Source organism: Mesoplodon densirostris, chromosome X (assembly GCF_025265405.1).
Source record: "Mesoplodon densirostris isolate mMesDen1 chromosome X, mMesDen1 primary haplotype, whole genome shotgun sequence".
Taxonomy (NCBI): domain Eukaryota; kingdom Metazoa; phylum Chordata; class Mammalia; order Artiodactyla; family Ziphiidae; genus Mesoplodon; species Mesoplodon densirostris.
This window is the reverse complement of record NC_082681.1, coordinates 32,830,538-32,953,293: the sequence shown is the minus strand read 5'-3', so window position 1 is coordinate 32,953,293 and position 122,756 is coordinate 32,830,538. Positions and strand designations below refer to the sequence as shown.

The following is a 122,756-nucleotide window of genomic DNA, read 5'->3' as shown; positions in this document are numbered from 1 at the left end:
TGTATGTTTTACAGCTCTTTTCCTGTAATTGATATCTAGTCTCATAGCATTGTGGTTGGAAAAGATACTTGATACAATTTCAATTTTCTTAAATTTACCAAGGCTTGATTTGTGACCCAAGATATGATCTATCCTGGAGAATGTTCCATGAGCACTTGAGAAAAATGTGTATTCTGTTGTTTTTGGATGGAATGTCCTATAAATATCAATTAAGTCCATCTTGTTTAATGTATCATTTAAAGCTTGTGTTTCCTTATTTATTTTCATTTTGGATGACCTGTCCATTGGTGAAAGTGGGGTGTTAAAGTCCCCTACTATGATTGTGTTACTGTCGATTTCTCCCTTTATGGCTGTTAATATTTCCCTTATGTATTGAGGTGCTCCTATGTTTGGTGCATAAATATTTACAATTGTTATATCTTCTTCTTGGATTGATCCCTTGATCATTATGTAGTGTCCTTCTTTGTCTCTTCTAGTAGTCTTTATTTTAAAGTCTATTTTGTCTGATATGAGAATTGCTACTCCAGCTTTCTTTTGGTTTCCATTTGCATGGAATATCTTTTTCCATCCCCTTACTTTCAGTCTGTATGTGTCTCTAGGTCTGAAGTGGGTCTCTTGTAGACAGCATATATATGGGTCTTGTTTTTGTATCCATTCAGCCAGTCTGTGTCTTTTGGTGGGAGCATTTAGTCCATTTACATTTAAGGTAATTATTGATATGTATGTTCCTACTCCCATTTTCTTAATTGTTTTGGGTTCGTTATTGTAGGTCTTTTCCTTCTGTTGTGTTTCTTGCCTAGAGAAGTTCCTTTAGCATTTGTTGTAAAGCTGGTTTGGTGGTGCTGAACTCTCTCAGCTTTTGCTTGTCTGTAAACGTTTTAATTTCTCCATCAAATCTGAATGAGATCCTTGCTGGGTAGAGTAATCTTGGTTGCAGGTTTTTCTCCTTCATCACTTTAAGTATGTCCTGCCACTCCCTTCTGGCTTGTAGAGTTTCTGCTGAGAGATCAGCTGTTATCCTGATGGGGATTCCCTTGTGTGTTATTTGTTGTTTTTGCCTTGCTGCTTTTAATATGATTTCTTTGTGTTTAATTTTTGACAGTTTGATTAATATGTGTCTTGGTGTATTTCTCCTTGGATTTATTCTGTATGGGACTCTCTGTGCCTCCTGGACTTGATTAACTATTTCCTTTCCCATATTAGGGAAGTTTTCAACTATAATCTCTTCAAATATTTTCTCAGTCCCTTTCTTTTTCTCTTCTTCTTCTGGAACCCCTATAATTCGAATGTTGGTGCGTTTAATGTTGTCCCAGAGGTCTCTGAGACTGTCCTCTGTTCTTTTCATTCTTTTTTCTTTATTTTGCTCTGCAGCAGTTATTTCCACTATTTTATCTTCCACCTCACTTATCCGTTCTTCTGCCTCAGTTATTCTGCTATTGATCCCATCTAGAGTATTTTTTATTTCATTTATTGTGTTTTTAATCGATGCTTGATTCGTCTTTAGTTCTTCTAGGTCCTTGTTAACTGTTTCTTGCATTTTGTCTATTCTATTTCCAAGATTTTGGATCATCTTTACCATCATTATTCTGAATTCTTTTTCAGGTAGACTGCCTATTACCTCTTCATTTGTTAGGTCTGGTGGGTTTTTTATCTTGCTCCTTCTCCTGCTGTGTGTTTTTCTGTCTTCTCATTTTGCTTATGTTACTGTGTTTGGGGTCTCCTTTTTGCAGGCTGCAGGTTCGTAGTTCCCGTTGTTTTTGGTGTCTGTCCCCAGTGGCTAAGGTTGGTTTAGTGGGTTGTGTAGGCTTCTTGGTGGAGGGGACTACTGCCTGTGTTCTGGTGGATGAGGCTGGATCTTGTCTTTCTGGTGGGCAGGTCCACGTCTGGTGGTGTGTTTTGGGGTGTCTGCGGACTTTTTATGATTTTAGGCCACCTCTCTGCTAATGGGTGGCGTTGTGTTCCTGTCTTGCTACTTGTTTGGCATAGGGTGTCCAGCACTGTAGCTTGCTGGTCGTTGAGTGAAGCTGGGTGCTGGTGTTGAGATGGAGATCTCTGGAAGATTTTTGCCGTTTGATATTATGTGGAGCTGGGAGGTCTCTTGTGGACCAGTGTCCTGAAGTTCGCTCTCCCACCTCAGAGGCACAGCACTGACTCCTGGCTCCTCAATTTGGGATGATTTGTTGTCTATTCATGTATTCCACAGATGCAGGGTACATCAAGTTGATTGTGGAGCTTTAATCCGCTGCTTCTGAGGCTGCTGGGAGAGGTTTCCCTTTCTCTTCTTTGTTCTCACAGCTCCTGGGTCTCAGCTTTGGATTTGGCCCCGCCTCTGCGTGTAGGTCGCCGGAGGGCGTCTGTTCTTCGCTCAGACAGGACAGGGTTAAAGGAGCAGCCTCTTCGGGGGCTCTGGCTCACTCAGGCCGGGCGGGAGGGAGGGGCACGGAGTGCGGGGCGAGCCTGCAGCGGCAGAGGTCGGCGTGACGTTGCACCAGCCTGAGGCGCGCGGTGCGTTCTCTCAGGGAAGCCGCCCCTGGATCCCGGGACCCCGGCAGTGGCAGGCTGCACAGGCTCCCGGAAGGGCGGTGTGGACAGTGACCTGCGCTCGCACACAGGCTTCTTGGCGGCGGCAGCAGCAGCCCCAGCGTCCCACGCCCGTCTCTGGGCTCCGCGCTTTCAGCCGCGACTCGCGCCCGTCTCTGGAGCTCCTTTACGCGGCGCTCTTAATCCCCCTCTCCTCGCGCACCAGGAAACCAAGAGGGAAGAAAACGTCTCCTGCCTCTTCGGCAGCTCCAGAGTTTTCCCGGACTCCCTCCCGGCTAGCTGTGGCACATTAGCCCCCTTCAGGCTGAGTTCTCGCCGCCAGCCCCAGTCCTCTCGCTGCGCTCTGACCGAAGCCTGAGCCTCAGCTCCAGCGCCGCCCGCCCCGGCGGGGGGAGCAGACAAGCCTCTCGGGCTGGTGAGTGCCCGCTCGGCACCGCTCCTCTGTGCGGGAATCTCTCCGCTTTGCCCTACCCAGGTATGTGGGGAGTTTCTTGCCTTTTGGGAGGTCTGGGGTCTTCTGCCAGCATTCAGTAGGTGTTCTGTAGGAGTTGTTCCACGTGTAGCTGTATTTCTGGTGTAATCTGTGGGGAGGAAGGTGATCTCCGCGTCTTACTCTTCCGCCATCTTACCCGGAAGTCCCATATTCAGGATTTTTATACCTATGTTTGCAGATAAGATTGATCCATATATTTCTTTCTCCTGCTATCACTGTCAGGTATGGTATCAGTTATCCTATTTTCATATCAAAAATTGCGAAACGTTATCTTTTTCTATTCCCTAAAACAGTTTAAGAACTGTTTATTGAAGTTTTGCTAGAACTCAGTGACACATTCTCATTACCCAAGATCACCACTGTTAATATCTTAATGCATATCCTTTCAGATCTCTCTATGTGTATATGTGAGTACACAGGAACAAATATATAATACACCAAATAAGATCACTCTGCATGCTGTTCTGCAAACTTTTTTCAGCCAACAATCTCCACCATTTAAAAAAATGTTCATCTCATCTAATACCACATATTTATATTTTCCCAACTGACCCCAGAATGACCCTTATAGCTGGTTTGTCCAAACCAAAACCCAATTCCCCCTCAATCTATCAGCTAGTCCTGATAACAAAACCTCCAAAACACATCTCCATTCACTTTTCCCAACTTTTTCTCTACTACCCCGGTCCAACCACTCTCACCTCCCATCTGGGCTACTACACTAGTCTCCTCATTGGTCTCCCTGTTTCCATTCTTGCTTCCCAACGACAAGCCATTCTCCATGTAGCAGCCAGAATGAGTTTAAAACATAAATCATGTTACTCCTCTGCTTAAAAGTCTCCAATAATTTCCCACTGTACTTTTTTTTTTTTTTTTTGCGGTACGCGGGCCTCTCACTGTTGTGGCCTCTCCCATTGTGGAGCGCAGGCTCCGGACGCGCAGGCTCAGCGGCCATGGCTCACGGGCCCAGCCACTCCGCGGCATGTGGGATCTTCCCGGACCGGGGCACGAACCCGTGTCCCCTGCATCGGCAGGCGGACTCTCAACCACTGCGCCACCAGAGAAGCCCCCACTGTACTTTTAAGATCCAAAATCCTTATTTGGGCCTGCAAGGTCACACACGGCCTGGCTTCTGCCCACTCCTCTGACCTCACCTCTTGCTGCTTGTTCATTCTCTCACTCATTACAATCTAGTCACATTGGCCTTCTTTCTGTTCCTCCAACATGCTAAGCTTATCCCTCCATAGGGCCTTTGTATTTTCTATTGCCATCATCTGGAGTGCTTTCCCTGTGGTCCTCACCTGGATGACTCATTCTCACCCTTCAGGTCTTACATGGCTCACACGGCTCCCCCTCAGAGCCCATCCCTGACCACCATCACTCTCTATCACATCACACTATTTTTGTTTTTTTTGCCCTTGCCATGCGGCATGTGGGATCTTAGTTCCCCAACAAGGGATCGAACCCGTGCCCCCTGCATTGGATGTGCAGAGTCTTAACCACTGGACCATCAGGGAAGTCCCACATCACACTATTTTAACTGATAATTTTCTTGTTCACTTGTTTGTCTGTCACCCCTGCCTCCAGAATGTGAACTGCTTTATTCTCCACTATGTCCCAAGCTCCTAGTGCAATATCTAGCATATAACAGATACTTAATGTATATCAGTTGATTGAACAAAAGGTGGATTAGCCTTGAGCAGGAAGAGGACTACCTCTTCCTCTGAGACTGGAGAGAGAACAGGATGGGAGCAGATGCAACAAAGTGCGCCCCTATGTTCTTGGTGCTTTGTGGAGGAAAATCATCTGTGGAGAGAGAGGCCTTGTAGGCAGAGAGGTTTGTGAAAAGTGGTAAAGGCTCTAAATCGTTCCTGAGGGAAACAGGAGACTTGCTGACCCAAAACACATAGTAGAAGGATTAACTAGCTGTGGTGAGAACCCAGCTGATACTGGAACCATAAATTCACAATGTCAAACTCCACTAATTTATAAGATATGGACACTCATCTATTTGGGTAAAGATCAGAGAAAGCAGGTTGTAAGACTGATTCTAAATTGGGAGCTTGCAGGGCAGATGTTATAATATTAAAAAAGGTAAGATTTATCTATTTATTTTTTCAATTAAGCATGCTGTAACAGAAGTCAAGTCCAAAGTTTTAATCAAAGTATTTGATAATTAGGACTCACTGGCAGTGGCTTAAAATATTTGGGCAGAAGACTGTTACCCTACAGATTTGTGTAATTTTTTTTTTAAAAAAAAAGAAGAACTACAGGTCTGGCCTGTGTACACCTAACTCTAATCATTGTCACTGTAACAAAATGTCATTGCCTCTCACCCACTTCCCAGGCCTGTTGCCAATTCCAGACTGGTTTACCCAGAGACCTTTGAATCAAGAGCTAATGCATCCCCTTGACCTTGCCACAAGTATGTAATATGAAGTTTCTTTATGGCCTTCCCCAAAAGTAATTATCAGAGTTTCTGTCAACAAGAAAAGGACAATACTCAGGCACTGGCTCTGGGGAGTCAGAACGCCACCATGAGACAAATCAGACTTGGGGCTCAGGGCCTGGGGTCAGGAGATAAATGGAAATTTCAGCCTGAGTTTATATAAGAATAGGCTTAGTGAGTTTGCAAATACACCGTGAGATTATTTTCCTTGTTTGAAAGGAGGTAAGGTTTATAATAGCACCAGAAGAAATGAAGGTATAAATCTGAACAAAATACTTGCAGGATCTGTACATGAAAAACTACAGAACGCTGGTGAGAGAAATCAAAGATCTAAATAAATGGAGAGATATGCCATGTTCATGGGTTGGACGATGCAAGATCATTAAGATGTCAGTTCTCCTCCACTTGATCTTTAGATTTTATACAATGCCAATCAAAATCCCAGCAAGAATTTTGAACATACCAATAAGCTGATTCTAAATTTTATATGAAAAGGCAAAGAACTAGAGTAACCAAAACAATTCCCAAAAAGAACAAAGAAGCATCATACTATCCAATTTTAAGTTTACTATAAAGCTATAATAGTCAAATCAAGATAGTGTGGTATTGATGCAAGGATAGGCAATAGACAGAAAAGAAAGTGCAAAAATATAGTCAACTATATATATATATTTTTGGCTGTGCCGTGTGGCTCCCAGAATCTTAGTTCCTCGACCAGGGATCAACCCGGGCCCATGGCAGTGAAAGCGCCGAGACCTAACCACTGGAACGCCAGGGAATTCCCAGAATTTTGACAAACCTACAAAGGCAATTGAATGGTGAAAGGAACGTCTTTTCAACAAGTGGTGCCGGAACAACTGCTCATCTTTATGCAAAAAAAAAAAAAAAAAAAAAAAAAAAAAAAAAGCTGCATGATCCTGGGTCATGAAAGGTAATGTACTATTAAGACAATGAAAAGACAAACCAGAGACTGGGAGATGTTGCAAATTACATACCTAATAAAAGATTTATATCCAGACTATATAAAGAGCTCTTAACACTCAACAATATAAAAACAAACCCAGTTTAAGAATAGGCAAAAGATCTGAGCATATACTTTACCAAAGAAGATACAGAGATGGAAAATTAGCCAAGTAAAAATATGCTCACAACAATGCAAAAATCAAATAATCCAATTTTTAAAATGGGCAAAGGACTTTTTTGGGAATAGACACTTCTCCAAAGATAATATACAAATAGCCAACAAGTATATGAAAACATGCTCAACATCATTAATCACTGACGAAATGCAAATCAAAACCATGAAATACCATCGCTACTAGGATGGCTACTATCAAAAACCAGAAAATAGAGAATTCCCTGGCAGTCCAGTGGTTAGGACTCTGAGCTTTCACTGACAAGGGCCCGGGTTCAATCCCTGGTCTGGGAACTAAGATCCCACAGGCTGCAAGGTGCAGCCAAAAAAAAAAAATCGGAAAAAAAAAGAAAACAGAAAATAAGAAGTGTTGGTGAGGATGAGGAGAAATTGGAGCCCTGTACATTACTGCTGGGAATGTAAAATGGTGCAGCCACTGTGGAAAACAGCATGGAGGTTCCTCAAAAAACTAAACAGGATTACCATATGATCCAGCAATCACACTTCTGGGTATATATCCAAAAGAATTGAAAGCAGGGTCTCAAAGAGATATTTGTACCCAATGTTTATAGCAGCACTATTCACAATAGCCAAGAGGTGGAAGCAACCTGAATGTCCATCAATGGATGAATGTGTAAACAAAATGTGGTCTATGCATACATTGGGATATTATTCAGCCTTAAAAAAGGAAGGAAATTCTATCATATGGTACAACATGGATGAACCTTGAGGACATTATTCTATGTAAAATATAAGCCAGTCACAAAAAGACAAATACTGTATGATTCCACTCATATGAGGTCTCTAAACTAGTAAAATCCACAGAAACAGAAAGTAGAATTGTGTTTATGAGGAACTAGCTAGGGAAGGGAGAGTTGTTGTTTAATGGGTATATAGTTTCAGACTTATAAGATGAAAAAGTTCCAGAGATGTGTTTCACAACACTGTGAATATACTTAACATCACTGAATTGTGCATTTTAAAATACTTAAGATGGTAAATTCTTTTTTTACATGTACATGAAATATTTTTATTGCTGTTACTTTTACAAAAACAGGGTCATATTATTCACACTTTCCTGCAATTTTCTTTTGTTTTTTTATTTTATTTATTTTTTATACAGCAGGTTCTTATTAGTCATCAATTTTATACACATCAGTGTATAAATGTCGATCCCAATCGCCCAATTCATCATACCACCATCCCAACCCCTGCCGCTTTCCCCCCTTGTTGTCCATATGTTTGTTCTCTACTTCTGTGTCTCAATTTCTGTCCTGCAAACTGGTTCCTCTGCACCATTTTCTAGGTTCCACATATATGCGCTAATATACAATATTTGTTTTTCTCTTTCTGACTTATTCACTCTGTATGACAGTCTCTAGATTCATCCACGTCTCTACAAATGATGCAATTTTGTTCCTTTTTATGGCTGAGTAATATTCCATTGTATATATGGGCCACATCTTCTTTATCCATTCATCTGTCGATGGGCATTTAGGTTGCTTCCATGACCTAGCTATTGTAAATAGCGCAGCAATGAACATTGGGATGCATGTATCTTTTTGAATTATGGTTTTCTTTGGGTATATGCCCAGTAGTGTGATTGATAGGTCACATGGTAGTTCTATTTTTAGTTTTTTTTTTTTGTTTTGTTTTGTTTTGTTTTGTTAGGTTGTTTATTCGAGATATTTCCTGTTTCTTAAGGTGGGATTGTATTGCCATAAACTTCCCTCTTAGAACTGCTTTTGCTGCATCCCATAGGTTTTGGGTCGTCGTGTCTCCATTGTCATTTGTTTCTAGGTATTTTTTAATTTCCTCTTTGATTTCTTCAGTGATCACTTCGTTATTAAGTAGTGTATTGTTTAGCCTCCATGTGTTTGTATGTTTTACAGCTCTTTTCCTGTAATTGATATCTAGTCTCATAGCATTGTGGTTGGAAAAGATACTTGATACAATTTCAATTTTCTTAAATTTACCAAGGCTTGATTTGTGACCCAAGATATGATCTATCCTGGAGAATGTTCCATGAGCACTTGAGAAAAATGTGTATTCTGTTGTTTTTGGATGGAATGTCCTATAAATATCAATTAAGTCCATCTTGTTTAATGTATCATTTAAAGCTTGTGTTTCCTTATTTATTTTCATTTTGGATGACCTGTCCATTGGTGAAAGTGGGGTGTTAAAGTCCCCTACTATGATTGTGTTACTGTCGATTTCTCCCTTTATGGCTGTTAATATTTCCCTTATGGATTGAGGTGCTCCTATGTTTGGTGCATAAATATTTACAATTGTTATATCTTCTTCTTGGATTGATCCCTTGATCATTATGTAGTGTCCTTCTTTGTCTCTTCTAGTAGTCTTTATTTTAAAGTCTATTTTGTCTGATATGAGAATTGCTACTCCAGCTTTCTTTTGGTTTCCATTTGCATGGAATATCTTTTTCCATCCCCTTACTTTCAGTCTGTATGTGTCTCTAGGTCTGAAGTGGGTCTCTTGTAGACAGCATATATATGGGTCTTGTTTTTGTATCCATTCAGCCAGTCTGTGTCTTTTGGTGGGAGCATTTAGTCCATTTACATTTAAGGTAATTATTGATATGTATGTTCCTACTCCCATTTTCTTAATTGTTTTGGGTTCGTTATTGTAGGTCTTTTCCTTCTGTTGTGTTTCTTGCCTAGAGAAGTTCCTTTAGCATTTGTTGTAAAGCTGGTTTGGTGGTGCTGAACTCTCTCAGCTTTTGCTTGTCTGTAAACGTTTTAATTTCTCCATCAAATCTGAATGAGATCCTTGCTGGGTAGAGTAATCTTGGTTGCAGGTTTTTCTCCTTCATCACTTTAAGTATGTCCTGCCACTCCCTTCTGGCTTGTAGAGTTTCTGCTGAGAGATCAGCTGTTATCCTGATGGGGATTCCCTTGTGTGTTATTTGTTGTTTTTGCCTTGCTGCTTTTAATATGATTTCTTTGTGTTTAATTTTTGACAGTTTGATTAATATGTGTCTTGGTGTATTTCTCCTTGGATTTATTCTGTATGGGACTCTCTGTGCCTCCTGGACTTGATTAACTATTTCCTTTCCCATATTAGGGAAGTTTTCAACTATAATCTCTTCAAATATTTTCTCAGTCCCTTTCTTTTTCTCTTCTTCTTCTGGAACCCCTATAATTCGAATGTTGGTGCGTTTAATGTTGTCCCAGAGGTCTCTGAGACTGTCCTCTGTTCTTTTCATTCTTTTTTCTTTATTTTGCTCTGCAGCAGTTATTTCCACTATTTTATCTTCCACCTCACTTATCCGTTCTTCTGCCTCAGTTATTCTGCTATTGATCCCATCTAGAGTATTTTTTATTTCATTTATTGTGTTTTTAATCGATGCTTGATTCGTCTTTAGTTCTTCTAGGTCCTTGTTAACTGTTTCTTGCATTTTGTCTATTCTATTTCCAAGATTTTGGATCATCTTTACCATCATTATTCTGAATTCTTTTTCAGGTAGACTGCCTATTACCTCTTCATTTGTTAGGTCTGGTGGGTTTTTTATCTTGCTCCTTCTCCTGCTGTGTGTTTTTCTGTCTTCTCATTTTGCTTATGTTACTGTGTTTGGGGTCTCCTTTTTGCAGGCTGCAGGTTCGTAGTTCCCGTTGTTTTTGGTGTCTGTCCCCAGTGGCTAAGGTTGGTTTAGTGGGTTGTGTAGGCTTCTTGGTGGAGGGGACTACTGCCTGTGTTCTGGTGGATGAGGCTGGATCTTGTCTTTCTGGTGGGCAGGTCCACGTCTGGTGGTGTGTTTTGGGGTGTCTGCGGACTTTTTATGATTTTAGGCCACCTCTCTGCTAATGGGTGGCGTTGTGTTCCTGTCTTGCTACTTGTTTGGCATAGGGTGTCCAGCACTGTAGCTTGCTGGTCGTTGAGTGAAGCTGGGTGCTGGTGTTGAGATGGAGATCTCTGGAAGATTTTTGCCGTTTGATATTATGTGGAGCTGGGAGGTCTCTTGTGGACCAGTGTCCTGAAGTTCGCTCTCCCACCTCAGAGGCACAGCACTGACTCCTGGCTCCTCAATTTGGGATGATTTGTTGTCTATTCATGTATTCCACAGATGCAGGGTACATCAAGTTGATTGTGGAGCTTTAATCCGCTGCTTCTGAGGCTGCTGGGAGAGGTTTCCCTTTCTCTTCTTTGTTCTCACAGCTCCTGGGTCTCAGCTTTGGATTTGGCCCCGCCTCTGCGTGTAGGTCGCCGGAGGGCGTCTGTTCTTCGCTCAGACAGGACAGGGTTAAAGGAGCAGCCTCTTCGGGGGCTCTGGCTCACTCAGGCCGGGCGGGAGGGAGGGGCACGGAGTGCGGGGCGAGCCTGCAGCGGCAGAGGTCGGCGTGACGTTGCACCAGCCTGAGGCGCGCGGTGCGTTCTCTCAGGGAAGCCGCCCCTGGATCCCGGGACCCCGGCAGTGGCAGGCTGCACAGGCTCCCGGAAGGGCGGTGTGGACAGTGACCTGCGCTCGCACACAGGCTTCTTGGCGGCGGCAGCAGCAGCCCCAGCGTCCCACGCCCGTCTCTGGGCTCCGCGCTTTCAGCCGCGACTCGCGCCCGTCTCTGGAGCTCCTTTACGCGGCGCTCTTAATCCCCTCTCCTCGCGCACCAGGAAACCAAGAGGGAAGAAAACGTCTCCTGCCTCTTCGGCAGCTCCAGAGTTTTCCCGGACTCCCTCCCGGCTAGCTGTGGCACATTAGCCCCCTTCAGGCTGAGTTCTCGCCGCCAGCCCCAGTCCTCTCGCTGCGCTCTGACCGAAGCCTGAGCCTCAGCTCCAGCGCCGCCCGCCCCGGCGGGGGAGCAGACAAGCCTCTCGGGCTGGTGAGTGCCGCTCGGCACCGCTCCTCTGTGCGGGAATCTCTCCGCTTTGCCCTACCCAGGTATGTGGGGAGTTTCTTGCCTTTTGGGAGGTCTGGGGTCTTCTGCCAGCGTTCAGTAGGTGTTCTGTAGGAGTTGTTCCACGTGTAGCTGTATTTCTGGTGTATCTGTGGGGAGGAAGGTGATCTCCGCGTCTTACTCTTCCGCCATCTTACCCGGAAGTCCCATATTCAGGATTTTTATACCTATGTTTGCAGATAAGATTGATCCATATATTTCTTTCTCCTGCTATCACTGTCAGGTATGGTATCAGTTATCCTATTTTCATATCAAAAATTGCGAAACGTTATCTTTTTCTATTCCCTAAAACAGTTTAAGAACTGTTTATTGAAGTTTTGCTAGAACTCAGTGACACATTCTCATTACCCAAGATCACCACTGTTAATATCTTAATGCATATCCTTTCAGATCTCTCTATGTGTATATGTGAGTACACAGGAACAAATATATAATACACCAAATAAGATCACTCTGCATGCTGTTCTGCAAACTTTTTTCAGCCAACAATCTCCACCATTTAAAAAAATGTTCATCTCATCTAATACCACATATTTATATTTTCCCAACTGACCCCAGAATGACCCTTATAGCTGGTTTGTCCAAACCAAAACCCAATTCCCCCTCAATCTATCAGCTAGTCCTGATAACAAAACCTCCAAAACACATCTCCATTCACTTTTCCCAACTCTTTCTCTACTACCCCGGTCCAACCACTCTCACCTCCCATCTGGGCTACTACACTAGTCTCCTCATTGGTCTCCCTGTTTCCATTCTTGCTTCCCAACGACAAGCCATTCTCCATGTAGCAGCCAGAATGAGTTTAAAACATAAATCATGTTACTCCTCTGCTTAAAAGTCTCCAATAATTTCCCACTGTACTTTTTTTTTTTTTTTTGCGGTACGCGGGCCTCTCACTGTTGTGGCCTCTCCCATTGTGGAGCGCAGGCTCCGGACGCGCAGGCTCAGCGGCCATGGCTCACGGGCCCAGCCACTCCGCGGCATGTGGGATCTTCCCGGACCGGGGCACGAACCCGTGTCCCCTGCATCGGCAGGCGGACTCTCAACCACTGCGCCACCAGAGAAGCCCCCACTGTACTTTTAAGATCCAAAATCCTTATTTGGGCCTGCAAGGTCACACACGGCCTGGCTTCTGCCCACTCCTCTGACCTCACCTCTTGCTGCTTGTTCATTCTCTCACTCATTACAATCTAGTCACATTGGCCTTCTTTCTGTTCCTCCAACATGCTAAGCTTATCCCTCCATAGGGCCTTTGTATTTTCTATTGCCATCATCTGGAGTGCTTTCCCTGTGGTCCTCACCTGGCTGACTCATTCTCACCCTTCAGGTCTTACATGGCTCACACGGCTCCCCCTCAGAGCCCATCCCTGACCACCATCACTCTCTATCACATCACACTATTTTTGCTTTTTTTGCCCTTGCCATGCGGCATGTGGGATCTTAGTTCCCCAACAAGGGATCGAACCCGTGCCCCCTGCATTGGATGTGCAGAGTCTTAACCACTGGACCATCAGGGAAGTCCCACATCACACTATTTTAACTGATAATTTTCTTGTTCACTTGTTTGTCTGTCACCCCTGCCTCCAGAATGTGAACTGCTTTATTCTCCACTATGTCCCAAGCTCCTAGTGCAATATCTAGCATATAACAGATACTTAATGTATATCAGTTGATTGAACAAAAGGTGGATTAGCCTTGAGCAGGAAGAGGGCTACCTCTTCCTCTGAGACTGGAGAGAGAACAGGATGGGAGCAGATGCAACAAAGTGCGCCCCTATGTTCTTGGTGCTTTGTGGAGGAAAATCATCTGTGGAGAGAGAGGCCTTGTAGGCAGAGAGGTTTGTGAAAAGTGGTAAAGGCTCTAAATCGTTCCTGAGGGAAACAGGAGACTTGCTGACCCAAAACACATAGTAGAAGGATTAACTAGCTGTGGTGAGAACCCAGCTGATACTGGAACCATAAATTCACAATGTCAAACTCCACTAATTTATAAGATATGGACACTCATCTATTTGGGTAAAGATCAGAGAAAGCAGGTTGTAAGACTGATTCTAAATTGGGAGCTTGCAGGGCAGATGTTATAATATTAAAAAAGGTAAGATTTATCTATTTATTTTTTCAATTAAGCATGCTGTAACAGAAGTCAAGTCCAAAGTTTTAATCAAAGTATTTGATAATTAGGACTCACTGGCAGTGGCTTAAAATATTTGGGCAGAAGACTGTTACCCTACAGATTTGTGTAATTTTTTTTTAAAAAAAAAAGAAGAACTACAGGTCTGGCCTGTGTACACCTAACTCTAATCATTGTCACTGTAACAAAATGTCATTGCCTCTCACCCACTTCCCAGGCCTGTTGCCAATTCCAGACTGGTTTACCCAGAGACCTTTGAATCAAGAGCTAATGCATCCCCTTGACCTTGCCACAAGTATGTAATATGAAGTTTCTTTATGGCCTTCCCCAAAAGTAATTATCAGAGTTTCTGTCAACAAGAAAAGGACAATACTCAGGCACTGGCTCTGGGGAGTCAGAACGCCACCATGAGACAAATCAGACTTGGGGCTCAGGGCCTGGGGTCAGGAGATAAATGGAAATTTCAGCCTGAGTTTATATAAGAATAGGCTTAGTGAGTTTGCAAATACACCGTGAGATTATTTTCCTTGTTTGAAAGGAGGTAAGGTTTATAATAGCACCAGAAGAAATGAAGGTATAAATCTGAACAAAATACTTGCAGGATCTGTACATGAAAAACTACAGAACGCTGGTGAGAGAAATCAAAGATCTAAATAAATGGAGAGATATGCCATGTTCATGGGTTGGACGATGCAAGATCATTAAGATGTCAGTTCTCCTCCACTTGATCTTTAGATTTTATACAATGCCAATCAAAATCCCAGCAAGAATTTTGAACATACCAATAAGCTGATTCTAAATTTTATATGAAAAGGCAAAGAACTAGAGTAACCAAAACAATTCCCAAAAAGAACAAAGAAGCATCATACTATCCAATTTTAAGTTTACTATAAAGCTATAATAGTCAAATCAAGATAGTGTGGTATTGATGCAAGGATAGGCAATAGACAGAAAAGAAAGTGCAAAAATATAGTCAACTATATATATATTTTTTTGGCTGTGCCGTGTGGCTCCCAGAATCTTAGTTCCTCGACCAGGGATCAACCCGGGCCCATGGCAGTGAAAGCGCCGAGACCTAACCACTGGAACGCCAGGGAATTCCCAGAATTTTGACAAACCTACAAAGGCAATTGAATGGTGAAAGGAACGTCTTTTCAACAAGTGGTGCCGGAACAACTGCTCATCTTTATGCAAAAAAAAAAAAAAAAAAAAAGCTGCATGATCCTGGGTCATGAAAGGTAATGTACTATTAAGACAATGAAAAGACAAACCAGAGACTGGGAGATGTTGCAAATTACATACCTAATAAAAGATTTATATCCAGACTATATAAAGAGCTCTTAACACTCAACAATATAAAAACAAACCCAGTTTAAGAATAGGCAAAAGATCTGAGCATATACTTTACCAAAGAAGATACAGAGATGGAAAATTAGCCAAGTAAAAATATGCTCACAACAATGCAAAAATCAAATAATCCAATTTTTAAAATGGGCAAAGGACTTTTTTGGGAATAGACACTTCTCCAAAGATAATATACAAATAGCCAACAAGTATATGAAAACATGCTCAACATCATTAATCACTGACGAAATGCAAATCAAAACCATGAAATACCATCGCTACTAGGATGGCTACTATCAAAAACCAGAAAATAGAGAATTCCCTGGCAGTCCAGTGGTTAGGACTCTGAGCTTTCACTGACAAGGGCCCGGGTTCAATCCCTGGTCTGGGAACTAAGATCCCACAGGCTGCAAGGTGCAGCCAAAAAAAAAAAATCGGAAAAAAAAAGAAAACAGAAAATAAGAAGTGTTGGTGAGGATGAGGAGAAATTGGAGCCCTGTACATTACTGCTGGGAATGTAAAATGGTGCAGCCACTGTGGAAAACAGCATGGAGGTTCCTCAAAAAACTAAACAGGATTACCATATGATCCAGCAATCACACTTCTGGGTATATATCCAAAAGAATTGAAAGCAGGGTCTCAAAGAGATATTTGTACCCAATGTTTATAGCAGCACTATTCACAATAGCCAAGAGGTGGAAGCAACCTGAATGTCCATCAATGGATGAATGTGTAAACAAAATGTGGTCTATGCATACATTGGGATATTATTCAGCCTTAAAAAAGGAAGGAAATTCTATCATATGGTACAACATGGATGAACCTTGAGGACATTATTCTATGTAAAATATAAGCCAGTCACAAAAAGACAAATACTGTATGATTCCACTCATATGAGGTCTCTAAACTAGTAAAATCCACAGAAACAGAAAGTAGAATTGTGTTTATGAGGAACTAGCTAGGGAAGGGAGAGTTGTTGTTTAATGGGTATATAGTTTCAGACTTATAAGATGAAAAAGTTCCAGAGATGTGTTTCACAACACTGTGAATATACTTAACATCACTGAATTGTGCATTTTAAAATACTTAAGATGGTAAATTCTTTTTTTACATGTACATGAAATATTTTTATTGCTGTTACTTTTACAAAAACAGGGTCATATTATTCACACTTTCCTGCAATTTTCTTTTGTTTTTTTATTTTATTTATTTTTTATACAGCAGGTTCTTATTAGTCATCAATTTTATACACATCAGTGTATAAATGTCGATCCCAATCGCCCAATTCATCATACCACCATCCCAACCCCTGCCGCTTTCCCCCCTTGTTGTCCATATGTTTGTTCTCTACTTCTGTGTCTCAATTTCTGTCCTGCAAACTGGTTCCTCTGCACCATTTTCTAGGTTCCACATATATGCGCTAATATACAATATTTGTTTTTCTCTTTCTGACTTATTCACTCTGTATGACAGTCTCTAGATTCATCCACGTCTCTACAAATGATGCAATTTTGTTCCTTTTTATGGCTGAGTAATATTCCATTGTATATATGGGCCACATCTTCTTTATCCATTCATCTGTCGATGGGCATTTAGGTTGCTTCCATGACCTAGCTATTGTAAATAGCGCAGCAATGAACATTGGGATGCATGTATCTTTTTGAATTATGGTTTTCTTTGGGTATATGCCCAGTAGTGTGATTGATAGGTCACATGGTAGTTCTATTTTTAGTTTTTTGTTTTGTTTTGTTTTGTTTTGTTTTGTTAGGTTGTTTATTCGAGATATTTCCTGTTTCTTAAGGTGGGATTGTATTGCCATAAACTTCCCTCTTAGAACTGCTTTTGCTGCATCCCATAGGTTTTGGGTCGTCGTGTCTCCATTGTCATTTGTTTCTAGGTATTTTTTAATTTCCTCTTTGATTTCTTCAGTGATCACTTCGTTATTAAGTAGTGTATTGTTTAGCCTCCATGTGTTTGTATGTTTTACAGCTCTTTTCCTGTAATTGATATCTAGTCTCATAGCATTGTGGTTGGAAAAGATACTTGATACAATTTCAATTTTCTTAAATTTACCAAGGCTTGATTTGTGACCCAAGATATGATCTATCCTGGAGAATGTTCCATGAGCACTTGAGAAAAATGTGTATTCTGTTGTTTTTGGATGGAATGTCCTATAAATATCAATTAAGTCCATCTTGTTTAATGTATCATTTAAAGCTTGTGTTTCCTTATTTATTTTCATTTTGGATGACCTGTCCATTGGTGAAAGTGGGGTGTTAAAGTCCCCTACTATGATTGTGTTACTGTCGATTTCTCCCTTTATGGCTGTTAATATTTCCCTTATGGATTGAGGTGCTCCTATGTTTGGTGCATAAATATTTACAATTGTTATATCTTCTTCTTGGATTGATCCCTTGATCATTATGTAGTGTCCTTCTTTGTCTCTTCTAGTAGTCTTTATTTTAAAGTCTATTTTGTCTGATATGAGAATTGCTACTCCAGCTTTCTTTTGGTTTCCATTTGCATGGAATATCTTTTTCCATCCCCTTACTTTCAGTCTGTATGTGTCTCTAGGTCTGAAGTGGGTCTCTTGTAGACAGCATATATATGGGTCTTGTTTTTGTATCCATTCAGCCAGTCTGTGTCTTTTGGTGGGAGCATTTAGTCCATTTACATTTAAGGTAATTATTGATATGTATGTTCCTACTCCCATTTTCTTAATTGTTTTGGGTTCGTTATTGTAGGTCTTTTCCTTCTGTTGTGTTTCTTGCCTAGAGAAGTTCCTTTAGCATTTGTTGTAAAGCTGGTTTGGTGGTGCTGAACTCTCTCAGCTTTTGCTTGTCTGTAAACGTTTTAATTTCTCCATCAAATCTGAATGAGATCCTTGCTGGGTAGAGTAATCTTGGTTGCAGGTTTTTCTCCTTCATCACTTTAAGTATGTCCTGCCACTCCCTTCTGGCTTGTAGAGTTTCTGCTGAGAGATCAGCTGTTATCCTGATGGGGATTCCCTTGTGTGTTATTTGTTGTTTTTGCCTTGCTGCTTTTAATATGATTTCTTTGTGTTTAATTTTTGACAGTTTGATTAATATGTGTCTTGGTGTATTTCTCCTTGGATTTATTCTGTATGGGACTCTCTGTGCCTCCTGGACTTGATTAACTATTTCCTTTCCCATATTAGGGAAGTTTTCAACTATAATCTCTTCAAATATTTTCTCAGTCCCTTTCTTTTTCTCTTCTTCTTCTGGAACCCCTATAATTCGAATGTTGGTGCGTTTAATGTTGTCCCAGAGGTCTCTGAGACTGTCCTCTGTTCTTTTCATTCTTTTTTCTTTATTTTGCTCTGCAGCAGTTATTTCCACTATTTTATCTTCCACCTCACTTATCCGTTCTTCTGCCTCAGTTATTCTGCTATTGATCCCATCTAGAGTATTTTTTATTTCATTTATTGTGTTTTTAATCGATGCTTGATTCGTCTTTAGTTCTTCTAGGTCCTTGTTAACTGTTTCTTGCATTTTGTCTATTCTATTTCCAAGATTTTGGATCATCTTTACCATCATTATTCTGAATTCTTTTTCAGGTAGACTGCCTATTACCTCTTCATTTGTTAGGTCTGGTGGGTTTTTTATCTTGCTCCTTCTCCTGCTGTGTGTTTTTCTGTCTTCTCATTTTGCTTATGTTACTGTGTTTGGGGTCTCCTTTTTGCAGGCTGCAGGTTCGTAGTTCCCGTTGTTTTTGGTGTCTGTCCCCAGTGGCTAAGGTTGGTTTAGTGGGTTGTGTAGGCTTCTTGGTGGAGGGGACTACTGCCTGTGTTCTGGTGGATGAGGCTGGATCTTGTCTTTCTGGTGGGCAGGTCCACGTCTGGTGGTGTGTTTTGGGGTGTCTGCGGACTTTTTATGATTTTAGGCCACCTCTCTGCTAATGGGTGGCGTTGTGTTCCTGTCTTGCTACTTGTTTGGCATAGGGTGTCCAGCACTGTAGCTTGCTGGTCGTTGAGTGAAGCTGGGTGCTGGTGTTGAGATGGAGATCTCTGGAAGATTTTTGCCGTTTGATATTATGTGGAGCTGGGAGGTCTCTTGTGGACCAGTGTCCTGAAGTTCGCTCTCCCACCTCAGAGGCACAGCACTGACTCCTGGCTCCTCAATTTGGGATGATTTGTTGTCTATTCATGTATTCCACAGATGCAGGGTACATCAAGTTGATTGTGGAGCTTTAATCCGCTGCTTCTGAGGCTGCTGGGAGAGGTTTCCCTTTCTCTTCTTTGTTCTCACAGCTCCTGGGTCTCAGCTTTGGATTTGGCCCCGCCTCTGCGTGTAGGTCGCCGGAGGGCGTCTGTTCTTCGCTCAGACAGGACAGGGTTAAAGGAGCAGCCTCTTCGGGGGCTCTGGCTCACTCAGGCCGGGCGGGAGGGAGGGGCACGGAGTGCGGGGCGAGCCTGCAGCGGCAGAGGTCGGCGTGACGTTGCACCAGCCTGAGGCGCGCGGTGCGTTCTCTCAGGGAAGCCGCCCCTGGATCCCGGGACCCCGGCAGTGGCAGGCTGCACAGGCTCCCGGAAGGGCGGTGTGGACAGTGACCTGCGCTCGCACACAGGCTTCTTGGCGGCGGCAGCAGCAGCCCCAGCGTCCCACGCCCGTCTCTGGGCTCCGCGCTTTCAGCCGCGACTCGCGCCCGTCTCTGGAGCTCCTTTACGCGGCGCTCTTAATCCCCTCTCCTCGCGCACCAGGAAACCAAGAGGGAAGAAAACGTCTCCTGCCTCTTCGGCAGCTCCAGAGTTTTCCCGGACTCCCTCCCGGCTAGCTGTGGCACATTAGCCCCCTTCAGGCTGAGTTCTCGCCGCCAGCCCCAGTCCTCTCGCTGCGCTCTGACCGAAGCCTGAGCCTCAGCTCCAGCGCCGCCCGCCCCGGCGGGGGAGCAGACAAGCCTCTCGGGCTGGTGAGTGCCGCTCGGCACCGCTCCTCTGTGCGGGAATCTCTCCGCTTTGCCCTACCCAGGTATGTGGGGAGTTTCTTGCCTTTTGGGAGGTCTGGGGTCTTCTGCCAGCGTTCAGTAGGTGTTCTGTAGGAGTTGTTCCACGTGTAGCTGTATTTCTGGTGTATCTGTGGGGAGGAAGGTGATCTCCGCGTCTTACTCTTCCGCCATCTTACCCGGAAGTCCCATATTCAGGATTTTTATACCTATGTTTGCAGATAAGATTGATCCATATATTTCTTTCTCCTGCTATCACTGTCAGGTATGGTATCAGTTATCCTATTTTCATATCAAAAATTGCGAAACGTTATCTTTTTCTATTCCCTAAAACAGTTTAAGAACTGTTTATTGAAGTTTTGCTAGAACTCAGTGACACATTCTCATTACCCAAGATCACCACTGTTAATATCTTAATGCATATCCTTTCAGATCTCTCTATGTGTATATGTGAGTACACAGGAACAAATATATAATACACCAAATAAGATCACTCTGCATGCTGTTCTGCAAACTTTTTTCAGCCAACAATCTCCACCATTTAAAAAAATGTTCATCTCATCTAATACCACATATTTATATTTTCCCAACTGACCCCAGTATGACCCTTATAGCTGGTTTGTCCAAACCAAAACCCAATTCCCCCTCAATCTATCAGCTAGTCCTGATAACAAAACCTCCAAAACACATCTCCATTCACTTTTCCCAACTCTTTCTCTACTACCCCGGTCCAACCACTCTCACCTCCCATCTGGGCTACTACACTAGTCTCCTCATTGGTCTCCCTGTTTCCATTCTTGCTTCCCAACGACAAGCCATTCTCCATGTAGCAGCCAGAATGAGTTTAAAACATAAATCATGTTACTCCTCTGCTTAAAAGTCTCCAATAATTTCCCACTGTACTTTTTTTTTTTTTTTTTTTGCGGTACGCGGGCCTCTCACTGTTGTGGCCTCTCCCATTGTGGAGCACAGGCTCCGGACGCGCAGGCTCAGCGGCCATGGCTCACGGGCCCAGCCACTCCGCGGCATGTGGGATCTTCCCGGACCGGGGCACGAACCCGTGTCCCCTGCATCGGCAGGCGGACTCTCAACCACTGCGCCACCAGAGAAGCCCCCACTGTACTTTTAAGATCCAAAATCCTTATTTGGGCCTGCAAGGTCACACACGGCCTGGCTTCTGCCCACTCCTCTGACCTCACCTCTTGCTGCTTGTTCATTCTCTCACTCATTACAATCTAGTCACATTGGCCTTCTTTCTGTTCCTCCAACATGCTAAGCTTATCCCTCCATAGGGCCTTTGTATTTTCTATTGCCATCATCTGGAGTGCTTTCCCTGTGGTCCTCACCTGGCTGACTCATTCTCACCCTTCAGGTCTTACATGGCTCACACGGCTCCCCCTCAGAGCCCATCCCTGACCACCATCACTCTCTATCACATCACACTATTTTTGTTTTTTTTGCCCTTGCCATGCGGCATGTGGGATCTTAGTTCCCCAACAAGGGATCGAACCCGTGCCCCCTGCATTGGATGTGCAGAGTCTTAACCACTGGACCATCAGGGAAGTCCCACATCACACTATTTTAACTGATAATTTTCTTGTTCACTTGTTTGTCTGTCACCCCTGCCTCCAGAATGTGAACTGCTTTATTCTCCACTATGTCCCAAGCTCCTAGTGCAATATCTAGCATATAACAGATACTTAATGTATATCAGTTGATTGAACAAAAGGTGGATTAGCCTTGAGCAGGAAGAGGGCTACCTCTTCCTCTGAGACTGGAGAGAGAACAGGATGGGAGCAGATGCAACAAAGTGCGCCCCTATGTTCTTGGTGCTTTGTGGAGGAAAATCATCTGTGGAGAGAGAGGCCTTGTAGGCAGAGAGGTTTGTGAAAAGTGGTAAAGGCTCTAAATCGTTCCTGAGGGAAACAGGAGACTTGCTGACCCAAAACACATAGTAGAAGGATTAACTAGCTGTGGTGAGAACCCAGCTGATACTGGAACCATAAATTCACAATGTCAAACTCCACTAATTTATAAGATATGGACACTCATCTATTTGGGTAAAGATCAGAGAAAGCAGGTTGTAAGACTGATTCTAAATTGGGAGCTTGCAGGGCAGATGTTATAATATTAAAAAAGGTAAGATTTATCTATTTATTTTTTCAATTAAGCATGCTGTAACAGAAGTCAAGTCCAAAGTTTTAATCAAAGTATTTGATAATTAGGACTCACTGGCAGTGGCTTAAAATATTTGGGCAGAAGACTGTTACCCTACAGATTTGTGTAATTTTTTTTTTAAAAAAAAAGAAGAACTACAGGTCTGGCCTGTGTACACCTAACTCTAATCATTGTCACTGTAACAAAATGTCATTGCCTCTCACCCACTTCCCAGGTCTGTTGCCAATTCCAGACTGGTTTACCCAGAGACCTTTGAATCAAGAGCTAATGCATCCCCTTGACCTTGCCACAAGTATGTAATATGAAGTTTCTTTATGGCCTTCCCCAAAAGTAATTATCAGAGTTTCTGTCAACAAGAAAAGGACAATACTCAGGCACTGGCTCTGGGGAGTCAGAACGCCACCATGAGACAAATCAGACTTGGGGCTCAGGGCCTGGGGTCAGGAGATAAATGGAAATTTCAGCCTGAGTTTATATAAGAATAGGCTTAGTGAGTTTGCAAATACACCGTGAGATTATTTTCCTTGTTTGAAAGGAGGTAAGGTTTATAATAGCACCAGAAGAAATGAAGGTATAAATCTGAACAAAATACTTGCAGGATCTGTACATGAAAAACTACAGAACGCTGGTGAGAGAAATCAAAGATCTAAATAAATGGAGAGATATGCCATGTTCATGGGTTGGACGATGCAAGATCACTAAGATGTCAGTTCTCCTCAACTTGATCTTTAGATTTTATACAATGCCAATCAAAATCCCAGCAAGAATTTTGAACATACCAATAAGCTGATTCTAAATTTTATATGAAAAGGCAAAGAACTAGAGTAACCAAAACAATTCCCAAAAAGAACAAAGAAGCATCATACTATCCAATTTTAAGTTTACTATAAAGCTATAATAGTCAAATCAAGATAGTGTGGTATTGATGCAAGGATAGGCAATAGACAGAAAAGAAAGTGCAAAAATATAGTCAACTATATATATATATTTTTGGCTGTGCCGTGTGGCTCCCAGAATCTTAGTTCCTCGACCAGGGATCAACCCGGGCCCATGGCAGTGAAAGCGCCGAGACCTAACCACTGGAACGCCAGGGAATTCCCAGAATTTTGACAAACCTACAAAGGCAATTGAATGGTGAAAGGAACGTCTTTTCAACAAGTGGTGCCGGAACAACTGCTCATCTTTATGCAAAAAAAAAAAAAAAAAAAAAAAAAAGCTGCATGATCCTGGGTCATGAAAGGCAATGTACTATTAAGACAATGAAAAGACAAACCAGAGACTGGGAGATGTTGCAAATTACATACCTAATAAAAGATTTATATCCAGACTATATAAAGAGCTCTTAACACTCAACAATATAAAAACAAACCCAGTTTAAGAATAGGCAAAAGATCTGAGCATATACTTTACCAAAGAAGATACAGAGATGGAAAATTAGCCAAGTAAAAATATGCTCACAACAATGCAAAAATCAAATAATCCAATTTTTAAAATGGGCAAAGGACTTTTTTGGGAATAGACACTTCTCCAAAGATAATATACAAATAGCCAACAAGTATATGAAAACATGCTCAACATCATTAATCACTGACGAAATGCAAATCAAAACCATGAAATACCATCGCTACTAGGATGGCTACTATCAAAAACCAGAAAATAGAGAATTCCCTGGCAGTCCAGTGGTTAGGACTCTGAGCTTTCACTGACAAGGGCCCGGGTTCAATCCCTGGTCTGGGAACTAAGATCCCACAGGCTGCAAGGTGCAGCCAAAAAAAAAAAAAATCGGAAAAAAAAAGAAAACAGAAAATAAGAAGTGTTGGTGAGGATGAGGAGAAATTGGAGCCCTGTACATTACTGCTGGGAATGTAAAATGGTGCAGCCACTGTGGAAAACAGCATGGAGGTTCCTCAAAAAACTAAACAGGATTACCATATGATCCAGCAATCACACTTCTGGGTATATATCCAAAAGAATTGAAAGCAGGGTCTCAAAGAGATATTTGTACCCAATGTTTATAGCAGCACTATTCACAATAGCCAAGAGGTGGAAGCAACCTGAATGTCCATCAGTGGATGAATGTGTAAACAAAATGTGGTCTATGCATACATTGGGATATTATTCAGCCTTAAAAAAGGAAGGAAATTCTATCATATGGTACAACATGGATGAACCTTGAGGACATTATTCTATGTAAAATATAAGCCAGTCACAAAAAGACAAATACTGTATGATTCCACTCATATGAGGTCTCTAAACTAGTAAAATCCACAGAAACAGAAAGTAGAATTGTGTTTATGAGGAACTAGCTAGGGAAGGGAGAGTTGTTGTTTAATGGGTATATAGTTTCAGACTTATAAGATGAAAAAGTTCCAGAGATGTGTTTCACAACACTGTGAATATACTTAACATCACTGAATTGTGCATTTTAAAATACTTAAGATGGTAAATTCTTTTTTTACATGTACATGAAATATTTTTATTGCTGTTACTTTTACAAAAACAGGGTCATATTATTCACACTTTCCTGCAATTTTCTTTTGTTTTTTTATTTTATTTATTTTTTATACAGCAGGTTCTTATTAGTCATCAATTTTATACACATCAGTGTATAAATGTCGATCCCAATCGCCCAATTCATCATACCACCATCCCAACCCCTGCCGCTTTCCCCCCTTGTTGTCCATATGTTTGTTCTCTACTTCTGTGTCTCAATTTCTGTCCTGCAAACTGGTTCCTCTGCACCATTTTCTAGGTTCCACATATATGCGCTAATATACAATATTTGTTTTTCTCTTTCTGACTTATTCACTCTGTATGACAGTCTCTAGATTCAGCCACGTCTCTACAAATGATGCAATTTTGTTCCTTTTTATGGCTGAGTAATATTCCATTGTATATATGGGCCACATCTTCTTTATCCATTCATCTGTCGATGGGCATTTAGGTTGCTTCCATGACCTAGCTATTGTAAATAGCGCAGCAATGAACATTGGGATGCATGTATCTTTTTGAATTATGGTTTTCTTTGGGTATATGCCCAGTAGTGTGATTGATAGGTCACATGGTAGTTCTATTTTTAGTTTTTTGTTTTGTTTTGTTTTGTTTTGTTTTGTTAGGTTGTTTATTCGAGATATTTCCTGTTTCTTAAGGTGGGATTGTATTGCCATAAACTTCCCTCTTAGAACTGCTTTTGCTGCATCCCATAGGTTTTGGGTCGTCGTGTCTCCATTGTCATTTGTTTCTAGGTATTTTTTAATTTCCTCTTTGATTTCTTCAGTGATCACTTCGTTATTAAGTAGTGTATTGTTTAGCCTCCATGTGTTTGTATGTTTTACAGCTCTTTTCCTGTAATTGATATCTAGTCTCATAGCATTGTGGTTGGAAAAGATACTTGATACAATTTCAATTTTCTTAAATTTACCAAGGCTTGATTTGTGACCCAAGATATGATCTATCCTGGAGAATGTTCCATGAGCACTTGAGAAAAATGTGTATTCTGTTGTTTTTGGATGGAATGTCCTATAAATATCAATTAAGTCCATCTTGTTTAATGTATCATTTAAAGCTTGTGTTTCCTTATTTATTTTCATTTTGGATGACCTGTCCATTGGTGAAAGTGGGGTGTTAAAGTCCCCTACTATGATTGTGTTACTGTCGATTTCTCCCTTTATGGCTGTTAATATTTCCCTTATGGATTGAGGTGCTCCTATGTTTGGTGCATAAATATTTACAATTGTTATATCTTCTTCTTGGATTGATCCCTTGATCATTATGTAGTGTCCTTCTTTGTCTCTTCTAGTAGTCTTTATTTTAAAGTCTATTTTGTCTGATATGAGAATTGCTACTCCAGCTTTCTTTTGGTTTCCATTTGCATGGAATATCTTTTTCCATCCCCTTACTTTCAGTCTGTATGTGTCTCTAGGTCTGAAGTGGGTCTCTTGTAGACAGCATATATATGGGTCTTGTTTTTGTATCCATTCAGCCAGTCTGTGTCTTTTGGTGGGAGCATTTAGTCCATTTACATTTAAGGTAATTATTGATATGTATGTTCCTACTCCCATTTTCTTAATTGTTTTGGGTTCGTTATTGTAGGTCTTTTCCTTCTGTTGTGTTTCTTGCCTAGAGAAGTTCCTTTAGCATTTGTTGTAAAGCTGGTTTGGTGGTGCTGAACTCTCTCAGCTTTTGCTTGTCTGTAAACGTTTTAATTTCTCCATCAAATCTGAATGAGATCCTTGCTGGGTAGAGTAATCTTGGTTGCAGGTTTTTCTCCTTCATCACTTTAAGTATGTCCTGCCACTCCCTTCTGGCTTGTAGAGTTTCTGCCGAGAGATCAGCTGTTATCCTGATGGGGATTCCCTTGTGTGTTATTTGTTGTTTTTGCCTTGCTGCTTTTAATATGATTTCTTTGTGTTTAATTTTTGACAGTTTGATTAATATGTGTCTTGGTGTATTTCTCCTTGGATTTATTCTGTATGGGACTCTCTGTGCCTCCTGGACTTGATTAACTATTTCCTTTCCCATATTAGGGAAGTTTTCAACTATAATCTCTTCAAATATTTTCTCAGTCCCTTTCTTTTTCTCTTCTTCGTCTGGAACCCCTATAATTCGAATGTTGGTGCGTTTAATGTTGTCCCAGAGGTCTCTGAGACTGTCCTCTGTTCTTTTCATTCTTTTTTCTTTATTTTGCTCTGCAGCAGTTATTTCCACTATTTTATCTTCCACCTCACTTATCCGTTCTTCTGCCTCAGTTATTCTGCTATTGATCCCATCTAGAGTATTTTTTATTTCATTTATTGTGTTTTTAATCGATGCTTGATTCGTCTTTAGTTCTTCTAGGTCCTTGTTAACTGTTTCTTGCATTTTGTCTATTCTATTTCCAAGATTTTGGATCATCTTTACCATCATTATTCTGAATTCTTTTTCAGGTAGACTGCCTATTACCTCTTCATTTGTTAGGTCTGGTGGGTTTTTTATCTTGCTCCTTCTCCTGCTGTGTGTTTTTCTGTCTTCTCATTTTGCTTATGTTACTGTGTTTGGGGTCTCCTTTTTGCAGGCTGCAGGTTCGTAGTTCCCGTTGTTTTTGGTGTCTGTCCCCAGTGGCTAAGGTTGGTTTAGTGGGTTGTGTAGGCTTCTTGGTGGAGGGGACTACTGCCTGTGTTCTGGTGGATGAGGCTGGATCTTGTCTTTCTGGTGGGCAGGTCCACGTCTGGTGGTGTGTTTTGGGGTGTCTGCGGACTTTTTATGATTTTAGGCCACCTCTCTGCTAATGGGTGGCGTACTTGTTTGGCATAGGGTGTCCAGCACTGTAGCTTGCTGGTCGTTGAGTGAAGCTGGGTGCTGGTGTTGAGATGGAGATCTCTGGAAGATTTTTGCCGTTTGATATTATGTGGAGCTGGGAGGTCTCTTGTGGACCAGTGTCCTGAAGTTCGCTCTCCCACCTCAGAGGCACAGCACTGACTCCTGGCTCCTCAATTTGGGATGATTTGTTGTCTATTCATGTATTCCACAGATGCAGGGTACATCAAGTTGATTGTGGAGCTTTAATCCGCTGCTTCTGAGGCTGCTGGGAGAGGTTTCCCTTTCTCTTCTTTGTTCTCACAGCTCCTGGGTCTCAGCTTTGGATTTGGCCCCGCCTCTGCGTGTAGGTCGCCGGAGGGCGTCTGTTCTTCGCTCAGACAGGACAGGGTTAAAGGAGCAGCCTCTTCGGGGGCTCTGGCTCACTCAGGCCGGGCGGGAGGGAGGGGCACGGAGTGCGGGGCGAGCCTGCAGCGGCAGAGGTCGGCGTGACGTTGCACCAGCCTGAGGCGCGCGGTGCGTTCTCTCAGGGAAGCCGCCCCTGGATCCCGGGACCCCGGCAGTGGCAGGCTGCACAGGCTCCCGGAAGGGCGGTGTGGACAGTGACCTGCGCTCGCACACAGGCTTCTTGGCGGCGGCAGCAGCAGCCCCAGCGTCCCACGCCCGTCTCTGGGCTCCGCGCTTTCAGCCGCGACTCGCGCCCGTCTCTGGAGCTCCTTTACGCGGCGCTCTTAATCCCCTCTCCTCGCGCACCAGGAAACCAAGAGGGAAGAAAACGTCTCCTGCCTCTTCGGCAGCTCCAGAGTTTTCCCGGACTCCCTCCCGGCTAGCTGTGGCACATTAGCCCCCTTCAGGCTGAGTTCTCGCCGCCAGCCCCAGTCCTCTCGCTGCGCTCTGACCGAAGCCTGAGCCTCAGCTCCAGCGCCGCCCGCCCCGGCGGGGGAGCAGACAAGCCTCTCGGGCTGGTGAGTGCCACTCGGCACCGCTCCTCTGTGCGGGAATCTCTCCGCTTTGCCCTACCCAGGTATGTGGGGAGTTTCTTGCCTTTTGGGAGGTCTGGGGTCTTCTGCCAGCGTTCAGTAGGTGTTCTGTAGGAGTTGTTCCACGTGTAGCTGTATTTCTGGTGTATCTGTGGGGAGGAAGGTGATCTCCGCGTCTTACTCTTCCGCCATCTTACCCGGAAGTCCCATATTCAGGATTTTTATACCTATGTTTGCAGATAAGATTGATCCATATATTTCTTTCTCCTGCTATCACTGTCAGGTATGGTATCAGTTATCCTATTTTCATATCAAAAATTGCGAAACGTTATCTTTTTCTATTCCCTAAAACAGTTTAAGAACTGTTTATTGAAGTTTTGCTAGAACTCAGTGACACATTCTCATTACCCAAGATCACCACTGTTAATATCTTAATGCATATCCTTTCAGATCTCTCTATGTGTATATGTGAGTACACAGGAACAAATATATAATACACCAAATAAGATCACTCTGCATGCTGTTCTGCAGACTTTTTTCAGCCAACAATCTCCACCATTTTAAAAAATGTTCATCTCATCTAATACCACATATTTATATTTTCCCAACTGACCCCAGAATGACCCTTATAGCTGGTTTGTCCAAACCAAAACCCAATTCCCCCTCAATCTATCAGCTAGTCCTGATAACAAAACCTCCAAAACACATCTCCATTCACTTTTCCCAACTCTTTCTCTACTACCCCGGTCCAACCACTCTCACCTCCCATCTGGGCTACTACACTAGTCTCCTCATTGGTCTCCCTGTTTCCATTCTTGCTTCCCAACGACAAGCCATTCTCCATGTAGCAGCCAGAATGAGTTTAAAACATAAATCATGTTACTCCTCTGCTTAAAAGTCTCCAATAATTTCCCACTGTACTTTTTTTTTTTTTTTTTTGCGGTACGCGGGCCTCTCACTGTTGTGGCCTCTCCCATTGTGGAGCGCAGGCTCCGGACGCGCAGGCTCAGCGGCCATGGCTCACGGGCCCAGCCACTCCGCGGCATGTGGGATCTTCCCGGACCGGGGCACGAACCCGTGTCCCCTGCATCGGCAGGCGGACTCTCAACCACTGCGCCACCAGAGAAGCCCCCACTGTACTTTTAAGATCCAAAATCCTTATTTGGGCCTGCAAGGTCACACACGGCCTGGCTTCTGCCCACTCCTCTGACCTCACCTCTTGCTGCTTGTTCATTCTCTCACTCATTACAATCTAGTCACATTGGCCTTCTTTCTGTTCCTCCAACATGCTAAGCTTATCCCTCCATAGGGCCTTTGTATTTTCTATTGCCATCATCTGGAGTGCTTTCCCTGTGGTCCTCACCTGGCTGACTCATTCTCACCCTTCAGGTCTTACATGGCTCACACGGCTCCCCCTCAGAGCCCATCCCTGACCACCATCACTCTCTATCACATCACACTATTTTTGTTTTTTTTGCCCTTGCCATGCGGCATGTGGGATCTTAGTTCCCCAACAAGGGATCGAACCCGTGCCCCCTGCATTGGATGTTCAGAGTCTTAACCACTGGACCATCAGGGAAGTCCCACATCACACTATTTTAACTGATAATTTTCTTGTTCACTTGTTTGTCTGTCACCCCTGCCTCCAGAATGTGAACTGCTTTATTCTCCACTATGTCCCAAGCTCCTAGTGCAATATCTAGCATATAACAGATACTTAATGTATATCAGTTGATTGAACAAAAGGTGGATTAGCCTTGAGCAGGAAGAGGGCTACCTCTTCCTCTGAGACTGGAGAGAGAACAGGATGGGAGCAGATGCAACAAAGTGCGCCCCTATGTTCTTGGTGCTTTGTGGAGGAAAATCATCTGTGGAGAGAGAGGCCTTGTAGGCAGAGAGTTTTGTGAAAAGTGGTAAAGGGTCTAAATCGTTCCTGAGGGAAACAGGAGACTTGCTGACCCAAAACACATAGTAGAAGGATTAACTAGCTGTGGTGAGAACCCAGCTGATACTGGAACCATAAATTCACAATGTCAAACTCCACTAATTTATAAGATATGGACACTCATCTATTTGGGTAAAGATCAGAGAAAGCAGGTTGTAAGACTGATTCTAAATTGGGAGCTTGCAGGGCAGATGTTATAATATTAAAAAAGGTAAGATTTATCTATTTATTTTTTCAATTAAGCATGCTGTAACAGAAGTCAAGTCCAAAGTTTTAATCAAAGTATTTGATAATTAGGACTCACTGGCAGTGGCTTAAAATATTTGGGCAGAAGACTGTTACCCTACAGATTTGTGTAATTTTTTTTTTTAAAAAAAAGAAGAACTACAGGTCTGGCCTGTGTACACCTAACTCTAATCATTGTCACTGTAACAAAATGTCATTGCCTCTCACCCACTTCCCAGGCCTGTTGCCAATTCCAGACTGGTTTACCCAGAGACCTTTGAATCAAGAGCTAATGCATCCCCTTGACCTTGCCACAAGTATGTAATATGAAGTTTCTTTATGGCCTTCCCCAAAAGTAATTATCAGAGTTTCTGTCAACAAGAAAAGGACAATACTCAGGCACTGGCTCTGGGGAGTCAGAACGCCACCATGAGACAAATCAGACTTGGGGCTCAGGGCCTGGGGTCAGGAGATAAATGGAAATTTCAGCCTGAGTTTATATAAGAATAGGCTTAGTGAGTTTGCAAATACACCGTGAGATTATTTTCCTTGTTTGAAAGGAGGTAAGGTTTATAATAGCACCAGAAGAAATGAAGGTATAAATCTGAACAAAATACTTGCAGGATCTGTACATGAAAAACTACAGAACGCTGGTGAGAGAAATCAAAGATCTAAATAAATGGAGAGATATGCCATGTTCATGGGTTGGACGATGCAAGATCATTAAGATGTCAGTTCTCCTCAACTTGATCTTTAGATTTTACACAATGCCAATCAAAATCCCAGCAAGAATTTTGAACATACCAATAAGCTGATTCTAAATTTTATATGAAAAGGCAAAGAACTAGAGTAACCAAAACAATTCCCAAAAAGAACAAAGAAGCATCATACTATCCAATTTTAAGTTTACTATAAAGCTATAATAGTCAAATCAAGATAGTGTGGTATTGATGCAAGGATAGGCAATAGACAGAAAAGAAAGTGCAAAAATATAGTCAACTATATATATATTTTTTTGGCTGTGCCGTGTGGCTCCCAGAATCTTAGTTCCTCGACCAGGGATCAACCCGGGCCCATGGCAGTGAAAGCGCTGAGACCTAACCACTGGAACGCCAGGGAATTCCCAGAATTTTGACAAACCTACAAAGGCAATTGAATGGTGAAAGGAACGTCTTTTCAACAAGTGGTGCCGGAACAACTGCTCATCTTTATGCAAAAAAAAAAAAAAAAAAAAAAAAAAAAGCTGCATGATCCTGGGTCATGAAAGGCAATGTACTATTAAGACAATGAAAAGACAAACCAGAGACTGGGAGATGTTGCAAATTACATACCTAATAAAAGATTTATATCCAGACTATATAAAGAGCTCTTAACACTCAACAATATAAAAACAAACCCAGTTTAAGAATAGGCAAAAGATCTGAGCATATACTTTACCAAAGAAGATACAGAGATGGAAAATTAGCCAAGTAAAAATATGCTCACAACAATGCAAAAATCAAATAATCCAATTTTTAAAATGGGCAAAGGACTTTTTTGGGAATAGACACTTCTCCAAAGATAATATACAAATAGCCAACAAGTATATGAAAACATGCTCAACATCATTAATCACTGACGAAATGCAAATCAAAACCATGAAATACCATCGCTACTAGGATGGCTACTATCAAAAACCAGAAAATAGAGAATTCCCTGGCAGTCCAGTGGTTAGGACTCTGAGCTTTCACTGACAAGGGCCCGGGTTCAATCCCTGGTCTGGGAACTAAGATCCCACAGGCTGCAAGGTGCAGCCAAAAAAAAAAAAAATCGGAAAAAAAAGAAAACAGAAAATAAGAAGTGTTGGTGAGGATGAGGAGAAATTGGAGCCCTGTACATTACTGCTGGGAATGTAAAATGGTGCAGCCACTGTGGAAAACAGCATGGAGGTTCCTCAAAAAACTAAACAGGATTACCATATGATCCAGCAATCACACTTCTGGGTATATATCCAAAAGAATTGAAAGCAGGGTCTCAAAGAGATATTTGTACCCAATGTTTATAGCAGCACTATTCACAATAGCCAAGAGGTGGAAGCAACCTGAATGTCCATCAATGGATGAATGTGTAAACAAAATGTGGTCTATGCATACATTGGGATATTATTCAGCCTTAAAAAAGGAAGGAAATTCTATCATATGGTACAACATGGATGAACCTTGAGGACATTATTCTATGTAAAATATAAGCCAGTCACAAAAAGACAAATACTGTATGATTCCACTCATATGAGGTCTCTAAACTAGTAAAATCCACAGAAACAGAAAGTAGAATTGTGTTTATGAGGAACTAGCTAGGGAAGGGAGAGTTGTTGTTTAATGGGTATATAGTTTCAGACTTATAAGATGAAAAAGTTCCAGAGATGTGTTTCACAACACTGTGAATATACTTAACATCACTGAATTGTGCGTTTTAAAATACTTAAGATGGTAAATTCTTTTTTTACATGTACATGAAATATTTTTATTGCTGTTACTTTTACAAAAACAGGGTCATATTATTCACACTTTCCTGCAATTTTCTTTTGTTTTTTTATTTTATTTATTTTTTATACAGCAGGTTCTTATTAGTCATCAATTTTATACACATCAGTGTATAAATGTCGATCCCAATCGCCCAATTCATCATACCACCATCCCAACCCCTGCCGCTTTCCCCCCTTGTTGTCCATATGTTTGTTCTCTACTTCTGTGTCTCAATTTCTGTCCTGCAAACTGGTTCCTCTGCACCATTTTCTAGGTTCCACATATATGCGCTAATATACAATATTTGTTTTTCTCTTTCTGACTTATTCACTCTGTATGACAGTCTCTAGATTCATCCACGTCTCTACAAATGATGCAATTTTGTTCCTTTTTATGGCTGAGTAATATTCCATTGTATATATGGGCCACATCTTCTTTATCCATTCATCTGTCGATGGGCATTTAGGTTGCTTCCATGACCTAGCTATTGTAAATAGCGCAGCAATGAACATTGGGATGCATGTATCTTTTTGAATTATGGTTTTCTTTGGGTATATGCCCAGTAGTGTGATTGATAGGTCACATGGTAGTTCTATTTTTAGTTTTTTGTTTTGTTTTGTTTTGTTTTGTTTTGTTAGGTTGTTTATTCGAGATATTTCCTGTTTCTTAAGGTGGGATTGTATTGCCATAAACTTCCCTCTTAGAACTGCTTTTGCTGCATCCCATAGGTTTTGGGTCGTCGTGTCTCCATTGTCATTTGTTTCTAGGTATTTTTTAATTTCCTCTTTGATTTCTTCAGTGATCACTTCGTTATTAAGTAGTGTATTGTTTAGCCTCCATGTGTTTGTATGTTTTACAGCTCTTTTCCTGTAATTGATATCTAGTCTCATAGCATTGTGGTTGGAAAAGATACTTGATACAATTTCAATTTTCTTAAATTTACCAAGGCTTGATTTGTGACCCAAGATATGATCTATCCTGGAGAATGTTCCATGAGCACTTGAGAAAAATGTGTATTCTGTTGTTTTTGGATGGAATGTCCTATAAATATCAATTAAGTCCATCTTGTTTAATGTATCATTTAAAGCTTGTGTTTCCTTATTTATTTTCATTTTGGATGACCTGTCCATTGGTGAAAGTGGGGTGTTAAAGTCCCCTACTATGATTGTGTTACTGTCGATTTCTCCCTTTATGGCTGTTAATATTTCCCTTATGGATTGAGGTGCTCCTATGTTTGGTGCATAAATATTTACAATTGTTATATCTTCTTCTTGGATTGATCCCTTGATCATTATGTAGTGTCCTTCTTTGTCTCTTCTAGTAGTCTTTATTTTAAAGTCTATTTTGTCTGATATGAGAATTGCTACTCCAGCTTTCTTTTGGTTTCCATTTGCATGGAATATCTTTTTCCATCCCCTTACTTTCAGTCTGTATGTGTCTCTAGGTCTGAAGTGGGTCTCTTGTAGACAGCATATATATGGGTCTTGTTTTTGTATCCATTCAGCCAGTCTGTGTCTTTTGGTGGGAGCATTTAGTCCATTTACATTTAAGGTAATTATTGATATGTATGTTCCTACTCCCATTTTCTTAATTGTTTTGGGTTCGTTATTGTAGGTCTTTTCCTTCTGTTGTGTTTCTTGCCTAGAGAAGTTCCTTTAGCATTTGTTGTAAAGCTGGTTTGGTGGTGCTGAACTCTCTCAGCTTTTGCTTGTCTGTAAACGTTTTAATTTCTCCATCAAATCTGAATGAGATCCTTGCTGGGTAGAGTAATCTTGGTTGCAGGTTTTTCTCCTTCATCACTTTAAGTATGTCCTGCCACTCCCTTCTGGCTTGTAGAGTTTCTGCTGAGAGATCAGCTGTTATCCTGATGGGGATTCCCTTGTGTGTTATTTGTTGTTTTTGCCTTGCTGCTTTTAATATGATTTCTTTGTGTTTAATTTTTGACAGTTTGATTAATATGTGTCTTGGTGTATTTCTCCTTGGATTTATTCTGTATGGGACTCTCTGTGCCTCCTGGACTTGATTAACTATTTCCTTTCCCATATTAGGGAAGTTTTCAACTATAATCTCTTCAAATATTTTCTCAGTCCCTTTCTTTTTCTCTTCTTCTTCTGGAACCCCTATAATTCGAATGTTGGTGCGTTTAATGTTGTCCCAGAGGTCTCTGAGACTGTCCTCTGTTCTTTTCATTCTTTTTTCTTTATTTTGCTCTGCAGCAGTTATTTCCACTATTTTATCTTCCACCTCACTTATCCGTTCTTCTGCCTCAGTTATTCTGCTATTGATCCCATCTAGAGTATTTTTTATTTCATTTATTGTGTTTTTAATCGATGCTTGATTCGTCTTTAGTTCTTCTAGGTCCTTGTTAACTGTTTCTTGCATTTTGTCTATTCTATTTCCAAGATTTTGGATCATCTTTACCATCATTATTCTGAATTCTTTTTCAGGTAGACTGCCTATTACCTCTTCATTTGTTAGGTCTGGTGGGTTTTTTATCTTGCTCCTTCTCCTGCTGTGTGTTTTTCTGTCTTCTCATTTTGCTTATGTTACTGTGTTTGGGGTCTCCTTTTTGCAGGCTGCAGGTTCGTAGTTCCCGTTGTTTTTGGTGTCTGTCCCCAGTGGCTAAGGTTGGTTTAGTGGGTTGTGTAGGCTTCTTGGTGGAGGGGACTACTGCCTGTGTTCTGGTGGATGAGGCTGGATCTTGTCTTTCTGGTGGGCAGGTCCACGTCTGGTGGTGTGTTTTGGGGTGTCTGCGGACTTTTTATGATTTTAGGCCACCTCTCTGCTAATGGGTGGCGTTGTGTTCCTGTCTTGCTACTTGTTTGGCATAGGGTGTCCAGCACTGTAGCTTGCTGGTCGTTGAGTGAAGCTGGGTGCTGGTGTTGAGATGGAGATCTCTGGAAGATTTTTGCCGTTTGATATTATGTGGAGCTGGGAGGTCTCTTGTGGACCAGTGTCCTGAAGTTCGCTCTCCCACCTCAGAGGCACAGCACTGACTCCTGGCTCCTCAATTTGGGATGATTTGTTGTCTATTCATGTATTCCACAGATGCAGGGTACATGAAGTTGATTGTGGAGCTTTAATCCACTGCTTCTGAGGCTGCTGGGAGAGGTTTCCCTTTCTCTTCTTTGTTCTCACAGCTCCTGGGTCTCAGCTTTGGATTTGGCCCCGCCTCTGCGTGTAGGTCGCCGGAGGGCGTCTGTTCTTCGCTCAGACAGGACAGGGTTAAAGGAGCAGCCTCTTCGGGGGCTCTGGCTCACTCAGGCCCAGCGGGAGGGAGGGGCACGGAGTGCGGGGCGAGCCTGCAGCGGCAGAGGTCGGCGTGACGTTGCACCAGCCTGAGGCGCGCCGTGCGTTCTCTCAGGGAAGCTGCCCCTGGATCCCGGGACCCCGGCAGTGGCAGGCTGCACAGGCTCCCGGAAGGGCGGCGTGGACAGTGACCTGCGCTCGCACACAGGCTTCTTGGCGGCGGCAGCAGCAGCCCCAGCGTCCCACGCCCGTCTCTGGGCTCCGCGCTTTCAGCCGCGACTCGCGCCCGTCTCTGGAGCTCCTTTACGCGGCGCTCTTAATCCCCTCTCCTCGCGCACCAGGAAACCAAGAGGGAAGAAAACGTCTCCTGCCTCTTCGGCAGCTCCAGAGTTTTCCCGGACTCCCTCCCGGCTAGCTGTGGCACATTAGCCCCCTTCAGGCTGAGTTCTCGCCGCCAGCCCCAGTCCTCTCGCTGCGCTCTGACCGAAGCCTGAGCCTCAGCTCCAGCGCCGCCCGCCCCGGCGGGGGAGCAGACAAGCCTCTCGGGCTGGTGAGTGCCGCTCGGCACCGCTCCTCTGTGCGGGAATCTCTCCGCTTTGCCCTACCCAGGTATGTGGGGAGTTTCTTGCCTTTTGGGAGGTCTGGGGTCTTCTGCCAGCGTTCAGTAGGTGTTCTGTAGGAGTTGTTCCACGTGTAGCTGTATTTCTGGTGTATCTGTGGGGAGGAAGGTGATCTCCGCGTCTTACTCTTCCGCCATCTTACCCGGAAGTCCCATATTCAGGATTTTTATACCTATGTTTGCAGATAAGATTGATCCATATATTTCTTTCTCCTGCTATCACTGTCAGGTATGGTATCAGTTATCCTATTTTCATATCAAAAATTGCGAAACGTTATCTTTTTCTATTCCCTAAAACAGTTTAAGAACTGTTTATTGAAGTTTTGCTAGAACTCAGTGACACATTCTCATTACCCAAGATCACCACTGTTAATATCTTAATGCATATCCTTTCAGATCTCTCTATGTGTATATGTGAGTACACAGGAACAAATATATAATACACCAAATAAGATCACTCTGCATGCTGTTCTGCAGACTTTTTTCAGCCAACAATCTCCACCATTTTAAAAAATGTTCATCTCATCTAATACCACATATTTATATTTTCCCAACTGACCCCAGAATGACCCTTATAGCTGGTTTGTCCAAACCAAAACCCAATTCCCCCTCAATCTGTCAGCTAGTCCTGATAACAAAACCTCCAAAACACATCTCCATTCACTTTTCCCAACTCTTTCTCTACTACCCCGGTCCAACCACTCTCACCTCCCATCTGGGCTACTACACTAGTCTCCTCATTGGTCTCCCTGTTTCCATTCTTGCTTCCCAACGACAAGCCATTCTCCATGTAGCAGCCAGAATGAGTTTAAAACATAAATCATGTTACTCCTCTGCTTAAAAGTCTCCAATAATTTCCCACTGTACTTTTTTTTTTTTTTTTGCGGTACGCGGGCCTCTCACTGTTGTGGCCTCTCCCATTGTGGAGCGCAGGCTCCGGACGCGCAGGCTCAGCGGCCATGGCTCACGGGCCCAGCCACTCCGCGGCATGTGGGATCTTCCCGGACCGGGGCACGAACCCGTGTCCCCTGCATCGGCAGGCGGACTCTCAACCACTGCGCCACCAGAGAAGCCCCCACTGTACTTTTAAGATCCAAAATCCTTATTTGGGCCTGCAAGGTCACACACGGCCTGGCTTCTGCCCACTCCTCTGACCTCACCTCTTGCTGCTTGTTCATTCTCTCACTCATTACAATCTAGTCACATTGGCCTTCTTTCTGTTCCTCCAACATGCTAAGCTTATCCCTCCATAGGGCCTTTGTATTTTCTATTGCCATCATCTGGAGTGCTTTCCCTGTGGTCCTCACCTGGCTGACTCATTCTCACCCTTCAGGTCTTACATGGCTCACACGGCTCCCCCTCAGAGCCCATCCCTGACCACCATCACTCTCTATCACATCACACTATTTTTGTTTTTTTTGCCCTTGCCATGCGGCATGTGGGATCTTAGTTCCCCAACAAGGGATCGAACCCGTGCCCCCTGCATTGGATGTGCAGAGTCTTAACCACTGGACCATCAGGGAAGTCCCACATCACACTATTTTAACTGATAATTTTCTTGTTCACTTGTTTGTCTGTCACCCCTGCCTCCAGAATGTGAACTGCTTTATTCTCCACTATGTCCCAAGCTCCTAGTGCAATATCTAGCATATAACAGATACTTAATGTATATCAGTTGATTGAACAAAAGGTGGATTAGCCTTGAGCAGGAAGAGGGCTACCTCTTCCTCTGAGACTGGAGAGAGAACAGGATGGGAGCAGATGCAACAAAGTGCGCCCCTATGTTCTTGGTGCTTTGTGGAGGAAAATCATCTGTGGAGAGAGAGGCCTTGTAGGCAGAGAGGTTTGTGAAAAGTGGTAAAGGCTCTAAATCGTTCCTGAGGGAAACAGGAGACTTGCTGACCCAAAACACATAGTAGAAGGATTAACTAGCTGTGGTGAGAACCCAGCTGATACTGGAACCATAAATTCACAATGTCAAACTCCACTAATTTATAAGATATGGACACTCATCTATTTGGGTAAAGATCAGAGAAAGCAGGTTGTAAGACTGATTCTAAATTGGGAGCTTGCAGGGCAGATGTTATAATATTAAAAAAGGTAAGATTTATCTATTTATTTTTTCAATTAAGCATGCTGTAACAGAAGTCAAGTCCAAAGTTTTAATCAAAGTATTTGATAATTAGGACTCACTGGCAGTGGCTTAAAATATTTGGGCAGAAGACTGTTACCCTACAGATTTGTGTAATTTTTTTTTAAAAAAAAAAGAAGAACTACAGGTCTGGCCTGTGTACACCTAACTCTAATCATTGTCACTGTAACAAAATGTCATTGCCTCTCACCCACTTCCCAGGCCTGTTGCCAATTCCAGACTGGTTTACCCAGAGACCTTTGAATCAAGAGCTAATGCATCCCCTTGACCTTGCCACAAGTATGTAATATGAAGTTTCTTTATGGCCTTCCCCAAAAGTAATTATCAGAGTTTCTGTCAACAAGAAAAGGACAATACTCAGGCACTGGCTCTGGGGAGTCAGAACGCCACCATGAGACAAATCAGACTTGGGGCTCAGGGCCTGGGGTCAGGAGATAAATGGAAATTTCAGCCTGAGTTTATATAAGAATAGGCTTAGTGAGTTTGCAAATACACCGTGAGATTATTTTCCTTGTTTGAAAGGAGGTAAGGTTTATAATAGCACCAGAAGAAATGAAGGTATAAATCTGAACAAAATACTTGCAGGATCTGTACATGAAAAACTACAGAACGCTGGTGAGAGAAATCAAAGATCTAAATAAATGGAGAGATATGCCATGTTCATGGGTTGGACGATGCAAGATCATTAAGATGTCAGTTCTCCTCCACTTGATCTTTAGATTTTATACAATGCCAATCAAAATCCCAGCAAGAATTTTGAACATACCAATAAGCTGATTCTAAATTTTATATGAAAAGGCAAAGAACTAGAGTAACCAAAACAATTCCCAAAAAGAACAAAGAAGCATCATACTATCCAATTTTAAGTTTACTATAAAGCTATAATAGTCAAATCAAGATAGTGTGGTATTGATGCAAGGATAGGCAATAGACAGAAAAGAAAGTGCAAAAATATAGTCAACTATATATATATATTTTTGGCTGTGCCGTGTGGCTCCCAGAATCTTAGTTCCTCGACCAGGGATCAACCCGGGCCCATGGCAGTGAAAGCGCTGAGACCTAACCACTGGAACGCCAGGGAATTCCCAGAATTTTGACAAACCTACAAAGGCAATTGAATGGTGAAAGGAACGTCTTTTCAACAAGTGGTGCCGGAACAACTGCTCATCTTTATGCAAAAAAAAAAAAAAAGCTGCATGATCCTGGGTCATGAAAGGCAATGTACTATTAAGACAATGAAAAGACAAACCAGAGACTGGGAGATGTTGCAAATTACATACCTAATAAAAGATTTATATCCAGACTATATAAAGAGCTCTTAACACTCAACAATATAAAAACAAACCCAGTTTAAGAATAGGCAAAAGATCTGAGCATATACTTTACCAAAGAAGATACAGAGATGGAAAATTAGCCAAGTAAAAATATGCTCACAACAATGCAAAAATCAAATAATCCAATTTTTAAAATGGGCAAAGGACTTTTTTGGGAATAGACACTTCTCCAAAGATAATATACAAATAGCCAACAAGTATATGAAAACATGCTCAACATCATTAATCACTGACGAAATGCAAATCAAAACCATGAAATACCATCGCTACTAGGATGGCTACTATCAAAAACCAGAAAATAGAGAATTCCCTGGCAGTCCAGTGGTTAGGACTCTGAGCTTTCACTGACAAGGGCCCGGGTTCAATCCCTGGTCTGGGAACTAAGATCCCACAGGCTGCAAGGTGCAGCCAAAAAAAAAAAATCGGAAAAAAAAGAAAACAGAAAATAAGAAGTGTTGGTGAGGATGAGGAGAAATTGGAGCCCTGTACATTACTGCTGGGAATGTAAAATGGTGCAGCCACTGTGGAAAACAGCATGGAGGTTCCTCAAAAAACTAAACAGGATTACCATATGATCCAGCAATCACACTTCTGGGTATATATCCAAAAGAATTGAAAGCAGGGTCTCAAAGAGATATTTGTACCCAATGTTTATAGCAGCACTATTCACAATAGCCAAGAGGTGGAAGCAACCTGAATGTCCATCAATGGATGAATGTGTAAGCAAAATGTGGTCTATGCATACATTGGGATATTATTCAGCCTTAAAAAAGGAAGGAAATTCTATCATATGGTACAACATGGATGAACCTTGAGGACATTATTCTATGTAAAATATAAGCCAGTCACAAAAAGACAAATACTGTATGATTCCACTCATATGAGGTCTCTAAACTAGTAAAATCCACAGAAACAGAAAGTAGAATTGTGTTTATGAGGAACTAGCTAGGGAAGGGAGAGTTGTTGTTTAATGGGTATATAGTTTCAGACTTATAAGATGAAAAAGTTCCAGAGATGTGTTTCACAACACTGTGAATATACTTAACATCACTGAATTGTGCATTTTAAAATACTTAAGATGGTAAATTCTTTTTTTACATGTACATGAAATATTTTTATTGCTGTTACTTTTACAAAAACAGGGTCATATTATTCACACTTTCCTGCAATTTTCTTTTGTTTTTTTATTTTATTTATTTTTTATACAGCAGGTTCTTATTAGTCATCAATTTTATACACATCAGTGTATAAATGTCGATCCCAATCGCCCAATTCATCATACCACCATCCCAACCCCTGCCGCTTTCCCCCCTTGTTGTCCATATGTTTGTTCTCTACTTCTGTGTCTCAATTTCTGTCCTGCAAACTGGTTCCTCTGCACCATTTTCTAGGTTCCACATATATGCGCTAATATACAATATTTGTTTTTCTCTTTCTGACTTATTCACTCTGTATGACAGTCTCTAGATTCAGCCACGTCTCTACAAATGATGCAATTTTGTTCCTTTTTATGGCTGAGTAATATTCCATTGTATATATGGGCCACATCTTCTTTATCCATTCATCTGTCGATGGGCATTTAGGTTGCTTCCATGACCTAGCTATTGTAAATAGCGCAGCAATGAACATTGGGATGCATGTATCTTTTTGAATTATGGTTTTCTTTGGGTATATGCCCAGTAGTGTGATTGATAGGTCACATGGTAGTTCTATTTTTAGTTTTTTGTTTTGTTTTGTTTTGTTTTGTTTTGTTAGGTTGTTTATTCGAGATATTTCCTGTTTCTTAAGGTGGGATTGTATTGCCATAAACTTCCCTCTTAGAACTGCTTTTGCTGCATCCCATAGGTTTTGGGTCGTCGTGTCTCCATTGTCATTTGTTTCTAGGTATTTTTTAATTTCCTCTTTGATTTCTTCAGTGATCACTTCGTTATTAAGTAGTGTATTGTTTAGCCTCCATGTGTTTGTATGTTTTACAGCTCTTTTCCTGTAATTGATATCTAGTCTCATAGCATTGTGGTTGGAAAAGATACTTGATACAATTTCAATTTTCTTAAATTTACCAAGGCTTGATTTGTGACCCAAGATATGATCTATCCTGGAGAATGTTCCATGAGCACTTGAGAAAAATGTGTATTCTGTTGTTTTTGGATGGAATGTCCTATAAATATCAATTAAGTCCATCTTGTTTAATGTATCATTTAAAGCTTGTGTTTCCTTATTTATTTTCATTTTGGATGACCTGTCCATTGGTGAAAGTGGGGTGTTAAAGTCCCCTACTATGATTGTGTTACTGTCGATTTCTCCCTTTATGGCTGTTAATATTTCCCTTATGGATTGAGGTGCTCCTATGTTTGGTGCATAAATATTTACAATTGTTATATCTTCTTCTTGGATTGATCCCTTGATCATTATGTAGTGTCCTTCTTTGTCTCTTCTAGTAGTCTTTATTTTAAAGTCTATTTTGTCTGATATGAGAATTGCTACTCCAGCTTTCTTTTGGTTTCCATTTGCATGGAATATCTTTTTCCATCCCCTTACTTTCAGTCTGTATGTGTCTCTAGGTCTGAAGTGGGTCTCTTGTAGACAGCATATATATGGGTCTTGTTTTTGTATCCATTCAGCCAGTCTGTGTCTTTTGGTGGGAGCATTTAGTCCATTTACATTTAAGGTAATTATTGATATGTATGTTCCTACTCCCATTTTCTTAATTGTTTTGGGTTCGTTATTGTAGGTCTTTTCCTTCTGTTGTGTTTCTTGCCTAGAGAAGTTCCTTTAGCATTTGTTGTAAAGCTGGTTTGGTGGTGCTGAACTCTCTCAGCTTTTGCTTGTCTGTAAACGTTTTAATTTCTCCATCAAATCTGAATGAGATCCTTGCTGGGTAGAGTAATCTTGGTTGCAGGTTTTTCTCCTTCATCACTTTAAGTATGTCCTGCCACTCCCTTCTGGCTTGTAGAGTTTCTGCTGAGAGATCAGCTGTTATCCTGATGGGGATTCCCTTGTGTGTTATTTGTTGTTTTTGCCTTGCTGCTTTTAATATGATTTCTTTGTGTTTAATTTTTGACAGTTTGATTAATATGTGTCTTGGTGTATTTCTCCTTGGATTTATTCTGTATGGGACTCTCTGTGCCTCCTGGACTTGATTAACTATTTCCTTTCCCATATTAGGGAAGTTTTCAACTATAATCTCTTCAAATATTTTCTCAGTCCCTTTCTTTTTCTCTTCTTCTTCTGGAACCCCTATAATTCGAATGTTGGTGCGTTTAATGTTGTCCCAGAGGTCTCTGAGACTGTCCTCTGTTCTTTTCATTCTTTTTTCTTTATTTTGCTCTGCAGCAGTTATTTCCACTATTTTATCTTCCACCTCACTTATCCGTTCTTCTGCCTCAGTTATTCTGCTATTGATCCCATCTAGAGTATTTTTTATTTCATTTATTGTGTTTTTAATCGATGCTTGATTCGTCTTTAGTTCTTCTAGGTCCTTGTTAACTGTTTCTTGCATTTTGTCTATTCTATTTCCAAGATTTTGGATCATCTTTACCATCATTATTCTGAATTCTTTTTCAGGTAGACTGCCTATTACCTCTTCATTTGTTAGGTCTGGTGGGTTTTTTATCTTGCTCCTTCTCCTGCTGTGTGTTTTTCTGTCTTCTCATTTTGCTTATGTTACTGTGTTTGGGGTCTCCTTTTTGCAGGCTGCAGGTTCGTAGTTCCCGTTGTTTTTGGTGTCTGTCCCCAGTGGCTAAGGTTGGTTTAGTGGGTTGTGTAGGCTTCTTGGTGGAGGGGACTACTGCCTGTGTTCTGGTGGATGAGGCTGGATCTTGTCTTTCTGGTGGGCAGGTCCACGTCTGGTGGTGTGTTTTGGGGTGTCTGCGGACTTTTTATGATTTTAGGCCACCTCTCTGCTAATGGGTGGCGTTGTGTTCCTGTCTTGCTACTTGTTTGGCATAGGGTGTCCAGCACTGTAGCTTGCTGGTCGTTGAGTGAAGCTGGGTGCTGGTGTTGAGATGGAGATCTCTGGAAGATTTTTGCCGTTTGATATTATGTGGAGCTGGGAGGTCTCTTGTGGACCAGTGTCCTGAAGTTCGCTCTCCCACCTCAGAGGCACAGCACTGACTCCTGGCTCCTCAATTTGGGATGATTTGTTGTCTATTCATGTATTCCACAGATGCAGGGTACATGAAGTTGATTGTGGAGCTTTAATCCACTGCTTCTGAGGCTGCTGGGAGAGGTTTCCCTTTCTCTTCTTTGTTCTCACAGCTCCTGGGTCTCAGCTTTGGATTTGGCCCCGCCTCTGCGTGTAGGTCGCCGGAGGGCGTCTGTTCTTCGCTCAGACAGGACAGGGTTAAAGGAGCAGCCTCTTCGGGGGCTCTGGCTCACTCAGGCCCAGCGGGAGGGAGGGGCACGGAGTGCGGGGCGAGCCTGCAGCGGCAGAGGTCGGCGTGACGTTGCACCAGCCTGAGGCGCGCCGTGCGTTCTCTCAGGGAAGCTGCCCCTGGATCCCGGGACCCCGGCAGTGGCAGGCTGCACAGGCTCCCGGAAGGGCGGCGTGGACAGTGACCTGCGCTCGCACACAGGCTTCTTGGCGGCGGCAGCAGCAGCCCCAGCGTCCCACGCCCGTCTCTGGGCTCCGCGCTTTCAGCCGCGACTCGCGCCCGTCTCTGGAGCTCCTTTACGCGGCGCTCTTAATCCCCTCTCCTCGCGCACCAGGAAACCAAGAGGGAAGAAAAAGTCTCCTGCCTCTTCGGCAGCTCCAGAGTTTTCCCGGACTCCCTCCCGGCCAGCCGCGGCACACCAGCCCCCTTCAGGCTGAGTTCTCGCCGCCAGTCCCAGTCCTCTCCCTGCGCTCTGACCGAAACCCGAGCCTCAGCTCCAGCGCCTCCCACCCCGGCGGGGGAGCAGACAAGCCTCTCGGGCTGGTGAGTGCCGCTCGGCACCGCTCCTCTGTGCGGGAATCTCTCCGCTTTGCCCTACCCAGGTATGTGGGGAGTTTCTTGCCTTTTGGGAGGTCTGGGGTCTTCTGCCAGCGTTCAGTAGGTGTTCTGTAGGAGTTGTTGCACGTGTAGCTGTATTTCTGGTGTATCTGTCTATTTTTAGTTTTTTAAGGAACCTCCATACTGTCCTCCATAGTGGCTATATCAATTTACATTCCCACCAAGAGTGCAAGAGGGTTCCCTTTTCTCCACACCCTCTCCAGCATTTGCTGTTTATAGATTTTCTGATGATGCCCATTCTAACAGGTGTGAGGTGATACCTCATTGTAGTTTTGATTTGCATTTCTCCAATAATTAGTGATGTTGAGTAGCTTTTCATGTGCTTCTTAGCCATCTGTATGTCCTCTTTGGAGAAATGTCTATTTAGGTCTTCTGTACATTTTTGGATTGGGTTGTTTGTTTTTTTGTTTTTTTCTGGTTTTTTTGCAGTACGCCAGCCTCTCACTGTTGTGGCCTCTCCCATTGTGGAGCACAGGCCCCAGACGCGCAGGCTCAGCAGCCATGGCTCACAGGCCCAGCCGCTCTGTGGCATGTGGGATCCTCCCAGACCGGGGTACGAACCCGTGTCCCCTGCATCAGCAGGCGGACTCTCAACCACTGCGCCACCAGGGAAGCCCGGTTGTTTGTTTTTTGTATATTGAGCTGCATGAGCTGTTTATATATTTTGGAAATTAATCTTTTATCCGTTGATTCATTTGCAAATATTTTTTCCCATTCTGAGGGTTGTCTTTTCGTCTTATTTATGGTTTCTTTGCTGTGCAAAAGCTTTGAAGTTTCATTAGGTCCTATTTGTTTATTTTTGTTTTTATTTCCATTACTCTAGGAGATGGATCAAAAAAGATCTTGCTGTGATTTATGTCAAAGAGTGTTCTTCCTATGTTTTCCTCTAAGAGTTTTATACTGCCCGGTCTTACATTTAGGTCTCTAATCCATTTTGAGTTTATTTTTGGGTATGGTGTTAGGGAGTGTTCTAATTTCATTCTTTTACATGTAGCTGTCCAGTTTTCCCAGCACCACTTATTGAAGAGACTGCCTTTTCTCCATTGTATATCTTTGCCTCCTTTGTCATAGACTAGTTGACCATAGGTGCGTGGGTTTATCTCTGGGCTTTCTATCCTGTTCCATTGATCTATATTTCTGTTTTTGTGCCAGTACCATACTGCCTTGATTACTGTAGCTTTGTAGTATAGTTTGAAGTCAGGGAGTCTGATTCATCCAGCTCCATTTTTTTCTCTCAAGACTGCTTTGGCTATTCGGGGTCTTTTGTGTCTCCATACAAATTTTAAGATTTTCTGTTCTAGTTCTGTCAAAAATGCCATTGGTAATTGATAGGAATTGCATTGAATCTGTAGATTGCTTTGGGTAGTATAGTCATTTTCACAATATTGATTCTTCCAGTCCAAGAACATGGTATATCTCTCCATCTGTTGGTATCATCTTTAATTTTTTTCAACCGTGTCTTAAAGTTTTCTGCATACAGGTCTTTTGTCTCCTTACGTAGGTTTATTCCTAGGTATCTTATTCTGTTTATTGCAATGGTAAATGGGAGTGTTTCCTTAATTTCTTTCAGATTTTTCATCATTACTGTATAGGAATGGAAGAGATTTCTGTGCATTAATTTTGTATTCTGCAACTTTACCAAATTCATTGATTAGCTCTAGTAGGTTTCTCGTGGCATCGTTAGGATTCTCTATATATAGTATCATGTCATTGGCAAACAGTGACAGTTTTACTTCTTCTTTTCTGATTTGTATTCCTTTTATTTCTTTTTCTTCTCTGATTGCCATGGCCAGGACTTCCAAAACTATGTTGAATAATAGTGGTGAGAGTGGACATCCTTGTCTTGTTCCTGATCTTAGAGGAAATGCTTTCAGTTTTTCACCATTGAGAATGATGTTTGCTGTGGGTTTGTCGTATATGACCTTTATAATGAGGAGGTAGGTTCCCTCTATGCCCACTTTCTGGAGAGTTTTTATCATAAGCGGGTATTGAATTTTCTCAAAAGCTTTTTCTGCATCTATTGAGATATCATATGGTTTTTATTCTTCAATTTGTTAATATGGTGTATCACATTGATTGTTTTGTGTATATTGAAGAATCCTTGCATCCCTGGGATAAATCCCACTTGATCATGGTGTATGATCCTTTTAATGTGTTGTTGGATTCTGTTTGCTAGTATTTTGTTGAGGATATTTGCATCTATATTCAGCAGTGATATTGGTCTGTAATTTTTTTTGTAGTATCTTTGCCTGGTTTTGGTATCAGGGTGATGGTGGCTTCATAGAAGGAGTTTGGAAGTGTTCTTTCCTCTGCAATTTTGTGGAAGAGCTTGAGAAGGATGGGTGTTAGCTCTTCTCTAAATGTTTGATAGAATTCACCTGTGAAGCCATCTGGTCCTGGACTTTTGTTTGTTGGAAGACTGCTAATCACAGTTTCAATTTCATTACTTGTGATTGGTCTGTTCATATTTTCTATTTCTTCCTGGTTCAGTCTTGGAAGGTTATACCTTTCTAAGAATTTGTCCATTTCTTCCAGGTTGTCCATTTTATTGGTATAGAGTTGCTTGTAGTAGTCTCTTATGATGCTTTGTATTTCTGCAGTGTCTTTTGTAACTTCTCCTTTTCATTTCTAATTTTATTGATTTGAGTCCTCTCCCTCTTTTCCTTGATCAGTCTGGCTAATGGTTTATCAATTTTGTTTAGCTTCTCAAAGAACCAGCTTTTAGTTTTATTGATCTTTGTTATTGTTTTCTTTGTTTCTATTTCATTTATTTCTGCTCTGATCTTGCTGATTTCTTTCCTTCTGCTAACCTTGGGTTTTGTTCGTTCTTCTTTCTCTAGTTCCTTTAGGTGTACCATAAGATTGTCTGTTTGAGATTTTTCTTGTTTCTTGAGGTAGGCTTGTATAGCTATAAACTTCCCTCTTAGAACTGCTTTTGCTGCATCCCATAGGTTTTGGATTGTCGTGTTTTCATTGCCATTTGTCGCTATGTATTTTTTGATTTCCCCTTTGATTTCTTCAGTGATCTCTTGATTATTTAGTAACGTATTGTTTACCCTCCATGTGTTTGTGTTTTTTACGTTTTTTCTCCGTAAGTGATTTCTAATCTCATAGCATTGTGGTCAGAAAAGACGCTTGATATGATTTCAATTTTCTTAAATTTACTGAGGTTTGATTTGTGACCCAAGATGTGTTCTATCCTGGACAATGTTCCGTGCACACTCGAGAAGAAAGTGTAATCTGCTGGTTTTGGATGGAATGTCCTATAAATATCAATTAAATCTATCTGGTCTATTGTGTCATTTAAAGCTTCTGTCTCCTTATTTATTTTCTGTTTGGATGATCTGTCCATTGGTGTGAGGTGTTAAGTTCCCCCACTATTATTGTGTTACTGTCGATTTCCTCTTTTATAGCTGTTAGCAGTTGCCTTATGTATTGAGGTGCTTCTATGTTGGGTGCATATATATTTATAGTTGTTATATCTTCTTGGAGTGATGCCTTGATCATTATGTAGTGTCCTTCCTTGTCTCTTGTAACATTCTTTATTTTAAAGTCTATTTTATCTGATATGAGTATTGCTACTCCAGCTTTCTTTTGATTTCCATTTGCATGGAATATCTTTTTCCATCCCCTCACTTTCAGTCTCTATGTGTCCCTAGGTCTGAAGTGGGTCTCTTGTAGACAGCATATAGATGGGTCTTTTTTTTTTATCCTTTCTGCAAGCCTGTGTCTTTTGGTTGGAGCATTTAATCCATTTACATTTAAGGTAATTATCGATATGTATGTTCCTATGACCATTTTCTTAATTGTTTTGGGTTTGTTTTTGTAGGTCCTTTTCTTCTCTTGTGTTTCCCACTTAGAGAAGTTCCTTTAGCATTTGTTGTAGAGCTGGTTTGGTGGTGCTGAATCCTCTTAGCTTTTGCTTGTCTGTGAAGCTTTTGATTTCTCCATCAAATCTGAATGAGATCCTTGCCCGGTAGAGTAATCTTGGTTGTACATTCTTCCCTTTCATCACTTTAAGTATATCATGCCACGCCTTTCTGGCTTGTAGAGTTTCTGCTGAGAAATCAGCTCTTAACCTTATGGGAGTTCCCTTGTATTTTATTTATCATTTTTCCCTTGCTGCTTTCAATAATTTTTCTTTGTCTTTAATTTTTGCCAAGTTGATTACTATATGTCTCAGCATGTTTCTCCTTGGGTTTATCCTGTATGGGACTCTCTGTGCTTCCTGCACTTGGGTGGCTATTTCCTTTCCCATGTTAGGGAAGTTTTCGACTATAATCTCTTCAAATATTTTCTCTGGTCCTTTCTCTCTCGCTTCTCCTTCTGGGACCCCTATAATGTGAATGTTGTTGCATTTAATGTTGTCCCAGATGTCTCTTAGGCTGTCTTCATTTCTTTTCTCTTTATTCTGTTCCGCAGCAGTGAATTCCACCATTCTGTCTTCCAGGTAACTTATCCGTTCTTCTGCCTCAGTTATTCTGCTATTGATTCCTTCTAGTGTAGTTTTCATTTCAGTTATTGTATTGTTCATCTCTGTTTGTTTGTTCTTTAATTCTTCTAGGTCTTTGTTAAACATTTCTTGCATCTTCTCGATCTTTGCCTCCATTCTTTTTCTGAGGTCCTGGATCATCTTCACTATCATAATTCTGAATTCTTTTTCTGGAAGGTTGCCTATCTCCACTTTATTTATTTGTTTTTCTGGGGTTTTATCTTGTTCCTTCATCTGGTACATAGCTCTCTGCCTTTTCTTCTTGTCTCTCTTTGTGTGAATGTGGTTTTTGTTCCCAGGCTGCAGGATTGTAGTTCTTCTTGCTTTTGCTGTCTGCCCTCCAGTGGATGAGGCTATCTAAGAGGCTTGTGCAAGTTTCCTGATGGGAGGGACTGGTGATGGGCAGAGCTGGCTGTTTCTTTGGTGGGCAGAGCTCAGTAAAACTTAATCCACTTGTCTACTGATGGGTGGGGCTGGGTTCCCTCCCTGTTGGTTGTTTGGCTTGAGGCATCCCAACACTGGAGCCTACCCAGGCTCTTTGGTGGGGCTTATGGTGGACTCTGGGAGGGCTCCCGCCAAGGAGTACTTCCCAGAACTTCTGCTGCCAGTGTCTTTGTCCTCACAGTGACACACAGCCACCCCCACCTCTGCAGGAGACCCTCCAACACTAGCAGGTAGGTCTGGTTCAGTCTCCCCCACGGTCACTGCTCCTTCCCCTGGGTCCTGATGAGCACACTACTTTGTGTGTGCCCTCCAAGAGTGGAGTCTCTGTTTCCCCCAGTCCTGTCGACGTCATGCAATCAAATCCCGCTAACCTTCAAAGTCTGATTCTCTAGGAATTCCTCCTCCCGTTGCCAGACCCCCAGGTTGGGAAGCCTGACGTGGGGCTCAGAGCCTTCACTCCAGTGGGTGGACTTCTGTGGTATAAGTGTTCTCCAGTTTGTGAGTCACCCACCCAGCAGTTATGGGATTTGATTTTATTGTGATTGTGCCCCTCCATCCATCTCATTGTGGCTTCTCCTTTGTCTTTGGATGTGGGGTATCTTTTCTGGTGAGTCCCAGTGTCTTTCTGTCAATGATTGTTCAGCAGTTAGTTGTGATTCTGGTGTTCTTGCAAGAGGGAGTGACAGGACATCCTTCTATTCCACCATCTTGAACCAATCTCCCCCCAAGATGGTAAATGTTATGTTATGTGTTTTTTTACCATAATAAAGAAGAAAAATATGTTCAACATCATCTGACATTAGGGAAATGCAAATTAAAAGCATGAGATACCACTGAAAAACTGTCATAGATCAGAGGAGACTAAAGAGGCATGAAAGTTTAAATGCAATGTGAGATCCTGGATTGGATCCTGGAACATAAAGAGGACACAGTGGAAAAACTGATGAAATCCAAATGAAGTCCGTAGTTTAACGTTATTATACCAATGTTAATTTCTTAGTTTTGACCAATGTACTATGGTTTTATATATATTAGTCTTCTAGGGCTGCTATAACAAAATACCGTGGACTGGGTAACTTAAACAAGACATTTATTTGTCACAGTTCTAGAGACTAGTAAGTACAAGATCAAGGTGCTGGCTGATTCAGTTCCTGGTGAGAGCTCTCTTCCTGGCTTGCAGATTGCTACCTTCTTGCTGTGTCTACACATGGGAGAGAGAGAGGTGGAGAGAAAGAGAAAGACTGGGAGAGACAGAGAAAGAGAGGGAGAACTCTCTGGTCTCTTCTTGTAAGTGCACTAACCCTGTCACAAGGGTCCCACCTTCATGACCTCATCTAAATCTAATTACCTCTCAAAGGCCCATGTCCACATACCATTACATTGGGGATTAGGGCTTCAACATGTGAATTTGGAGGGGGACAAAATTCGGCTCATAGCATTATATAATACTGCGGTCCCCAACCCTTTTGGCACCAGGGACTAATATTGTGGAAGACAATTTTTCCACGGGTGGGGAGGGGGGATGGTTCAGGCGGTAATGCAAGCATTGGGGAGTGGCAGATGAAGCTTCAATCGATTGCCCACTGCTCACCTCCTGCTGCTCGACCTGGGGGTTGGGGACCCCTGATATAAGATGTTAATATTAGGGGAACTGTAGTAAAGAGTATAAAGGAACTCTGTACTATTTTTGGAACTTTCTGTAAATCTAAAATTATCCAAAGATTTTTTAAAATCTAAAAGAAAAATCAAGGTGGGAATTCCCTGGTGGTCCAGTGGTTAGGACTCCATGCTTCCAATGCAGGGGGCACGGGTTCCCTCATCAGGAACTAAGATCCCACATGCTATACAGTGTGGCCAAAAAAATAAATAAAAAATAGAGTTAAAGGGGCTCATGAGAGGAATTCTGATCATCAATCACAGGATCAGGCTGGGTCAAAGGAAGAAAGAGAGGGACAGAACTGCAATACTGGGAGAAAATGGGAGGATCAAGGTTCTATAAAGTTTAAAAACAGGTTGAGGGAATTCCCTGGTGGTCCAATGGTTAGGACTCCGCGCTTTAACTGCTGAGGGCCTGGGTTCAATCCCTGGTAGGGGAACTAAGATCCCACAAGCCATGCGGTGCAGCCAAAAAATATAAATAAATAAATAATAAAAAATAAAAACACATAGAGTTCACCATAAGTGATGCTTTTTGCTTTCCTGGAGGAATATAAAAGATTAAAAGCTCAAGTGTAGTGGACTGTGCTTTGTTAAAACTGAGTGAAGGGGCTTCCCTGGTGGCACAGTGGTTGAGAATCTGCCTGATAATGCAGGGGACACGGGTTCGAGCTCTGGTCTGGGAGGATCCCACATGCTGCGGAGCAACTAGGCCCGTGAGCCACAACTACTGAGCCTGCGCGTGTCTGGAGCCTGTGCTCTGCAACAAGAGAGGCCGCGATAGTGAGGGGCCCACGCACCGCGATGAAGAGTGGTCCCACTTGCCACAACTAGAGAAAGCCCTCACACAGAAACAAAGACCCAATACAGCAAAAATTAATTAATTAATTAATAAACTCCTACCCCCAACATCTTTAAAAAAAAAACTGAGTGAAAAAGAGGAGTAGTCAGGTGAAGAAGCAGAATAAAACATCAAAGGAATAAAAGAGGGCATATTTTCCCTTAAGAAAAGGAGGTGGTCTGCAGCAGTAAGGCTCCTAAAATGGTTGACACAAGCTAGTTTTCAAAAAGCTTTTCAAGGAATTCCCTGGTGGTCCAGTGGTTAGGACTAGGCTTTCACTGCCAGGGCCCAGGTTCAGTCTCTGGTCAGGGAACTAAGATTTCACAAGCTGCCTAGCGTGGCCAATAAATAAATAAATAAATAGCCTTTCAATTTCTCTTAAACAATAAAATTACACTTCCAAATGTAAACAGTTATTGCGGTGGCAACATTTTACAACATTTTACTATATTATCACAGTCAAGAATTTGCAAAACCAAACAAAAAATAGAATAAGACTCTCCAAAATTTCAATATGGCTCTTTATACTAACTCTAAAACACTGTGTTTGTGGCTAAAACACTACAACTAAATAGAATAGAGAGACTATGTCATGCTATTTTTTTTTTTTTTTTTTGCTGTACGCAGGCCTCTCACCATTGTGGCCTCTCCTGTTGCGGAGCACAGGCTCCGCAACATGCTTGTTTGGTGCTAGTGACATAACAATTTGCAGTCTTAAAGATGAAATAAAATGCATAAGTTGAACCAGATGTTGAAATGGTTCTGGATTATCATCTAAAGGCAAATACTTCAGAAAATACGTAGAAAGATAACCACGCATTTGCTACAGGGAGTCCTCTATGCAAGGGTCTTTACATTGCACTTTACTTGATGGCTCAGAATAAAAGTGTGATCTGTTCCCAATCATGTATTTTTTTAAAATATCACAGGAGAAGCAATTCAGCATAGTTCTATAGTCAGATTTCTGGCATTATCACTTAATGGCTATGGGACCTTGGGAAACGTAAACTCTCAGAACCTCAGAGTACCCATGTGTAAAATGAGAATGAAAATAGTTAAACTGGGCTTCCCTGGTGGCGCAGTGGTTGAGAGTCCGCCTGCCGATGCAGGGGATACGGGTTCGTGCCCCGGTCTGGGAAGATCCCACATGCCGCAGAGCGGCTGGGCCCGTGAGCCATGGCCGCTGAGCCTGCGCATACGGAGCCTGTGCTCTGCAACGGGAGTGGCCACAACAGTGAGAGGCCCGCATACCGCAAAAAAAAAAAAAAAAAAAAATAGTTAAACTTATCTCATAGGATTATTGTCTTGTTTAGATTAATACCTTATAAAGTTCTTTCTATGGCACCTGACTCAATAAGAATAGTAAGTATTCAATAAAAGTATTATTATTATTATTACTGTTACTATTTTTGATTGTTACTACCAATAAAATAATCACCCTTCACACAGAACTAGAACAAATAAGCCTAAAATTTATGTGGAACCACAAAAGACCCAGAATTGCCAAAGCAATCCTGAGGAAAAAGAACGAAGTTGGAGGCACAACACTTCCAGACTTCACGCAATACTACAAAGCTACAGTAATCAAAACAGCATGGTACTGGCACAAAAACAGACATATGGATCAATGGAACAGGATTGGGAGCCCAGAGATAAACCCATGCATATATGGTCACCTTTTTTTTTCTTTCTTTTTTTTTTTTTGTTTGCGGTACGCAGGTCTCTCACTGCTGTGGCCTCTCCCGTTGCGGAGCACAGGCTCTGGACGCACAGGCTCAGCGGCCATGGCTCACGGGCCCAGCCGCTCCGCAGCATGTGGGATCTTCCCAGACCAGGGCACGAACCCGTGTCCCTGCATCGGCAGGCAGACTCTCAACCACTGCACCACCAGGGAAGCCCCAGTCACCCTATTTTTGATAAAGGAGGCAAGAATATACAATGGAGAAAAGACAGTCTCTTCAGCAAGTGGTGTTGGGAAAGCTGGACAGCCATATGTAAATCAATGAAGTTAGAACACACCCTCATGCCATACACAAAAATAAACTCAGAGTGGTTTAAAGACCTAAGTATAAAACATGACACCATAAAACTCCTAGAGGAGAAACAAATGCATAGGCATTTTGCATAGGCAAAACATTCCGACATAAATCATAGCAATGTTTTCTTAGGTCAGTCCCAAGGCAATAGAAATAAAAGCAAAAATTAACAAATGGGACCTAATCATACTTATAAGCTTTTGCACAGCAAAGTAAACCATCAACAAAACAAAAAGACAACGTATGGACTGGCAGAAAATATGTGCAAATGATGTGACCAACAAGGGCTTTATTTCCAAAATATATAAACAGCTCACACAACTTAATAATAAAAATCCAAACCCAATCCAAAAAATGGGCAGAAGATCTACATAGACATTTCTTTAAAAAGACATACAGATGGCTAAAAAGCACATGATAAGATGCTCAAAAATTATTAGAGGAATGCAAATCAAAATTACAATGAGGTATCACCCCACACCAGTCAGAATGGCTATCATCAGAAAGTCTACCAACAATAAATGCTGGAGAGGGTGTAGGAATGTAAATTAGTGCAGCCACTGTGGAAAACAGTATGGAGGTTCCTTTAAAAACTAAAAATAGAGTTACCATATGATCCAGCAATCCCACTGCTGGGCATATATCTAGAGAAAACCATGATTTGAAAAGATACATGCACCCCAGTGTTCATTGCAGCGCTGTTAACAATAGCCAAGACATGGAAGCAACCTAAATGCCCATGGACAGATGAATGGATAACAAAGATGTGGTACATATATACAATGGAATATTACTCATCCATTAAAAAGCATGAAATAATGCCATTTGCAGCAACATGGATGGACCTAGAGATTATCATACTAAGTGAAGCCAGGCAGAGAAAGACAAATGTTATATGATATCACTTATATGTGGAATCTAAAAAATAGTACAAATGAACTTATTTACAAAACAGAAGCAGACTCAGAAACACAGAAAACAAACTTATGGGTACCAAAGGGGGTCGGGTGGGTGCATAAATTGGGAGTATGGGATTAACAGATGCACACTACTATATATAAAATAGATAAACAACAAGGTCCTACTGCATAGCACAGGGAACTATATTCAATATCTTATAAGAAATTATAATGGAAAAGAATAGAAAAAAATATGGATATATACATATGTATATATAACCAAATCACTTTGTCATACACCTGAAACTAACACAATATTGTAAATCACCTATACTTCAATGAAAAAAATAATAATCTCTCTTCAAATCTAAAAACAAAACAAAACAGGTTTAGTGGAAGTAAGTATGAAAGAGCAGCAATGGTAGGAGGCTGTGGTCAGAGCAGGGTATTGGCTCTCACAGGTGGTGTAGATGATATCCAAGGAGTTTGTGGTTATAGGGGAGTGAAGGTAAAGGTCACTGTTTGGAGTTGTGGTCAAGGAATTGTGAGGTTATGGTTGCTTATCCACACGATGCCTAATTATCTCTCAACATGAGGACCAGGAAATGAGGTGGAGAGGAAGACTCAGTTGCAAAGCCCCCATTGGATGCAGGAGAGTAACTGGGAAGCTGGTCACACAGCCCCACCCCAGGCTTTCCCAGGACCCCCCACCCCTCTTTCTCCCAGTTCTTGCTAGCTCACATTTACCCCCACTCCAACCTACTTTTCCTTCCAAATTCAGAAATCGGGGGGAAAAAAGCAAAGAAAAATGTCCTACTGTTTCCCAGCAGCACCTCACATACATGCCTTGGGTGCCTACTAAGCACTCAAGCCATGTAAGTAATACGAAGAGGCTAAAACACTCTTCCTGTTCCAACACCTTGCAATACAGGTGAACAGATAAAAACATGGGTACAAACACTACGTACTAATGTCACTGAAGCAGTGTGACACTATTTATGTATACGACACTCCTCCACAAATAGCAAATGTGAAATAAAGGACAGTCAACATGGGCTTCCCTGGTGGCACAGTGGTTGAGAGTCCGCCTGTGAATGCAGGGGACACGGATTCATGCCCCAGTCCAGGAGGATCCCACATGCCGCTGAGCGGCTGGGCCCGTGGGCCCGTGGGCCATGGCCGCTGAGCCTGTGCACTCCGCAGCGGGAGAGGCCACAGCAGTGAGAGGCCCGCGTACCGCCAAAAAAAAAAAAAAAAAAAAAAAACTCAACAGATAACTTTTGTTTATCTCGGTGTCATTTCTCTTTCTTTTTTAACATCTTCATTGGAGTATAATTGCTTTACAATGGTGTGTTAGTTTCTGCTTTATAACAAAGTGAATCAGTTATACATATACATATGTTCCCATATCTCTTCCCTCTTGCATCTCCCTCCCTCCTACCCTCCCTATCCCACCCCTCTAGGTGGTCACAAAGCACCGAGCTGATCTCCCTGTGCTATGAGGCTGCTTCCCACTACCTATCTATTTTACGTTTGGTAGTGTATATATGTCCATGCCACTCTCTCACTTTGTCACAGCTTACCCTTCCCCCTCCCCATATTCTCAAGTTCATTCTCTAGTAGGTCTGTGTCTTTATTCCCATCTTACCCCTAGGTTCTCCATGACCTTTCTGTTTTTCTTAGATTCCATATATATGTGTTATCATACGGTATTTGTTTTTCCCTTTCTGACTTACTTCACTCTGTATGACAGACTCTAGGTATACAGATTGCCAACAAACACATGAAAGAATGCTCAACATCATTAATCATTAGAGAAATGCAAATCAAAACTACAATGAGATATCATCTCACCCCGGTCAGAATGGCCATCATCAAAAAACCTAGAAACAATAAATGCTGGAGAGGGTGTGGCAAAAAGGGAACCCTCCTGCACTGTTGGTGGGAATGTGAATTGGTACAGCCACTATGGAGAACAGTATAGAGATTCCTTAAAAAACTACAAATAGAACTACCATACGTCTCAGCAATCCCACTACTGGGCATATATCCTGAGAAAACCATAATTCAAAAAGAGTCATGTACCACAATGTTTATTGCAGCTCTATTTACAATAGCCAGGACATGGAAGCAACCTAAGTGTCCATCAACAGATGAATGGATAAAGAAGATGTGGCACATATATACAATGGAATATTACTCAGCTATAAAAAGGAATGAAATTGAGTTATTTGTAGTGAGGCGGATGGACCTAGAGTTGGTGTCATTTCTTACTCTACCATGTCTCCCTCCCACATGTCCACACATGGAAGCAACGCTCTTAGCTGCTTGACAGGATGGTAGCTCCCTTGGGTTGCTTACCAAGACCCAATTTTCATTCGGATCAGAGCTATCCTACCCCCTCACTTGAATCTGGCTTTTCCTTCTGTATGTACAACATCTGATAAGGGTTAGCGTGCCTAGAGTTTTAACATTTGAGGTAAAGGAAACTTTATGCAGATTCTGGCTTGTTATGGATTTTCTCTGACAGTAGAGAGATTCAAACCCTAGCCAATACCTGCCAGTCTAAGAACAGAGACAGAGCCACTTAAAAGGATCTGGCTTGCTGTAACTTTAAATGTAATTCATGTTACTTTTTTCTATGACATCATATTTTTTTTCAAAAATCTTTAAACATTTTATTAACATTTTATTTATTATTTTATTTTATTAACTTTGAAGAAGGAATAAGAATAGCTCCTTTAGGGCTTCCCTGGTAGCGCAGTGGTTGAGAGTCCGCCTGCCGATGCAGGAGACACGGGTTCGTGCCCGGTCCGGGAGGATCCCACATGCCACGGAGCAGCTGGGCCCATGAGCCATGGCCGCTGAGCCTGCGTGTCCAGAGCCTGTGCTCTGCAAGGGGAGAGACCACAACAGTGAGAGGCCCACGTACCACACACACACACACAAAAAGAATAGCTCCTTTAGAAACTAGACACACTGAAGCACTGATCTATTCACAGAGCTTCTACACAGATGAAGAAGTTCATATCAAATGGACAAAAAATAGTACAGAAGACCTATACACAGAAAGATTGAGAAAAATCCATCTCTAGAAAGCAGGTCAGAGGGACTCAAAGACCTCACTGAATGTAAGAGAATCACTGGGAAGCCACGTAAAACCTTCTGCTGGGGCATAAAGGTAGGAACCAGTCCATGTAGTCAAGAAAACGCTCTTTTTCCTCCTGATCTAAATGCTTGCCTCCAGTCTGGGTTCACAGAATGGTCCTGATCATTTGAACTGGTTGTCAATCAAGGTTCCCTTCATTTTCGCTTTCTTGGCTTCCAGTTCAGCCTGGAAAGGAAGAAAAGTATATGTCCTGATACATGACATGAAATTCTGATTTTCCTGCCTTATTCTAACTGCCCCAACACTATCCCCTCATGCTCATTTAATACAAACTAGAACCGTATTTCTAAAATTGTGATGAAACTCTAGCAACTGCTTTCCAACCTTTCTGATGTTATGACACACATTGAAGATAATAATATCTGTATGGTAAAACGGGGTAAACACACAGGGCTGTGGTCTATCAGTGTAGGGATCCCACAGCTCCAGGACCCCTGAAGCACTGGAGGAATCAATATCATGACATATCAGTATCCTGTTTGTGGCAGAACAGGAGGAAGAACACTGTTCTAGAACAGTGCTACTTAAAGTTGTGCAGTCCATGAAGATACACACAAAAGTTGAGAGTAAGCATTTAGAAACTTTTATAGCAATTTGACAGAGGAATTATAAAGTAAAATAATCTCATAAGAAGAATTCAGGCAAATTCATTTTTATTGCATTTTATAAATTACAAATCTACTCTTGACAAATTTTAAAACAAGAAGCAAGCACTGGTCCTTCACCTCAGAAAATCTGATAAGCACTGCTCTAGATCACTATGGCAAGGTAAAGCAGCTCTCAAGACCCACTACCTCTGTCACCAAAAACTCCTCTACAGTCAGTAGAATAGACCGGTATACTTTTCGATGAGGCACCAATGCTGGGATGTCTGATTTGAAAGAAATATCAGAAGTAACTTATGATCAGGAAAACAGAAACATAGGCACCATCACATATAGACGTGTGTGCTCAACAAAGAGCCCAGGAATAGCGCAGACAGTGGTGGTGGAAGCAGTGCTTTAAGAAGCAGCGACCAGTCCCAATCCTGGCGCCCCACTGCATGCCTCATATCCTGGGAGAGCACCCATGAGCCCCGATCTTGAACTCCTGACCTTGGACCACAAGTAGCAGATTAACTTATCATTCTCGTTAGGGTTGTCTAACAAGACCTATCATTTGGGGCTTGGATCCTGTGGTCACTATCCCAGAGAAGGGTATGTACTGACAGCCACGGCCCACAGTGGGCCCACACCTGGCAGCCAGCCACACCATAACCCCCGACAGACTTCCGAAAGGATTCCCCCCCCTGCCGGAGGGTCTTTCAGACCGAGGAACCCAAACGGTCCAGCCCAGTGCCTGCCACCCCCCGGCCCCGCCACTCACCAGCTCCTGCAGCCGCCTCTTGCTCATGCCTTTGCGCTCCAGCTGCTTTTCAATCACCTTGGCATTCTGAGCATACGAGTCAGCAACTTCTCTCTGAGGGAAGAAAGAAGCACCCTTAGACCAGCAGTCTCACCAAAGAAGAGCAACAGAGACCTCGGGAGAAGTTTATACTCCTCAAATTATGAAATTATTACTGAAATGGCAAGACTGCTCCCTTTCCACTCTTCAGCTTTTCCATAATCCGGGAGAGTCAGGTTTCAACCGAAACCACATTTAAATAACAGATAACATCTCTCTGTAAACATCATTATACTGAAATACCATAAAAGTAATTGCTGCTCTTGCTAAGGACAGACTCCCACACCATCAGAGCTGGACTGGAAGGGACTTGAAATTGCTGAGCCCAGGAGTTTTTCAACTGAAGAGGGATGAGGAGGGATTTGCCCCCTAAGGCATCTCAAAAAACAGTATGAAAAAAATGACTGATCTAGTCCAACTCCCTGCTCCTTATCTTACAGAGATGTCCCTGAGACCCAGGGAAACGGGAACCAGCCCGGTATCACAGCGTTTCTTAGTAGCAGAGCAATATCTACGAGCGAAGTTTCTAGTTGTTCTGTTACTCAATGCTCTGCTTCGAGAGTCCCCTCCCCCCGCCCCGCATTCCAATTCCCCTGAGAGCAGGAGCACTTACAGCCTCAATCTCCTCTTCCTCTTCATCAATAGTAGACACAGTGACAGAGCTGAACTTGCCCATGTCTTTAGTCCGTTTCGTCATCATCACCTGGAGTTGCAGGAAGAGGAATCAGTCTAGTTTACCTCAAGAGGCTCTGTGAGTTGTGTGTGTGTATGTGTGACTGGGTGTGTGCAAGTGTACAAGCCTGGTTCCTGGGGGCAGGGGACCTCCTTGGGACAGGCTGGCCTATCTAAAAGTGCCCATCTTTTAATGTGCATTATATTTTTCTAGTATTTGCCATCAAGGGTTTTTAAAAGTATATTTAAAGACTAGCCTTAAAAAAAGACTAGCCTTATTCATTCAATTTTTAATTGTTCACACTGGAAAAAGGAGAAATTTCAAAGGAAGTAAATGTGAATAAAAACCATACAATTTCTAACTTTACTCATAGAGCAGATGTAGGAAAGAAAAGAGAACACATAATAGGTGTTACAATTTTGTAGCATCCGCTTACACACAAAAAAATGGCATTCTCTTAATAAAGGGCAGTTTCTCATGCACCATAATCTTATTTAAAATTTTAGGGCTAAATCTGTAGCTATGTTAACCCATCTGTCTCCTTCAGTGATAATTACTTTCTTAGGAGGCTCTTGTTTCTGAGTATATATGTTCGTCTTCCCAAAACCCTGGCCAAACTTGACTACTGCTCCATCCACAATGAAGGTCACAGGAGCATTCTTCGGTTGGGACTGGTAGAAGAGTGGCAGACCGCACCTGCAAACAGCAAAGTGAATCTCAGGGAGGCCTCAGAATCCAAATCCCCAAAACAGTGTTTCACAAAGTGTGCTTAGACTCTGGGAATATTTGTGTTTGTGGCATAAACTGATGATTAGCTCTTCCCAGTGTTTCCCAAAACTACTTGGTAAGAATCACTGACGGTTGGGCTTCTCTGGTGGCACAGTGGTTAAGAATCTGCCTGCCAATGCAGGGGACACGGGTTTGAACCCTGGTCCAGGAAGATCCCACATGCCGCGGAGCAACTAAGCCTGTGCACCACAACTACTGTGCCTGTGCTCTAGACCCCGCGAGCCACAACTACTGAGCCCGTGTGCTACAACTACTGAAGCCTGCGCACCTAGAGCCCGTGCTCTGCAACAAGAGAAGCCACCGCAATGAGAAGCCGGTGCACCACAACAAAGAGTAGCCCCCGCTCGCAGCAACTAGAGAAAGCCCGCAGCAACTAGAGAAAGCCCGCATGCAGCAACGAACACCCAATGCAGCCAGAAATAAATAAATTTTTTTAAAAAAAGAATCACTGGGCTTCCCTGGTGGCGCAGTGGTTGAGAGTCCACCTGCCGATGCAGGGGAAACGGGTTCATGCCCCGGTCTGGGAAGATCCCACATGCCGCGGAGTGGCTGGGCCCGTGAGCCATGGCTGCTGGGCCTGTGCGTCCGGAGCCTGTGCTCCGCAATGGGAGAGGCCACAACAGTGAGAGGCCCACATACCGCAAAAAAACAAATAAATAAATAAATAAATAAATAAATAAATAAATAAATAAAAATAAAAAAAGAATCACTGATGGTGCTTGTTAAAATTGCTGATCAGATTCTGAGGGCTCTCCCCCAGAGGATCCTGATTCATCAACTCTGGGAGGTGAGGGCCAGGAATCCGTCTTATCATCCCAAGTGATTCTTATAATTAGACAAGTTTGGGAAACGCTGGCTCCTGCTACTGATTGCTTTCCAGTTAAAACTACTGCCATTATTCCCAGAAGTCTGGGTAACTAGTTTGGGGATTCTGTCTAGTTTTGTTTTTGCAGTGTCAAGAAGGAGCATAGGGTTTCCCTGGTGGTGCAGTGGTTAAGAATCCACCTGCCGATGCAGGGGACACGGGTTGGAGCCCCAGTCCAGGAAGATCCCACATGCCGCAGAGCAACTAAGCCCGTGTGCCACAACTACTGAGCATGCGCTCTAGGGCCCGCAAGCCTCAACTACTGAAGCCCACACACCTAGAGCCCGTGCTCTGCAACAAGAGAAGCCACCGCAGTGAGAAGCCCACGCACTGCAACGAAGAGTAGCCCCCACTCGCCGCAACTAGAGAAAGCCCGCACACAGCAACAAAGACCCCTCTCAGCCAAAAATTAAAATTAATTAATTAGTTATTTTTTTTTTAAAAAAAGAAGGAACATAAAGGCTCCACTGCAGTGGTCTTCCAACTAAGCTCTGTAGCAATTGTCATGCTTTCTTTGGTTGGTCATTTCTTTTTAAAAAAAAAAAAATTAATTTATTTATTTTTGGCAGCTTTGAGTCTTCGTTGCTGCACACAGGCTTTCTCTAGTTGCAGCGAGTGGGGCTTACTCTTCGTTGCAGTGTGCAGGCTTCTCATTGCGGTGGCTTCTCTTGTTGCAGAGCACGGGCTCTAGGTGCACAGGCTTCAGTAGTTGTGGCGCACAGGCTTAGTTGTTCTGTGGCATGTGGGATCTTCCCAAACCAGGGCTCGAATCCATGTCCCCTGCATTGGCAGGCGGATTCTTAACCACTGCACCACCAGGGAAGTCCTGGTTGGTCACTTCTATTATACTTCTTCAACTAAGTGAAGTAGACCCATACCCATAAGATATGATTAAAGTAGTCTAACAAATCTAATGTGGCTGTAAACTAAAATGCCTTCTTAGCCATTTCCCTGCTTTAATTCTAGTCTGAGTCTTCTGAGAGCCATGATTGAACTGTAATTCATCAACAAGATTAAACTTATTATAGTTTAATATTCTCATTGTAACAACCTAAAGCTGGAAATCATATATATCTTTAAATAATACTCTCTAAAGTTCTTGGGTCTGTAGTCCTATAACAGACTTTATAAATAAGTTTGGATTAAATTACACTATGTTGGGGTTTCCCTGGTGGTGCAGTGGTTAAGACTCTGCACTCCTAATGCAGGAGGCCCGGGTTCAATCCCTGATCAGGGAACTAGATCCCGCATGCAGGCTGCAACTAAGAGTTTGCATGGCACAACTAAGGAGCCCACGTGCCACAACTAAGGAGGCTGCCTGCCACAACTAAGACCCGGTGCAACCGAAATAAATAAAAAATAAATATTAAAAAAAATTACACTATGTTACATTTACCATATGACCCAACAATTCCACTCCAAGAGAAAACACATGTTCCCACAAGATTTATACTAGAATGTTCATAGCAGCTTTATTTATAATAGCCAAAGCCATTAACAACTCAAATGCCCTTCAACAGGTCAATGGTTAAACAAACTGTGGTGCAATGACTACTACTCAGCAATAAAGAGGAACAAATTACTGATACACATAACAACTCAGATGAATCCCCAAAGCATCATGCTACATGAAAGAAACCAGATGTAAGAGATACATATTGTATGTAGTAGAACACATACTGTAGAATTTACATCACATTTTAGAAAAGGTAAAACCATGGTAACAGAAGGCAGATCAGTGCTGGCGAGTGGAGGGGTGAGGAAGGAGACTGATTGCAAAGGAGCACTGGAAACGTCTATGTCACAGGAGTGGTGATGTTACATGGCTCTATGCTTTTGTCAACACTCATCAAACTGTATACTTAGGAAGGGCAAATTTTATTATATATAAGTTACACCTCAGTGAAAAAAATAATACTATGTTTAAAAACCCATTTTTGTAAACAAACAAACAAACAAACAAACAAAAAATAAAACCATTTTTGTGGCCAGCTGGTCAGAGATGTAACTTGGTCAGTTGCATCTCTTTAAGAAGCATACTGGTATTTGCATAATTGAAGTTTGAAGGCAGGTAAGATTATAGGGATAAAGATATAACAGAGAGGGACTTCCTTGGTGGTGCAGTGGTTGAGAGTCCGCCTGCAGATGCGGGGGACACGGGTTCGAGCCCTGGTCTGGGAAGATCCCACATGCCGCGGAGCTCGTGCGCAACAACTACTGAGCCTGCGCTCTAGAGCCCGCGAGCCACAGCTGCTGAGCCCGCGTGCCGCAGCTGCTGCAGCCCGTGCGCCTGGAGCCCGGGCTCTGCGGCAGGAGAGGCCACCGCGGGGAGGGGCCCGCGTGCGGCAGGGAGGAGTAGCCTCCGCTCGCCGCAACTAGAGAAAGCCTGCGCAGCAACGAGGACCCAATGTAACCAAAAATAAATAAATTTATAAAAAAAAAAAGATATAACAGAGAATTGTCTCCAAATGATTCTTTTCCTAACACATCATTGCCTCTAATTGCTTATGCTCAGAGAAACCCACACTGTTAATACTTACTTTGCACATTTCTTCCTGTACTGTCGTTCAATGCCCTCAGGCCTGCACAGAAAATGGAAGTTAAAAAACAAAAGATACAAACAAATCTCATAACCTACCAACCTCACTAGCTCATTTCTTCAAATGCTAAAAGGGCTTTTCAAAAGTTATCCTTGGGCTTCCCTGGTGGCGCAGTGGTTGAGAATCTGCCTGCCAATGCAGGGGACACGGGTTTGAGCCCTGGTCTGGGAAGATCCCACATGCCGCGGAGCAACTAGGCCCGTGGGCCACAACTACTGAGCCTGCGCGTCTGAAGCCTGTGCTCCGCAACAAGAGAGGCCACGATAGTGAGAGGCCCGCACACCGCGATGAAGAGTGGCCCCCGCTTGCCACAACTAGAGAAAGCCCTCGCACAGAAACCAAGACCCAACACAGCCAAAAGTAAATAAATAAATAAAGTAACTTAATTTAAAAAAAGTTATCCTTTCATAGCTCAGCTGCTTATTTACACATATATTCATTTTAAAGCATTCCTTCCTTCCACATACACTTACTGAGCCCCTAAAATGGGGCAAGCACCTCCCTGACAGAGGAGGAGGCGCTGTAGTAGCTGTCGTCACAGCAGCAGTTGGGGTCACTGTAACAGTGACAACAATAACAAGAGTGGCGATCACTGGTATAGCTTTTATTATGGACCAGGGGCTGTTCTAAACTGCATGTGATCCTTACAACAACCCTGTGAGGTAGGCCATGTTATCATTCCCATTTTACAATTGAGGGCGCCTAAGCACAAAGCAGTTACACAGTTCGCCCGAGGTCATAGAGTTAGGAGTAGAATACGTTGAATTCAAGCCCCGGCAGTCAAGCTCAAGAGCCCACGCAACACTGCCTTAGATAATCAACTGGGAAATAAAGATTCTTCCACCCATCCAGTTGCTTAACAGAAACCTGGGACTCATCTTTGTCTTCTCTTTCCCTCATCTCCCACAACCTACTTCGTCAGCAAATCCTGTGGATTTTACTGTATCTACAAAAAAGGTCTTGAACCTGTCTACTTGTCTGCACCCTGCCACCATCTCAGCCCAGGGCACCAGTATCCCTGCCCCAGACTATTGACACAGCTTCCTAACTGGTCTCTGCACTTTCCCTTCCTGTTTCGATTTTTAAAATGGGTAACGTGCACATGGTATATGAAAGAGTATAATGTGAAAGGTAAATATCCTCCCTACTCATCTTCCACGTGCCCAGTTCTCTTCACCAGAGGCAAATACTGTTTCCAGTTTCCTTGGTTCCTCCCAGAAAGAGTCGATGATACAACCAAAGAATCCTTCTTGGCATATAAAGAAAATATTTTTTTTCTCTTCCTTTTATGACAAATGTAGCAAACCTTATACTACTCTCTACCTTTTTGTTCACATAAAAATCGTTTTTATTTTAAATTTAATTTTATTTATCTTTCTATACAGCAGGTTCTTATTAGTCATCCATTTTATACACATCAGTGTATACATGTCAATCCCAATCGCCCAATTCAACACACACACACACACCCGCCACCTTCCCTCCTTGGTGTCCATACGTTTGTTCTCTACTTCTGTGTCTCAATTTCTGCTCTGCAAACCGGTTCATCTGTACCACTTTCTAGGTTCTACATATATGCGTTAATATATGATATTTGTTTTTCTCTTTCTGACTTACTTCACTCTGTATGACAGTCTCTAGATGCATCCACATCTCTACAAATCACCCAATTTCGTTCCTTTTTATGGCTAATATTCCATTGTATATATGTACCATATCTTCTTTATCCATTCATCTGTCGATGGGCATTTAGGTTGCTTCCATGACCTGGCTATTTTAAATACTGCTGCAATGAAAATTGGGGTGCATGTGTCTTTTTGAATTATGGTTTTCTCTGGGTATATGCCCAGTAGTGGGATTGATGGGTCATATGGTAATTCTATTTTTAGTTTTTTAAGGAACCTCCATACTGTTCTCCATAGTGGCTGTATCAATTTACATTCCCAAAAACAGGGCAAGAGGATTCCCTTTTCTCCACACCCTCTCCAGCATTTGTTGTTTGTAGATTTTCTGATGATACCTATTCTAACTGGTGTGAGGTGATACCTCATTGTAGTTTTGATTTGCATTTCTCTAACAATTAGTGATGTTGAGCAGCTTTTTATGTGCCACTTGGCCATCTGTACGTCTTCTTTGGAAAAATGTCTATTTAGGTCTTCTGCCCATTTTTGGATTGGGTTGTTTGCTTTTATAATATTGAGCTGCATGAGCTGTTTATATATTTTGCAAATTAATCCTTTGTCCATTGATTCGTTTGCAAATATTTTCTCCCATTCTGAGGGTTGTCTTTTCGTCTTCTTTATGGTTTCCTTTGCTGTGCAAAAGCTTTGAAGTTTCATTAGGTCCCATAAGTTTATTTTTGTTTCTATTTCCATTACTCCAGGAGGTGGGTCATAAAAGATCTTGCTGTGATTTATGTCAAAGAGTGTTCTTCCTATGTTTTCCTCTAAGAGTTTTATAATGCCTGATCTTACATTTAGGTCTCTAATCCATTTTGAGTTTATTTTTGTGTATGGTGCCACTCCCTTCTGGCTTGTAGAGTTTCTGCTGAGAAATCAGCTTCTAACCTTATGGGAGTTCCCTTGTATGTTATTTGTCATTTTTCCCTTGCTGCTTTCAATAATTTTTCTTTGCCTTTAGTTTTTGCCAAGTTGATTACTGTGTGTCTCAGCGTGTTTCTCCTTGGGTTTATCCTGTATGGGACTCTGCGCTTCCTGCACTTGGGTGGCTATTTCCTTTCCCATGTTAGGGAAGTTTCTGACTATAATCTCTTCAAATATTTTCTCTGGTCCTTTCTCTCTCTCTTCTCCTTCTGGGACCCCTATAATGCACATGTTGTTGCATTTAACGTTGTCCCAGAGGTCTCTTAGGCTGTCTTCATTTCTTTTCATTCTTTTTTCTTTATTGTGTTCCGCAGCAGTGAATTCCACCATTCTGTCTTCCAGGTCACTTATCTGTTCTTCTGCCTCAGTTATTCTGCTGTTGATTCCTTCTAGTGTATTTTTCATTTCAGTTACTGTGTTGTTCATCTCTGTTTGTTTGTTCTTTAATTCTTCTAGATCTTTGTTAAACATTTCTTGCATCTTCTTGATCTTTGCCTCCATCCTTTTTCCGAGGTCCTGGGTCATCTTCACTATCATTTTTCTGAATTCTCTTTCTGGAAGATTGCTTATCTCCATTTCATTTAGTTGTTTTTCTAGGGTTTTATCTTGTTCCTTCATCTGGTACATAGCCCTCTGCCTTTTCATATTGTCTATCTTTCTGTCGCACTTAAAAATCTTGCTTAAAAAATATATGTGATCCTTCCCCATCAACTGATAAAGAGTTGCTTCATTCTCTTTAAGGGCTGCATTCCATTCATTTGTATGGATGAACCAAAATGTCTTTTACCTGCTGTATAAACTTGTAGAGTGTATCCACTTTAAATTCTGATAGATACAGCCAAATCACTCTCTAGAGAAGTTGAAGCAATTTATACCCCCACCACCAATGTGAGACTTCCTGTTTCCTTACAGTCTCACCGACACAGTATGTTATTAAAACGTATTATTGCCAATCTGGCACGTGAAAAATGTGATCTCATAATTTGCATTTCTTTTTTTAAAGAGTGAAGTCAGGCACCTTTTCATATATTTAAGAGGCATTTGTATTTTCTTTTCTGTGAACTGTCAGTTCATATTTTTTGTGTATTGAGTTGTCTTTTTATTTTATATTATGGAGACTTGCAAACGTTAAGGGGCCTTGCAAATATTTCTTCCCCAGTTTGACATTTGTCTTTGACTTTTTCCCCCCGTGGAAATTTTAGATTTCTGTGTGGTCAAATCAATCGTGTGTATGATAGTTAGGCCTTCTCCACTCTAAATTCATATCTAAAATAAAAATTCTGATTGCTTATTCTAGAACCTTCTTCCATTACCATCTCACTCTAAATCATTCTCTAAATAGAGGCAAGAGTGGCTTCCCACGACAGCTAGAATAAAATGCAAACTCCTTACCATGGCCTTCTAGGCACTGACTGAGCAGAGAATGGGGCCTAGCCTCATCTCCTACATTCCTTCCCCACCTCACTGTGCACTCTCCACACCAGCCTTCTTTTGTTCTTCGAACAAACAAGTGCTTTCCCACCTCTGAACTTTCACACACACTCTTCTCTCTGCTCGGAATGCTCTTCTCACCACTTTGCCAAGCCTGTCTCATTCTCATCTTTTTTGGTCTCAGTTCAACTATCACCTAGACATAGAGGCCTTCCCTGAACACCTTTTCGAAGAGGTTTTCATGTGATTCTGTATGAGCCCTTTGTTTCATTCATATGACTTTCCATAATCATAATTACTTTATTTTTCTGTCATCCCACTAGACTGCAAGGTCCATGAGATCAGAAGTCAGCGGAGACCATGCCTGTCTCACACTCTATCCCCAGAGCTAAGCATAGTACTGCAATAAATACTGACTAAATGAATTCTTATAAGAATTTAAGTTTAGTGAGGAAAATTATAACCATGGAGGTAAGTTCTTAAATGGAGGAATGTATATGGTATAATGGGAACACAGAGGTGGGAGCACCAAGTCTGTCTGAGGCAGTCATGGAAGGCTTCGTGTGGAGGTGATGTTTAAGTCAACAGTCCTGATAGAAAACAGTATTTCAGGCAGAGGGAGAACTATGTGCAAAAGGCAAAACAGTACAGCATATTCACAGAATTACAAATAGTCTAATGTTCTTGGGACCTAAAAAAATCAAGGGAGTACTACTGATCTTACAGACATAAAAAAGATTCTAAGATTATACTATGAACAACTATATACCAACAAACTAGATAACCTAGATGAAAAGGACAAATTCCTAGAATGATAGAATGACACAAACTACCAAAACTCACTGGAAAAGAAATAGAAAATGTGAATAGACTATAACAAGTATAAAGAGATTGAATTAGTAATCAAAAAACTTTGCACAATGAAAAGTCCAGGACCAGTGGCTTCACTGGGGAATTCTACCAAAAGTTCAAAGAATTAATACCAATGCTTCACAAACTTCAGAAGAGGAAGAAACACTTCCCAACTCGTCTTATGAGGCCAGTATTACCTCAATACCAGCCAAAGATATCACAAGAACAACAAAAACAACAAACTAGAGATCAATATTGTTTAAGAATATACAGACAAAAATCCTCAAAACAAACAAACAAAAAAATACAGGGGCTTCCCTGGTGGCGCAGTGGTTAAGAATCCGCCTGCCAGTGCAGGGGACACGGGTTTGAGCCCTGGTCCAGGAAGATCCCACATGCTGCAAAGCAACTATGCCCGCGAGCCACAACTACTGAGCCCACGTGCCACAACTACTGAGCTCGCATGCCTACAGCCTGTGCTCCACAACAAGAGAGGCCACCTCAATGAGAAGCCCGCGCACTGCAACAACGAGTAGCCCCCACTTGACACAACTAGAGAAAGCCCGCACGCAGCAACGAAGACCCAATGCAGCCAAAAATAAAATAAATAAATAATTAAAAAAAAAATACAGGCAAAACTGAATCAAGCAACATATAAAGAAGGTTTACACCACATGGCCAAGTGGAATTTATCCCAGGAATGCAAGATTGGTGCAACATACAAAAAAAAATCAATCAATGAGATACACTATAATAATAGAATAAAAGAGAAAACACACATGATCATCTTAACAGATGCTTAAAAAGCATCTGACAAAATTCAAAGCCCCTTCAATATACTAGAAATAGAAGGGAACATCCTCTACCTTATAAGGGGCATCTATGAAAAATTCACATCTACTAAGCCACAAAAACTAACATCATATTTAATGGTGAAAAACTGAAACCTTTCCCTCTAACATCAGGAAGAAGACAAGGATATCCACTCTCAGCACTTCTATTCAACACTGTACTGGAAGTTTTAGCCAGGGCAATTAGGCAAAAAAAGAAATAAAAAGCATCCAGATTAGAAGGGGAAAAGTAAAACCATCTCTATTTGTAGATGATATCATCTTATATATAGAAACCCTAAAGCATACATACACACACACACACACACACACACACACACACACACACTCTTAGGACTAATAAGTTTAGTAAAGCTGCAGGATATAAGATCAATATTCACAAATTAATGGTAGTCCGATACACTAGAAATGAACAATCCAAAAACGAAGTTAAGAAAACAAGTCCAGTTACAATAGCATCAAAAATAATAAAATACTTAGGAATAAATTTAACAAAGGAAGTGCATAACTTGTGCACTGAAAACTACAAAACATCACTGAAAGAAATTAAAGACCTAAGTAAATGGAATGACACTTCATGTTCATGGATTGAAGACTTAATATTGTTAAGATGGCAATACTTTCCAAACGAGTCTACAAATTCAACACGATCCCTATCAAAATCCCAGCTGGCTTTTTTGCAGAAATTGACAAGCTGATCCTAAAATTCACATGGAATTGTAAGGAATCCAGAATAGACAAAGCAGTCTTGAAGAAGAACAAAGTTGGTGGACTCGTACATAATTTCAAAACTTAATACAAAGCCACAGTAATCAAGACAGGGTAGTACTGGCATAGGACAGACATATAGATCAATGGAACAGAACTGAGAGTCCACAGTAAACCCATACATATATGGCTAATTTATTTTCAGTGGTGCCAAGACCATTCAATGGGAGAAAGAATAGTCTTTCAATAAATAGTACCAGGATAACTGGATATCCACACACAAAAGGATTAATTTAGATCCCTACCTCACACTATGTACAAAAAATAACTCAAAATGGGGAGTTCCCTGGGGGTCCAGTGGTTAGGACTCTGCACTCTTCCACTGCAGGGGGCCCAGGTTTGATCCCTGGTCAGGGAACTAAGATCCCACAAGCTGTGTGGTGTGGGCAAAAAATAAATAAACAAAAAATTTAAAAATTAACTCAAAATGGATGAATGACTTAAAGGTAAGAACTGGGACTTTCCTGGTGGTCCAATGGTTAAGACTCTGTGCTTCCAGTGCAGGGCGTGTGGGTTCGATCCCTGGTCGGGGAACTAAGATCCCACATACCAAGGGGCAGCAAAAAAAAAAAAAAAAAAAAAAAAGGTAACAATCAAACCTATAAAACTGTTAGAATACATAAGTATAAATCTTCAAGACCTTAGATCAGGCAATGGTTTTCAAAATATGACACCTACAGCACAAGCAATCAAAGAAAAAATAGATAAATGGGACAATTAAAATGAAAAACTTTTGTGCTTCCAGGAATACCATCAAGAAAGTGAAAAGGCAACCCACAGAAAGGGAAAAAATATTTGTAAATCATATATCTGATAAGGGACTAGTATCCATAATAAAAAATTCTTACAACAATAAAAAACATAAATACTCCATTTTAAAAATGGACAAAGAATTTTTTTTTTTTTTTTTTGCGGTACGCGGGCCTCTCACTGTTGTGGCCTCTCCCATTGAGGAGCACAGGCTCCGGACGCTCAGGCTCAGTGGCCATGGCTCACGGGCCCAGCCGCCCTGAGGCATGTGGGATCTTCCCAGACAGGGGCACGAACCCGTGTCCCCTGCATCGGCAGGCGGACTCTCAACCACTGCGCCACCAGGGAAGCCCAAGAACTTTTTTTAAATTTATTTATCTTATTTATTTATTTTTGGCTGTGTTGGGTCTTTGTAGCTGTGCATGAGCTTTCTCTAGTCGTGGCAAGCAGGGCCTACTCTTCATTGCGGTGTGCGGGCTTCTCATTGCAATGGCTTCCTTTGTTGCGGAGCATGGGCTCTAGGTGTGTGGGCTTCAGTAGTTGTGGCTCACAGGCTCTACAGCACAGGCTCAGTAGTTGTGGCGCATGAGCTTAGTTGTTCCGCAGCATGTGGGATCTTCCCGGACCAGGGCTCGAACCCATGTCCCCTGCATCGGCAGGCAGGTTCTTAACCACTATGCAACCAGGGAAGCCCCAAAATGGACACAGAATTTGACTAGACATTTCTCTAAAGAAGATACATAAATGACTAACAAGGACATGAAAAGCTCAACATCATTAGCCATCAGGGAAATGCAAATCAAAACCACAATGATACCAGCTCATACACACTAGGATAGCTATATCAAAAAGGTAGACAATGGGCTTCCCTGGTGGCGCAGTGGTTGAGAGTCCGCCTGCCGATGCAGAGGACATGGGTTCTTGCCCCGGGAAGATCCCACATGCCGCAGAGCGGCTGGGCCCGTGAGCCATGGCCGCTGGGCCTGCGTGTCCGGAGCCTGTGCTCTGCAATGGGAGAGGCCACAACAGTGAGAGGCCCGCGTATCGCAAAAAAAAAAAAGGGCAGACAATAACAATTATTGGCAAGGATGTGGAGAAACAGGAACTCTCGTATACTACTGGCAAGAATGTAAAATGGTGCAACTGCTTTTGAAACCACTCTACATGGTCCTCAAAAGGTTAAACACAGAGTTACCATATGATCCAGCAACTCATACATATCCACCCATGAGAACCAAAAGCATGTTCACACAAAAACTTGTACACAAATGTTTACAGCAGCATTAGCCATAATACTTTAAAAAGTTAAAAAAAAAACAACACAGGACTTCCCTGGTGGCACAATGGTTAAGAATTCACCTGCCAATGCAGAGGACACGGGTTCGAGCCCTGGTCCAGGAAGATCCACATGCCACGGAGCAACTAAGCCCATGTGCCACAACTACTGAGCCTGTGAGCCACAACTACTGAAGCCCGTGCACATACAGCCCATGCTCCGCAACAAGAGAAGCCACCGCAGTGAGAAGCCCGTGCACCACAACGAAGAGTAGCCCTCACTTGCCGCAACTAGAGAAAGCCTGTGCACAGCAACGAAGACCCAACGCAGCCAAAAATAAATAAAGCCCAAATGTCCATCAACTGATGAATGGATAAACAAAACGTGGTGTATCCATACAATAGAATATTATTCACGCATAAAGAGAAATGATGGGGCTTCCCTAGTGGCGCAGTGGTTAAGAATCTGCCTGCCAATGCAGGGGACGTGGGTTCGAGCCCTGGTTCAGGAAGATCCCACATGCCGTGAAGCAACTAAGCCCATGCGCCACAACTACTGAGCCCGCGAGCCTAGAGCCTGTGCTTCGCAACAAGAGAAGCCACCACAATGAGAAGCACGCACACCGCAACGAAGAGTAGCCCCCACTGGCTGCAACTAGAGAAAGCCCACGCTCAGCAACGAAGACCCAACGCAGCCAAAAAAATAAAGATTTATTGAGTCATTCTACACATGGATGAATCTTGAAAATATACTAAACTAAATGAAAGATGCCAGACACAAAAAGCTACAGGGACTTCCCTGGCAGTCCAGTGGTTGGGACTCCATGCTTCCATTGCAGAGGGCACGGGTTCAATTCCTGGTCGGGGAACTAAGATCCTGCAAGCCGCGTGGCACAGCCAAAAAAGAAAAAAAGTTCATCTTCTTGAGATATTGAGACTTTAATACAAATAAGACAAGGGTTTTAAGTGGTACAATTATAAAGAAGAGATTAATATGAGCTAGATATTTGGACTTAATGGACCTTGATTTTCTTTCTTGTCCTTAATCTCTAGGAATATGTGAGTTAGGAAAGGCCAAAGACAAAATAAAACATTCTCCCTGGTTGTGGTAGCAGCATCTGAGATGGCCCCAATGATTCTCCCCCCCCCGGTATTGACATAATAATGTCAATTATCCTTGTATATTGCCCTCCCACAATGAACACAGCTGACTTGTGACACCAATAAGACACTGAAGAAATGATGGTGTGTAACTTCTGAGTCTTGGTCATAAAAGACATTATAGCTTCCAACTCGCTCTCTCTTGGATTACTCACACTGTGGGAAGCCAGCTGCCATGTCACGAGGATACTCAAGCAGCCCTATGGAAGATCCTTGTTCTAAAGAACTAATGCTTCTTCCCAACAGTTAGCACTCAGCTGCCAACCATGTGAGTGAACCACCTTGGAAGTGGAACCTCCAGCCCTAATGAAGACTTCAAATGACTGCACCCATGGTCGACCTCTTAACCACAGCCTTATGAGAGACCATCCAGCTAAGCTGTTCTTAAATTCCTGACCCACAGAAACTATATGAGATGATCAATGTTTGCTGTTCAAAAAAACAAACAACAACAACAACAAAAAAAAAAACCATAGGAATACCAGGAGATGAGGATGAACAGGTAGGCTAGGGCCAGATCATAGACAGCCTTCAGACTTGGATTTTATCCTGCTAGCCAGGATTTTTTAAATTGCGCTCCACAATGATCCCTAAATGAAATTGGATAGGAGAAAGGGGAGAAGTCCTTAATGGGTTGGGCTCAACTCTTCCCCAATCAGAGAAGCTTCTTTTTTTATTTATACTTCTGGTAAAAATTTCATTTGAAGAAAGGATTCATTGCTTAAAAACGTTTGAAAGGCACTGCTGTAGGTGATGAAGAGTCACTGAAAGATCTGACGCAGGAAACTAACATAACGTGCATGTGAGATCATTCAGGCAGTAGACGATAGACTGGAGGAGAGCTGGGGGTGGGGGGAGGTAAGAGGACACTTCGATAGCCCAAGCAAGTGATGATGGGTACCAGAATGATGGCAGTGTGGCTGGGCTGAACAGGAGGAGGCAGCCACAAGACAAAGACTAGAAGGTAGAATCGACATTACATGGTGAGTGACTGGATGTGTGCAGGGGATGGTGGGGCACGGGGATGGATGAGACAAAGACAGGACTGGCTCCCAGATTTCTGCCCCGGGCCACTGCGTGAGTGGTGATGTCATTGTAGGAGGAGGAAAAAGAAGGAATTGTGTTTAGCTGACACCTTCAGAGACCTGACTGCAGTGGCTTCAACACAAGAGTTTCTTCGCACGTAAAATAAGTGTAGAGGAAGGCGGTTCCTGGTAATGGTTGAGACCCAAGGATAGCATGGCAAAAACTCTGCAATCCTTGTGGCCTTCCCTTTCCAGTCCCAGGATGGCTGCTGGTGCTCCAATTATCACGCCCGTTTTCAAAAAAGCAGGAAGGAATGAGAAGAGTAAAAAGGACTTTCCTTGGGAGCCCCACCCAACAGCTTCTACTTCTGTCCATTTTACTTGGCAAAAGCTAAGTCACATTCAGAATCTTAGGGGGTTTTTGGAGTGGGGAGAAGCTGGAATATGTACCCTATCTTTACAGACACTGGTATATAGGCAGGTAAAATAGTAGAGTGTTGGAGTGGTGCTGAGTGAACAAATCTGTGGGATTTTCCACGTTAGAGAAATGAGTTTGGCTTTAGTCATGCTGTATCTGAGGTAGAACATCAGGTGAAGAGGTAGAATAGGTAGTTAGATATACAGTTCTGGGCACAAGAGAGAAACGGAGGCAGATCTAGATTTTGTGAGTCATCAGCATATAAGTGTAACTGATGCCATGAGAGGTGGTGAGAATGGCCAAGGAGAGTATAGAGAGAGAGGGGATAAAATCAAGGTCAGAACCCTGGGGAATGCCAACATTTAAGGGGCAGGAAGAAGAATCCAGAGGACTGAGAAAGCCAAAGAAGTAGAAGGAGAATCACAAGAGTAGCTTCACAGAAGTCAAGGAAGGAAACAGCATCAAGGGAGGCATGGTCAACAAAGATCCAGATAGAAAAGCACCCACTGGATGGGCAACTGGGGAAGCAATGGATGAGGGAGGGAAGGTACTAGGGAACAACAGAGTCAAAGGAGAGGTACTTTAGAATGGAAGACTTGGAGGTGGAAAGTGACAGGCTCCAGGGCATGCATTAGGCAGACTGCCATATTTTCAGTAACTGGGGCTCTCACACTCATCTGGCTAAAGAATAGGAGGGGTAAGATCAGACTGAAATTTCACCCCTGATAAGAAAGGAGCATGCTAAAGTGGGCCCTTGGAAAGACTGTTCATGATTAGAGCAGGAACTATGTCAACCAAGGGGGAAGTCTACCATGCCTTTTTGGTAAACTCTGAGAACTCTGTGGCCCAACAGAGTCACTTGGCCAGAGGTCACTGGCCTGTGCAATACTCGGCACTAAGGCTGGGCCCAAAGCTGGCTCACTTCCAGGAACAGGCTGACTGGATTCCAGGGTTGCCACTTCAGCCTAGGGCCTCCCAGTTTTCTGGCCTACAGGTGACGGCATCTGCCTTATAGTGCCATAGGAGCCTGTGGCCTAGTTGTGTTGTTAGATTACTTTCTGTATTAACTAATATATATATACGTTTAATACATATTATCTAGAACTGTTACATATAATTATGATACATGTAATAAATATTTTAGCAATCCTAAAGACAGTTGAGAAGTTTCAAAATCAGAAACCTAAATAAAGGTTAATAGAGGGAGAAAAAGCACAAGAGAATGGATTAGTTTAAGATAGGGCATGTTATTTATAAACCTTCCTATATACCACAACGGAGGACTTTCCCAATGTTACCTGGAGGGCCTTCCTTCGTGAATTTCGTATGTTTTATAATCCGTGTCCCCACTTGTATCCTGTATATAAGCAATTTTCTCTTCAACTACATAATTCTAGAAGCTCATTTGTCACAGTGGTGCCTGATTTGGTACTGAATGTCGCCTAGCAATAGTTTCTAACTGTTTTCATTAGTGTGGGCTGATAACAGTTTGGTTTCTTAAATAAACATAGCTAGATGTCAGCCTGCAGCTTCTTCCGGTTCGACACTAGAATATAAGCTCTGTACAGGCAAGGTTCTTTGCTTGTTTACTGGTTGTACTGGTTTGGATAGTGTCCCTTAAGAAGTTATGCCCTTCCAGGAACCTCAGACTGTGACCTTATTTGAAAAGAGGGTCATTGCAGATATCATTAGTTAAGATGAGGTCACAGAGATGAGCAGAATGTTCCCTTAATTTAATATAACTGGCGTCCTTGTAAGAAGAGAAGAAACCCAGAGACAGAAACACAGGGAAAGAGCCATACAATGATGCAGACAGAGACTAGAGTGATGCATCTACAGGTCAAGAAATGTTAAGGACTGCCGGCAAACACCAGAAGCTAGGAAGGGGCAAGGAAGGCTCCTCCCCTAGAACCTTCGAGAGAGAGCATGGCCCTACCAACACGGTAATCTCAGAATCCAGCCTCTAGAACTGTGAGACAATTCATTCCTGCTGTTTTAAGCCGCCTAGTTTATGGTACTTGGTTATAGCAGCCCTGACAAACTAATAGACTAGTATATCCCAGACTTTTCGGACAGTACCTGGCACACAGTAGGAGCTCAATAAATGAAATATTTGCTGAATGAATGAATGGACTTAGAGCAGGATGACCTCTCTGTGGCATTTGGCACCTGTTGATGACCACCCCCTTCCCTCACTTCTTGAAATTCTCTCCTCTCGTGTTTTCCACATCACCAGCTTCTCCTGGTTATGTTCCAATTATTTTGTCTGCTTTTCAAACATCAATGTTTCCCAGGATGACGTCTTCAATCCTCTCTTCTTGCTCCACACACTTTCCATGTAACTGTATCCCTTCCCGGGTTTCAACTCCCCATATACACCAAGGACTCCCAAATCTAAAACAGATCTAACCATGTCACTCCTCTACTTAAAAAAAGAAGATGGCTATTGCCTGAAGATAAAGTCCAAACTTGTCTACTTTAGCATTCTACTCTGTCCTCACCCCAGGATGGATGAACCGCTTCCTGTAAACTAACTTAGGCTCTAGCCACAAGGGACTACTTAAATTTCCCAGGCACACCATATTTGGTGCTTTTAATGCTTCCAGAGTCCCCTCCACCTGGAATGCTCCTCCATCTACTTGGTGAAATCCTAGTTCAAGGCCAAACACAAATGTCACCATCTTCTGGTGTCCTTCTTGACCACCATTCAGGCAAGATGATCTGCTGCTGTCTGTTTTCCCATAGGCTTCTGTTCACCACACCAGTATTTTATCATATCACAGTAGGTAATCTGTTCCCTCACTGAGCCATGAGCTCTTTAATGGTAAGGACAGTGCCTTATTTATCTTTGCTGATCCAGCCCCTAGCTCAGTGCCCGGCACCTGGTGTGCTGGAGATTACAGGTTGAATGAACTCATTCCACTTGCAAAAACCCCAAATTACAGCTATCAAATGGCAACAGAATCACATCTCAGCACCACTTCAACAAAGCACAATAAAGATATGGCTGCATTAACAGAAGTTAGAAACCCACCACAAACGTCAAAATATTGGGCCCCAAATGGATGACCTGTTCCATACTAGATGGGGTATTTATACTCCTCAGAACTAGACCCCAAGACGACCAGGAAATCCTAGACAGAGAACATCAACCTCTTACCTCCGAAGATACATAGTCTCCTCGTCTTCTGTGTTACAAAACTTGTGGGCGTGTTTGGCAGCATCAATCACACGGGACCGATCCCGGGGCCTCATGGGCAATTTCTCCAACTGACAGTCTGGTGGAATGGAGAAAGATTTGGTCACGAGAGCCACTGAAAAATACCCTGAGGCAATCAGAAGCTTTCAGTGGGGCCCTTAGCACTGTAATTTTTACTATAATTATCACGCTTATTGAAGCCTATTATTGAATGTTCCAACTAAAAATGACTTGGTGTCAGGAGACCTGGATTTTAGCCCCAGCTCTGGCTAATCACTTCCTCTCTAGGGCTCTTTCTCCTTACTTGATTACATTATCTCAAAAGTCCTTCCCAGCACTGCAATTCAAGCTTTCTATGAGTATTTCTGATCCTGGTACACTTGGCTTGTGCTATAATGTATTAGAATGAGAAGAGACGATCAAACGTCCTGGAATGCCTATGAGGAAGGCATTGATTGGAAAAGTTGGATAAGTGCTTCGGAAAGGAGAGAGTGGGTAGGCGGTATGCTATTATATATATGGTATGTGAATGACCCATCCCAGTTAGAGGAGTTCTAATCCCGAAACAATGAAAACATACAGGAAATAAATTAGGTACAGTTATATAGCAGACGGAAAATTGATACAATGCAAATTAAGTACCTAAAGGATGACAGAGAAATCAAGTGATCAGAGTGATTGGAGATTCACGGAGGAGGTGGAGAGGGGAGTTAGCATGAGGCAGTTTGCACATCAGCTCGTGACTCTTCTCAACAACCTGCCGGAGTAGACATTTACTATTCCTAGCTTAAAGGTAAGGGAATTGAGGATTAGGAAGGCTAAGAGATTGGCCACGCATTTAATAGGAAGCAGAACAAGAATTCAGACCCATCTCTAAGTGATCAAAAGGGAATTCATTTACTCAGTAAATACGGGAGGGCCTTCTATGTACCAGACACAGTTGGAACACTGTGCTGAGGATTCAGCAAAGAACCGAGCAGACAAAGACCCTGACCTGATGAAGTTTACGGGCCAGCAGAGGAGGCAGAAATTTTCAAATTAATAATTATATAACATGATCTTGGATAATGATAAGTGCTAATAAAAAAAAGTTAGACAGGATATTAAGAGGATGCACAGTGATCCAGATAGTGATAAGTGCTACCCAGAAAAATCAGGCACGGTAAGAGGACAAAGAGTGACAGGGGTGCTATTTTAGATAAGGTAGTCACAGAAGGGTTTTCCAAGGAAGTGACATTTCAGCAGAGACCTGAATCAAGTAAGGGGGCATGGAGGGGAAAGGGTTTGAGGCAGAAGAAATACCGATCCCAAAGGCCCTGTGGGCAGGAACATTTTGACATGACAGAAAAAAATCAAAAAGGCTGCTGTAGCTGGAGTGCAGTGAGCAAGGGGAAGAGTGTTAGGAGATGAAATCTGAGAGGTAGCTGGAGGTCTGATCACACAGGGTCTCGCTATGGACTTTGGTCTTACTCTTAGCGCTACAGGAAAACACTGGTTTGGAACAAGACTCTGGGGACAAAGAGTGGTGAGCAAGAGACTACTGTGGCAATCCAGGTGAGGGATGGTGGTGGTAAAGAGTAGATTCTAGATAGACTTTCAAGGAAGCACCTGCAGAATTTGCTGATGGACTGGATGGAGAAGCCAAGAATGATTCTGAGATACTCTGTGAAGAGTGATACCACTGACCGTGATAGGGAAGTCTGAGAGGTACAGTGGAGAGCAGAAAGTAGGAGATCATGAAGTTAATTTTGAACATGGTCTCCCTCTCTTTTTTTAATTTTTAAAAAATTTTATTGAAGTATAGTTGATTTACAATGTTGTGAGAACACGGTCTCTTTAAGAGGTCCATTAGACATCCAAATGGAGACGCTGAGTAGGCAGTTGGAGTTTGAGAAGAGGTTCAGGTTAAAGAGGAACATTTGGGAGTCATCAGCATATAGACGGTATTTAAAGCTTGGGAAGGGTTGCGATAGCCTAAGGCGTGAGTACAGATTGAGAACAGATGAGAGGACTGAGCCGTAGGGCCGTGCAATGCCTAAAAGTCTGAGACAGAAAAAGGAGCCAGACACAGAGAGGGGGGAAAATCAAGGTAGGAGAAAAATCAGTAAAGTGTGGAGTCTTGGATGCAAATGAAGGGTTTCAAGAAGGATGGAGTGATCATCTGTCAAATGCCACTGAGAGGGGCATTTAAATGAGCACTGATAATTGACCACTGAAACTGGTAACACGTTCGTTAGTAACTTTGACAAATATGATTTGGATGGTGAGGTGAGAAGGAAAGCCTGCTTGAAGTGAGGGCAAGAAGGAATGGGAAGTGAGGATGCAGAGACAGCCCATATAGGTAATTCTTTTTAGAAGTTTTGCTACAAAAGAAGCAAAGAAATGAGGTTATAGCTGGAGGAGAATGTAGGATCAATGCGGGTAGGAGGTTATTTTCATGTAACATCAGAGCTGTTACAGTATCCTTGTATCCGGCAGAAAGGTTACAAAGTTTCTAGACGCGGAGCGGGAGGAGAGTGAGTACATTTTTTACGGAAGAGGAATTTAGTTTTGAGAGAGGTCTGGATACAGAATCACAAGGTTAAACAGAAAACCGAAAAGCTGCCCTGGAGTGGGGCGGGATGGGTACGGAGGATTTTGATGGAGACGGAAATCCTCGCAAAGACTCGGCTGCCAGATCACAGCGAGAGGAAATGCGCCCTCCAGAACCCGAAGTTTAGCTCCTTGCAGACTACTCACCCAGCACCAGGACCATCTGGCCGCATAAACAGTAGTAGACGTGAAGGGGCTTCTCGCCGTCGTCATACTCCTCCCGATCCCGGGTGTCAGAGCAGACTACGGACCGCGAAACTACTTTAGGCATAGCTCAGAGAAGCAGTCGGAAAACAAAAAGGCAAAAGTAAGAGTCGCGCAGAAATGACGTCACTCATGCGTCGCGGATCTCCCCTGCCTAGGCTGGTCACGCGTCCATAGTAGTCGTGTGACCTTCCCGGCCGTACCATTAGGCTAAGATGCATAGGGACACCCTGAGTCTCCCAGAACCTGACCTAAGTTCTCTGGGACTGCTTTACTTGGGACACTTAATAATTTGAATTATTCATTTACATTTCTATACACGTATACGTATGTATATGCATATATACATACGTATACGTGTGTCGCCCTCTAAATATGATTTTGATTGGCTGTATTCAGGATGAGTACCTAATGAAGTAGAGGAATGTTAAAAATTGAGATCTAGGGCTTCCCTAGTGGCGCAGTGGTTGAGAGTCCGCCTGCTGATGCAGGGGACACGGGTTCGTGCCCCGGTCCGCGAAGATCCCACATGCCGCGGAGCGGCTGGGCCCGTGAGCCATGGCCGCGGAGCCTGCGCGTCCGGAGCCTGCGCGTCCGGAGCCTGTGCTCCGCAACGGGAGAGGCCACAACAGTGAGAGGCCCGCGTACCGCAAAAAAAAAAAAAAGAGATCTAATTCACATAACATAATTCACCCTTTTTAAAAAAATTAATTTATTTTTTGGCTGTGTTGGGTTTTCGTTGCTACACATAGGCTTTCTTTAGCAGCTAGAGGGGCTACTCTGTTGGGGTGCGTGGGCTTCTCACTGCAGTGGCTTCTCTTTGTTGCAGAACATGGGCTCTAGGCACGAGGGCTTCAGTAGTCGTGGCACGCGAGCTCAGTAGTTGTAGCTCACGGGCTCTAGAACGCAGGCTCGGTAGTTGTGGCACATGGGCTTAGTTGCTCCGTGACATGTGGGATCTTCCCAGGCCAGGGCTCGAACTCGTGTCCGTTGCATTGGCAGGTGGATCCTTAACAACTGACCTTAACAACTGAGCTACCAGGGAAGTCCCATAATTCACCCTTTTAAAGTATATAATTCAGTGGGTTTTAGTACATTCACAGAGTTTTGCAACTATCATCACTACCTAATATTTTCATCATCCCCCAAAGAAATCCCATATCCCTTAGCAGTCACTCTCCCCACCTCTTTCCCAGCCACTGGCGACTATTAATCTAACTTTCTCTCTCTGGATTTGCCTCTTCTGGACATTTCATATGAATGAAATCATACAATATATGGCTGTTGGTATCTGGCTTCTTTCACTTATGTTTTCAAGGTTCAACCATGTTGTACCATGAATCAGTAAAAAAGTAGTAATGAATTGGTAAAAAGGAACTTCATTCCTTTTATGACTGAATAATATTCTGTTGTATGGATATACCATTTTGTGTTTATTCATTCATCAGTTGGTGGACAATTGGGTTGTTTCCATTTTTGTGATATAAAGAGTAGTGCTACTATGGACATTGGTGTCCAGGTTTTTGTGGGAACATGTGTTTCTATGCTTTTATGTTTTGTGAGGACGTATGTTCTCTTGGGTGTTTACTTAAGAGTGGAATTGCTGGGTCATATGATTACCTTATGTTTAACTTTTTGAGGAACTGCTAAGAGTGTTTTCCAAAGCAAGTTTATTATTTTACATTTTACATTTACCACCAGCAATGTATGTGGGGTTCTGATTTCTTCACGTCCTCACCAATAATTATCTTTGTCTTTTTTATTACAGCCATCCTGGTGAGTGTGAAGTGGTATCTCACTGTGAGTTTGATTTGCCTTTCTCTGATGGCTAATGATACTGAGCACCTTTTCACATGCTTATCTTCTTTGGAGAAATGTCTATTCCAATCCTTTGCCCATTTTTAATTGGGTTATTATTATATTGTTCAATTGTGAGAGTTCATTATATATTTTTGGATACTAGAGCCTAATCATGTAAGTGATTTGCAAATAGAGGCATCTTAATGATCCCGTTTGCCACAGGTTTAGGGAACATCTTCCACCCTTCCTTCCTCAACCCAGAAACTCTCCCAGAACGCTCTCTGTGGAGGACCAGAGCCTGGGGCAATCCAGAATAAGGACATTGAGACAGTTTAAATTGGATAGATTCAAGTGATGACACCAAAATAGTGGATTTTTAACAGAGAACTTACTGAAGGAAGCAGGAGCTGGTGACCAGAAAACTGACAGGTTAGCTGGAAGAAGTGTAGTGTTCAAGATACACAAGATGCAAACCAATGAGAATTTAAAGGAGTCTGCTAGCCGTCAAATGAACATGAGTTAATAAAGTAGAAAAGAAATGTCAAGTCTTAAAGAATCACAGCGTTTGCTCCTTAGATCTTAGTCCAGTGTCATCCCTATGATTCTATGTTCTTTATAATAGTATTTATTGATCTTCTACTGTGTGTTAGGCACTGTGCTACATACTGGTTGCATAGTGATCAATTATAAATAGTCTCCCTGGGCCTCCCTGGTGGCGCAGTGGTTGAGAGTCCGCCTGCCGATGCAGGGGATACGGGTTCGTGCCCCGGTCTGGGAGGATCCCATATGCCGCGGAGCGGCTGGGCCCGTGAGCCATGGCCTCTGGGCCTGCGCATCCGGAGCCTGTGCTCCACAACGGGAGAGGCCACAACAGTGAGAGGCCCGCATACCGCAAAAAGAAAAAAATAAAAAATAAAAAAATAAATAGTCTCCCTCCCTGAAGTGGCTTAGTCAAGCGCAGGGGTGGGTAAAGGGCTAGAGAGTAAATATTTTAGGCTTTGAGAGCCAAGAGGAAAAATCAAGAACATTATGTAGGTACTTATATAACGAGAGAAAACAAATTTTCACAAATGTTTTATCAATGAAATTCAAAATATAATAATAATTGAGTATAATTTTTTTCATAATACAGATCTTCTAATAAGAATGGCATTCTTTTATGGAGATGATAATATTTCACTTAATTAGGGTTCAAAGTGAGTGTTTCCTATCATCAAATCAGTTACAATCTCAATACACTTATTATTTTTTGGGGGGGGGCGCGCCACACAGCATGTGGGATCTTAGTTCCCCGACCAGGGATGGAACCCGTGCCCTGGAAGCGCAGTGAAAGCGCAGAGTCCTAACCACAGGACCGCCAGGGAATTCTCCTGTTTTTGTTTTTTTTTCAATATATTTTTAAAGGTTTTTACCTTGTTTCAATTGGTCAAGATTTTTAGGAACCTCACTTTTAATCTGTAATAACAGTTTACAACTTGATTTTTTCAAGAGTTAACAAACTGCAAGCACCTGTTAATAAAGGTCTTAATAAAAAACCTGTTACAAATATTTATCCATTAATGCTTATCTGTAATGAGATTTTATGTATTTCATCTTTGAGAAAAATCTTAACACAGATAAGTACTGCCATATACTGATATCAATCCACAGGCACCTCTGGACTTCCCTGGTGGTCCAGTGGGTAAGACTGCATGCTCCCAATGCAGAGGGCCTGGGTTCAATCCCTGGTCGGGGAACTAGATCTCGCATGCATGCTGCAACTAAGAGCCCACATGCCAAAACTAAAAGATACCACATGCTGCAGCGAAGATCCCACGTGCCACAACTAAGACCCGGTGCAGCCAAAAATAAATAGACAGATAAATAAATAAATTTTTTTTAAAAAGAATTGCAAAATGGTGACAATTGAGCATTAAGTCAAATGCAAGGTCCTTCTGAAAGCAGGGCCCTATGCAATTGTACAGATTACATGCTTATGAACCCAATTCTAGTTTAAGAGAACTGGCTTCATAGGCATGTAAAAAAAAATCCACAGGCATCTGAGTTTTAATTGAGCATATTCATCTCTTAGATGGCACTTACAGAATTCTATCAGATTCTTCTCTTGACATTTGCCTTTCAGTATGTTGTTACATTGCAGAATAATCACTTCCAATTGAAGTTTAGGTGGAAACTCCTCAACTGCACAGTTAAATTGCTTTTGAAATTCAGAACTTTCCTTTGCACTTGCATCAGGGTCCAAAAAACACCACTGGAACTGTAATCTGAGCTCAGAAAAGATATCCACTGCAAATTTGTGTGGGACTGCAAATCTTGATTTTTTGTTTTAACATTGACAGCACAGGAAGCAATTAAGTAACTAGACATTACTTGTGGTTCAGAAAATGTCAGTTTTCATCGGAGTGATTTCACTGCAGTATAAATTTCACATGTAAGCAGCATTTTGCCTTGTAATTTTAGGTTAAATTTATTAAGTAACATTATTACCTTTACAGCAAAAGCTAATTCCATTCAGTGTTCAATAACAGTGGTTGAGGGTGATTCTTCTGGCTCAGAAAATTTTCAGTCCCAGCCACGAGCTATAAAAATACAAAAACAAAACAAAAAATTACAAAAACAAACAAAACAACAACAAAAAACCTTATAACTGCTAAGTTGTTCAACTGCTGTTGGTAGGGCAAGTCAGAATATTCAGCCTCTTTTTCTGACAAAAATTCATGAAACTGACAATGGTTTAGTCCATGAGAGTGAATGAAGTTCACTGTTGACACGAATGGTTGAATAACACAAGATAGATTAAAATATTTTCCTGGGAAGTACCTGCTGTTCAATAATATGTAACAAATAACTATAGGATTTAAACAACTTACATTTTCGCAAGCTTTGTACATTTGTCCAGCTAAGCCTTTTTCTCCTTCATACACGTTTGAAATACATCTTAGCAGATTCTACTTCAGGTTTTATTGAATTAGTGGTTTCTTGACTTTTTTGAAAATATTCTCATTTGCCGTCATCTACAGATTATCCATACAGGCCAATTCTTCCATCTCTTTAAACTCAGCACTGACTCTTCAAATAAGCAACAACAACTGAGGAGTATTATTAAGATTTGTCAACTTATAAAGAGACAAGGAAAACCACTTGAAATAATTTGCCCTGTTTATTAAATGACTATTGATGTTGCTTCCAATGTCCTCAACTTTTTGAGCTGCTGTTCTTGGTGAAAGCCTAATAGTCTTTAAAAAGTTTATTTTCCCTGGACACATTTCTTTGGCTTCTGCAATCAAACACGATTTAATTAACTCACCATCAGTAGATGGCTTTCCTTGCTTGGCTAACAAATGAGCCACTCAGAAACTTACTTTGGCAGCAACCTCATTTTCATTTTTAATTTTTGTGAAGCATTTTGCTATGGTAAGATATTCTATTTTAAACTTTCTAATTTTTCTAACCATTGCTTTCCTGTGAACTGGGAACATTGCAATGAGCACTTAGTTTGGTAATGTCGATGTATATCATATTCTTTTAGCCATGCTACAGCGTCATTGTGTAATAAACACAGTGTTTTGACATCTAAATTGATGACCAAGTAATCTACACTCCACTGTGCCTTAAAAGCACAACATTCAAAATCCACTTTTATTTTCTTGTTTTGACATGCTAGGTATGCACTTGTAATAAAAAAATAACAATAATGCCAAAACACAAGTGATACAAGTGGTACCCAAAATGCTATTGAGATATAACTGTGTCACCGTGGTTCATAGTATACCGACCAACAGTGGGAAGTGATGAGGGCACCACATACAGTTCCTGTCACAGCTACTCCACTCTGCTATTGCAGCACAAAAGCAGCCGTAGTGAAACTTTATTTATGGACATTGAAATTTGAATTTCATATCATCTTCATGTGTCATGAAATATGATTAAATACTATTCTTCTTTTGATTATTTTTCAACTGTTTAAAAATACAGAAAAACATGCTTAGCTTGCAGGCCATAGGAAGAATGCTGGCAGGCTGGATTTGGTTGTAGCTTGCTGGTGGATGTGGCTGGTTTGTTTGAATTCTCATGTGCAACACTGTAGCCATTTGTATTAGTTTCCTTTTGCTGCTGTAACAAACTACCACAAACTCAGTGGCTTAAGAAAATTCAAATTTGTTATCTTAGGGTTCTGGAGATCAGAAGTCCAAAATCAATCTCACTGGTCTAAAGTCAAGGTGTCAGCCAGGCTGATTGCTCCTAGAGGCTCCAGTGGAAAAGTCATTCTCTGCCTCTTCCAGCTTCTAGAGGCTGCCAGCAACCCTTGGCTCCTTGGCTGGTAGCTGCATCACTCCAATCTCTACTGCCATCATCACAGGGCCTTCTCTCTGAATTCAGACTCCTCCTTTCCTTTTATAAGGACCTTTTATAAGGACCCGTGTGATTATTAGCAGGGCCACCTGTTTAATCCTAGATAATCTCCGTATCTCAAGATTCTAAACTTAATCACATCTGCAAAGTCTCTTTTGCCATGTAAGGTAACATGTTCACGGGTTTAGGACATGTAGATTAGCACATGGAGATCTTGAGGAGGGGTGCATTATTCAGCCATGCCTTTGTTTTCCTCTATTCAGCAGCTCAGCAGGTAGTGAAAGCCTATGTTCATGGCCCTAATTTCCCCATTTCTCTAAGCTTCACCATTTCTCTCTCCTCTCCCCCTCCATCTCTTTCTCTCCTTGTGTTCTAGGGGCTATAAATGGACAGCATACCACTACCTTTACTGCCAAGAACACACACTGTGATAACTGTTGTCTCCTGTAAGTGATCCTCTTGACTTGTCTTCCAAGATTATTGGAGTCAAGAAAAATCTTTTGATTTTATTTTCTGTTGTTCCTTGGTTGTCATTTGTACTGAATTTTATTGACAGAAGTGAGAACTGTAGAAAAATAAAATTCCTTGCCTTCACTGGCTAACAGAAATACAAACTCCCAGCCTCATAAGGCAGGAAATGATATTTTATTTGGTTTCTCTCTCCAACCCCAAATGGTCAAGGAAAATCACAATCTATTCTGCATTTTGAAAACAAGAATAAAATTCCACAATTTCCCTAGTCATATAGTCCCATCTTTTTCCTCCCTTTTAGGAAAATGCTCAGATCCTTGCCTCTGAACAATTTGGAATTTTTAATCTTCTCTGCAGCTGCATTGCTAACACACTTTTCTTTAAATTGAAAAGGACCTCTAGTTTCTTGACCCCTGTTCTTGGGGGGAAGGGGGGATGCTTGCCTGTGAAGAGGGTATTTCTTCAAGATGTCAAGGTGAGAATGGGGTGGAAGGAATGCTCGGCCAGCTCTGCTATAGTCAGTATATTCCAGCCCTATAATCGCCTGTGCTGGAGAACAATCTTCTGTGTGCTGCTTGCTATGACAACCCTGCTTCTGATGGGGAATGTGAGGGCACAGCGTTCCTGCAAAGCAATTCCATTGTGCAGTCAGGGAACACTCTCCCCACATCCCAGTGCCCCAGGGCTTCCAAACTGCTTTGGTTCACGCTCTTGATTTTTCCTCATTAGGTAGTCAAAGAGCTACTCCTTAGCTATACAGCAAAGGAGTTGCAGAAAACAGGCCTGCAACAAACTCAAACATGTCTCTAGCCTTCAATGAGTTTTAGACATTTATACCCAGTCCCTTATATCCAGGAGCCTCCCAGACCCTCTCCTCCTCTCCAGTACATTATATGCCGCTTCTCAGTAGGATGTTTTCAGTACATCTCTCTTGGGCTCAAACGCCTACAAAAGCTGCCTATCAAGCCTAAAATCCTCATCCTCGCATTTGAGGGCATTTAATTAACTTCTGTCATCCTCACTTTTCCAAGCCAAGGTCTCATCAGTCTGCATTAGCCACTCTAATCTGCCCACTATCCCCAGATCCTGGTTAAGCTCCATGTCCATGCTCGTGCTGTTGCCCTCATAGAAACTGCTTGAGTTTCTCCCTCCTAAGCCCTGCTTTCATCTCTTCTGAAACAACTTTGAAATAGACCCATTCCGGGAAGCTTCTTCTAACCCCACCAGACTGATGATTCCCTTGCTGTACAGCCCCTCAGCATCTGTGGATTCACATGTTTCTGCTATGTATCTTGCTGCTGCTCTGGAGGGAGAATTCTAAGATGCCACCCCCTTCCTCAAGATTTCTGGTCACTTCTTTCAGCTATTCAGTCAAACACTAATCTAGGTTCTGCTATGAGGCAATTTTGTAGATGTAATTAAGGTCCCAAATCAGATGATTTTAAGATCAGGAGATTATCTGGGGTGGGCCTGACCTAATCAGATAAGGCCTTATAGTGAACTGGGCTCTTCCTGAAGAAAGAGATTCAAACTGTGAGATGAAAAAATGTATATACGTTTTAAAAAAAAAGTGTGAGAGGGATTTGATGGGAGAGAAATTCTCTATTGCTGGCTTTGAAGATGGAGTAGGCCACGTGGCAAGGTATGCAGGTAACCTCTAGGAGCTGAGACTGGTCCCCAGCTGGCAGCCACTGAGGAAATGGGGCCTTCAGTCTTACAGCCACAAGGAACTGAAGCTGGCTAACAGCTTGTGGTAATTTGTTAAACATCAATAGAAAGCTAACGCACTTGCTTTCGTAGACCTTGCTTTTGTTGATTTCATATGTGCGTATTAGTAGACTGCAAGCTCCTAGATTAGAGGAAAAGGAGGTTTTAAATTTATTTTTGTAACCCCTTCCCACCACAGCCATAATGTGATGCTATTAGGGAGATTTGCCTTAACTGATACGTTGGAGTTAATGGGAGATATAAATCCTTGGCCATGAGAGTACTTGTTGTAAAGCAGCAGCTAGAATCACTACCACTGTCAAGTGCCTCCTGCCTCCCATGTTAAAAACAATTTCCTGCACATCTGATATCTTCTGGACATCTTCACGCGAATGTCTCACTAGTCCCATGAACTCAGTAAGTCCCCAAATTTCCTCTCCCAAAACTGCCCCTCCCTCTCTATTCTGTAATTCTGGTAATGGCACCTTCAAACCCCCAATTATCTTGGAGGTTAGAACTTGAGCCATTGTTTGTTTGGCCGTGCCACACCGCACTGCGTCGCGGGGCTTGTGGGATCTTAGTTCTCGGACCAGGGATCGAAACTGTGCCCCCACAGTGGAAGCGCGGAGCCCTAACCACTGGACAGCCAGGGAAGTCCCCAGAACTTGAGCCATAGTTGGCTCCTTCCTCTCTCTTGCCCCACATTCTATCTGTTGGCAGGTCCTCTCCATTTATCCCCTCCTCTCCATGTTTATTGTCTTTGCCTGGTTCAATATCTCTCACCTGGAATACTTCAAGAGTCTCCTAGTTGCTGTGCTGGGACCCATCTCTGATGAGCACAGCTCTGATCATGTCGCTTTTCTGCTCAACCACCTTCCAAGGAAGCCATTAGCTTGGCATTCAAAACTCTCCATGACTTAACCCAAACCTACCTTTCTCATATTTTCAAAAATCCTTAAATGAGTATTTTGCCTACCTTCTATGTTATTTGGGGTTGACTTTTTCTTTTTTTTTTTTTTTGTGGTACGCGAGCCTCTCACTGTTGTGGCCTCTCCCGCTGCGGAGCACAGGCTCCGGACGCGCAGGCTCAGCGGCCATGGCTCACGGGCCCAGCCGCTCCGCGGCATGTGGGATCTTCCCAAACCGGGGCACGAACCCGTGTCCCCTGCATCGGCAGGCGGACTCTCAACCACTGCGCCACCAGGGAGGGAAGCCCTTGGGTTGACCTTTTAAAAAATATTCTTTAAAACTGTTATTGCTTTTGCAGGTCCACATACTAACTGTGACTCTTCCCTGCAACCTGCAGCTTTTTCACGTGCATCTTACCGTTACTTTACTTCAGACTCACTGCTCTTCCAATTCTCTGCAGTCGGATATTCTCATACCTTGGACTCTTCTGAACATATATTAGCTACTTGGCTTGTTGAACTGCCAAGGGGAAATGTGGTTCCAGAGCCAAATTGTGAGTGCCCAAAGCTAAAGCCTCATTCTGCTTGCCTCCAGCTCTCATTCCCTCCCCCAGGACACACACCATTTCATTCTGTTTTGGGGGTGATCATTGGCCTAAATGTTGGGACCCAAATCCCGCACATTCATCCCATAGAGAAGGGACTCACATTCCATAGAGAAGGGACCCTCGACCTCATAGTCGAGGTCGATTTATTCTTTGAATTTTCAGTGATTTTAAGCAGTCACACACCCTCCTCCCCAGTCTCCCGTGTCCGCAGGGGGTGTGTCCCCTAGACTTCCGGCTTTCGGACAACCGGTTTTGCTCCGCCCACTCCCACCTCGAGATCTCGAGATTGGGACTTCCATCGTTCTTCTCCTCCTTCAGCCACTGTGCGCACTTTAATAAGTGATCCGATCTCAAAAAAAAAAAAAAAGAAAGAAAGAAAGAAAGAAAGGGAAAAGAAAAAGGAAAACAGAAAAAAGCTTCCCTGGGTTCGTCTTAGAATTGGCAAATAGAGGTGCACCCCCTTCCACCACCGGATCCTAGTGATTTCCAGGCAATTAAGTGCGGCCCGCAGCTCGCCTCTCACCACACCCCCCGCCACCGCCTCCCGCCCGGGTTTAATGACCTAAGCAACTTTCCGTCCCCCCCCCGCCCCGTCTTGGTACGGCCTGTCCGGCGATCGGCGTTCCACCCCCGCCCTTTCCTTCTAGGTTGGTTCAGCCCCCGTCTACTCAGGGGTGGTGCTCAGCCGGCGCCAGACAGACCCTAGACTTCGGAGAGGCAGTGCAGTTCCTTTGGGAGCATCCCCCTCGGTTCCTTCGGCTTCCACTACCTCCTCGGCCGCCTTACCGCCCGCGGGGACGCGAGAGCTCGGTGTATGCCCCACCCCTGACCCCGCTAGAGACATGTCCACCCCGGCTCGGCGGCGCCTCATGAGGGACTTCAAGAGGTAACCAGCCCGGGACGCCGGGGTCCGGGGGCTGCGGCCGGGGCGCAGGGCGGGGCCGGCGGAGGGCCGGGCGGGCGGCGGGGCGGCCGGCGGCGCGAGCGGGTGCTGGATCGCGGGCCCCCTGTCTGTTTCCTTGAAGGTTGCAGGAGGATCCTCCAGCCGGAGTCAGCGGGGCTCCATCTGAGAACAACATCATGGTTTGGAACGCGGTCATTTTTGGGTGAGTCTGCGTTCCGGGTGGTGGCGAGGGCTAGGGACGCATGTGCCCTCCGGGACCGGCCCGGTGCGGAGGCGGGGGCAGAGGGAGAGTGTTTGGGGCTGGCTGGGCCTAGGCGCCTCCCCGGAGCCTGTGCCTCGATTAGCTCGGTTCCCGTTGCCAGGGGAGCCATTTGGGGTTCTCAGGGGGGCGGGGCGGGGAGTGGTGGCGCTTTGGCGCGGCGGCCTGCCCGGGGTTTCTGAGCACCAGACCTCTGTTGGTAGTGGTTTTGCGACCCGGGAAGCGGTGGTTTACCGGCGGTGGAGCGAGCAGGGCTCGTAATAGCCATCTCCTCAGATGAATCGGGGGGAGGGGAGCCCCGAAGCGGGAACTGATTGGTTTTTCTCTGTGTTGCAGGCCTGAAGGGACCCCGTTTGAGGATGGTAAGAGAGTTTCTTTACCCACCTTTCAGGAGCCTGGTCATCTGGGGAAAGGGTTCCCAGTCATCCTAAGTAGCCTCCTACTTAGGAACCCGCTTCTCCCTAGCCTCTGCCTACTAAAGGCTTGAGTGGAATCCAATCTGTGGCAGGTTGTTCTGGCTATTGTCCGCTTGCCTAGAACTGCACCTTTTTTATTGCTTCTTAAAAAAAAAATCTGGGTAAGGCAGTAAAAGGAGCATCATACCATTGATGTTAAGGGTCTGTGAGGTTTGGGCTGTGATCCTGCTAAATTCAGCCCCCCATCAAGATACTAAGTGTCAACCCAACCACTTGCTGATAGGCTCAGAGACCCCAGGGACCATTTGATTCAGAATTCTTCACAAGGGCGGGAACTGTGTTCAGCAGGTGCTTAGTGTGTGTTTGTTGGATGTTGAATGGATGCAAGAATCCCTTGCACACAATTGTCTGGTTTCTACAGTCTGGCATTGAGTGCCTGTCAGCCTCACTGCTTTAAGACGATCTTTAATGCACCTTTAATAGCCAGTTTGAGCATAATGTTTCTGATTTTTAAATGAGTTTTCAGTATGTGCTTTTATCAAGACTTGATGGTCAGTAATCTCAACGCAGTTTCACAGTTGAGGGGAGCCTTAATGTACTGTCTTGACCAGTGTCCAACCTACTTCAAGGTACTACCTGTACTTATAGGTACATGATTTTTAATGGGTTTAGGTTTGACCTTTAAAAACACATGTTAGTTGCTTTTTAAGGATTTTTTTAAAGCTTCCTATTTTGAGATAATTACAGGTTCATGTGCAGTTGTAATAAATAATATTACAGAGAGACTTTGTATACCCTTCACCTGCTCCCCCGCCCCTTTGGTTACAAGTCATCTTGAATGACTATGCACAACCAGGAAATTAACATTGATATAGTTTTAGTGCACTCAATTGTGTGTGTGTGTACGTGTGTGTGTTTGTGTGTGTGTAGTTAATTGTTTTTGAAAGCTTAATACATTTAAAAAGATGATTAAAAGTATTTGAGGGCTTCCCTGGTGGCGCAGTGGTTGAGAGTCCGCCTGCCGATGCAGGGGACACGGGTTCGTGCCCCGGTCCGGGAAGATCCCACATGCCGCGGAGCAGCTGGACCCGTGAGCCATGGCCACTGAGCCTGCGCGTCCGGAGCCTGTGCTCCGCAATGGGAGAGGACACAACAGTGAGAGGCCCGCATACTGAAAAAAAAAAAAAAAGTATTTGAACTACTAATCGACATCTTTTAATATTTTGAGGTATTTTTAAAAAGAAAAAGATCTTTCTGTTATTTTTTTCTCAATGACTTACCTTCCTTTGGTCACAGCATTTGAGAGACATTGTACACATATGCAAACACATATGCACATAACTCAGTTTGAAGGTGTGAACAAAAACATTTCTGCAAACTACTAAGTACAAACTTATGTTGCCAAGTCAGTTTGCTTTTTGATGCTACCAACCACAAGATGTTGTGAGGTAGATCAATGTTAACCAATTCTATGATTTGTCTCAAACACTCAACATTTCCCTAGAAGACTGTAGACAGTAGCCTAAATACTTGTAGTTTCCTCTCTACCTTCACTCACTGGGTAGATATCACTGCTCTTCAGCGCTGCAATAAAAAGAAATGACAGCAGGGGAGTGTGATCCTCAAGCCATACTATTGATACTTTGGTGCAGTAAATCATTTGAACTGATCCTGATCTGTAGCAAGAGCTAGCTAAGCTTAATTTTCCTCTACTAGATTGGTGCTAGTTCTTCATACTTAAGTTTTGCAGATTAGCTGTGTATTTGCTTTAGCTCCAGCAGGCTTTGTTTTCATTGGCTTCTTTTTTCCTCCTGATTTTACTCAGACTGCTTTATGCTGGGCACAGCTTTATTAATAGTACACCACTTTGCTGGGGTTGGCAACTTAAATATTTCAAGGGTGCTTCTCTCGTTTTAAGTGGTATGAGTTGAAAAGGTACTTGTGGAATCCATTATCTACCTGGACCTTCCCCCTTGACATTACTGGCTCTTTTTTTGATGATGTATATCTCCAGCCTGACATTGCTGAAAGGAATTACTCAGGCTAAATCACAGTACCCTTTTCTAATTCATTCTTTTGAGCAGTCTGCTATCCATGGATGCTTTCTCAGGTGTCTAGAACACTGACCAAGTTTACAAGAAATTTTTTGACCATTTAAAAATACCTGTTATTTACAGCTAGGGAAAGGCCCAGTTAGGGACAAGTGGCATAGTTGATTTTGCTGTTGCCAATGTATTATATAAATCAACAGCTCCAAAACTACTTTCGCTGCTTCCTTGTAAACCATTTGTAGTGGAGGTTTCTGGAACAGCCAGACCCTAGTTAAAGAGATGAAATTTTAAGAAAAGGAACTCTTAAAGGTATTTTGATTTAACTTTACACACTTGAAGGTAAGAGGACTATGTTCCCAAGAGCTTACACTACCAAACAAAACATTAGGGGGAAATACTTCCTCATAAAATATCTTGGTATGCATGCTGAATACGAAGGTTAAGGAACAATGTATTCTCCATCACATCATCTGAAAATTGTTAATAGACATAGTAAGATACTAGTACTTGATTTTCATAATAGATGTATTCTTAAGAATTTGGTGTCTTTTTTTAAAAAAATGAAAGTCCACTAGGGGTGTCCTTAAGGTAAATAAATCCTATGATGAAGAGTATTTGGGTATTATCTTAAAAATCAGACTTTTTTCAGTCATCAAAAAAAAATTTTTTAAGTACGTGTACTTTGCTTTCTCCTCAGGGGTCACAAACTGGTGGCTAAATGGCAGAAAACACCTACAGAGGTGCTTTCTTTGACCAATACAATATTTTCAAGCAATTGAATTTGTGACAGGCAGAACATACACTCTCTACTTTAACCATATCATTCCCTATTGCCATACACCAGCCATTTAACTCATTTATATAATTTTCCTGGTCCCTATACATAGATGGATTAATTTATCCTTTCCTTACAATGTTGTGACCTTCTCAGGAAGATAAAAAATCAGTACAGATTGTATACAAGAATGGTGAGGCTTAAGTTTCCAATTATTTTAAAGCCTAGCCTTCTAAATTTTCAGAGGACAAGCTCGTCTCGATTGCATAGTATTAATTCTCAGATTTTAAATTTCCTTAACATTTGTTTTGGATCTCAGAAATTGGATTGAGAGTTGTCCTAAAGAGGTTCTCATTGTTTAAGGTGGCTAAAAGTATGAAATATCCCTTTAAATGTGTGCTTTGAGGAAGATTTAGGTACGTCCTAATTTATATTCACATTGAATATAAATTATATTGGTTTCACTTCTCAAGATATTAAATGAGCTGTTCTTAAAGACTTGATTAACTTCTTTGGTAGCTAGGTAACCACCTTGCTGAACTTTTAGGCAAGCATTAGGCAGAAAGCTCAAGTCAAGGGTTTTGTGAGCCACCAGCGTATGTACTCAACTTGCTTTCACTGTGATTGATGTAGGTCAGAAAGAAAGTACTATTTAATATTTGAATTCATTAATTGTATTTTTCTTACTGATAGTGAAGTTTGGATGTTTGGTTTTTGCCTCCTTCAGCTGGGTCTAGAGATATGAAACTGTAGAATTATGGTAACTAAAACATTTATGAAGCACTTATTTTGTGTCACTGTGCATCTTTCCCTCATTTAAACCTCACAACAACGTTATGTAGCAGGTACTATTATGAACCCTATTTTACAGATGAGGAACTTGAGGTTCAGTCAAGTTGAGCAGTTTCCCCAAAGGTTTCGTAACTAGAAAGTAGCAAAGCAAGGATTTGAACCCAGATCCGTCTGACTGCAAAGCTTCTGCTCTGCCCCACTGCACTCCACTGTTTCCACTTACGCCTGCCTGCTGTGTGACTTTACCACCTTGAGGTATCATATTTAATGATGGTTTTAATTTAAAGTACCTGGGAGCTCTGCATGCCATTAAATCTGCCCAATTTTAGAGCAGTTTTTTAGAGCAATTTCTTGATGATAAATCTCTAAGCTATAATTTAAGCGGGTATCAACACTGAGCCAAATGTGTTTATACTTGAGATACATAAGGAAGCTCAGAGTTTTGAACTAACACTCATTCCCACTTTTTCTTGCGTATTATAATATCAATAAAACTGAAAAGAAAGAACTATGCTTTCTTCCTCAAAAATAGGAAGAGTTATGACCAGGTGGTGATAAAGGTGAAGTGCGTTCTGATGGACTATAGCATGTTTATCCATTCCAAAATATTTTGCTTTTTGTCCTTAGTTATAATACATAGTAACTTCAGGTCTGACTTTCAAGTTTAGGAAGTAACAATAGTTGGGGAATATGATATGTCTCCATATGTTGCATTTTTAAATTTGTATATATATATATTTATTTATTTATATTTGGCTGCGTTGGGTTTTTGTTGCTGCACACGGGCTTTCTCTAGTTGCGGTGAGTGGGGGCTACTCTTCGTTGTGGTGCGCGGGCTTCTCATTGCGGTGGCTTCTCGTTGCAGAGCACGGGCTCTAGGTGCGTGGGCTTCTGTAGCAGTTGTGGCACGCGGGCTTCAGTAGTTGTGGCTTGCGGGCTCTAGAGCGCAGGCTCAGTAGTTTGTGGCACACGGGCTTAGTTGCTCCGCGGCATGTGGGATCTTCCCAGACCAGGGCTCGAACTCATGTCCCCTGCATCGGTGGGCGGACTCAACCACTGTGCCACCAGGGAAGCCCTATAGTCTTTTTTTCTTAAGTGGAAAGGAGGAATGGAAGCAAGGAGGAAATAAATTGCTAACTCGAAGGAACCAGTAACAAATTATACTCTATCTGAAGTGTGGTCTATTGTATTAGAATAAGTAATTCATTAAATGGACCAGAGTAATATAGTGGAACGTGCATCACCTTAGATAATAACTGATTCCTTAAGATTACTTGAAGAAATTTCAGTCAGAAAAAAAAATTGCCCAATTGTTTTCTTGAATTTATTAAACCCAATTAAAAATAACATTTTGAAGAAAATAATCTCCCCAAATCACAACATCCAACAATTCTTTTTTGGTGGGGGGCGGGGGCGCAACTGTGGGGCATGCGGGATCTTAGTTCCCCGGCCAGGGATCGAACCAGTGCCCCGTGCAGTAGAAGCGCAGAGTCCTAAACACTGGACCGCCAGGGAAGTCCCCAACAATTCTTGAATGAGATCCAGTTTGTCCATTTCTTACAAATAAGTCTGTAACTTAGTATTCTTTAGGGCCTCCTGCTACCTTAGTTGACACATATTCAAGAAAAGTAATTTGTTTCAATAGTAGAGTAAACAAACGTCATTAGAAAGAAATTTACTAGAGACATGAATGCAATCTAATATGATTTTTAAATTATTTCTGCCATTAATTCCTACCATTAGTGTGAATAATTGAGTTGGTTTTATAGTGAAGTAGCTTGTGAGTCATACTTAAGGGTTTTAAAGAGGGACTGTGAAGTTTTTTCTGGCTTACATTCAATTATGTTTTCATTATAGAGTTGCTATTACATGAAGAGGAGCCAGTGAACACTTTTCTTATTTCCTGCTATTTTAAAAATAATTTGATTATTGATTTGTATTTCTAGCATTGGTTTTTGAACTTCGTGCTCTCATTCTTTCTAGTGCATTTAAAAATCACCATTTAAGATGACAGCTGATTAAAATTGGCCTTTATTAAGGTCTTTCAGTCTTCTCAAGGAGCAATGCCACGTTTTGGCTCTAGTTGCTTGTCATTTTAAGGATGTCTTCAAAATGTGCAGTGGCTAAAGTTATCCTGCAGGCAGCAATTTTGAGTTTAAGATGGCTGTATTTAAGTTTGGGGGAGAATAATGGAGAAACAAAAAACAAATCACCTTTGAGTGACGGTTCTTACAGTGTCTGTCCATTTTTATGGCAATCCCTGGAGCTGTATCTCTTACCTGGTCTCTTTCCTCTCTACTCTGTATCTTTGCGTTATTTCATATAATACTTGAAAAAAGAAGTCATGTAGTATTAAAAAACAAAGTACTACCAAACAAGGTGATAAGTAGGCTTTCTTAACCCTTTCTTTTCTAATTACAGGAACCTTTAAGCTTACAATAGAATTCACTGAAGAATATCCGAATAAGCCACCTACGGTTAGATTTGTCTCTAAGATGTTTCATCCGAATGGCAAGTATCACTTTTAATACAGTATTTTAAACTACTACACTGTTTATTTGGGAGGTATTCCACATTTCCTATTTGTCTGTAGCACCTGAGTATTTGTCTAGGCATCTTGCTGTTTCCTGAAAGCTGAACTTGTTCATGGTGGTCTATTGCTGTCTTGGTCTGTGGTCCTAGAACTGAAGCAGTGAAGGGACATTGCCTTTGCTTGGAATCTGAGAGCCTCCTGGTTTTGATGATTTTATCATTTACTTACTAAACAAAAATAAGGATGTTCTTGAGGTTTCCTTTTAATGTAAGGCCAGATTGGGGTAGTTTTGTGTTGTGATTATTTTCACTAGCATTTAGAGCAATAGTTTTCAGCTTTGGATGCAGATCAGAATTAGCGTGGGACATTTAAAAGCCATGCCCCGGCCCCACTCCAGACCTACTGACTATCAGATTCTGTGGTTGAGTCCAGGTATACGGTATATTGGAAAAGTGCCACAGGTGATTCTAACTTACTATTTTGCTCTTTTATTTTTTTTCCTAGTAGTAAGCCTAGAACAAGTTGCCTTTTATTCAGGTTAATAATGTATTTTCCAGGGTATCAGATATTTTTATCTTCATACCGAAATGAAACCTTGTGAACTCTGAGCTATCTTGGTTATTTCAGATAGGAGATAAAGTTTAAAAATTTAGTGGAGTGAATTTCCCATAAGTCTATCGATGATGAGGAACCCTCTTAAAAATAGTGCATGGTTTCCTGGATAACAGGGCAGTCTTTTCAGAATAACAAGCATTAAGTATCTTCCAGTTTTATACTGATTATGTTTGACATTCTCGGATCATCCTGTTTCACTAGTAGTGATTATGACACTTCTTTTAGGAAGGTAACTAAGAAGCAACTTAGTAATCTTTTTTAAACCTCAAAAGCAAAGTATTCTTGACTGTATTTGTCTTGACTATGATATTAAAACCTTAATGGTTTTGTTACGTTTAACATAACCTACTTCTATGCTCTTAGTCTATGCAGATGGTAGTATATGTCTGGACATTCTTCAGAACCGTTGGAGTCCAACATATGATGTGTCTTCCATTTTAACATCCATACAGGTGAGTTTTCCTTAATGTGACTATGGTCTTTGATATGTTTATATTAGCAATTGTTTTTGAAAGTCATAAGTAAAAAGTAGGTAAGACCTAACCCACCAGAAAACATATGTTTGCCTAGCTACTAGCAGGTTAATGTAACTGTGGATTATTATGCTAAGAGAGCAAATTTAGCTGCTACCTAGGACAATTCGAGTGTGCTGAATATACATATTGGGTTGGCCAGAAAGTTCGTTCAGGTTTTGCATAAGATGGTACGAAAAACCTGAACAAAGTTTTTGGCCAACCATATATATATATGTATATTTGCATTGAGGAACTGACTTTTTACAAATTGTCTCTATAGTCTCTTTTGGATGAACCCAATCCCAATAGTCCAGCAAACAGCCAGGCTGCTCAGCTGTACCAGGAGAACAAGCGGGAGTATGAAAAACGTGTTTCTGCGATAGTAGAACAGAGCTGGCGTGACTGTTGACCCGGGTGCAGGAAAAGAAGCAGCTGGTCATAAGAAAAATATATATTGATGTGTTTGTCGCCTTCCTATTCATCAGTGTCATTACATTTACTTTATTAAAAGCAAAATAGCTGTTGTGCTGTTTCCATCTTCCCTTGCCAGGCTTTTCCTACCCCTTCTACCCTCTCCTTAAACATCAGAAAACACCCTCTATGAGATCAAATGTACTGTACCTGGGTTACGTGCAAAAAGTCACTAATGCTTAATTAATTCCTTTTCTGTTGTATCTCATTTCCAGAAATATGGCAGTATTGTGTTACTGTACTTTACACTAAGCTTTTTAAAATGAATTGTTTTACAAGTGGTGCTTATGCATAGCTTGATGACCAGAATGTTATTTTTAACAGAATGAATGATTACTGAAGCGTTTCACCCTGGCTGGTCCTTCACTTGTGTTGGATTTAGAAATGAATTTTTGGAATATGGCCTATAGAAAACAGGGAAACAAATCCATATAAACATCCATTTTGAAAGAGCAATGGAAGCTAAAAAGGCTCTGATACTAATATCTAACTAACATGAATTATGTTTTTGTTTTTTGTTGTTTTTTTTTTTTTTGCGTTACGTGGGCCTCTCACTGTTGTGGCCTCTCCCGTTGCGGAGCACAGGCTCTGGACACGCAGGCCCAGCGGGCATGGCTCACAGGCCCAGCCGCTCCGCGGCATGTGGGATCCTCCCGGACCGGGGCACGAACCCGTGTCCCCTGCATCGGCAGGCGGACTCTCAACCACTGCGCCACCAGGGAAGCCCCATGAATTGTGTTTTTAACTGGTAGGAAGGAGAATGTTAAAGGGCTCAGCCAAGGGAGTGCAGCATAGTAACTGACACTTCCTCTCCTTGCAAGGTGTTCAATGGACACACCCGAGCTAAGATTCAGAATACTGAAGTCTTCTGGATTTTCACTTTTTAAAGAGGTGTGGGAACAGAGGAATGGAAACAGTCATGTTTTTAAGCTAGGGAAGGTTGGAGATCCTTTAATCCTTTTAAAGGAGCAGTGCTACCCTAGATGAACAAATTTATAATCCTCCATTGTTTTTTTTAGAGTTTTAATTAACCCAAGGAAGGGAACATGTCTGTGGTAAACTATTTTCCACTCAAATCCTCTGTTAATGCTGCATGCTTTAGTTTCTTCCTCCCTTTCAGTATTACAAGAACCTTAAAGTCAATGTTTGTAATCTTTCTTTGGATATTTATACTTTTAGATTGACAGTACCTTTAAGTAGCAGTGTGGGACAAAGCTTGTAAATGTTTTGTCTGATGTTCCATTGTCACCTTTTGTGCATTTATCATCACTCTTCTGAATTTAACTTTGCACAAGTAACCCATGTAAAAAATGTACATTTTTCAAAACTTGTAAATAAAAATAACCTTAAAATTTTGTAGTCATGGTATAATTATATTTTAGCTCAGTATGAACTTTTAGTATGAATTTATTGGACTCATATCTACTCATTTCCCCCCTTAAAATAAAAATTATGATAAAAGCAAAAATACAGATTCTGGGAGAGGGAGAAGAGTAGATACTGCTGGAGAGGATGTATTTTCTTTTCAGTCATAAGTGTTTAATGCTTTTTTTAAACATGCTAACAATGTAAATCTATTAGGTAAAACAAAGTTACTTCAGCACATATTATAGTCAATCAAGGGAATGAAATTGTGGTAAGGGGGGAGAATTAACCTGGAGATTTACTAGCATCCTCAGAGACCAAGATCTAACTTGTTGATCCTGACATTCCACCTCTTAAAAAAACCCTAGCTTAAAAAACTAAATAATAAAATGGTATTTTAAGTCTCATGTAAAGCTTGGGAGTACAGGTATCCGCAATGTTACCTTGTTTAAACAAAACTCTACTTTCTTCTGAGGAGCAATCTATCTCATTTTAAAGAGACAAGGACAGTGACTGTGGAAACTCACTTCTTGGGGAGGGGGGGTGGGCGCTAATTGAATTTAAGTCCTTATGGTGTATGTACCCACTCATCCTCTAAGACATGGCACTTAAAGGAGCCTCAACATGAGGGAGCTCATCCTACACTGAACACACGAACTGGTTAGTTTCACCTAGAAGCAACATCCTTAAATGCACTTATTTCTCTTAAGTCCATTTCCACTTCAAAGTAGAATGACATTAAATTGGTCTTTATTTGGCAGATTAGTTTAGTTTTACATAAATTTCTTCATCCTACTGTGGCTGGCTATCTTTTTTTGTTGTTTTTTTGTTTTTGTTTTTGCCACACTGTGCAGCTTGTGGGATCTTAGTTCCCCAACCAGGGACTGAACCCGGGTCCACGGCAGTGAAAGCACTGAGTCTTAACCACTGGACCTCCAGGGAAGTCCTGTGGCTGGGTATCTTAAATATTGACACTGTTACTTATACTTGAAAAAATTAAGGTGAGATTGGGAATGTGCAAGTTTAATATTTTTTTTGTACACCTCCTGAGAAACACTATTCCCAATCTCTTTCATGGGATAATCCTTTTAAAATCTTACAACGGCGTCAACAAGCTGACCTCCCAAAGCATCGTATCCACGGTCAGAGGCACCACAAATCATTCATTTCAAAGTTTAATGCTAATTTGCCTTTTTTCTTTACAGCTTTTTTAAACAAATGCCACAGGGTGCCTGCATACAATAATTTATAACAATAACAAACCAGATTTGTGAAGTCCCCTTTTAAATGGCAGAATTGAACTTGAACCTTCAATTCTGCACCTGCTGGTGTGGCAAAGAGGGTATGACGAAGAACCAAAGTTGTAATTAAAGTCCTTTAGGACCGATCTCCAGCTTCAGGAGTTACTCATAGCACAGTGAATGCACTGTATACTATTTTAAAAAGAATCCCAACAGAATGCAGGAAATTTCTATTCATTTTATAATCAAAGGGGAGGGAAAAAAATCTAAACAATAGATCTGTGAGCCTCAAAGCTATAAATATAACTGAAAGCAGTTAGTTCCTCAGTACGATATATTTAAGTGATTCAAATAAAACTTAAAACTGCTCATGTACCTGTGCAGGTTTTATAGCAAGGTTACTGGGTTAGAACGACTGCCATCTCAAAGAAAGGGAAACTACAAGAACCAACAAAAAGGGGACAAAATAGAACAGCAGGGTTGTCAGCGACTCATTTTTGCCAAACCCCTTTCTCAACGTTCTTTATTCTCAAGCAAGAGTTAAATGACTTCACCCTAATTCCACATCTATACCAAGGCTGATCTAAGAAGTTAGGAAATCTGGACTCTCAAACCGAGAACCAAATATACACTTGGCCCCATTATTTCAGAGCTTAACTTTATTAATATTCTGTTCTATTGAACTTACATAGATAAACCAGATTTGTGTAACACTACCCTACTCCTCCAGCCCCCAAATCATTTGGGGAAGAGGAAAGAAATGTAGAGAAATGAGTTTTCACACTCCTTAATCCCCAAAGCCACTCTTACCCAAGAGAGTTGAAGCCTGGCTATTCTAACACTAATTGAACCACAGCTTCTCAAAGTTGGCATGAGACTTGTAGGTAAAATAAAAAATCCTATAAAATCTATAAACATTTTAGCTTAGTTCCCTTTGCCACTGTTAAAACATTAAGTGCCAAAATAAAATGCACACCTCATTTCCCTTCCTACCAACATTAGGAAAGGCCATATACTGCAGGACAAAAGAGTTAGTGGAAAGCAAACATCACTTACTGTGTTAATCACTGTAGGTGACTAAAAGTCACGGAGGTCCAGGCATAAAAGTTAATCCCTTTATATTTTTTAAATACTGATTTAACTACAATGGACAGCTTCTTAATGTAAAATATAAATAAGAGGGGAAAGGAAATTGTTCACTGTGGGCCAATTACATGTCACGTTTGGTGCTAAATGTTTTAAGACACTGTAAACAACCTAATTGTTCTAAATATGAAGTCATTGGAAGTGTTTATCAATATCAGTATTCATCTCTGAATATTAACACTTAATTTATCTGAGATACAAAAACAAAATCACGTAAAAGTAAACAGCCTGAGATTTGGTTGCAGCCAGCAGGTATGGTCCCCAGAGAAAACGTGATGGGTGGCTGACTGGCTGTTCCTATCTGCTAAGTCATTATGTTCATCCACATGTGCTCTAAGTGTTGAAATATTTTGTGCAAATGCCACTTCCCTTCTCCGAAGACCCGAAGTGTCGCTACCAGGCTGCTTCCCAGAAACAAGCACACCGCCATCTTGATCAACTTTGGCTCCTTTTTATTCAGGAAGCATACACTAATCCTTTTTATACAGTTTTTTTTTACATTCCAGAAATAAGCGAAAATAGCAGTTTTAAATATGTTACAAAGTTGGCTTTGGGGGCTAAATAAGCTTTTTGAGAGAGGGAACAGCCAACTAACCTTTTCATCAAAGCACCAATGAATCTTCAGTCTTTTACCAAGCTCCACCACAGCTGTGGCCACCTTGGATGTGCTATACACCCAAATCATGTGAAAGCTATAACGGAGAGTTGCTGCGAGTCTCTCTGCAAGGCACCAAGAACAGACAGTTCCAGCTTCCTTTCTTCAGACTGAATCAAAGTTTTGGGAACTTTTCAATTGCTGTCTCAAGTAGTGCTCTCTCAGCATGAAGACTAGAATTTGTTAACACTCGTATATCACAAGATACAGTATATCACTTCCAATATTCTGGAAACCACATGGTAGAAGTTATAAATAAATGAACACTAAAATTACTTTAAGAAATTTTTACATCATTTAGTTGGTAAGGACATTTACACATACAGCACAATTTACTATTAAACATTCTATAACTGGCTTCACATAAAGATGAAAATAGATAATACAAAATGACCTGACATTTTCAGTTAAGTCTGGAATTAAGACTGTAGTTTTATTGTAGTCAATATCAACTTTACGTATTGTTGCAAACTGCTGTGCTATGCCCTTTAAAATGGGAATTTCTTTCTCGGGGTGAAATTCCATTTGGATATGTGTTCTTGCTTTGTACAAACTACTAAAATCTGAGGGACACAGCAATATCAAAGACACAAACAGTAACTGCACAATATTATCTGCTGGATTAAGCTAATACAAGTGGACAGAATTCTTCAAGTTCCAGTATCTAATAAAGCACTATATGAAATGAACAAGGTGAAACATCTTAAGAATGAATATACTCTGCAACCAGAACATGTAGCATTTCTTTAATTCACAAACCTGCCTCATTAGGCATTTACAAAATAAATTAGTAAGATCTCAATTTGCTTGAGGCATCACAAGCTCGTAATGCCCCACTTGGCCTTCCTGTTTGAGCTGGTCTAGTAAATCCTCCTTCCGTCTTTTTCTACCTACCACCAGGTACCTGTCGTGGCCCACCCCATGAGACTTACTCTTAAGACCATACTTCTGGGCAATCTGATGTATTTGCTTCCGCTCATCATTAGTCAGCTCTGTAGAGAAAGTTAAATCCGTGTGGCTCTCCGAGCGGGCATAGTTTCTGATGATCTGTTCAATATCTCTCTTGGCAATTTTATTTACCCTCTCTACATCAAGACCAAGCCCTTCCCTCTTATGCTGCTCTTTGACAGAGATTGGCTCCCGAATGCCCTCACCAGATTTACCTAAACCACCACCCGTCCAACCCATCTTTCTCAGCAGCTGATTTCCAATATTATCTTCTTTGATTTGTTGTTTGTAAGCCTCCTCTGCTGAGCGACCCTGAATTTCATTTCTTGAAATCACATCTTCAATAGCTCCTTTCTTCAAGTTGTTAATGACAGTCGGCTGGGTCCTTTTGAGGGTTTTCACAGCTTCCCCAGCAGCTTCATATTTGACAGTTTTCTTCACTCCAACTGCTTCTGCAATTACTTCACTCTCTAGAATCACCTTGCATTTCCATCGGAGTCCTGTCATTCTTTCATAGACATATTCAACTGTCATTCGATTAAACTGAGCTGTGTCGTTCAGCGTGCACACAGGATTTGAAGAATTCTCATAAACTACGAGATCCTTTATATCTTTCTTCTTCCCAGATCCCCTGGGTGAAGAGCCTGTTTGGCACTGTGAACTTTTGACAGATGGGTAAGTGGGTTGTGTTTTTTGAAGGATTTTCAAAGCCTCATCAGCAGCTGCATGTTTACTTGTTTTTTTGGTTCCATAACCTTCAGCTAAGCAGTGATCTTGCAAAAACACTCGACAACGCCATGTACGATTTGGCATCATCTCATATTTGTATTCAACAGACATTTTGTTGTATGAGGCAGAATTGTTAAGGATACCAATGGCATCATTTGCATTTTCTGTAAGGATAAAATTGGTCCAGTGTTTGGCAGAAGCATTAAAAATCGGCTGCCCAGAAGCATCTTTAGCCAGCACCACCAGCTCTTCTGGTGGTTTCAGAGCTGGAGGAAATTCATATGAAGGCATGCCAATCTGACACACCACAAGGTCCTCTCCAATCGTGTGCTTGAATTTCCGTCGGACAACCCTAACTTCAATACGTTTCTGCAAGAGTTTTACAGCTAGCTCAGTAGCTCGATCCCTGGAACCATTCTTGCTGCCAGCATAACCTGTAGTTAAGTAGATATTTTGGCATCTAACTTCACAAGCATAACCATCTGTTAGAAGTTTTTTATTTTTGGGGATGTCAGCAGGAGGGATTTCTTTTAAAGGAGCGTATATATATTCAGGATTTGTCTTACATGCCTGAATACAACGAGTTAACATATATGTGTAATTAATCTTATCAGATCCAGAAGTCATCTCTGGATTAGAAAGGTTCTTCCAGATAGTCGCTGTTAATTTTTCAATAAAATACTGCTTCTCAGCTACCACTGACTCAGGAAATGTCTGTGATGGTGAAGGCTCAGGAGCTGACTGGCAGTTTGCCTGCTGTGATGTGCTGCTGGGGGCAGGGCTCCCAGTGTCAAAATACATGTTGGCTGTTACAGGCTGGTCTTTTGTGAAAATAAATCCTGATGAATCACAATACTGAGAATTTCCATCTTGTATACTGAAAGAGTCTTGAGTATAATCTTGGTAGATGTCTCTTGGCATGCTGGCAAAATGTGTTTGTTCATTTACTTCTTTTGTTTGAGGGCCATAAGGATCTTCCTGTCTTTCATCTTTTGAACTACTAGCTACAAAATGTACAGGCTCAAAACGAGGTCTCACATGGAATTTGGAACCGGCTTGCTTTTTAGGAGGATTTTGACCTATAGAATGAGTGAAATTTACAATTAATTAAAAAAGGAATATTTCAAAAGAACCAAGCAGGAAAATAGTACCAACCATATTATTTTTGCAAACTATATTGTTGGTACAAGATACTTCCCATCACAAAAACTTCAGGTCATTTAGGTGAAGGTACTCAAATATCAATGTAAGATTCCAGCATAAGGAGGGATGCTCCCTGTCTTTCCATGTGTAAGGGAAGAGACTTGATAGAAAATATGCCATTGGGGCTTCCCCGGTGGCGCAGTGGTTGAGAGTCCGCCTGCCGATGCAGGGGACACGGGTTCGTGCCCCGGTCCGGGAAGACCCCACATGCCGCGGAGCGGCTGGGCCCGTGAGCCGTGGCCGCTGAGCCTGCGCGCCCGGAGCCTGTGCTCCGCAATGGGAGAGGCCACAACAGTGAGAGGCCCGCATACCGCAAAAAAAAAAAAAAAGCCATCGACTCGAGTATGCAGGTCACCACCATGCATGACTGGTAGATGCTTCTGCATCTAATGAGTTAAAGCACAGGTGAAGTGTACCGAGTAAGAGGTTGTTCCACTACGATCTCATACCACCTGTGCTGAAAAGCAGATGGCTCTAATGCAACAGAGGTGATGAGCAGAGGCATTTACAAAGCCTCTCTTTTGTACCAGAAGTGACTGACTCTGTGATGGTACTTTACACAGTTGTGACTAAAAAATCAAATAAAAAAAAACTGTCGGGCTTCCCTGGTGGCGCAGTGGTTGAGAGTCCACCTGCCGATGCAGGGGACACGGGTTCGTGCCCCGGTCCGGGAAGATCCCACATGCCGCGGAGCGGCTGGGCCCGTGAGCCGTGGCCGCTGAGCCTGCGCGTCCGGAGCCTGTGCTCCACAACGAGAGAGGCCACAGCAGTGAGAGGCCGGCGTACCGCAAAAAAAAAAAAAAAAAAAAAAAAAATTGTCAAAAGATCCCAAAGGTTTTCAACTTCAAAATCTTAGTTCTGACCTATTCTGCACAAAAAGGTGTTTGCTATATTTTATTTCTAGAACAGCTGGAAACTAATGATTTATGGAGGATATCAAATTTAAAGCTATGGAAGAACTCTGTTGAGGCTATACCAGACACTAGAGCTTTCTCCCTATAACACTGTTTAGTAGAAAATTGGTCCACGCTGGACCCATCCAAGAGGATTTAGTTACTTAGATGTTCAAATGATCTAGAGTATAAGGTTGTTCTATTTAAAGGGAGGTTCCATGGCACAGACTTCAAGGACAGCATTATAGTGTGAGTTCAGTATTCTTAGTTTTCAGTTCTATTTAGCATCCTAAAAAAGAATGTATAAACTAAAAGTTAAAATTTTACATTTGTGTAAGATCCAAAGTTACCAATGTTATTTAAAATCATATACCACACTCATATCATTAAAAAAAAGCCACACTGTTTCTTCAAATCCCACCTTCCAGAAATAAGTATACTCACCATCACATGTTGAGAGGTGACGTTTTTGACCTTTGGAAGGTTTGGACAGCATCAGATCATATGAAGGCATCTCCCCAATATCAATACCTTCAGCCATTTGGAGAATTTTTTCCATCAAGCGTGGGCTGTACCTATTTAAATTAAGATAATCTACAGTTAAAACATAAGAATGCAGTTTTTGAAAAAGTTTCTAGATGACCCGTCTTATAATTGCTCCCACAGGGCTTTACCAACAGAGTGTCTTGGCTATAAAACTGAAGAACCTGCCATAAAATAGTTATGTATCAAATGAGTAATTATGTTACTATCATTAGGAGACATACAAACATAAAAATCAAGAAATTTAGGTGAAGACCTTATCTTTAATTTGAACTAAAAGTATCCATATAAACTCATAAATTTTCTCTATCATATATGTATATTATATGTAAGTAATTACATTAACATATTTACAGAAGTACTAAGAGTGTTAATAAGAGATGGGTTGTGGGACTTCCCTGGTGGCGCAGTGGATAAGACTCTGCGCTCCCAATACAGGGGGCCAGGGTTCGATCCCTGCTCAGGGAACTAGATCCCACATGTATGCCGCAACTAAGGAGTCCGAAACTAAGGAGCCCACGTGCTGCAACTAAGGAGTCCGCCTGGTGAAACTAAGACCTGGTGCAACCAAATAAATAAATAATAAGGGATGGGTTGTTAACATCCAGATTGTGGTTTCTATCACTTCCCACCAAAAGGAATCAGAGTCCTGAGAGAAATGGTTGGATCGAATCCAAGTCTGGGGCAAGAAAATGTATAAGGTGAACCTGGGAGATATTTTTGTGCCTGGAAACAAGGAAGCTGTCAAAGACCTCAGGGGTTGTGTCAAATGGACTCAGAAGTGAGCCAACTTGAGTATCAGTAAGAATAACCACAGTGGACTGAAACACATCAAATATTTAAAAAATCCATTAGTTCATAATAATACTTACAAACTCATTATTGGTCACCTTTGTAGGATGGTAGGGAATCAAATCATTATTCCCAAAACAGGTAATGTTAAAAGAAGAAAGCAAGCATTTATCTGGCATTTTCCTGTACAGACTGTACCTCAGAGAATCTAGAGAGTTGATGAGGAAAATCTCTTTTACAGAAGCATTCCAGCTAATAAATGAAGGAATGATAGATTACTACCATTTTGTGACCCATGATGCAACAATAAGTGATCATCAATGGCTGCTAAGCTTATCAGATGAAAAGCTGACGGAGAAGAACCTAGAAACAGACCCATACTAATGTGCTCAACTGTTGACAAAGCTGGAAAAGCAATCCAATGGTGGAAGGACAGCCTTTTCATCAAATGGTGCTGGACCAAGCGGGTATCCTTAAGCCAAACAAACAAACAAACAACCTCAACCTCACACCTTACACAAAAATTAACTCGAAACGCATCACAAACTGAAATGTAAAATGTGAAACTAAAAAGCTTTTACAAAAAACACAGGACAAAATCTTCAAATCTAGGGCTAGGCAAAGAGTTCTTACACTTGACACCAAAAGCATGATCCATTAAAGAAAAAGTTAATAAAATGAACCTCACCAAAATTAAAAACTTTTGTCCTCAAAAGACCCCATGAAGAGGATGAAAAGACAAGCTACAGACTGCAAGAAAACATTTGCAAACCACACACTTGACAAAAGGTTAGTATCTAGTATAAAGACCTCTCAAAATGTAACAGTAAGATATATACATATATATATATATAATGTGCATATATGTGTATATACACATATATATGTGTACACATACATATAAATGGACAAAAGATATAAACAGAACATTTCACCAAAGAGGATATACAGATCGCAAATAAGCACACAAAAAGATGTACCACAATGAGATCTCACTCCATACCTATCAGAGTGGCTAAAGTGAAAAATAGTGACAACACTAAATGCTGACAAGGATGCAGAAAAGCTGGATCAACCGTACATTGCTAGTGGGAATGTAAAATGGTATGGACACTCTGGAAAACAACTTGGAAGTTTCTTATAAAATTAAACATGCAATTACCTCACAATCTTGCAACTGCACTTTTGGGCATTTATCTCAGAGAAATAAAAGCTTATGTTTACACAAAAAACTGTACACAAATGTTCAAAACAGCTTTATTTGTAACAACCCAAAACTGCAATCAGCTCAGATGTCTTTCAACAGGTGGTTAAACTCTGGTACCACATACCACGGAACACTACTCAGCAATAAAAAGGAAAAAACTATTGATACACACAATATTGTGTATGAGTGGGAGGGAGATGGATGTGGTTATAAAAGGGCAACATGAGGGATCCTTGTGGTACTGGAACTGTTCAATATCTTGACTGTGGTAGTGGATATGCAAACCTACACATGATAAACTGTATTGAATTAAACACACACAACACACACAACACACACCACACACACACACACACCAGTACTAGTAAAACTGGGGGAATCTGTGTAGAATCAGTGGATTGCAACAAGGTCATTATCCTGGTTATGATATGATACAATAATTAGCAAAATGTTGTCACTGGGGGGAACTGGGTAAAGAGTACAGGGCATTGCTTTGTGTTATTTCCCTACAATTACACATGAATCTATAATTATTTCAATAAAAATTTCAATTAAAAAAAGCTGGTGGAGAACTTTATAATCTTAATATCACTAAAAATTGGACAACCAGACCTGTGTCCCTGATGTGATATGACAGGATAAAGATCTAAAAAGTGTTCTTGCCCACCAAATAATTGAACTCAAACCTAATCAAGCCCCTAACTCCTAGAAACATGTTAAACACCATCACAAGCATACAGCCAGCCAGGGACTTCCCTGGTGGTCCAGTGGGTAAGACTCCACGCTCCCAATGCAGGGGGCCCTAGTCAGGGAACTAGAGCCCACATGCATGCCACAACTAAAGATCCCACATGCCACAGTGAAGATCCCGCATGCCGCAACTAAGAGCTGGTGCAGCCAAAGTAAATAAATATTTAAAAAAAATACAGCCAGCCAAATCCAAAATGAAGGAAACACTATGTGACAGCCCATTTCTTCATCAAATAACAGCATGAAGTAAAAGGAGAGGGAATGGTTATAGGTTATAGGTTATAGACAGATCAACCAGATACGCGTGGACCTTGTTTGGATTGTGAATCAAACCAACTGTAAAAAGGTATCCTGAGACAAATGCAGAAAACTAAACATGGACTAGGTATTGAATGATTTTAAGAAATTATTGTTAACTTAGTTGAGTATGAATAATGGTATTATGAAAAATTACCTGGTACAGATATATACTAAAGTATTTGCAGGAGAAATGATGTCAAGATTTTCTTTTATATACTCTAGACTATCTCCCACAAAAAAACTGGGGGCAAGATGAAATGAGAAGGGTAGCATGACAGACTTGATAATTGCTGAAGTTGAGTGATGGGCACATGGGTGTCCACTAAACTATTTTTGTGTGTTTGATTTTTCCATAGTAAAAAGCTTTAAAACATACAATTTTTAAAAGGACTCCTTTATGAAGTAGATTGGAGCTTGACAGAATATCAATTTCCTGCAGAGAAACAAAAATATGGGCTCAAGTGAAGTTCTGGTTATCATGGGGATCTACTCACCCTTACTACCTTCAGAGCCTTTCGCAGCCTACCAGGGACCACTGGACTGCCAGGGAATTCCCCAAGAAAGTTCTGAAAATGAGTGACTAGCACACCTCTACATGAATAGGTTGTGAACTTGAAGGAGGGTAACATTTTCCATTTTCAACACAATATGTTCCACACCCTTCAGATGTCTTTCCTTGCAAAGCAAAGAAGTGACATGGCGGCCTTCACTGACAGATTACCTGGAAGCCAGCCCACTTGTAACCCACACTTCCCACTGATAACTGCTGCTGCTAGCACCAGTATTTAAATGCCAAGAGTGATTTTATTTTTATTTCCTCTTATCTAAATATCAAAAAACATCGCCTAAAACGTCATACATTGTATATATCACTTTCATTAGGATTTGGGAGTCCAATTTCCAAGGTGATGAAAACAAAAGATTATGAAAGTGAGATGAAGTCTACAAATCTTCCAACTGGTATTGCCACTCTTGCTACCAAAATTGGTACTACAACCAACCCACTCACCTTGAATTCCAGTCCAAATTCTCCAGACCTTAAATTATAGCCTGATTCCAAATACAGTATACAGCTGTAAATGGCATGTATGCCATACAGTGTGCATGAATGATGCATTTGGGGCCCACTCCATTCACATTCACTTTTTCTCTCAGGTTTCTTCCAGCGTTAGTAATGATTATACCTACTTACTGTTCTCTATTCATTACATCTGCCACAAAATTCAACATCACCCATAGGCTATAAAACTAAACCTCCGTGTTAGTTGCCAACACAGTCATCTTCTCAGCCCTTTATTGGGAAGTCATAATACTGAAGAAGCCTAACCAGCTGAAAAAATAATGGAACAGACCGTAGAGTGCCTAACACTTGACTATTCAAAGAACAGTGCAAATATTCATCTTTGCATTAATCTTTACTATGAAGACCACTAGGATTTCAGTCTCCAGAGAGTAGCTACCCAGGGATAAAGAAGTGGTTCCACAAATTTGAAATAAGCCAAGGCAGTAAAGCTTTCATTACTCAGTTTTCCACAGTGTATTTTTTTTTGTAGTGGATTTAAAAGGAACACCTTTACTCCAGAAATTTTAGAGAATCCACCAAGAAAAGCACCTACAAACCCAACCACTAATAACTTCACTAACATTTTGGGGTTTACTTTTTTTTTTTTTTTTTGTGGTACGCGGGCCTCTCACTGTTGTGGCCTCTCCCATTGCAGAGCACAGGCTCCTCCGGATGCGCAGGCCCAGCGGCCATGGCTCATGGGCCCAGCCGCTCCGCGGCATGTGGGATCTTCCCGGACCGGGGCACAAACCCGTGTCCCCTGCATCGGCAGGCGGACTCTCAACCACTGCGCCACCAGGGAAGCTCCCTGGGGTTTACTTTTTATTCCTTTTTCTATGCTTCCCATACCACGTCCCCCCACCGCCGCAAAAATAACACTATCAGATGATCTATGTTGATCTGTAATCTGCTGGGGGCGGGTGTTGTTTTTCTTGATTTACTATGTCATAAACTTTCTCTCCATGTCATTACCACATGGGTTTTAATGGCTATATAGTATTCTATCTTACGGTGGGACCATGATGTAAAGTGTCAGTAAGGCAAGTCTAATAGAGTAATTTTAAGATGCATGCATATTATGTAGTTAAGTCTGTTAATGCACCCATTTGGTTGTAAATGCTTAAAAAAGAAAACCAAAAAGCCCCAGCAAGTCTTTAAGGTTTCCAAAGATAGTTTATTATGTTCCAAGCTTTAGGAAATCACAACTGTCCCACCATACCTAGCATACAAAAAGATGATGTCTAATGGACAAAGACATCTGACTTCATGAATCTTACATTCTTGAAAAAAGACACGTGCATATAGGTGTATACTTATGATATACAATGGCACCTGAAATTTAATGAATATTCAGTAATAGATGCTTTCAATTTTTTTTTAATTTATTAAACTGCTCTACTAGGTCCAAATAAAAAAGCTGAGGTTTGAAAACTAAGCAAAGATTAGGATTTCCAAGTATAAAATTATTTATGCAAAACTATTCTTAAGACTCCTAACATAGTCAGTGAATAACATAAAACCAAGATTATTGATACATCTTTTGAAAGCTCCCACTCATACTTCATTAGCTGGTGACTGATGCACTCTGCCTACTATGTGCGAGGTTAGTTTCACAACATGAGCCCAGCTAGCGTCTACCTTCCAAACACCAATCTCAATCAACAAGGAAGAGACAAATATTCAAGGTGGCAAAGCTGATTTCATTTTAGGGTATATTTTCTCTATTAATTAATATCTCATCAAAGGTAATTAGGCCAGGATTCTGTTTCTAATACTACTGATGAAGAATGATTGGAAAACTGAATGCTCCAGTTAACCATTCTGCTTTATTAAATATACATACACTATTGACAATTTTAAGTAAAAACTGCAGAGGTCCCTAGGCATTCATATGAACAATTATGCTGTAGATGTAGGTGATTAGAAGACTGCACTAACTTTCCATTAGCCACAAGACGTATCTTAGAAATTGCCTACAGAAAACAATCTTGACAGGTTGTTTACTTTTATGAAGCAGACAAGAAAAAGTGAAGAGAAATAATTTCAGCTATTTGGGCTTCCTCATTGCCTAGACTATGAGGGAAAAAATGATCAAAAAGCAGACTGGAAAACATTGCTTTATTTTATCCTATAAGGCAATGGTTCTTATAGTGTAGTCCCTGGATGAGCATTTTCTGATCAACAGTATTATCTGGGAATTAGTTAGAAATGCAAATTCTGGGGTCCCACCTCACACCTACTGAATCAGAAACTCTGGGAGTGGAGCCCAGCAATCTGTGTTTTAACAAGCCTAACAGATGAGTCTGATGCTTGCTTAAGTCTGAGAAACATGCTACAGATAGTCAAGAAGATATTCAAACTTGTTCTCTGACAATCACCACTATCACCAAAAAGAATGAAACGTGGTTTGCTTCCCTGCACATTTGAGCCCCTCCTCCTGGCTTGGTCTTATGATCAAATAGTTTTCAAAGATGTCTGTGACCTAGGAGTTATTTCAGCCCCGGCTAAATCAGAACACAGAAAGTCCTACGAGTGGGAAACAAAAGGCAAAGAGTTCCCTTCTTGCTCCTGTTTATAATCTGTTCTGTAAGTCAAGGGATGAGCCTTGAACAACAAATTAACAATTTTAGACTAGAATGGGCTGTGTCACCATGTACTCCACAGTTCCCTTGGGAGAAAAGAAGAGTCTTCTGTCACAGAAGAATAGACCAGAAAGCAAGAGCTCCGCCAACATCGACATTAACAAGTACTGGAATACAGATTTTACCCACCTGAAGATGACAGCTAATATAAAGGCTGCCTAAAGTGGAAGACTGCACTTGGTCCCTAGCTTCCAAGATTCTTTATTGCCTCTTCCATTTCTCCTATATCTAAGTTATCAGGTACAATGCAAACATTACTCTTCAGTTAAGCTACTGGATAATGTTATAGCAATTCTTGTATTGATTGAATTGACAACTACAATGCAACATGATGACAATACATGTGTTGATATATACTATACACAAATGTGCCTGGGTGAGTGCATACACACAAATGCTCTGGATGCCTGAGCTTTTAACACTATCACTGGCCCGGTTTGTGTTTTTAATGCCCTAGTTATGCTCAAGGCTGCTGTTGTTCTTGGGATGAAATCCTGACAGATAATAATGACTTATGTCTGTTACTTGCTTTCACTCCTGGTCCATCCTTCCCTATAGGAGCTGTGTCTCAGTGGAAACAGCATTGGAAGACTTGGGTCCCAGCCCCAACTATGGGACCTTGGAAAAGTCACTTAACTTCTTGGCTTCCATTGATTTAGCTGTAAAAATGAGACACCACTCAATTTCCAAGGTTGTTGTATTAAATGAGATACATAAATGTTTTAAGTATTTTGTACATTACAAAGCTGTATTCATCTGTTCATGCCACACATATTTATTGAGCAGCTATTATGAAGAAGGCACTCTTCTAGGCACTGAGGATAAAGGTGTGAACAAGAAAACAAAAACCCTTTCCCCAAAGGAGTTTACATTCTTGTGGGAAGGTAAGATTTATCATTAACACAAAGGATGGTTATTCTCACCTATAACTTTTTTTTTAAGGATTCAGATTCCCCATGGCCTTCTGTGATATTAAGGAGATCTATGATTACAGGATAAAGGTACCTTTTCTACTGCCAGAACAATATTGTTAAGTGAAGGTCAATTAGATTTATCTGACTTGATTAATTACTGAGGCTTCCCCAGTTGTAACCAGTTCCTCCAGTGAAATAATCATTATCTCTGGAGGCAGAAATTACACTAACCTAGAGAAGATAGAAAAAAACACATTTGTGTTTTGAAAGCAAAACAAAGTATCACGCTGGATGCTATGTTCAACAATTAAGCACTAACAGTAGACAATCCTATCTATCTTTGTCTGTTACAGTCATTCCTGGAACTGAACTGGCTGAATTTGATCTGATCATTTTCCAGAATTTCTCATCCTTCCTAATAAATTCACCGTGAGGCAAGAGTGTCAAAAAAAGAAGCCTCTTAGTCTATCAAAGGAATGATAAGTCTAGTATAGGGCCTGTTTGAGGGTTCTGTAGGACAGTGGTCCAAGTAGTCTGTTGAGGGAAAAAAAATGCGTTGGAACCATACCGCAGTCTCCATTGAATGCAAAGAGCTTTTAAAGAGGCCTGTTCAGAACCCCCACCAGGTTCTAGGAAAGGGGGGGAGGGGACACATACCTAAAACCTCACCCTGAGGCCAAATGTTAATCCTTCTGATCACAATTGAAGGTAAATGAGGGCAATCCTTTTTTACAGCAGATATATCCATTTCTTTGTTTGCGTCCATACACATTATGCGCAAATCTACAAGAAAGGCGGGCCCTGCGGCTGAGAGACCTCATACAAACCGCCTCCCCAGGAGAAGACAGTACAACCCAGCTGCAGGGCTGGTGGTGTTTAATTTAACGGGGATGGAAAGGGAGGCCAGTCAGGAGGAGACAAGAATTAGAACCAGAGTCCCCTCCCCTCCCCCCACAGACCCTCGAAGCCCCGACTGTTGAATATTCCCTGCGGATACCGCATCCCTGGAAGGTCCTACGCAGGTCCGAGGTTCTGCTATTCGTCATTTCCCACGCCCTCCAAAAACACCATCAAAATGACCTCTCAGTAATTCTCTCCCAGGCGCTTCTTTATCTCCATCCCTGGTCCTGGAGGGGCCGCTCCCGCGATCCCCGCACCCTTCTAGATGTTATGTCATCCCCTGCCACCTAGCTCGGTCAACGCCCCCCCCCCAGGCCAACAGTGAGCCCTCTGGAGTCCTCCAGCACCTCCAAATCTCCAGTCTCTAAGCCCTCACCCATACCCGCCTCCCCCGTCCCTATCCCGGCCCTCATCGCCGATTCCCCACCACCACCCGTGCCCCTAACCCGACCCTCACACCTTCCTCACCTGCAGCCCAGGAAAACGTGGTTGGTCCAGGCAGCGGAGAGCGCGAGGAGCTGGTCTAGGGCAGCCCCGGGATAGCTGTGCAGGTGCCGACAGATGAAGCTGCGCCGCAGAGCCCACTGCCAGTCACTTTCGTGGCTATAGCGCCACTGCTCCAGCACTGGCTCGGGCGGGGGCGGCGGGAGGGGCGGCAGCGGCGGCGGCGGGAGGGGGGGCAGCGGCGGCGGCGACAGGAAGTCGCCCCCCAACAGCAGACGTCCGCCAGCCATCTTCTCCGCCCCCAAGCAGGGACCCCAGGGATGAAGCAGACTCGCTACCAGGAGAGAGCGGGAACGGGGGTCGGTGGGAGGGGCCGGGTGAGGAGAGGCGCGCCGAGGCGCGAAGACCAACTCTCAGGGGACTGGAGTGTGTGCGTGACGGGCAATCGCTGAAAAGGCGAGCACGAACTCGCGTCCCGCCCGTTGCACTCCTCCAACTCGTGGAGGAGCAGGAGGAGGGCACCCGCCGCAGTCACACGCGCGCCGGGGAGGCCGAGCCAGGCCCCGCGCTCCGCACCTCCGGCTACCCACAGACTCACGCACTGCACTGGGAAGGAAAAAAAAAAAAAGACACCAGCACGCTTTGCTCCCCTTCCTCTAGTCTACCTACCCGCGTGTAGCCCCGAGGTTGTGAGGCCAGTGCGCCTGCGCCGCGGCTGTTCCCTAACTTCGAAATCCCGTCACTGAGTCTCGCGCGACGTACGTTTTTTTCCCTTTCCTGAGGACTACGGGCCTTTGACGCACTATGGTAACAAGCAGGGGGCGGGGCTCCGGGAAGGGGATTTTTGGAAGGTTCTCTGAGGCTTGGGTACCTTGTTCTGTTAAGTCCCTGGAAGGCTCCCACAGGTGATTCTTGGCAGCAGTAGCTCGCCTGACGCTTTTCCCTGGGTTTCTGACAGTGGGACCGTGCACTCTGGAGGAGACTTGGGTTTGAAATGTATTTTACCCTTTTTATTTTTTTAAATGTCAGCTCTCTGAGGCGCCTTTTCTTCAGAGGATTAGCTTTGTATTTTACTGTGAAGTAGTACTAAAAACGAAATACTTAGAAAATCATCCACAGCGCCACTTCTCTAGTCAACCACTTTTATCATCCATACTGCATCCCAATTGCTGACAGGCATCGTGTTTACACAGTAGTGATCACGATTTCAAATAATTCTGTATTAACTGTATCAAGTTAAAACGTGCAGAATATTACAAAATGCAAAAGGAGCCCACAAAAGAGGGTTAAAAGCTGCACAGCAGCAAATGGCCCAATCACTCTGTAGGCAAACGTTATTACTAGACCCGTGGTTCTGCTCCAGCCCGATCCCTCAATCCCTGTCTGCCAGTCTGTGCTATGAAAGTAGTTAATGAGTGTCTGTCAGCGGGAATTTACACAGCACCTACTGTGTGCTCAGTATAGTCAATACAAAGGAAAAAGAAACTGGGTTTTCTCTGTTGTCCTGGAACTGATTACAGTGTTAGTGGGGAGAAATAGTCCTGCACAGAGCTCTATGTCCCACGGCAGCAGGACCGTTGGATGAGGTAGCTTTGACCCACTGTCCCCTTTTGTTTAACGATGTATTTCTCATTATGTGACACATTTATGTGTAGGGGTGTGTTGGACTGAGAAGAGTAAATTACAGCATTGTTCACACTGTTTCATAATCTATTTCCATGCCTGTCTCTCCCATTACACAGGGAGTGCTGTCTTTGACTCTGATATGCATTCATGTTTATTGAAATAATGACAGTCTTTGAACCATCAAATCAAAGAACATGATACTAGAAAGGAAGCGTAGAGACCATAAACTCAAATCATCATTGCATGAGTGAGAAAAATAAGGCCAGAGAGGTGTAGTGATAGCTGAAGACTGTAGAGACCATTTCCGGCAAAGCTGAGATCAGAATCTAGGTCACCTGACTCATCATCCAGTGCTCCCCCAGTCACTTGCCATTGAATTGCTCTGTTTTTTATTCTTTGCAGTGTGTACCACCTTCTGAACTTTAAAAAAATTTGACTCCTCCCCACCCCCCGTGACAGCTCCATGAGAACAAGGAACTCATCTGTCTTGCTTTTAGCACCTACACCTGGCTCCTGTAGGAACTCCACAGTTATTTGTTGAATTAAATGAATGATTGAATGAATGAAGGCTCTTTCTGTTGTCCCAAACTTGTGAAATTCATTTTCTTGGGGTCTACATTTTAAGCTGATTTGTAATTTTACAGTTAGATTAATTTCAGCCTAAGATGCCAACTTTCATCAAAATCAACATTGCAATCAATACACAGCTTTTGGGACTTCCCTGGTGGCACCGTGGTTAAGAATCCGCCTGCCAATGCAAGGGACACGGGTTTGAGCCCTGGTCTGGGAAGATACCACATGCCGCGGAGCAACTGAGTCACAACTACTGAGCCTGCGTTCTAGAGCCCACAAGCCACAACTCCTGAGCCCGAGAGCTACAACTACTGAAGCCTGCGCGACTAGAGCCCCTGCTCTGCAACAAGAGAAGCCACCGCAATGAGAAGCCCGTGCACCGCAACAGAATAGCCCCCACTTGCCACAACTAGAGAAAGCCCGCACGCAGCAACAAAGACCCAACACAGCCAAAAATAATGAATGAATGAATGAATGAAAAAAGAAGTACAGATAATTATACCAAAAGACCATAGTGTTAAAAAAAAATACACAGGGGCTTCCCTGGTGGCGCGGTGGTTGAGAGTCCGCCTGCCAATGCAGGGGACGCGGGTTCGCGCCCCGGTCCGGGAAGATCCCACATGCCGCGGAGCGGCTAGGCTCGTGAGCCATGGCCGCTGAGCCTGCGCATCCAGAGCCTGTGCTCCGCAATGGGAGAGGCCACAACAGTGAGAGGCCCACGTACCGCAAAAAAAAAAAAAAAAAAAAAAAAACATAGCTTTCTTAGAAAAAGAGTTGAGAAAATAAAAATGCCTTCCTCTCAGCTTGGATGAAAATTCTTCCATCATACAGGAACAAATAATTCCAATCTGACTTGTGAATTTGGATTACAGAGTGAAAGGCAATGAAATTGATGTTAGAGGCCATTTGCTCTGGAACAGCCATAGCTGGAGTCCATTTGTAAATCCTGCTACGGAATAAGCAGTTTCATCTCTAGGAAACAAAACAAAAATTCCCATGATTCTCCATGACCTTTCCCTGGTAATCCTTCTGATCAAGAAAAGCCTTCAGCCAACCTATCTCAGCCTATTCCCTTCTCACAAGCCACAGATGTTTTCTCAGTGAGCAGGAATTGAAACCCCTAAGCAGAAGTAGATTATCGGAATAATGGTTGAAGAGAGGTGTAGGAGGGGGCT

General features: G+C 42.1%; 3 protein-coding genes across 5 annotated transcripts; 1 reads left to right on the top strand and 2 right to left on the bottom strand.

Annotated features, from left to right (window-relative positions):
* Window positions 1-57,264: 57,264 nt before the first annotated feature.
* Window positions 57,265-82,572, bottom strand: STEEP1 (STING1 ER exit protein 1). Of its 3 annotated transcripts, XM_060087139.1 has the most exons (8): window positions 82,413-82,572; window positions 79,635-79,752; window positions 65,281-65,322; window positions 61,644-61,782; window positions 61,027-61,116; window positions 60,336-60,428; window positions 59,043-59,135; window positions 57,265-58,693 (listed from the first exon to the last, which is right to left on the bottom strand). In XM_060087139.1, the coding sequence occupies exons 1-7, from the start codon at window positions 82,534-82,536 to the stop codon at window positions 59,073-59,075; spliced, it is 669 nt and encodes a 222-aa protein (XP_059943122.1). In that variant the 5' UTR covers window positions 82,537-82,572; the 3' UTR covers window positions 57,265-58,693; window positions 59,043-59,072. The 3 variants fall into 3 exon arrangements, with proteins under 3 accessions (XP_059943122.1, XP_059943121.1, XP_059943123.1); XM_060087138.1 differs by having other exon boundaries at window positions 57,265-59,135; XM_060087140.1 differs by lacking the exon at window positions 65,281-65,322 and having other exon boundaries at window positions 57,265-59,135.
* Window positions 82,573-92,971: 10,399 nt separating this feature from the next.
* UBE2A (ubiquitin conjugating enzyme E2 A) lies at window positions 92,972-102,986 on the top strand. The gene is made up of 6 exons (XM_060087163.1): window positions 92,972-93,202; window positions 93,342-93,422; window positions 93,816-93,841; window positions 99,935-100,024; window positions 101,025-101,113; window positions 101,457-102,986. Exons 1-6 carry the CDS (start codon window positions 93,159-93,161, stop codon window positions 101,583-101,585), a joined length of 459 nt encoding a protein of 152 aa, XP_059943146.1. The 5' UTR covers window positions 92,972-93,158; the 3' UTR covers window positions 101,586-102,986.
* A 2,760-nt stretch (window positions 102,987-105,746) lies between these two features.
* Window positions 105,747-120,074, bottom strand: NKRF (NFKB repressing factor). The gene is made up of 3 exons (XM_060087162.1): window positions 119,407-120,074; window positions 110,272-110,402; window positions 105,747-108,810 (listed from the first exon to the last, which is right to left on the bottom strand). The coding sequence occupies exons 1-3, from the start codon at window positions 119,670-119,672 to the stop codon at window positions 106,853-106,855; spliced, it is 2,355 nt and encodes a 784-aa protein (XP_059943145.1). The 5' UTR covers window positions 119,673-120,074; the 3' UTR covers window positions 105,747-106,852.
* Window positions 120,075-122,756: the final 2,682 nt, after the last annotated feature.

Excerpts from the sequence above, each read along its gene's own strand:
- UBE2A (XM_060087163.1), top strand. The coding sequence starts at position 93,159 with ATGTCCACCCCGGCTCGGCGGCGCCTCATGAGGGACTTCAAGAG. Across the intron at positions 93,842-99,934 it reads AGGGACCCCGTTTGAGGATG|GAACCTTTAAGCTTACAATA; the intron begins GTAAGAGAGTTT and ends TTCTAATTACAG. Across the intron at positions 101,114-101,456 it reads CCATTTTAACATCCATACAG|TCTCTTTTGGATGAACCCAA; the intron begins GTGAGTTTTCCT and ends TTGTCTCTATAG.
- STEEP1 (XM_060087138.1), bottom strand. The coding sequence starts at position 82,536 with ATGCCTAAAGTAGTTTCGCGGTCCGTAGTCTGCTCTGACACCCGGGAT. Across the intron at positions 61,117-61,643 it reads AACAAGAGCCTCCTAAGAAA|GTGATGATGACGAAACGGAC; the intron begins GTAATTATCACT and ends CTGCAACTCCAG. Across the intron at positions 59,136-60,335 it reads AGAGGCGGCTGCAGGAGCTG|GCTGAACTGGAAGCCAAGAA; the intron begins GTGAGTGGCGGG and ends CTTCCTTTCCAG.
- NKRF (XM_060087162.1), bottom strand. The coding sequence starts at position 119,672 with ATGGCTGGCGGACGTCTGCTGTTGGGGGGCGACTTCCTGTCGCCGCCG. Across the intron at positions 110,403-119,406 it reads CACGTTTTCCTGGGCTGCAG|GTACAGCCCACGCTTGATGG; the intron begins GTGAGGAAGGTG and ends TAATTTAAATAG. Across the intron at positions 108,811-110,271 it reads TCACCTCTCAACATGTGATG|GTCAAAATCCTCCTAAAAAG; the intron begins GTGAGTATACTT and ends CTCATTCTATAG.